The 144,179-nt window shown below is 35.9% G+C and overlaps 5 protein-coding genes across 7 annotated transcripts; 3 read left to right on the top strand and 2 right to left on the bottom strand.

The window, feature by feature from the left end:
- The first annotated feature begins 37,800 nt into the window (after positions 1-37,800).
- Positions 37,801-53,927, top strand: Thor (eukaryotic translation initiation factor 4E binding protein thor). The gene is made up of 3 exons (XM_069843989.1): positions 37,801-38,317; positions 39,580-39,744; positions 52,507-53,927. Exons 1-3 carry the CDS (start codon positions 38,176-38,178, stop codon positions 52,551-52,553), a joined length of 354 nt encoding a protein of 117 aa, XP_069700090.1. The 5' UTR covers positions 37,801-38,175; the 3' UTR covers positions 52,554-53,927.
- A 4,146-nt stretch (positions 53,928-58,073) lies between these two features.
- On the bottom strand, positions 58,074-70,246 carry LOC138712335 (uncharacterized). Of its 2 annotated transcripts, XR_011335694.1 has the most exons (3): positions 67,712-70,246; positions 60,798-61,280; positions 58,074-58,548 (listed from the first exon to the last, which is right to left on the bottom strand). XR_011335694.1 is itself a non-coding variant. In XM_069843988.1 (2 exons), the coding sequence occupies exon 1, from the start codon at positions 69,441-69,443 to the stop codon at positions 67,713-67,715; it is 1,731 nt and encodes a 576-aa protein (XP_069700089.1). In that variant the 5' UTR covers positions 69,444-70,246; the 3' UTR covers positions 58,074-61,280; position 67,712. The 2 variants fall into 2 exon arrangements, 1 of the variants encoding a protein (XP_069700089.1); XM_069843988.1 differs by having other exon boundaries at positions 58,074-61,280.
- A 14,210-nt stretch (positions 70,247-84,456) lies between these two features.
- LOC138712334 (putative nuclease HARBI1) lies at positions 84,457-90,007 on the top strand. Its single transcript, XM_069843987.1, has 2 exons — positions 84,457-84,685; positions 87,940-90,007. The coding sequence occupies exons 1-2, from the start codon at positions 84,510-84,512 to the stop codon at positions 89,006-89,008; spliced, it is 1,245 nt and encodes a 414-aa protein (XP_069700088.1). The 5' UTR covers positions 84,457-84,509; the 3' UTR covers positions 89,009-90,007.
- Positions 90,008-92,207: 2,200 nt separating this feature from the next.
- On the bottom strand, positions 92,208-97,916 carry LOC138712333 (uncharacterized). 2 transcript variants are annotated; one of them, XM_069843984.1, is made up of 3 exons: positions 97,576-97,916; positions 96,851-96,963; positions 92,208-95,943 (listed from the first exon to the last, which is right to left on the bottom strand). In XM_069843984.1, exons 2-3 carry the CDS (start codon positions 96,929-96,931, stop codon positions 95,431-95,433), a joined length of 594 nt encoding a protein of 197 aa, XP_069700085.1. In that variant the 5' UTR covers positions 96,932-96,963; positions 97,576-97,916; the 3' UTR covers positions 92,208-95,430. The 2 variants fall into 2 exon arrangements, with proteins under 2 accessions (XP_069700085.1, XP_069700086.1); XM_069843985.1 differs by lacking the exon at positions 96,851-96,963 and having other exon boundaries at positions 92,209-95,943; positions 97,576-97,913.
- Positions 97,917-106,617: 8,701 nt separating this feature from the next.
- Mettl14 (methyltransferase like 14) lies at positions 106,618-127,860 on the top strand. The gene is made up of 7 exons (XM_069843983.1): positions 106,618-106,825; positions 107,263-107,439; positions 107,884-108,027; positions 111,519-111,692; positions 112,880-113,089; positions 116,973-117,145; positions 124,091-127,860. Exons 1-7 carry the CDS (start codon positions 106,760-106,762, stop codon positions 124,347-124,349), a joined length of 1,203 nt encoding a protein of 400 aa, XP_069700084.1. The 5' UTR covers positions 106,618-106,759; the 3' UTR covers positions 124,350-127,860.
- Positions 127,861-144,179: the final 16,319 nt, after the last annotated feature.

Here is a 144,179-nt window from a genome sequence, read left to right as displayed (position 1 = left end):
GAAATAAACAGAAAAAAATACACTATATACAAAATAAAGCTACACAAGAAATAAAGAGAGAGAAAAAACACTATAAACAAAGTAAAGCCACACAAAAATATACACAGGTTGCAGGCACACAAACTTTAAATGAGTGATTAAGTATTATAATTAATTGTATCCTAACTAATTAACTAACATAAACAAAAAAACTTGGAATTTTAATCTAGATTAAAAAAGAAAAAAAAAAAACACAAATCAATACTTCTAGCAATACCTAAAAACATTAACTAAGACAAAATTTTCCAATTTAGTTTTGAATTGTGATAAAGTCCGGCAGTCCCTGACGTCATTAGGTAACGAATTCGAGAGGTGAGGTATTGCTACAATATAGGAAGATGAATATAAAGACGTTCTATGATGAGGGATAGAAAGAAGTGCTTGATGTCGGTTTCGAAGAGTTGTAAGAAATTGAAAGCGCGATAACAGATATTTCGGAGTAGAAGTATGCATGTTTCTAAACGGAAGAGACAGTGAATGTATTGTTTTTCGTTCCTTCAGATGCACCCATGAAAGTAACTGGAGGGAAGGTGTTACATGGTCAAATTTACGAGTATTGGAGATGAATCGGTATGCACACATTATGAACACGTTGCAGTCTCTCAGCTAAGAGTGAACTGACATTAGTTAGCAAGGAATCGCAATAATCAAAATGGGGCATTACAAGCGTCTGAATAAGATTCTTTTTTAGACTAAGTACGCCTGTACTCCTGTGTTAGAAGTCTGCAGCGGCCATCTACTGAATTAGGTGTTAGTGAATAAAAAAACACCATAGTTTCATGTTAAAGGAGTGAAAATTTTCAGTAGTTTTCATAAAACAACCATAGTCCAAAGATTTTTTTGTGAAAACAGCCATTTTCCAGGAAGATGGTACGATAGTAGCATTCACAAATAATATCCCATTCATAAACAAAAGCAAGAAAAGTCTTTTGAATTCGATATTTTGTAATGTTAATAGAAAAAAAGAGTTTAGATAAATTTGGGGCGGGGGACAGTGCTCCCACATACCCTCCCATAACTCTGTCTATGGTTATGCCCAGGGAACGGATTTATATGGACTAAAAATATATGAAATATGTAAATATATATGTAGTTATTTTTACCAAAATATGGAATTAAATATGGATTTTTACCAAAATATGGAATTAAATATGGACTTAAAATTATAAAAAAATGACTATGTACGTTAAATATTGGTACATTTTAATCAAACTAAACAAAAAATATAATGGACGTACCTTATCTTCCAATGTAGTTTCAACAAAACACAATTTTTATTGTCTGTTACCATAACAATAGGTTACAAACATTTCTTTCAAGTGCTGAAAAGTGAATCTTCTTCTATTGTCTCTGAGGATAGATTTATACTGACTAAAAGAGCGTTCGACGTCACAAGAAGTAACTGGTACATAATTCAATTTCACAATGTCTGCTGGGGATAAGTCCAAGTTAATCTTCACTGTTGATTCACCACTCATCACAGCAACAACCTTTTGTAGTTCTTCATATCCAGGGTTTTTTGAAAGTACAGTGTCCACCTTAGCTCTTACTGCATCTGCAACTTTACCTCTACCACGATTCAGTTGTTCCACAGTACTATTTATAATTTCAAAACTTTCAGATAGTGAAAGGTGCCTATTTTTGAGACTTTTGAGCGTTTTTATGATGCATGAAAATGTATGCTGAATGTGAGCTAAGTCATTCTTCACACAGGTAACTGTTTTCGCAGTATCAATTGAGACTGCATCTTCAGAGTCCAATGCAAGGAGAACATTGTTAATAGAGTCTATATGTTCGGCATAATATTCAACTGCTTCTAGCCATGTACCCCATCTAGTTAAAATTGGCTTTGGTGGCAATGGAATTTCAGGGTACATTTCTTTCAACACGTTAACTCTACTGGGAGCTTTGAGAAATACTTTTTTCACTGATGAAATCAACAAATCTACTTTAGGGAAATTGTCTCTGACCACTTCTGCCACACGATGAAATGCATGCGCCACACAAGTAAAATGAGTCAATTTAGGATATACAACAGATAATGCTTGTCCAGCTTTGACCATATAAGGGGCAGCATCGCTAATAAAGAATAACACATTATCGTACATAATACCCTTTGGCCACAGGATACCCATAGCTTCGTTGAACAGTTTAACTATAGTTTTGTTATTGCACTTTTCTAGAACATCACAATGTAAAAGAATTCGTTCAGAATATTGTTCACTTAACAAACCGATAACTACATTACCAACAAGTCTACCTTCTTTGTCGGGAGTCTCATCAATGGAAACCCAAATTGAACTATCTTTAATTTCATCTCTTATCTTCTGTATTGTCTCATCGTAGATGGATGGAGCATACGTCTTCCTAAGTGTTGACTCATCCGGGATTGTATGTTGAGTATATTTTTCAAGGAATTCCCTGAAGACCTTATTCTTTAGTTTGTAGAGAGGAATATCAGCAGAGATGAGAGAACGGCACAGGTCGATGTTAAACTCAGATCTTACATTCGATGTTGTTGGTTGTGTTAAAAACAATTGTCTCTGCTTGGAATTTAGTTGTTTGTTGGCCTGATGTTTACTAGTTGTAATGTGTTGTTGCACCAGGAACTTTTGTGTAGATGATACTGCACACTGACACAAATTACAAAATAATATTTTATTGTCAGTTGATAAACCATCTTCTTTAAATTCTGAAATGTAACTTGTTAGTTTTGATTTTAAATTGACTGAATGACGTACTTTTGGCATATTTACCGTCTTTATAGTATGATTTACAAAACTGAACCTATGTGTACTCTGACTGGCATTTAACTGTTGAGCTGCACAACTGAAGTCTGTTAAAAATTTTAAATTAAATTAATACAGTTTTGTAACTTACTTTCCCATTGTTGATAGGACTGCTAATTTTCAAATAACTCTGATGTTAAAGGGATTACTGAACATGTGTTTAAATCTCTATTGTTGAAATGTATTTTTAAAAGTTAATGGAATTTTGTTTTGTTTTATTGTTAAACCTAATATAATATGGACTGTTTTATATGAAATATGGAAAATATATGGAAATTAACGAAAATATGTACTAAACTCTAAAATATGGAAAAATATGGAAAATAAAAGTAGGATTTTTCAACCCTACACATTGTGAAACATAAAGATAATGCAAAATATAAATTATATTAGCTTTATAAGTAAATATGTATTTACATATAAATCCTTTCCCTGGTTATGCCCAATTATAATTTGTAGTAGACCTACAGTTCAAGTCCTATACAACTTGGTCCGAAACATCGTGGATATGGATGTAACACTATAAGAAACATGCACCCCAAAAATACTTTTATTAAATGATCATATTCCGATATACTGCACCACGGTCAAGCTATACAGTGTCCATCAGTCTTATTCGTACAGGTGAAAATATGTAACAACTTTGGTGATAAAGGACATGAAATGAAAGTATTATGTTACTCTTTGAAGATTCTGTTCAATAGCATTATGAATACAAATAAAACAAAAAATATACTCCATATTATATCAAAAACATGTAAGTAAACAATATTTAACAAAAATAGAATATCTTTACCTGTGATTTGTATTCGTACACTTAGTAGCAAATTTAAATAACTATACATAAATAGCATAAATAATTACGTGCTAATATCTGGTTGCATGTCCTCTGGCTTTGATCACTGCCTGGCACCATCTCTGCATGGGATTTACCAATGTTTTACATTACTGCGGAGTGAACTTTCGCCATTCTTCCAGCACAACAGTTTTGAGGTGTTCTTTGGAAGAAACTGTATTTTTATGTATATTTTCCTTAAGTCTGAACCACAAATGCTCGATAGGATTCAGATCGGGTGATTGAGGAGGAGTATGGAATTGCTTCGGGACGTTCCATATCAACCAGTGTTTGTTCATTTCGGTCGTATATTTGCTGTCATTGTCTTGTTGGAAAATGTAGACAGAGGCAAAGACATTTTTATTGCACTTTCCCTGACATTACTTTTCAACATGTTGTTACAGACCATTTTGTTCATAATTCCACCAATGAAGTCAATGTTACCCACGCCTTTCGAGGACATACAGCTCCAAATCATTATGGAGACACCACCATGTTTCACAGCAGGAAGAGTGTTATCCACTTTATCCGCCTCATTCTTCTTTCTCCACACTCTATGGGCATCATCGGATCCGAAAAGATTAATCTTGGTCTCATCCGACCAAATAACACTGTCCCAAAATTCTTGCTCCGTATTTACATGAATTTTAGAAAATTTAATTCTTAAAGCTCGATTTTTCCTACTTATAAAGGGCCTTTTTTATCCTTCCACCATGATATCCATTTTCATAATATAGACACGCCGCAGCGCTGATTCACTAACAGTCTTCCTTGTGGTTTTTGTCATGAGAGGACTAGTATCGGTACATTTAACCATGGATTTGATTATATCTGTCGTATGATAAAACGTTCTTCCCTCTCATTTAGTATTTTCTCTTCTGGTTTCCTCTTCTGATTTGCAGTAGATCCACGTTATTTGAATTTATTAACCGTGTATTGCACCGTGGAATGGCTTTTATTTACTATACTGCTTATTTTCTATACTAATAATAAATCTGTAGCCGAAATTTTTCTGGTAATTTTCGATTTTCCAAAGATTATTGGTCCTAACATATATAATTAACCACCCTGAAACCGAAAATCGCTTTTTTGAAATTTTTGTTTGTCTGTCTGTCTGTCTGTCTGTATGTTTGTTACCTTTTCACGCGATAATGGCTGAACGGATTTCGATGAAAATTGGAATATAAATTAAGTTCGTTGTAAGTTAGATTTTAGGCTATATGGCATTCAAAATACATTATTTAAAAGGGGGGTTATAAGGGGACCTGAATTAAATAAATCGAAATATCTCGCGTATTATTGATTTTTGTGAAAAATATTACATAACAAAAGTTTCTTTAAAAATCATTTTCGATAAGTTTTATTCTTTGAAAAATTTTGATAGGACTGATATTTAATGAGATAAATGAGTTTTAAAATTAAAATAACTGTCATCCAAGGCCGTGTAACGAAATAAACAAATGACTTGGTCTATAAGGGGCCTTGGACAACAACAATCGAAAGCTATGAAAGATAGCCTATAGAGAATGTTTCTGTGTTTGTATGAAGTAATATCGGAAGCTAAATTAACCGATTTGTATAATTAATTATTATTTCATCATTGGAAAGTGTAGTTTCTCTAGATGACATAATACTATAATGTTATTACAGTAACTTCTGATACAATAATATAATATAATATAATATAATATAATATAATATAATATAATATAATATAATATAATATAATATAATATAATATAATATAATATAATATAATACTATAGGCTATAATATAATATAATTTAAATTATTTGAAGGGTTCAGAACCATAGTGGGCCAAGCGCCATTTACTGAATACGTAGAAAACAACAAGGGTTAAAATTAAATTATTACCATAATTCAATGGGAACATATAGCAAGTAAAATAAAATATACACATTAAATCTAAATGATGTCAATGTTCATTAAACTATGGTTGCATGTAATAACAATTAAGAAACATGTCAAAGGAATTGTCATTGCACCAAATGAATGCTTTCTGGACCAAAATGACCGCAATTTAATTATTTAAATACAATTTAAATTAAGTAACATATTAAACGATTTATCCTTCTATCAAACACGAATGTTCCCTGGATCAAACGTCCTATTTTAATTATGTAATTACTTTATATTTATTTCTAACATGTGCAGCGGAGCGCACGGGTACGGCTAGTCTTTAAATAAAATCCTTTAAGAGCCAGTATAACTATCGCCTCCTTTAGTTCGGCACTTAGTACCTTCGACTTGCCCATTTTGAACAGAACTGACTGCTGAAGCAAAACAAACCCTAGAGCACCGGTAATGCATGTTTACGCTGCACTCGCTGTTACCATTAGGGCCGGATCCCACGAATATGTCAACATTACTCAAGTATACGAATATAAATGACATACAATTTTATTTTCGAAGTAATATATTTATTAATATTTGTGTTATTTATGGTTTAAAATAAGAACTAGTTGTAAATTAACGTTCTAAGGAATGGTTTTAAAAGATAATACACCAGTATTAGTGTATAAATATAATTATTTTGTACGAAATGTTGTGTTATTCGTTTAAATTAGATTATGTACGAATAAGAACGATAGACACTGTAACAGGGGAGAAAGTGAATTATATCCCCCGTAACCTTGTTATATCGGGATTCTATGGTTTTGCTTTGCCACTCAAAGGAAACGGTTCTCTCCGCCTATGATCATTGGCAACATGATAAAAGATCTGCATTTGGAGTATTCTGAGAAAGTAAGTGTCTCAATTATGTGTTATAGATGTTTTACAGTGTTTCTGACAGGCAAGCCAGAAATATCCTTCTCCCCAAAGCCTCCGAAGGCACGGAATAATGTGGTAACATTTTGAGTAAGTCTGATTGATGAAGGTTTTAACGATCTTGTACAGTCTCGCACCATCAGGGCGATAAAGTCTTGCAGTTGGAGCATTATGTGTATTTATAGCTTCCGGCTTGTATCCAGTTAAAAATAGTTCTCACAACTTATCGTTCGTCTCCCCTGAGGAGTGCTTAACGGCGGCTCAAAATCACGAGCTGCAGATAAGGACAATCTATCCGTGCACGGTTGTCATGGCAATCAGGTACGAGTAGAAAGTCGCCCGATTTCTCAAGCCGACCGGAAAGTCTTTATTGCGGTTTACAGCAGAATGTCAAAATTGGGAGCACAGCGAGAATATATTCTTACTCCAACTATGACCCTCCCTATTGCATAGAAACTTCTTGGTTGACAACTTTCAGGTCAAGCGTTTCCCTTCCATAGAGTTCCTTTCCTTTTTTGTTCCTGATTAATTAATTAAATTGACTTCTTCATTCAAGCGTTCTTCCAATTTTTTACGTCAAACGTCTTTGTACGACCTACAGCAGGCCTGCAGAACTATTCAGCGTATTCCGAATCTCACCGGTCCGGTGGCATCAATGACGTCACGTTGCAGCGAAATAAGGAACAAAACTGCTGGAAGGATCGATGGCTGTCATGGCGACTGTACAAGTTGTTGTCTGTGCTACGCTAGCAAAATTTTGCGAAATTTTCGTACTGCCATCTCGTTCAAAGAAAAGATAGCATAAACAATTTATCTCTTGAACCGGTAGTAATAACGGGTCCGTTGACATGTTCGCTCATAAGCCATTAACATATTGTTTTTACGTTGTGCTCATTACAAACAATACAGCAGAACTAATGCAGAACACACCGCCATGACACAACAGTGCACGATGTTATTCGTCTGCTAATTCCTGCCCTGTACAAGAACCAATCAGATTCACTGATGGCGGCTGATGGCGACTGCCACCACCTCTGCAAGTTGATGGCACCGGTGCGACACCGGTGGAGCATCAATGACGTCATCGGTGGAATTCGGAACACCGTGATGCCCTCGGATTGCTCACCGGTGAGATTCGGAATACGCTCGTAGCTCTTGAGAGCGACTGCTTCCTCCCCTCTTTTACCCCACACACCTTTTCTACCTGTGCGGTCATGGCGTTCTAGTTACGCTCGGCTGCATCAACATTCATTCTCGGGGCGGAAGTCGATCATCCCCAATGAGGAGTGAGGCTGACGTCATAGTTCCCCTACTTTGCGAGATCTGCAGGCCTGACCTACAGTAATAAAAAAAAACGAAATAATTTGGTGGACCTCCTTCTAATTTGATATCATTCGAATTTCATCACCTTGGAAATACGATGCGATAAACTCAACTTTGTGAGCGAGTCCATTTCTATACCTACGGGGATTCCGATGCATACATAACCTACTTGGAATTACGATGAAAGAGTAGTGGAACGGAGAAAAATTCTCTCCGGAACCGGGATTTGAACCCGGGTTTTCAGCTCTACGTGCTGATGCTTTATCCACTAAGCCACACCGGATTCCCATCCCGGTATCGGTTGAGTTTTTCCGGGGTTTTCCCTCAACCCAATATGAGCAAATGCTGGGTAACTTTCGGTGTTGGACCCCGGACTCATTTCACCGGCATTATCACCTTCATCTCATTCAGACGCTAAATAACTTAAGCTGTTGATAAAGCGTCGTAAAATAACCTACTAAAATAAAAAAAGTCCGAGCATGTATGGGCAATCATCCAATTCAGACATACTTCCCGGAGATAAGTCGGTAGAGACTTACCTCCAAGTAAGTCTGTGCGTGTATGGAGCCCTTTATACGCGTTCGATCAGTCTTGGGACTAGTTGAAGAAAAGATAAGGAAAAGGAATAAAAATATTCAGAGTCAGGTTAAGTTTAAACGTTGTAAAACAAAATATGTTGAAACTGGTAACGATATTCATTCAAATTTCAACTTTTTATGATTACGCAAAGGTGACCACCAACAACTTGAAAGTTCTCTGCATTTATAGGAATTCTACGAATCCCCTGCCGTGCTTTTTTCTAGATTTTTCTTTTTCTTATAACCTATAGTCATCAAATTTTCATTATTTACTGCTCCCTTCCTGCTTTCTCCTCTTCATGTTCCTTCCATTCCATTGCCATTTCTCTATGTTCATTATTTCGACTTTTCCTTCTTCAGTCCTGTCTCATTTCATATTTTTTCTTTTCTTTTTCATTCCTTTATATATATATATATATATATATATATATATATATATATATATATATACAGGGTGTTTAAAAAATATTGGGCATAATTTCAGGTATGTATTTCCCACATGTAGACAATCAAAATAGTTCATTACAACATGTGTCTGGAAATGCTTTATTTCCGAGTTATGGCCTTCACAACATTGAAATTCACCGGAACGTTTTTCTTTCCGCAGGTCGTTGGCGTCAAAGGAGACATTAAGAGGGCACTCTGACAGTTCATTCCGAGGCGAAGGTTACATTCAGTGTTGTGTAGGCGTTAGACTGTGCGACATGTATTCAAATCAAGAGCTGGCAGAGATACACTTCATGTACGGTAAGGCGGACGGCAATGCTGCGCTGGCTAGTCGTTTGTCCCAGGAGAGGTACCCACAGCGACAATGTCCAGATCGGAAGACATTTGTGCGTCTTCATTACCGTCTGTGTGAGTATGGAAAATTTAACTCTCCTGGTTTGGGAAGGGGACGACCAAGATCTACAACTCCAGAAGTACAGGAGGAGATTCTGGAGGCTGTGAACATGACTCCTTCTATCAGCACACGAAGGGTAGCGTTGCAAGTCAGTGTTCCTCATACGACTGTCTGGAGACTGTTGAAAGAGTATCAATTGTATCCTTATCATTTGCAACGTGTACAGGCAGATTACCCTGCACGAGTTAGGTCCTGTCAATGGTTCTTGCAGCAGTGTGGTGTAAATCCGAACTTTTCTGCCTTAGTATTATTTACAGATGAAGCACAGTTCACACGAGATGGCATAACAAATTTCCACAATCAGCATGTATGGGCGTATGAAAACCCACGAGCAACTGTTCCATCTCATCACCAGGTGCGGTTCTCCCTCAACATGTGGACCGGTATCATTGGTGATCGATTAGTTGGACCCCATGTACTTGTAAACAGACTTACGGGGCAGGCGTACACAAACTTCCTGGAAAACACCATACCTAACTCATGTTTTAGAAGACACTCCACTGATCAATCGTCAACACATTCACTTCTTGCATGATGGCGCTCCTGCACACTTCAGTCGTACGGCTCGCCGGTACTTGGATCGAAGATTTCCTGATCGATGGATAGGTAGAGGTGGCCCAATTGCTTGGCCTCCACGCTCACCTAATCTGAACCCTCTCGATTTCTACTTGTGGGGCCATTGAAAATCATTGGTTTAGCCTATTCGTCTCCGGTGCCTGATTTGGAATCCCTTCGGAATCGAATTGTGGCATGTTCTGAGGACATACGCAATACTCCTGGAGTTTGGGATCGTGTTCGCAGGTCAATGAGACATCGATGTGAGGTCTGTATTCAAGCAGGAGGTGGACATTTTGAACATCTTCTGTAATGACAACGACCTGCGGAAAGAAAAACGTTCCGGTGAATTTCAATGTTGTGAAGGCCATAACTCGGAAATGAAGCATTTCCGGACACATGTTGTAATGAACTACTTTGATTGTCTACATGTGGGAAATACATACCTGAAATTATGCCCCGTATTTTTAAACACCCTGTATATATATACATATACATACAGAGCGTTCGCCTACGGGTGGGGCCACGAAAACGGCATGTATTGATACGCCGCTTTGTGCGCGCAGTTGTTGAGACACGCTCGACAATCAAGGACATCAAGGTCGACAAGTTATCAGTTGTGAGCCAGACGTTGCAGTATTTAACACGTACAATGCAGTTTCTTGACACAGTTGCTTAAATATTCAGCATTGTGTAAAATTGGTTAACAATGCAAAACGCAAAATTCACGCTTGAACAGAGAGTTTTTATGTATAATGCATATGTGAAAACAGAGTCATGTAGAGAGGTGCGTAGGAAATTTGAAGTGAATTATTCGGGTGCTCGAATTCAGGGTAGAGAAACTATTAGATGTCTTGTTAACAAATTAAGGACAACAGGATCGATAAATGCTACAATTCCTAAGCGAAAACAAAGAGTATTGACGGGAGAAAAAATTGATGAAATCAGTGCATAATTTACACGCTCTCCTTATAAATCTCTAAGACGTGTTTCACAGGAAGTTACTGTTTCAAAAACATGTCTTTACTGCTGCTAAACTTTTAAAATTAAAACCCTACAGAGTATAGTATAGAAAGCGGAACTTACGGATAGACGATTCCCGCAAGCGACACTGCAGGCAGGCCGCTTTCCTGGCCCCACCCGTAGGCGAACGCTCTGTGTGTGTATATATATATATATTTTTTTTTTCATACCTTGTTTCTTAGGACTACCGTTATTTGTCTTTGCATAGGCAAACAATGGCCAGTTCTCCGACTACACATAGTGATAGCAAAATCAAATTCTTAGTTTACAGAAAGGAAAGTTGGATATCTTTGTACACTCCTGATTTGTAAAAGCAAACAGCTAAACAAACCATCCGCCCACACAGGCGACCGTGATCCTCACTCGGTAGGAATACATAACGCCCTTTGGCAGACGGCTGGCATTTCCGAGAAATGAAGGAGGGCTCTCCTTTATCAGAAGCCAATGAAGAAGACGATTGAACAGAAATACGAATACAAACGCATGTCAACTGACAACGCGTTTCTCATATCACAGATCTGGAGAAAGTAGGCCTAAGAATTGATGAAACTACAAAAATCTCAATATAGCCTATAATATATGTGTGTGTATTTTATATATATCGTTTTAGTTTTCTGCCCAAGGGCAAGTCTTTCACTGCAAACCTCCAGTCTTTCCTATTTTCTGCCTTCCTCTTTCTCTGCATATGATCCATATATAAATTAGTCCACACCTGTGGAGTAACGGTCAGCGCGTCTGGCTGCGAAAACCAGGTGGCCCGGGTTCGATTCCCGGTCGGAGGAAGTTACCTGGTTGAGGTTTTTTTCGGGGTTTTCCCTCAACCCAATATGAGCAAATGCTGGGTAACTTTCGGTGCTGGACCCCAGACTCATTTCACCGGCATTATCACCATCTCATTCAGACGCTAAATAACCTAAGATGTTGATACAGCGTCGTAAAATAACCTACTAATATTATATATAAATTATGGTTTATTTAACGACGCTCCCAACTGCAGAGTTTATATCAGCGTCGCCGATGTGCCGGAATTTTGTCCCACAGGAGTTCTTTTACATGCCAGTAAATCTACTGACATGAGCCTGTCGCATTTAAACACATTTAAATGCCATCGACCTGGGCCGGGATCGAACCCGCAACCTCCAGTATAAAGGTCGCGCTATACCAACTACGCTACCGAGGCCGACTTCCATATATACCACCATATGGTAGTACCTGAATGACATGGTTACGTTTCTCTATGCGACATCACAGAAACGTAACCACGTCAATCAGGTACTATCATCGTGTGGTAGATGAAAGAAACTCGCTGTCTGATATTACCGATGTCCGATACTACCCGACTCTTCCCTATATATATATATATATATATATATATATATATATATATATATATATATATATATATATATATGTATTATGCTTAATAAATCTGCCTTTATTTTAACCTATGACATGATTAGTAAATGTACACAACGTTTATAAAAAGAATATAATATTGTGAGAGGAGGAAGTATTCTTAAATATAAGGGGAAAAAGTCTAATAAATATGGCTTCTAATATATTTGAAAAAACAAGATCTGTAAAATTGGTATTCTAACAACAGCATATATTTTAATGTGAGCTGTTTGCTCAATTATTTTCGGGTGTGTTATATCTGCCTGTTTACTCTTTTATTTACAGTAGTTACAATTAACCTATTAGTAGAACAATCAGCTCCATCATCGTCTTTAACATAAGAAGCTGCAGCATCATCATCATGATTATGATAGTCGTGATTATAATCATAGGAATGTATTCAAAATTATCGTTAGCATAATCGTAATCATCAGCATCGCCACAGTAGTATAAATATGTGGTATAAGTGTTATCGTTTGTGCTTTGAGAGTTACCCAATGGAGATACGTGTACCCACGTGTGGGATCATAAGATATCTTATGACATCAACATTCATTCACAGCATCACCCCGCTGCGTCTCATTCCCCTGAGATTTTCTCCTGGTTGGAGTACAGTACTATCTCTAAACTTCGGTTTCCATGTTCGTATCCCCAGTAGTTTAAAGGCATCATGTTTGATTTCATCTTCCCATCTCTTCCTGGGGTTTTCAGCCTTGAAGTTTCGAGACAATGGCTTTTTACGGTGTGAGGTTCTCAACCTTCATGCCCAACCCCCAACCTAGAGGACCAGGTCTCCACACTTATGTCTTCGGTTATACCCCCTGGCACTGGGTACCCATTTTAGTCGCCGTTTACGACATGCATGGGCACTTTGGGACTTTCCTTCAATCCAGTCACCACACAGAGCGTCTCTTGGGATGGGAAGCCTTAATACTTCGTCAAACTAAAGGTCTTTCGGGATCTCTAATAGGATGAAATTATTATTATTATTATTATTATTATTATTATTATTATTATTATTATTATTATTATTAGACGAAACTTAATGCAATAAAGACCTGAAAATATGCATGCACTATGTAGTAAAAAACTGTTGAAATGTGTGCTAAAATTGAAATATATAGGTACAGTAAAAAATACACTTCACACGTTTAATAATATGATGTAAATGAAAATGATTTAAAGTGACCATCATTTTTATTAAACCTTTTTATCTATAAATGTATTAATTATTCATTTTATATAGATTACATATTTTAATTGTTAGGCCTACATTTTTAACTTTCTGACTTTCCAACTTTTTGTTTAACTTCATTTAATAGATTTAATAAACACATTGTGTACATTGAGCATTGTGAGTGTGTTGTACAGTTCTTTGTCACTCATCTTCAGCGTAATACGACAGCGGCAGTGTTCTTAGTGAGCACTCAAAGAGATGATATAGCGGGCAATGCAGTCCACAGATTATACACGCACAATCACTGGTCACCTGGTGAAAACCTTTTCTAGTACAGATGCGGTAGTGAAAATCATGGATTGCTCCCCTTGTGAAATGGTGACGTAGCTCGAAGTTGGCTGCTTTCCATTCCTCGTTGTTCATCGCTGGGGTGCGGAAAAATGCAGGGTCAATTTCTGGGGTTTTCTGTCGTCGTTCGTCAAAAAACTTCGTACTGGCTGGGGTTGGTGTCAGGTTGTAGGTGGCCATTAAATCTTCTATGAAGGACGTTGTTCCTGCCAGCTGGTACACAAGTCGGGTTGGAGCGAACTTGGAGATGCAGAGTGTTCTTTTTATATATCTGGACTTAGCCCTGTCCAAAGTTTTCAGGTTTTGGTAGCTCAGGTACGTCCATGCTACTGGTGCGACTTTGAGTTTGAATAATGCAATTGAGGTTCCGAGTGATAGGGACTTGAGGTTTCGTATCCCCATTGTGGCCTTGATTGCCGCGACTGTTCTATCCTCAATATGCCTGGTGAACGTGAATCCGGTTACTTGCAGGGTCACCCCTAGATGTTTGAAATATTTTACTACTTCGAGGGTTTGAGTTTCGCAGATAAACTTGTCCTTTGAGGATAATTTTCCTCCTTTTCGAAACTTCATTATTTTCGTCTTGTTTTGGTTTATCTGCATGTCGTTGTCCTGGGACCAACTTCATTTGCCTTTCACATAAATATTATGGTAGTAAACAACCAACGAATTCTCCAGGCTATCTACTGTGAGACTCCCCTTATGTCCTAGAATTAGTTCAAATGCAAAGAACGATCTCTCGACATGACATGATGTGACAAGCGACTTCATTGTCAAAGGTGTTTAAATACATTCAGTTTTGTTACTATGAAATCAGAGCGCACTGGCAGCATTGTCGTCGCAGAAATTTCATGACCTCAATAACACGTGACTTTAACGTCGCATGTGTCTAAATACATTCATTTTTGGTTCTGCGAAATCAAAGTAAAAGTCTTGAGTGACATCAAGGCGACGCGTATTTTTGCTCTGGCTCCTGAAACATTACACTTACAAGGCTAGTAAGTACAGTGGTGCAAAAAAAACCGGACCGACCCTTGTAGCTGATTTCAGAGCCTTGTTCACTCCAGAGCACGATAGATTGGTAACTAAGACTTTCTTGGTTCGAATCCTGCCTGGCAAGGAAACTTCTATTGATATAAATTTTAATGGTACCATATTTAATAGGACCAGACAGTGCATGGCCTATGCGGATGATATTGTGGTCATGAGTAGATCTCTTGGAGTGCTAAATGAAATAGCAAATCAAATTCAAATAGAAGCAGAGCACATGGGGTTAAAAATTAATAAAGAGAAAAATAAATATATGAGAAACATAAGACCAAGTGGCGTTTGTAATAAAGATATTATAATAAATGGACAGAAATATGAGGAAGTAGATTCTTTTAAATATCTAGGAGTTCTAATTACCCAAGAAAACACTGCAGATGCGGATATGAGGCAGAAAATTGCTGGGGGAAATAGATGCCTGAGAGCCCTTAACAAAACTTTGAGAGCAAGATGCATAAGTAAAAAAGCAAAACTTACATTATATAAAACAGTCGTAAGACCAATTGTGCTTTATGGCAGTGAAACTTGGACTCTGTCGAAGAAAATGGAACAACAACTGATGACATGGGAAAGGAAAATTCTAAGGAAAATCTATGGTCCTAATTATGAGAATGGGCACTGGAGAATTAGATATAATACAGAACTGAAAACTCAATATAAATCTCCAGATATTGTTGCTGAAATCAAAGCCCGTAGGTTGGAATGGTTAGGACATGTAATCAGGATTAATGATCAGAGAATACCAAAAAATATTCTAAACACAAAACCAGAAGGCAGACGCAATATTGGCAGACAGAAACTAAGATGGTTGGATGGAGTGGAGGACGATTTAAGGACTCTAGGCGTGAGAAGATGGAGGCCGAAGGCTCTGGTTGGACAGGAATGGACCAAGATCCTAAGGGAGGCCAAGGCTAGACTACAAGGGCCGAAGAAGAAGAAGAAGAAGAAGAAGAAGAAGAAGAAGAAGAAGAAGAAGGAAACTTCTTTTTGTTCCTTATTCAAATTTATTCCAAATACTTTTCGATTGCAGCAATATTTTACTTCTTAATTAACTTATTATTCCCAGAACATGAATTTTACCAGCAATCGAAAAGTATTGGGAATAAATTTGAATAAGGAACAAAAAAAGTTTCTATCCCAGAAAGGATTCCAAACAACGAAAGTCTTAGTTAACAGTCTATCGTGCTCTGGAGTGAACAAGACTCTGAAAGCAACTAGGCCTATAAGGATCGGTCCGGTTTTTTTGCCACTACTGTACACACAGCTAGCTCATGTTAAAGTGAAAAAACCACCCAACTGATACACTAGGAAGGAATATCCATTGTCGTCGCAACAATGTCATGTTCTCAACTAATAATTATTGGTTTTATTTCTCACATAATTTTTACATTTCTTGGAAATTATTCTTATTTTTATCAGAGACAAATTTGAAATTAAATAACAAATCGGGCAGAACAAGAAAAGACGTTCATATGTGCATTTAAGCATGCAAAATAAAAAATATATGCATTTAAAATGGTAAACCTTCAAAATATGCATTTATCTATACCAATAATAAATCTGTAGCCGAAATTTTTCTGGTAATTTTCCATTTTCCACAAATAATTGGTCCTAACATATATAATTAAGCACCCTGAAACCGAAAATCGCTTTTTTGAAATTTTTGTCTGTATGTCTGTCTGTCTGTCTGTATGTTTGTTTGTTACCTTTTCACGCGATAATGGCTGAACCGATTTCGATGAAAATTGGAATATAAATTAAGTTCGTTGCAACTTAGATTTTAGGCTATATGGCATTCAAAATACATTATTTAAAAGGGGGGTTATAAGGGGGTCTGAATTAAATAAATCGAAATATCTCGCTTATTATTGATTTTTATGAAAAATGTTACATAACAAACATTTCTTTAAAAATCATTTCCGATAAGTTTTATTCTTTGAAAAATTTTGATAGGACTGATATTTAATGAGATAAATGAGTTTTAAAATTAAAATAACTGTCATCTAAGGCGGTGTATTGAAATAAAAAACAAATGACTTCGTCTATAAGGGGCCTTGGACACAACAATCAAAAGTTATGAAACATAGCCTACAGACAATGTTTCTGTGTTTGTGTGAAGTAATATCAGAAGCTAAATTAACCGATTTGTATAATTAATTATTATTTCATCATTGGAAAGTGTAGTTTCTCTGGTTGGACATAATGCTATAATGTTATTACAGTAACTTGTGAGTGAATTGAGGACAGGTAAGATTAAAATAGCTTCTTATGCACAGAAAACTTGATAGGTTATTCTGTATATTCATTTTCTGTATTTCTGAAAATAATGTTTATGAACATATTCATTTTTATCTCAGAGAATTAACGAACAACGAGAGTGTATTGATTTAGTATGCAGTAATAGTACGTTAGCTTAGAAATCCATTATTGTATAATTCAAATTTTAACTATGCTCAATTGAATCGTGTTAAAATACATAAAATATATATGCAATAAATGCAATGCAAAAAAATTGGGTAATGAGCCAAGCAGATTATGTTGCGCTGTTGTAAAAGCTGTTCCTCCTGAGATTCAAGAGCTCCCACAACAAATTAAAAACTTTCTAATTCGAGTACATCCGTTATCAACGCACTTTTTACATAATATAATATAATATAATATAATATAATATAATATAATATAATATAATACAATATAAACATAATAATAAATCTGTAGCCAAAATTTTTCTGTTAATTTTCGCTTTTCCAAAAATAATTGGTAATAACAATTAAGAAACATGTTAAAGGAATTGTCATTGCACCAAATGAGTGGTCTCTGGATCAAAATGATCGCATTTTAATATTTTAAATACAATTTAAATTAAGTAACATATTAAACGATTTATCCTTCTTTCAAACACGAATGTTCCCTGGATCAAATGTCCTATTTTAATTATGTAATTACTTTATATTTATTTCTAACGGGTGCAGCGGAGCGCACGGGTACGGCTAGTATCAAATAAAGTTGGCTTTATTCGAACGTAAAATCTATGATCGGCGAAGATCCATTTTTACTTTTTCTATACGAAGTTCCACTATCTAATTGTTGTTGTTGTTGTTGTTGCTATTATTATTATTATTATTATTATTATTATTATTATTATTATTATTATTATTATTATTAACCTATATAAGATTGAATAAAACCGAAACTTTATTGAAGCAACATAGAAAATACACACGGATATCAAATAAAAGAATTTGAATAATCTGGCGATGACGGGGACATTGGTTTTCATGATATTGATGTTTGTATTATGATAATGATGATGATTATTGTTATCATTATTATTATACTCTCTATTATTATCTAAGATTTAGGACAACCAGAGACCACACAGAAGCGACAGAAAATAAATCCTATATAGAAAAGAATTTGAAATTATAGGCCGATCTGGATATTTGGAACCAAAAGATGTCATAAAGAATAAACTCCGTTAATATTCACACAGGTAAACAGACAGATTCAATTGGCATTGCACCAAACTCTGTTGGATGCACGCAGTCGCCGTTGGAATGTGCATTCCTTTCACCTCTAATCGCAATTGCATTTTCATTATTGTTTTTTGTGTGTATTTAATGGCCACTAAGTCCAAGGCGAGACTAGATCTCCTGATATTCGCATTCAAGACATTTGGTATGCGAGGATACCCTTCCCATACAGAACACAAGGAATGTTATTCTGATAATATTCGTAGAAACTCTGTCTAATCTGTAGCAAGGAGTTGTTTTCTTTCCTTGTGTACGCAGAATCAGATACTGAAAATTGTGCAATTATGTAGACCTACGCCTATAAAATTTATGAAATAATCACTATGAATATGTAGTTTCAGGGAATATTATAGTCTCCAAAATCAGAGTTTTGATAATCTAAAATGTATTACCGGTAAGAAATTACCTTTGGAATATCAAAATGTAAAAATGGAACTCAGAATTTAAGAAATTTGTGTTCTGAAGATGACACATATTGTGTCATATGTAGGCCTATATCTTTCCACGCTCAGCATCGCGTACTTCCGCAAGCGTAGAAAAATAAAATGTGTGCTATGTACTTATTATGCGTTTCGCAACAATTCAGTTCTGTATCACGCAGCCCGCGATATAAAAAATGGAACACTTAAAACTACATGACACAAAGAGTGGTACGCATCATAATTCTTAGGCCTACTAGTCAAAGAAAGTGAGCACTTAGCCTGAGTGAGCGAAGGTCAAAATTAGCTCATCCAGAAGTCCTCGGATGACAGGGTACAACTCTTAACTGTTGGAAAATAACTAAACATACAATGGTGGAACAAAATAGGTCTGTGGCTCATTCCGTTTGGACTCATCCAGACATTTGTCTTAGCGTTTTAGGAAAGCAAATGAAAACCACAAGCAGGATGAGTTGTTTCAATTTAGGAGACCAGTCAAATGACTACACGAACACTCTTAAGTAAAATACTGCCCGACAATTCGGAAGAGTAAGTCTAGCAACATCAGTTATGTTGATACCACAAACTCCTGCTTGTAACAAAACAAACGGTCCACTGTTGTGGAGTAACTATTAGTATGTCTGACCGTGAAACGAGAGGGCTCGGGTTCAAATCCTGGTTGGGACAAGGTTACCTGGTTGAGGTTTTTTCGGGTTTTTTTCCTCAACTCATTAAGGAGCAAATGCTGGGTAACTTTCGGCGCTACAATTTTTGTACTCGGATATGCGAAAAGAGGCAGTTGAAAGTTATATAAATTAGCATATATCTTAAAATATGTTTTTAGACAGCCATTCCTAAAAGTAGAACTTACTACGCTAGCCAACGTGTTAAAAATTTACTATTGTGTGGTAGCATGCTAAAAGGCCTTTTAACACTAGTGCGAAAAGTATTTTGTGCGAGATCGTGCGTATTTGCTTGCTTTCCGCACAAAACCAATACGCGGTAAGTGTGAAATACCACATTCAGTATTCCCAACGTAACACACATAACAATTTCCCTCTTCTTACCGCTTAAGAGACATATTCATTTTACTGCTTTAGGCTTTTCACATATGATTTTTAGAGACGTTTAACATAGTAATAATTATAAATTGGAAACTTACCACTGCAATTTCACTAAATTGCACTGTTAATTATTGTTTTTAAATATTTACAAAAATTAAGTAAACTATACTACTCCACTAAAGTTGTTGCATTCGTGATGCAAGTAACATTAAGGAAGCCGTGAAAAAATCAACAAGATTCCAGATGCCGATGTCATTACTGCAATATGTTATATAAATAATATTGTTAAAATATTAAAATGAAAAATAAATCATTTCATAACCTTACCGTTTGTTTTAAGTTCGCATTTATAGACTGGGGGGGGGGAAGACAGACATATCACGGCCTGCTGCAATATAGTAAACACAGAAAACATTTTATAGCAACAATGTTGAAGAGAGATATTTTTGTTTTCCAAAATTGCCGTCATTGAACAGAAACCAAGATGGAGATTTCATTGCAACTAATTAGAAATTCGTCTTTCAGGTATGTAATAAACGATCTTCGCACAAAATAATGTACGATACATGAGCGGTATGTTTGTTTTCATGTTCTCGGAAATTAAAAAAGCTCAACTACGTTTCGTTTTTTCAATCTTTTCCTCGAACATGAAAACATCAACATACCGCTCTTGTAACGCATATTACTATTAACACAGTTTCAACTGTTTGCTCCGATTCTCATTTTGTTTCCCACCAAATATCACACAGCATTATTTTATTGATAACTATATGAACTTGTTATTGCTATCCGTTTCATTCTGCACATTTAAAGAATAATTTTGATCAGCGGAGAAATATCTTCGCAGAATTAACAAACAATCTGCCTTAGCTTAACCACGTTAACCAATTGTGAGTTAGCTTTAGACATGCTAAATTCACACGAATAAATAAAGTACCTGCTTCACAAATGGAAAATGAAAAATCTGTAGGCTTATGCACCGACAAACTGTTCACAATTAAACTCTATGGGCCGTATTCATAGACATTCATAGCGCGGGCTTCCGGTGGATGATCAGCGAACTAACGTGTTCCGTATTCATAAATCAGTGTTAGATATATGATATGATATGATATGATATGATATGATATGATATGATATGATATGATATGATATGATATGATATGATATGATATGACGTGATATATGATATGATATGGTATGGTATGATATATGATATGATATGGCATGGTATGGTATGGTATGATATGATATATGATATGATATGATATGATATGATATATGATATGATATGGCATGGTATGGTATGGTATGATATGATATGATATGATATGATATGATATGATATGATATGATATGATATGATATGATATATGATATGATATGATATGATATATGATATATGATATATGATATATGATATGGCATGGTATGGTATGGTATGATATATATGATATGATATGATATGATATGATACGATATGAAATGATATGATATGATATATGATATGATATGATATGATATGATATGATATGATATGATATGAATCCTGTACAAGTAACCAGTCGATAGCAGGGGCTAGTTTATCACGCTTGTAGCACGGGCTAGCGAAATGTCTATGAATAGCACCCTTAAATTCTCTAAGCATGGATATCGATTTTCAACTAGACCCTATCTGCTTTAGAAACAATACCTACCCTATCCCAGCCCTCCTACAACTCAGCTGTCAGTGACACACCACAAATGTGGGTTTTCCAGCCGACCGGATAAAGAAGGTACAGAATATATTATTTGTAAGTCCGCATTATTTTCCGAAAGTAACAACACAGTCTACTATATACAGTCGCGAAGCTCAATATGTAGTAAAAATGCAAACAGGGGTAGTTGCCCACCACTAGGATCGCTACTATCTCCTCATCATCGCAGATCTCTCTCCTAGCAGCCGACAAAATATGTTACACTTTCGTTGTCGTGTTCTTTTGGAAAAATTAACACCTTCCTTCCATTATTGAAATATTAAATGCATAAAGTTAATTTATTATTTTAATGAAGTATATTAAATTCCACCATAAACTCGAAGATACCTGCAAGAAATAAGTTAATATAATTTTTGTTTGTGCAAAACGAACTGAAATTTATTATAATAGCTTCACTCATTCAAGATTATAGCGATAATTAACTATGAAACCAATAAATATTAATTTGCATTTCCCTTTACAACAATAATGGGAATAAATTAATGGAGTAACTTACGTGTACCGGTACTTGTAGTGTAGGCTTACGTAGTTAACAAAGTGGGATGAGGTTAAGCAATAATAATCCCACCAGAATTGAAAATAAAACGTGATCAATAAATTTCATTAAAACAAACTTAATTTTTCTACGTCTTTAGTAAAATAACATAAAAATAATAACAAAATTACTAGCTACAATTAAAAATATATCCTCTGTAAAAAAAAGTAGACCTAACCTTTATTTCTCTGGAAATTTAGCAGAACTTTAACCGGTATCTAATGTCCTTTCGGTTAGACTGAAACATTTCATTGTGAAATTTAAGGATATAATGTATTCTAACAGTCACAAAGAACTTCAAAATGAAGAGTTTTGTTTCTGCATGGCATTCTTGTGGAAACCCAGGAACATATTTGAATCTTTCGGAAATCGGAAAAGGATAACTCTGGCCTCTTTCTCTTACTGTTGCTACTATTTATAGCACTACAAACGTCTCCTCCTTGTCCCATATTATTATTCCAATTATTATATTTTAGCCATTAACATTTTCATTACAACCAATAACTAACATTTGACAAGCATCAATGTGAAATACGCAACGAGCTAGCACTCGACAGAAATACGACACAGTCCAAAGTCGACCATGGACAGTCTATTGTTTCTAGTTGCTAATCGCTTGGAGCGCTTTATCACGAGATTTGCGAAAAAACACCTCAAGCTTCGCGACTGTATATAGTAGACTATGGTAACAAGTATATAGTGTTTTATTGCTTTTGAATATGCATGATTTACTAAACATTGATAACACCAATATATGTGCATCTATAAGTAGCTTCAAATGACTAAAAGAAAGACAGAAAAAATGAAATAAAATAAGAATGCTTAACATTACTGAACAATGACTCAAAGCTGGAAACTCGTAAAAAAAAAAAAAAAAATTTCGCTTAGAGCCGCATTCACTGACAAACGTACTTCTACTTCCATATTCTCCGATTCATTCATTCATTCGTTCATTCATTCATTCGTTCGTTCATTCATTCATTCATTCATTCATTCATTCATTTTATTCCATAGATCTTACATGAGCAATGAAGCTTTAAGATGTGGAACAAGTCAAAATTTTACAATATTACAATTACAATTTTTACAAATTTTTATAGTTTTACAATTTAGTAATTTTCTACAATTTTTACAATTTTTTACAATATTTTGGCGAGATGTAGTGAGATGAGGTGAGGTCCGAGGATTCGCCAAAATATTACCCGGCATTTGCCTTTTGGTTGGGGAAAACCTCGGAAAAACCCAACCAGGTAATCAAATCAAAGGGGGGTAATAAAATCAAAGGGGTTAATGCCAAGAACTCCCATAGACCATCCGGCTTCAGTCCCATGGCTGTGGAAAACCTCGGAAGAAACCAAAGACCAAAGGGGGATCCAACCCAAACCCGAACACAGCTCCGGATCAGCAGCCCAGCGAGTCTGCCGACTGAGCTACATCGATGGCTCTACTAAAAGTATACAATACATAGCCAATCAGATTATTAAATTTACAAATGCAAACGATCATTCATAAGTTGAGCTATATTATAATACAAAACAATTTAATTAAATTTAAGGCATAAACAATTCAACCAGTTGTGATATACAGAAATTGATAATACATATCATGCAAACTACTTCAAATTACAAACACAAACAATTTATCAGTAGAGCTATATAGATTACTATTCAATTTAAAGCATATACAATTCATCGGCCAAAACTATACAAATATATACAATACAAAGTAGCATACTTTCATTAAGCTATACAAATTTGTGCAATTAATATCAAGTAGATTAATTCAATTTATAATCATAAACAATTCATCAGTATATACAAATATATACAATACAAAGTAGCATACTTTCATTAAGCTATACAAATTTGTGCAATTAGTATCAAGTAGATTAATTCAATTTATAACCATAAACAATTCATCAGTTGAGCTATACACGCTACTATACAGTTTACAGCATATACAATTCATCAATTGAGCTATACAGACTACCAGCTTCAGTTATAAACCTTTCTTGATTGTATGGAAATTCACCAACTCGTAAAGAAGTTCGAATAAAAAGTAAACAGGAGAATAGAGTGCCTGTGGAACGACTTCAGAGCTGTTCTTCACCAGAGCATTGGATGTATGCGTGACACACATGCTGAATGACTCACTGTACTTCCTCCTTGAAAAGCAAGAATTTAAGAGGTTGATAAAGTGGCAGAAAAAGAATTTACAGGCCCTGAGTGTCTGTTACACTTGTCCGGTTTACACGCAAGTCCAATGAGTCACAGACATTCGAGAAGTGAAATCGTTACAAAGGTCTACGGACAGTAATATAATCTAATCAGGGAAAAGGTGCATTTAATTATCACGTAGCGATATGAGTTTGCCCTCTCTGTCGACTGTCACAAAGCAATTGGTTTAAACATCTCCTTAAATAAATCTAAAGTAATAGCAGTCTGTGAGCTGCGATACCAATAAAATATGGGTAATAATATCGTTACTGGCATGGAAGAAAAGTATCGACATTAATATAGATACACATATCGAAAGAAAATTGTTGACTTTACTAGAGATATGAATGTCGGAAGAGAAGTATCGACTTCGATAGAGATACTCATATCAAAAGAAAAGTAGATCTATCGAAACTAGGAGAGGTATGGATATTAAAATAAAAATATTGACTCTAGTAAGAGATACTGAAATCAAAATAAGAATATCGACGTCAGTACAGATACTTATATCTAAAGGAGAAGCATAGACATTACCAGAGATGTACTGAAAGAATAGTATCGACACCAATAGAGATATTGATGTGAAAAAAGTATTAACACCGATAGCGATATTATTTTACACCAGAAGGAGAAGTATCGACATCGAAAGGATTGCATCGACAAGAGCAAATATTGATATTGAAATTAAATTATCGACAGGAGTAGAAATATTGATGATAAAGGAAAAGTATCGACACCACTAGAAATATTGACGTTAAAAAGGTATCAAGACCAGTACATATACTTATTGTATGTCAAAAGAAGTATCGGCATCAGTAGAGATACTAATATCGAAAAAAAAGTATCGACACCAGTAGAGATATTGATGTTACAGGAAAAGGATTGATACCGATAGAAATACTGATGTTAAAAGAAAACTAACGACGTCATTAGAAGTATCGTCAAAGAAAAGTATAGGCACCAATAGAGATACTGATACTGAAATATACCAGTAGAGATACTGATATTGAAAGAAAAGTGTCGACACTAGTAGAGATATTCATGTTACAAGAAAAGAATTGATACTAGTAGAAATATTGATGTTAAAAAAAAACTATCGACGACAGTAGAAGTATCGTCAAAGAAAAGTATCGACACCAATAGAGATACTGATATTGAAATATACCAGTAGAGATACTGATATTGAAAGAGAAGAATTAACACTCTTATAGATACTTATATTGTCGAAGTATCCACAGCAGTAGAAGTATCGTCAAAGAAAAGTATCGACACCAATACATATCGAAAGAAAAGTATTGACACCAGTAAGATACTGATATTGAAAGAAAAATATCGACATAGGTAGAAGTATCGTCAAAGAAAAGTATTGACACCAGTAGAGATACTGATATCGAAAGAAAAGTATTGACACCAGTAAGATACTGATATTGAAAGAAAAATATCGACATAGGTAGAAGTATCGTCAAAGAAAAGTATTGACACCAGTAGAGATACCGATATCAAAAGAAAAGTATCGACATAGGTATATATCGTCAAAGAAAAGTATTGACACCAGTAGAGATACTGATATTGAAAGAAAAGTATCGACATAGGTAGAAGTATCGTCAAAGAAAAGTATTGACACCAGTAGATACACTGATACTGAAAGACACTAGTAAAGATACTGATATTGAAAAAAAAGTATCGACACCAGTAGAGCTACTGGTATTGAAAGAAAAATATGGACATCAGTATAGATATTGATATACAAGAAAAGTATCCACACCAATAGAAATATTGATGCTAAACGAAAAGCGTCGACACCATCGATATTCGTGTGAAAAGAAAACACGTATCAGAACTACTAGAGATACTTAATGTACAATGAAAGGAGAAGTATGGACATTAGTAGAGATACTGATATGAAAATTTTGATACCATCGCCTATGCTTATATCATAGGAAAAGTATCGATTGGTGCATAAATACAGCTGTGGAGAGAATAGTGCGGACATCAGAATCGATTATCGTTAAAGACATCGAAAGAAGAGTGTTGATGTCTTTATCGGTATACAAAATATTTTTTAAAGGTTAGAAGTTTTAGTCACATTTAACTGTTGTATACAGTAGTGATACTTTCACAAAATATTAGTTCATAGTTTTTCATTATGTCGAAATAATTTATGGTAAGCTATCAGTCTTTCTGTTAATCCATCCGTCTGTCCATCCATCAGGTTTTCCTACCGTCAGTGTACAGTAAATTCTTTACTGTTTAGTATTTTGGATGTATGATACAAATGAATCGACAAAAATGCACTTAAAATATAATAAATTTTACTAAAATCATTTAATCAATTCTTATAATTAAAACATCACAAATTCTCCGTAGACCCGCCGGAATTCGAACGCTGTTGCCAGCTTGGAAAGCTGGCGTTCTAGCTGTTCGGCTAACGGCGCGTTCTATTTAAAGCATAGAATTTGTCATTAAAGTCGAATTAATTATCTCACTTTTTTGTGTCGTATAAAATGTACGAGGGTCATACTGAAAGTCATGAGTAACCCTTAGTTATGAATCTTAATTTTTATTTTTTTAGACAAACCAGGTACATCATCTTAATCTACAGACTTTTCTGTCACTTTTCCACATAGTCTCAATTTCTTTGAACTCCTTTTTCCCACCTTCTGTAAGTTCGAAAAATGTCCGTTCCAGCTTCCCGAAGACATTGACGTAGCGTTGGCCTCGCAGCTGTTCCTTTAGAGAATAAAAAAGATGGTAGTCGGAGGGTGCCAAGTCGGGACTGTAGGATGATTGCAGAAGAGTTTCCCACCCAACTGTTCTGATTTTCTCCATGGTGAAACAAGCAACACGGCCGAGTTTTATCGTGTTGCAGGATTATCTTCTTTTCAGATCGTTTCTCGCGCAATGCACGAGGGAGCTTCAAGAGTGTCTGGATAAAGCGGACGGCATTTATGGTCTCTCCAGGTTCAGGAAATTCAACCAGAATGAATCCCAGAACTCATCTACTCTTTCCTTGTTGCGTTCCGTGAAGGCAGTTCGAGGGCGACCGCTACGAGGTTCATCTTGGATGTTCTTGTTTCCGTCTTTGAAATGTTTCACCCATCTCCTAACACTGTTGGCGCCCATGCCTACATCTCCGTATGCACGCTGAAGCCTGAGGTGAATTTCAGCAGAAGATTTTTGCTCTTTAATAAGGAATTCAATGACAGCACGCTGTTGAAACGAATCATCGTAGATTACGATCATGCAGTCGTTTTTGTTACATTGTTGGAATTGGAATTGTAACAAATGGTTGCTCATGACTATCAGTATGACCCTCTGTATTTTGTGTAAAATTCAGAAAAAGAATACCTATTTATATTATTTGATTATATTAAATGAGCTAATTTGTGTATTTTGAGTAGTACGAAAAGTAAACTGTAACCGGAAATACAATTGGAAACATGGTGAATTGTTGAGAGATCCCTAAAACGCATGAAGAAATGTGTCATTAGAAATTGAAATGAAATAACGATTTCATCAAAATAATTGTCCTTAACGATCTTCTGTCTTATCAATATGTTAATATTTACACTCTAACTAGCCTCTTGAGTTGGAGGGAAATGTCTTTGTTTCTGCCGGGAATCGAACCCACAAAGTGAAAGTTCTTGAGTATGAAGTTACGTACAGTCTTTGCGGAGACCAAGGAATGCGTCATCCATAAAGTCACGTAGTATATTGGAACCTACCTTCATGATGTCACAACCACGCCCTTTCGTTTCCAACTGGACAAACAGAAACCCGGTGCTCCACTTTGTTATCAGGTTGGTGTGATGTCACCTGATTGCGTGTAGGTGTCATTTGTCACGTGACCTCTGTGTTAGGTGAGGATCATCGAATATTCCGGACCGGACCCCTGCTAAACTGGTTTCACGACCGAACGTTCCTGTAGTCTTGCGTAATAAAGAAATAGTGCAATATTCATTACACATACAGTACTTTATATTTTGTCGTAATCCAAGTTTAAATGCTACTAAATTTGTTTAGTGTTTTTTTTTTCAAAAAATGTTTAATAGTGAGGCTTTTACGGTAATTCTGGTATTCTTGTAGTTATTTGGTTGTTTACATACAACATCTGCTAATGCGGATGAAGTGGAGGAGATCCTCTGGGCTTATTCCATGAAAGTATGCAGTAATACATTACTGGTAAATTTTTTTAGTGCGGACCATTTGCATGTAATAAATTTAATCAAGTCATTGAAAATATTGTGTTCTTGTACAATTTTGTATTTTATTACTCATTTACTATTTACTCGTATAAGTGATGTTAGCATTGTTTCGTGCCACAAATTTGTTAGTATTCGTAACTTACTTGAATGTTATATAGATAGATTTTCGTAGCAGTGAAAGAAAGATGCTCAATGAGTCAATGAGCGAAAAAAAAAAGAAGAGAAAATCAAACTATAGGCATGTCTTTCATGGATGTATTATATTTTATATTGTTTGTAGTAGTTAGTTGTGGTCGAGTGGAAGAGAAGGCCTGAAGATGAAGGCCTTAACCCTACCAGATCGGTGAGCCTACCAGACGAATGAATAAAATAAAAAAAAATAATAGACTAATAAAATTCTTCAGTGTTACTTTCCTCAAGAGGGGGAGGGAAGCATGACTATTGTTGAGGACACTTCGCTACCAGTGTGTGTCATAATCCTCGGGGAGGCATTACAGTAATTTTTTCAGCAGTAATCTCACTAGAGGTTTTGATTTATCTAGAGAAAATCAAAACTCGAGTGGGATTTAATTAACTATTACACGATTAGAAGAATGCATATAAAGATTAGAAGTAACAAAGTACTCCAATACAATAAAATATTAATTGGCTTACGAAAATAAAACTGTCTTCAAATGTATTATTGTACCATCTCAATATTATGCTAGATGGCAGTAGTGTTTTATGATCATGTTTTCTTGTTATCAGTTGTGCCAACTATGGAATCTTCATTGAACTCTGTGGACGGTTACTAGTCAAGAAGATTTTGTTGATTCAGTTTCATTTTTATTAAAACAGTTGCATTCCACTTCAATTATCCGGATCCCAGTAATCAACGCCACTTGACAGATGATTTTCAATAAATGTTAGTATTAAACAATGTCCGATACGTGACTATTCATATCATATAGCAGAAGCTATAACATAACCTAAATAATATAAACAAGTGTTAGAAAAGTTTTAATTAGGGATGATAAAATAAACAAGAAAAGTTTTAATTAACGATGATGAAATAAAAAATAAACATGAATAATTTTAAAAGAAACAATTATTGAAAATACAATTTTCAAATTTGAATGTTTTAGTGCTTGGTGGTTCAGTTGATGTTATATTGGACGTGTGCGTAAAAGAAGTGGAACTCGTTGATGTACATAGTGTATTCCTCAACTTATTGAGGATTTCCGAGTGGTGCTCTTCATTTATTTGTAAATAGGATTTCAGGGAAGATGCATAGCTATGACCAGTGATCTTTATTAATTCTTGTTCTTGAATGCCAATGCGAATCATATTTGAAACTGCTGTGCATCGACTGGAGTGGTTTGTAATTTTCTATTTTTTTTTTTTTTACGTCCAGACCAGTGCAGTTTGAAATGTTGGCAAACAAAGAAACAAATGCTAGGGCAGTGATAAAAATAAACAAATGCTAGGGAAGCGATAAAATTAAACAAATGCTAGGGACGCGATAAAATTGTGCGATAAGCAGACACGATCGGTTGAAAGACGTCCTTTCGTATCGTTTTATTGGTCAAAAGTAGTATGACGTAGTAAAATTGTAATAGTCAACGTAACCATTGTGTATCCAGACTTACGTTTTTCATGGATATGCATGTAATAAAGGATTTTTAGAATTTTAAAACTATTCTTAGTAATATTTTATATCTAAATATTTTACTGTTGCTGTTTGAAGAGCTGTTTGAAAAGATCTTACTCATGTTTCTTACTATTATAGCTTCGTGTGGAACTGTGCTATGTGTGTTTTATCGCCAAGTAATCTATGCTAAAAGAAGACCATATTCCACGTACAACCTCCCTTGAAAGTGCTTGCACTGCAACATTTGTGTTGGTTCAGCTGATCTGCTATTACACATACAAGCTTCAGGAAGCGAAGGTCTGGACTTCGACAGCAGACATAATATGTCATGTCAGCAGTTGAATTATGTTACACTTCTATCGTTATCGAAACAGAGTTGCGCTCGGGTCCGGGTTCGATTCCCGCTTGGGCTGATTACTGGTTGGGTTTTTTCGAGGTTTTCCCCAACCGTAAGGCAATCCTCGGCCTCATCTCGCCAAATACCATTTCGCTATCACCAATCCCATCGACGCTAAATAATCTCGCAGTTGATACAGCGTCGTTAAATAACCAATTAAAAAGTTGTCAAAAAGACAAAATAAGCTATAAAGCTATGAGTACAGACAATGTGAATATCATTACCTTCCTGCTCATCACAGCCTTCTTGTTACAAAGAAACTGCTAACTAGCTCATGTCGAAAACTTCCCTCAACCGCGCGCATTGATCTCTACATTGAAAAGACAAATATAAAAAATAGCTGCAGATACTAACTTATGGGTGTTAAAACTTAAATGGAATGTTGCATAAGAAAAAACGGGCTGTTTTTAGTGAGGATAGCTGAATCTGCCGTGACTGTTTACGCTATCACGTGACGTGAGAGTTTACTTCGTGTACTCGACACGTATCGCCAGCTAAGTGAGCACTATCTGCCCAAGACTGAGTACTACTCAAGTTTTCGACGATCTCTTATGCAAACTTTAATTTACAATCTTACAGTTAATATAGAGTATAGACAGTTAATTTTTTTATTCGTCTTTCTATTATGAAAGAAAAGTTCGTGGCCTGATACATAAATGACATTGATAACGTGTCAAAAATGCCGTCATTGTTAGCGGCAATTTTAAATTATTTCAAGCACTTACTTACTTACTTACTTACTTACTTACTGGCTTTTAAGGAACCCGGAGGTTCATTGCCGCCCTCACATAAGCCCACCATTGGTCCCTATCCTGAGCAAGATTAATCCATTCTCTATCATCATATCCCACCTCCCTCAAATCCATTTTAATATTATCTTCCCACCTTCCTCCCTAAAGGTCTTTTTCCCTCCGGTCTCCCAACTAACACTCTATATGCATTTCTAGATTCGCCCATACGTGCTACATGCCCTGCCCATCTCAAACGTCTGGATTTAATGTTCCTAATTATGTCAGGTGAAGAATACAATGCGTGCAGTTCTGTGTTGTGTAACTTTCTCCATTCTCCTGTAACTTCACCCCTCTTAGCCCCAAATATTTTCCTAAGAACCTTATTCTCAAACACCCTTAATCTCTGTTCCTCTCTCAAAGTGAGAGTCCAAGTTTCACAACCATAAAGAACACCGGTAATATAACTGTTTTATAAATTCTAACTTTCAGATTTTTCGACAGCAGACTGGATGATAAAAGTTTCTCAACCGAATAATAACACGCATTTCCCATATTTATTCTGTGTTTAATTTCCTCCCGAGTATCATTTATATTTGTTACTGTTGCTCCCAGATATTTGAAGTTCTCCATCTCTTCAAAAGATAAATTTCCAATTTTTATATTTCCATTTCGTACAATATTCTTGTCACGAGACATAATCATATACTTTGTCTTTTCGGGATTTACTTCCAAACCTATGTCTTTACTTGCTTCCAGTAAAATTCCCGTGTTTTCCCTAATCGTTTGTGGATTTTCTCCTAACATATTCACGTCATCCGCATTATTTCAAGCACGTAAAGACAAATTTTTCTGTTGACGATAAATGTAAACAAAACGAAGACCGTGGTCATAGGAAAAAAAGTAAAGAAGGTAAACTTGCGAATTCTAAATGAGGCAGCAGAACAAGAGTTGACAGCTTCAAATACTTGGGGTTACTGTATAAGCAGTAACATGAGCTGCTGCCAGGAAGTCAAAAGGAGAATAGCAATGGCAAAGGAAGCTTTTAATAGAAAAAGAAGCATCTTCTGCGGACCTCTGGAAAAAGAACTAAGGAAGAGACTAGTGAAGTGCTTTGTGTGGAGTGTAGCACTATATGGAGTAGAAACATGGACATTACGACGAAATGAAGAGAAACGACTAGAAGCATTTGAAATGTGGATATGGAGAAGAATGGAGCGTGTGAAATGGAACAGAATAACAAACGAAGCTGTGTTGGAAAAAGTGGGTGAAGAAAGAATAATACTGAAACTGATCAGAAAGAGGAAAAGGAATTGGTTGGGTTACTGCCTGAAAAGAAACTGCCTACTGAAGGATGCACTGGAAGGGATGGTGAATGGAGAAGAGTTCGGGGCAGAAGAAGATATCAAATAATAGAAGACATTATGATATATGGATCATATGCGAAGACTAGAAGGCAGAAAATAGTAAAGTACTGGAGAATGGTAAGTTTGCAATGAAATACCTGCCCTTGGGTAGAACACTGAATGAATGAATGAATGAATGAATGAATGAATGAATGAATGAATGAATGAATGAAAAGTAAACAGAAATGTTATATTAGGAGAGAATTTCTTATTTCTTTTCTCCATATTTATTTATTATTTATATTAGGCTATTATTTGTATATCATTTGTATCTGTCCTTATGCATTGCTTTCCTAGACACGACGCATAAAAGCGAAGGACAGCAACTGACGCCCTAGAAAAATGCATTGCATGATTAATGTGCATTTTACTACTGTTCTGTAATGTCTAACGCCTGTGCACTAGTGTGAAGTGACGTTACATTTATGGGCAGAACTTCATTTCCGCGAAAGCAGGAAATGGCCTCCGATTAGACAGGAGAAAAAACAACTCTGAAGAAAACAATTTCAATGCACATAGTAAAAAGAAGTTTAAATACTCAATAATGCAAACCGTTCATTCGTTTAATTTCCATTTATTTCCCTCCTTGAAAAAGGTTCTATACAATGTAGGCTACACTGTTTTGTTAAACACACCAGCGCTCGCAAGATGAAATAGAGAGCTCTGTGTGGTACATAAGTAGTAATGATTAGAACGCGAAACTTCATACAAGTGCATATTTTTATTGATTTAGCATATTGAAAAATTAAAAGTGGATCTTTGTCGACGATCATGGTTTTTACGTTCGCATGAAGCCAACTTTATTTTTTATAAATGCATATTTCGAAGGTTTTCCCTTTTAAATGCATTATATATTTTTATTTCGCATATTTATAGTCGCAACGTTGTTATTCCTCCTCTTTGTTTACGTCTTAGGAAGTGAAGGCTCTATAAAATCTAGGTAGGTAGTATCGTTCGCCATTTTTGTTCTTTCGTTGCCGAGCTACCATACGAGGAATCTATTTGCCACACCGTTAAACATTATTATGTCGTAGCTCCTATGATAATAAATCAAACGCACTGCAATTCAGCAAATAATTGAGCGGCAAATAACGTCTTCGTGTGCTTTCTGCGAACGCCAACGAAAGAGCCAAAATGGCGGGCGATTATATTAAGTATTTATCGAGCCTTAAGAAATGAATAACGTCTTCACCAGCGAATCACAAGACGCACACGTTTAAATGTAACCGACCTGCAACGCGATTGGCTGCCGGAAATTAGAGCGACGGGACTATAAATGCGGATATTAACGTCTTTTCTTGTTTTGCCCGATTCATTACCTAATTTCAAATTTTCTCTCTGGTAAAAATAAGAATAATTTCCAAGAAATATAAAAATGATGTGAAAAATAAAACCAATAATTAATTAATTACTGTTGAGGACATAAAGTTGCTGCGACTACAACGGATACTTCTCCGTAGGTAGGCTTTAAGTTGGGTCGTTTTCCACTTTAACATGAGGTTAGCTCTAAGTATGTTTCAGGATCCAGGGCGAAAAACACGTAGCCTAGATGTCACTCAGGCTTTTACTCCGATTTCGTAGAACTGTTGCGACGATAACAAGAGTGATAGCCCTCTTGGACGATAATGCTGTAAATTTTCATTTCAACAAGTTTTGCTGCAAAACCTAACAAAGAACCAGTTCATGATCGATCTGCTTGCGAGTATAACGGCCTGCATGCCGAAAGGAAAAAGTAGCAGAAAAGATTTAGGGCCTATTAGAAATCGGTTTCTGAAGACAAATTAGATTTAATAAAAATGATGATGGCTTGATGACATTTATTACTTTAAATTATTCATGTTGAATCTTTCGTACACTACTTTTAACACTTGAATATAAATAATTGATTAAATGGCGATCTTACTCGTGTTAATTATGTAAGCATGTGCGGCTTACAGCTGTTTCGGTGCTATTCGACACCATCCTCAGAGCCTACTAGATCTCGGCGCTATCTCAACTTCGCTGCCTGTTGGACGATAATGCTGTAAATCAATTTCAGAACACACACTATTTGACAAAACACTTCATCACACGAACGCACCCACACAACACCCTCGTGATTTTCCGACCGGTCGGTCTATCTCCATTGTTTGTTGTTTAGTCAACTATCCAAAAACCACAGTCTAATATGCTTTTTGTTTTTCGTGAAAAATGAGTTCTTTCATTCTTTCATGAGTACGTAGAATTTGGCAAAGGGGCAGGAGGCATTATTAAAATTGTTCACAATTTACATTATCGATATTTTAAATATTTATTATTATTATTATTATTATTATTATTATTATTATTATTATTATTAAATATGAACTGTGAAATGCATAAAACTTAACGTTTCACAAAAAAGTCAGAACTCGAACTAACGAACGGGAGAATCGGTGAATACTGCTTTTAAAATGGGTTTAAAATCGACAAGGCACAATATTTAACACCTACAATGTAGAACTGTCAAAACAACATTTTCAATAAATGTTTCACAAGTTAAATTTCATATTGTATTGGCTTTATTTTATTGCAAGGTCGGTACTAGGCGGTAGGTCTCTCTATAATAAAGATAATAATCCGTGGCTACAGCCCACGAAGGGCCAAGACCGACCAGCCGGCTGCTGACCTCACGGCCACATGCCGAAGCAGAGGTGGACGATCATCCAACCAGAATGGAGGTATCGTGTGGTTAGCACGATGAGCCCCCCAGCCCTTATAGCTGGTTTGCGTAACCGAATTTCGCTACCTATCGCAGCTCCCCAAGTGCATCGCAATGCTGGGTGGGCACCGGTCCCATACACTGGCCGAAATTTCCTGAGAAAATTTCTTCTCTCATGAGGACTCGAACCAGCGCGCATTCCGTAACGCGAGTCCCAGGCAGGATGCCTTAGACCACGACCCCACGGCGCGGGACCTATAATAAAGATATACTTGTTTCTTTGAAAGATGGGACATGACAGGAGCGTTGCGATCGGAAAAACAACTGAATGTCACATAGCGTGGTAGGCTTGTTGCTATGGTAACAACGGTTGAGTTGCCAAACTTACCTTTTCCACGTGGCGAGTGCTTAATAACTCTCTTGGCGACATTTATTGTGCACACAATGTTAGCATTGGTACGTTTCGTGTTTGATTCTCTGTCGATTTTTGTATTGTTTTCTTACCTTTGCGTCAATTGTCAATGAATATTTTAACGTCAATCATCTTAACGTTAATTGCTAGCTTCCATCAGCTGGCAGCATGGTAGTCCATATTGGCAACATAGCACTGTAGTTCCAAGCTCGGCCGCTTAACTGTCATGTCCCATCTTTAAAAAAACAAGTATAGCATTGTTATAATTCGAATGTGCCGCAGCACCAAGCACAGGAATTATATTGAAAGAGAGTAGGAGGACTATGCCTTATGTCGATGTAGATTTTGTTACTCTGACAGTGAAAAATTATAGAAGAGAAAATGATTGTTGTTTAGTCAACTGTCCGAGGACAGGTCTGAACCCCACAAGCGATACCAACATGACACCACTTATAAGGCAACTAGGCCAGGAGATAATGGGGTAGGGTGGCCAGTTCCTTTCCCCCTCCATTGCATACATCGCCGATTAGCTACATATTTCACTAATCGGACTTTAAATGTGTACAAACAATTGTTCTTCCTCTGACATATATCGTCAAGTGAGATGTACTGCCTGATAATAGACGTACATATCAGCCAGAATGTCAATTAGAGGTAAGGAAAATGATTATGGATAAAAAATTTAAATCTAAATATGTAATTTTTTTAACAAGTTCAAAAAGGGGGGGGGGTTCAAACCCGGTAACCTCCCATTGCGTACTCCCCTACTTTCATTGGGAAAAACTATTTAATCTCTTAATATTGTCCTAGGAGTGATCGAGTGGGCTAGACTGGCTTCGAGTCTTAGCGCGGCTTGGGAAAAATCCCTAGTGACACTTTCGACGGACAACATTGCAGTTGAGGTTTTTCTTGGGGTTCTCCTGTTTTTCCATATCAGGCATCATCTTTCCGCCAGAGCTCTATTATATTCAATTACATACAATTTATAGCATTGCCTGAAGACGCGTGGGATTGCGTGCTTCGAAACCTAGACACACAGCGAATATTAGGAAGATGGTGTGAATGGGGAAAGCGCTTAGCTGGAGGAGTAGAAGCACAAACGATCCACTGTATAAAGTCGCAGTGTTTGGTTATAGTGGCCATCCCCCCTCCCTATATCAGTATCAGTTGCACATTAGATTAATATACTACAGCTAAGGGGAAAATACTTTTTCTTTCTTTGATGTATTTTCTGTTTACTTTTGTCATTAAATATTTTGACTAGTGGCATAAAGATAGCCTATTTGTTTGTATTCCCGATTTAATTTTTTGTACGTGCAAATTTTCTGTATAGTTTCCTTGTTGTAGTTTATCGTTGTATGTTGGATTTTTCATTTGCTATTTTACATTTTTGTTTTTCCGTTTTCTACAATAACATACCGGTAGCCTACTCGTTCTTTAGGTGCTGTAGGTATACAGAAGATTTTTTTTCATAAAACGAAAGAACGTTAATTTGCCGTTCAATGCGAGTGGAGTTTCTTTCACGAAAGTGGGATTAGTTTTTTTTTTTTTTGTATTTTATACATTTGTTTTATTTTCGATTGTTTTCTGTGGCGTATTCCGGATTTTTTAAATATTTTGTTGTGAAATTGCAACGTTAGTTTTGTACACGTTTGTTCGGGAGTAATGTAGTTTTTCATATTGCATTTTTTCTATATTTATTCCATAAATAATGAATATGCTAGAAGACTTGTTTTAGATAAGAAATCTAGGTTTTCATATTTATTTTTGTATTTTACTGGTTTTGTATGACGTCTAGTTTTTCTGTAAACTCTTTCAATAAAGCAAAAGAATGTTCACTGTCGAATGGTATGAGCAAAAGAATTGTTTGTGTATGTATTCTCAAGTTTTTATATTGCCAAGAAGTCAAAGGTGTGATAAAATCATGTTATCGCTTTCCTACGCGCCAGCTGTCAGCCTTGAATCGCCTTGAATGACTCAATAGCGCCATACTGCGCAGTTCAAGATACATGTTGGAGCTACTACTTAAATGTGTTCAGCCACTAATTTTCTCACATTGTGTGCAGAATCAGCCGGCGTATGTGTCTCGCTCTTGGTGTAACTAAGCAAAGAGAATTATTAATATAAACTGTTACGTGATTATTTCAAATTATAGTGACTACTTTCGGTTTGTTGCTGAACTAGAAATGTTTGTTATGTTTTAAAAGTCGTCTGTTTGACTTCGGAGTTACACCTGCTCGAAGTAGTTTGTTTATTTCTAGTCGAAGGAGGCTATTGTGGTGAATGCGGTGAAGAAGAACGGTTGTAAAGAAAGAAAAGAAGGAAAACACCCTTCTTCGAACGGGTTCATACCCATCTTCCTTTATCTCATAATTAATAATATACTTAGAAGAATGTCGGCTTCTCCGATTGCTCGACAAGCTACTCAGTGCCAAACAATTCCTTCAAGAAGAGTTGTAATAAACGACGCTTCACAACTTCCAGTAGATTATTCTACGACGCCTGGAGGAACTGTGTATTCAACCACGCCGGGAGGTATGCTTCACGGAGCTTTGATAATATGTATTTACATATTTCTTTTGACCTTCATCCTCACTTATTAATCTTTGTTGTGTAAATAAGCTCTGGATAACAATGGTTTTATGAAAGACTGAATTACATTAAATTATTCAACCTTGTGTGCAAAGAAATTCTAAACAATAGTGATTACAGTTATATTATAGAATTAATATAAGGTATATGAAAAGTGTAAAGATGACTTTATTTCCACTTCAACAGTGCGCTATAAGCATTCACTTCACTGAGTGAACGGATTAATAGGAGTAAACTATTTAAATGCGGCGTAATAGCTAAATTTGAAATCTAAATTTGAAATAGACTTTCCAAATATATCAAGTGTGTGATGGTTACGCAATGTAAACTCGTGTGTAGTTTATTTGTTTTTGAGATTCATCTAACGCCACTATTGAAGCATGTTACGTTTTGTAAACATAGTGCAGTGACTGATGAAAAACAAACCTACAGTTGCTTAAAATACGGAATAGTTTATAGCCCAGTTTTGCCTGAGAGCGAAAAGGAAAGAAAATGTTTCCGAGTTCTTGTAAGAAAATAAAATATTTAGCTATCTCACAACATTTGTCGTAGTTGGTTATATTTTTAATTTTTTCTATAATAATAATAATAATAATAATAATAATAATATTAATATTAGCACGAATGCGACAGTATTAAATAAAAAGAAAGGTTAAGGTAGAATTCTAGTCAACTAATTTTCAGAATAATATTTTTGCCAAACCAATAAAGAACTGGGGAGATGATGGCCGAGATCAGTTTTAACCCATCCAGGTCAGTCGATTTAAGCAGAAAATTGTGAAGTAGTGATGATGTAGCGACGTTAGTAACACACTACGGAGACATTGATATATCCTACTGTATTTTTTTGAGTGGTGTAATTAATTTCAGAAAGTAGTGAAGCATGACAATTAATTTATGGAACGTAGCAAAGTTATTAAATAACATTATGGAGGCTACTGTGAAAGACCTGATACCGAAGCGTATGCGTATAGAAGGTTGGGTTATGATTTTTTTTTTTTTTTTTTTTGAAAATTTGGTTAAATTTGTGGAATTAGAAAAGTAAAGTAAAAAAGAAAATTTATTAGACTTATTTAGCGGTGCACATTGAATTATAATATATTATTCGATAACATTGTATGCAAATAAAGTCATATGTTTACATAATACGTTACAAGGTTTTGTTTGTTTATTTATTTATTCATAGACCACATGTGTGTTTGCAGGCACCCGGATCGTTTATGAAAGAGCATTTCTCATGCAACTAAGGAATTCGCCTATTGCTCGAACACCGCCTAAGAACTACCCCAATTTCCCTGCATCCTTGTTGAAAGGAGTTGACATACCCAAAGAAAACACCAATAATATCATACCCAGTCCAACAAAGAAAGGTGAGCCTATAAAAATTTGATCCACAATTCTTGTACTAGAATGACTTTTATTATTTATAACGATTTGTGTAAAGTTTGTGGGGCAGGTTTTCTCCAAATACTTGGTTTTTTCCTTCGCATCGTCACACTACGAAGTTCTATGGGTCCGTCATAAAGACCAATTTCAGATTCCTGGCGGAGAATTTGGAAAACGGTATATTTTCGGTTTTATATATATTTCTGTCCTTTACTCCACTATTGCGTTATCATGCCACTGGCACAGTACAGTACCTATTTATTTTAATAGATTACTTAACGACGCTGTATCAACTACTAGGTTATCTAGCGGTGATGAAATTGGTGATAGATGATATTTGTCAAGATGTCTGAGGATTCGCCATGGGATTACGGGAAATTCGTCTTGCAGTTGGGGAAAACGTAAAAACCATGTAATTAGCTCAAGCGGGAATTGAACTCATGCCAGAGCGCAGTCTCGGATAAGTAGGCAAATGCGCTATCCCCTGAGCTACGCCAGTGGCGGCTCTGAACGGTTTCTGTAGTTGAAAGTGTCCAGAAATGCAGTATATCCACCTCTCAATTCCCCAGGTATTTGGTTTGCAAGCTTTCTTCGAACCCTGGGCATAATACAGCATGTAATGCATAAAGTGTGTCCGAAACAAATACAAAATACTGGACGCGCTTTTGCGTATGTGCTTGCGTATAAATTATACATGCGTGAGATTGTCATAAATCCAGCCACTACTTACTGTTGCAAATAAACTAATTGATTACGCTCAACTTCAAATCAATATAACGATGTTAATTTAAGAAATTAAGCTGCGTGTTTTAATTAGTCTTTGTTATACCTCTGTGCATAAGGATAGCGATAGCATACTGTTGTTGAAGACAAAATATTTGTTGCTTGAAGTAGAATCAAATACTCTCTATGTAGAGTATTTGGTAGAATACAGAATACTAATTTGTATAACAAAATTGCCCAGTTTCGTGTTTCATTTCCTTTCGTAGGAATGTATCTGTGTTCTTCATTAAGTTTTCTCAGACAAAATATAGACTCTTCTTCTCCAGAAATCGCAATCTAGACACTCATGATCTTTATTATTTTTTTTCGCATGCTATCTCTTATTCCGTCTTTCGAAGCAGGCCATGTTTCTTCCACGTTTCCTCTTCCCAGGTTGAGGACTTCTTTGTTTATTTGGATATCTTCTTCGCATTATGTGCCCACACCATTTTAATTGTAGTTCATATTTCTTGGATTACATGTTTGTCTTTCCGTTCATCTTTTTCCTTGTTTTGTTATTTTTAACTCTATCCACTCTTGATTTTCGTGCTAATCACGTTAGATAGTAGTCCATTTCCAAGGCAAATAAATTATTCTATTTTGTTTTTATTAATGTTTGAATACCCATATTTAGCATCATAAAGTAGATGGGCCTACTTTTTAGTTACTTCAACATTTTAGTGCTTTCATATAGTATTTCTACTTTCTTGCGTGTGGTTTTCTAAAACATACTCTAATAAAATAGAATAGCTTCCCAGGTTAACCGAAGTGATGCTCTGTATGCAAATCAAGCATGAGTAGGACGATCACATTGATTCTGGAAGGGTGCTAACTAGGCCTGTGTGTAAAATATCATGGTCATTTATGTCTTATTAGTATGTAGACATTAAAAATAAAAATGACGATTTGAACTGCAACATGCAACTCTGAGAAATATGTGTCTGTGAAAGAAAAATTGTACAGCATTGTATTAAGAGCTTCGTTAAAATGTGACAGTGAGATATATGAATTCTCCAAAAAAGAACCATAAGTTAGGTTTTGAAGATATCTGTTGTGTTTAACATGTGGTACGAAAAGTAATATTGGAATTATTGTAAAAAGATTCAAATACTAAATATTGTAGTTGAGATAATGAAATATTTAAAATGAAACCAGCCTGTGGGAAAAATGAACGCACTGTCTTCTATTATTGGTTTATCATTATCTCTCAAGAGTTGAACCAAATATCGGACGACGATCTTTAGATTACTGGGGGATATTTTAAGTTAAAAATATATTAGAACTTGTGCTGATCGTAGAATGGGTTATTGCAGAAAAGATTGTAACAAGAAAACCTCCAAAATAATTATGACGAAACCCCCTTATAAAGCTGTAAATGGTAGATATTGTAAAGGAAAGCTAAAATACAGAAAGTGAATTATTTTGAGGCACATAAAACAGCTTCCAGAAATAGCTTAAACACTGCATTTGAGTAGCCTTGAAGTACTTATATGTTCTTGTTGACATTGCAATCAGTGATCTTTCACTTATCATCAGCAAGACCTGTAGACCAAATAATATGAACATTCTGTTTTTGAAATTCTTTATCATACTGTATTGCTGTTGGCAGATACTACAGTATACAGTTCTTAGTCAATACTGAAATAGCTAAATTGTGATTAGTACAGTATACAGTTCATAGCCAATACTGAAATAGCTAAATTGTGATTAGTACAGTATACAGTTCATAGTCAACACTGATATAGCTAAATTGTGATTAGTACAGTATACAGTTCATAGCCAACACTGAAATAGCTAAATTGTGATTAGTACAGTATACAGTTCATAGCCAATACTGAAATAGCTAAATTGTGATTAGTACAGTATACAGTTCATAGCCAATACTGAAATAGCTAAATTGTGATTAGTACAGTATACAGTTCATAGTCAACACTGATATAGCTAAATTGTGATTAGTACAGTATACAGTTCATAGCCAATACTGAAATAGCTAAATTGTGATTAGTACAGTATACAGTTCATAGCCAATACTGAAATAGCTAAATTGTGATTAGTACAGTATACAGTTCATAGTCAACACTGATATAGCTAAATTGTGATTAGTACAGTGTACAGTACTGTATACAGTTCACAGTCAATACTGAAATAGCTAATTTGTGATTATTACTGTATATGTACAGTTCATAGTCAACACTGAAACAGCTAAATTGTGATTAGTACAGTATTCAGTTCATAGTCAATACTGAAATAACTAAATTGTGGTTAGTACAGTAATACAGTTCATAGTCAATACTGAAATAGCTAAATTGTGATTAGTACCGTGTACAGTACTGTATACAGTTCATAGTCAATACTGAAATAGCTAAATTGTGATTAGTACAGTGTACAGTACTGTATACAGTTCATAGCCAATACTCAAATAGCTAATTTGTGATTAGTACAGTATATGTACAGTTCATAGTCAACACTGAAACAGCTAAACTGTTATTAGTATAGTATACAGTTCATAGTCAACACTGAAATAGCTAAATTGTGATTAGTACAATATATGTACAGTTCATAGTCAACACTGAAATAGCTAAATTGTGATTAGTACAGTATACAGTTCATAGTCAACACTGAAATAGCTAAATTGTGATTAGTACAGTATATGTACAGTTCATAGTCAACACTGAAATAGCTAAATTGTGATTAGTACAGTATATGTACAGTTCATAGTCAACACTGAAATAGCTAAATTGTGATTAGTACAGTATATGTACAGTTCATAGTCAACACTGAAATAGCTAAATTGTGATTAGTACAGTATATGTACAGTTCATAGTCAACACTGAAATAGCTAAATTGTGATTAGTACAGTATACAGTTCATAGTCAACACTGAAATAGCTAAATTGTGATTAGTACAGTATACAGTTCATAGTCAACACTGAAATAGCTAAATTGTGATTAGTACAGTATATGTACAGTTCATAGTCAATACTGAAATAGCTAAATTGTGATTAGTACAGTGTACAGTACTGTATACAGTTCATAGCCAATACTCAAATAGCTAATTTGTGATTAGTACAGTATATGTACAGTTCATAGTCAACACTGAAATAGCTAAATTGTGATTATTACAGTATATGTACAGTTCATAGTCAATACTGAAATAGCTAAATTGTGATTATTACAGTATATGTACAGTTCATAGTCAACACTGAAATAGCTAAATTGTGATTAGTACAGTATATGTACAGTTCATAGTCAACACTGAAATAGCTAAATTGTGATTATTACAGTATATGTACAGTTCATAGTCAATACTGAAATAGCTAAATTGTGATTATTACAGTATATGTACAGTTCATAGTCAACACTGAAATAGCTAAATTGTGATTAGTACAGTATATGTACAGTTCATAGTCAACACTGAAATAGCTAAATTGTGATTATTACAGTATATGTACAGTTCATAGTCAACACTGAAATAGCTAAATTGTGATTATTACAGTATATGTACAGTTCATAGTCAACACTGAAATAGCTAAATTGTGATTATTACAGTATATGTACAGTTCATAGTCAACACTGAAATAGCTAAATTGTGATTAGTACAGTATATGTACAGTTCATAGTCAACACTGAAATAGCTAAATTGTGATTATTACAGTATATGTACAGTTCATAGTCAATACTGAAATAGCTAAATTGTGATTATTACAGTATATGTACAGTTCATAGTCAACACTGAAATAGCTAAATTGTGATTATTACAGTATATGTACAGTTCATAGTCAACACTGAAATAGCTAAATTGTGATTAGTACAGTATATGTACAGTTCATAGTCAACACTGAAATAGCTAAATTGTGATTTGTACAGTATATGTACAGTTCATAGTCAACACTGAAATAGCTAAATTGTGATTATTACAGTATATGTACAGTTCATAGTCAATACTGAAATAGCTAAATTGTGATTATTACAGTATATGTACAGTTCATAGTCAATACTGAAATAGCTAAATTGTGATTATTACAGTATATGTACAGTTCATAGTCAATACTGAAATAGCTAAATTGTGATTATTACAGTATATGTACAGTTCATAGTCAACACTGAAATAGCTAAATTGTGATTATTACAGTATATGTACAGTTCATAGTCAACACTGAAATAGCTAAATTGTGATTATTACAGTATATGTACAGTTCATAGTCAACACTGAAATAGCTAAATTGTGATTATTACAGTATATGTACAGTTCATAGTCAATACTGAAATAGCTAAATTGTGATTATTACAGTATATGTACAGTTCATAGTCAACACTGAAATAGCTAAATTGTGATTATTACAGTATATGTACAGTTCATAGTCAACACTGAAATAGCTAAATTGTGATTAGTACAGTATATGTACAGTTCATAGTCAACACTGAAATAGCTAAATTGTGATTTGTACAGTATATGTACAGTTCATAGTCAACACTGAAATAGCTAAATTGTGATTATTACAGTATATGTACAGTTCATAGTCAATACTGAAATAGCTAAATTGTGATTATTACAGTATATGTACAGTTCATAGTCAACACTGAAATAGCTAAATTGTGATTAGTACAGTATATGTACAGTTCATAGTCAATACTGAAATAGCTAAATTGTGATTAGTACAGTATATGTACAGTTCATAGTCAACACTGAAATAGCTAAATTGTGATTATTACAGTATATGTACAGTTCATAGTCAACACTGAAATAGCTAAATTGTGATTAGTACAGTATATGTACAGTTCATAGTCAATACTGAAATAGCTAAATTGTGATTAGTACAGTATATGTACAGTTCATAGTCAACACTGAAATAGCTAAATTGTGATTAGTACAGTATATGTACAGTTCATAGTCAACACTGAAATAGCTAATTTGTGATTATTACAGTAAATGTACAGTTAATAGTCAACACTGAAATTAGCTAAATTGTGATTAGTACAGTATACAGCTCATAGTCAATACTGAAATAGCTAAATTGTGATTATTACAGTATATGTACAGTTCATAGTCAACACTGAAATAGCTAAATTGTGATTAGTACAGTATATGTACAGTTAATAGTCAACACTGAAATAGCTAAATTGTGATTATTACAGTATATGTACAGTTCATAGTCAACACTGAAATAGCTAAATTGTGATTAGTACAGTATATGTACAGTTCATAGTCAACACTGAAATAGCTAAATTGTGATTAGTACAGTACACAGTCCATAGTCAACACTGAAATAGCAGTCAGGAGACTAGTAACCACCCCCTCTGTATTTGTCCGCGCCCTGGAAGCACTAGTTTGACAGGTGTGGGCTAGAGTGTATAGATATGGTATTACACAATTTGTAAAGCAGAGAGATTATTTGTGGAAGAGAGCCAATAATAGTTTATGCTGATCTGTATATACCAGTACCAGTAACTTAAAAACAAGGAATTAATTCAATTTTAATTAAGTTTAAGTTAAATTTGTCATAAATTGCTTAAAATTGAACTAAAATAGTTTAGATGCACCTGAAACCTCTGGATAGGTAATTTCTTCGCCCCCTCTCCTCCAGGCCAGTCTTAGAATTCGTTGCAGATCTGAATATACGAAATGAGACAGGGGGATCATACTAACAAAATTAAATTGTAAGTATGACTGCTGATTGTACCGCAATATTAGATTTAGAAAATAAGTGTGTGTATTCTACAAGAGTTAAAATTGAACCAGTATTCCCAGTAACATTTTACATTCATAAATTACAAACTCAGTTGACAATAACATGTCCTCATTACGCTATGTACAGAGCACATTTATCATGGTAGCTTCTGAATTGTCAACTAAGGCATACGAGATATTTGGGGAGAACTCCAAAAATAGGTCAGATGAACTTTCTATTCTATAAAGAAATAGCAGTGCTGCACAAGTTTTTTCACGACTTGAAAGACTGTGGCTATCATGTATCTGAATGTGGGTGCTCTGAAAGTAGGAACATTCATGTGGTGCAAATGCTTGTACATGTACATCACTACGAAAGTCCTCGAAAAAGTTGATGTCTGCACATGTCGAAGTTCTTTGGCCTTGGAAGGGCATCTGTTCGTATGTTGATATACAACACTGATAAAACATTCTAAGTGTAGACTTCTATGAAAGAATGGAAGAAACTTCACTGTACTGATATTACCTGAAAGTACATGTCCATAGGAAAAGATAGTTCTTGCAGAAAAATGTATGATTTGGCAGTTCATGTACACCTGGTAAAAATAAATCAATAATGCAAATATTGACATTGGAGTAATTTGATCTAACAAGGACTTCAAAACTTATTGTACAATTTGTGGATTAGTATGCTGGTTCGCACATAATGGTTTGGCCACCGTCATGCACTTGTGAGCAGTTACTGACAAGGAAAGTTTTAGGCTATTTATTTTCGAGATGGCAACTTTTTATTGCACAAAGCAAGTTTTTCTTGTTACAATTATATTGCTCTGAAGTTTTCACTTATACCCTTTGTTCGATTCAAGGCTGCAAAAACACACTAAGAAAGAATAAATCTGTGGCCGAGAGGAAAAAGGTCTTCAGTAAAAATTTTATACTTTTCAGGAGAGCGGTAGAAAGATTGAAATTGGTGTCAATTATAGAGTTTTTTTAATTAAGAGATTTTTCCTGAATATTATTTCTTTATATTACTTCTGAAATAGGTAATGTTGCTAATTTAACTATTTTCTTGATTATTTAAAAAAAATAGCCGCACTTAAGCCCTTTTAAGACTAGAAGCCAAACTGAGTAGAAGGGACTATTAAACATAAGACCTTTTTCATGTCAAAATAAATGAGAATTAATGTAAATTATTAGGAATGCAAAATGGTTCTTAAACAATTATAGGACTGTTTACCGTAGTGCTTAATGTTTTACAGGGAAAGGGCATCAGTATGTGATAAAATGGCTAAAATACAAGTTAGACCTTTTTAATAGGGAAGCCTGGACAGTAAACATGTGATGGTTTGTAAGGAATAAGGTATTAAATATTCTTAAGCCCTTTATTCTATGTGTGCTTTTCAAAAAGTACTTAGGACATTTGGTAACGCTCTATAAATCCATTCAGGAGTCTTAATTGACTTTAACCGTTTTACCAGATTGTAGAGAATTGTTTCTGCTTTCAGAATATCTAAAAATTTCATTTTCACAAAAAATAGACTCCTGGCCACAGAAATAAATTTGAATAGGCAACAGAATGATAACATGTTAGCTAGTGACAACTTGTCTTAAATTGATGTTGAAAGCTTTTATGAGTTTAAGTGTTGTTAAAGTTGACTTAGTGGGTGTTGTGTGCCTGTTATTATTCGGTTGAGAAACTTTTATCATCCAGTCTGCTGTCAAAAAATCTGAAAGTTAGAATTTATAAAACAGTTATATTACCAGTTATTCTATATGGTTGTGAAACTTGGACTCTCACTTTGAGAGAGGAACATAGGTTGAGGGTGTTTGAGAATAAAATATTTGGGGCTAAGAGGGATGAAGTTACAGGAGAATGGAGAAAGTTACACAACACAGAACTGCACGCATTGTATTCTTCACCTGACATGATTAGGGACATTAAATCCAGACGTTTGAGATGGGCAGGGCATGTAGCACGTATGGGCGAATCCAGAAATGCATATAGTGTGTTAGTTGGGAGGCCGGAGGGAAAAAGACCTTTAGGGAGGCCGAGACGTAGATGGGAAGATAATATTAAAATGGATTTGAGGGAGGTGAGATATGATGATGGAGACTGGATTGATCTTGCTCAGGATGGGGACCAATGGCGGGCTTATATGAGGGCGGCAATGAACCTCCTGGTTCCTTAAAAGCCAGTAAGTAAGTAAGTTGGTGTTGTGTAACTCTACTTCATTCATCGTAAAATTTATCTTAGATGGTGCATTATTTGTGTCAAATAGCACGTCCATTAAGAAAATGAATTTGATTTCTAATTTTTTATAATTCAAAGAAGAATCTATTTTTGGGTAAGATATTAATAAAGACTGCCCTCGAAACCAAATGATAGTTCTAGAATATGTGGTTTACGTTTTGTGACATCAAAGTCCACACATAAGGGAACTGCTAATGATCTCAAGTCGAAACCTATTTTACTCTCGAACTGGTGGCATAATTAGATCTCTATAGCAGACAGAGAAGTATATAAAAATTAGCTGCCCATACTAATTTAAGGATGTGAAATATTAGTTGGAATATTTCATTAAAAAATTCCTTCTTCTATAAATCTCTACACTGTCACAAGATTTACTCAAGGAGGAGCTCTACTAAATTTTTCGATCATCTTTTGTTCAAGCTACAATTTTGCAACCGTACAGTTAGCATGAGCAGCTAATTTTTTATATTTGTCTGTCTGGTTTAGAGATCTGTGCGCAGTTCAAGGGTCCTTTCAATATGGGCTCACTAACTGTTTCCATATAAGTCGCAAATTGCTGCTGTAATTAGGATTTTTTTTTGTAAGTACAGTATGATTTTTTTTTAAAGTAATACTGCTGGAGTGTTCAGTTGTGTTTAGGTGTTACAAACACCTTCGAGGGTCGAAGAAATTGATTTTTCATTTTTCTAATATTAAATTGAGCTTTCAGCTTTATATCTGTGAAAGTAATTTTATGATTTATATAAAATTGACCAATTAAATATTTATTTTGATACATTCTCTGTCTTTTAACTTATCAATACATTTATCCTCTTTTTATAACTTTGTCATGTTTTCACTGACGATATGAGCATCATTAAGTGTTCAAGTTTGTTAACATTTACATTAGAATAGGTTAAAATATATATAGACATATACAACATTGTATTTTAACATGAGTGAGTTCAGACATATGCAGTTGTATAACACCATGTTAGTGATTTTTTATACTTTTAATCTTCTTATGTATTTTACATTTTTTTCCATACAATGTTGTATATTTTTAACCCATTTTTGTGTGTTCATGCAATTTAGGGCCTAAATGCTACAAAATTGAAGATCTGATATGCTCATCATTAGTGAAAACTTTTGTCAAAAAGTTGTAGAAGAGTATAAATGAATTGATACTAAGAAATATTAAAAATCTTAAAAGTAATTTTTTTTAAAGAGCAATTCCGTGCAAATTGCAAAATTAACATTGGAAATTCACAATTTAAAAAACTTCTTATATCTGGGCATATACTTTTTTAAAGATTGAAGAGCAATTTTCAGACATTAAGCATACAAAATTTAATTCAAAATAGGGCTTAAGGATATGTTGTTGTTTAGTCAGCTGTCCAAAGACAGGTCTGAACCTCATAAGTGATACCAAGAAGTTACCACTTACGAGGCAACTAGGCCAGGAGATAATGGGGTAAGGTGGCCAGTTCCTTTCCCCCTCCATTGCATACATCACAGACTAGCTACATATTACACTAGTCAGACTTAAGATGCATACAAACAATTGTTCTTCCTCTGACACACATCGTCAAGTGAGATGTACTGCCTGATAATAGATTTACATATCAGCCAGAACCTCAGTCAGTAAGGATATGAAGGAATAAAATTAATCAATCAATCTTCTTAATGTATCCAGCTGTTTGCTGACAACATAAAGTCCACTATAGTCCACTGTAGTCTATTCAGTTGTTGTTTTTCACGAGAAATGAGGGGTATTTTGATCGATGTTCATTATAGATGCCTGTTGCTAGTAGCCAGAGTTGGAGTGTAGTCAATATATACTGCAGGGCTGTGTCTTCTGCAACTGGTACTGATGATTTTAATTTACTTCTTTTGTGGTTTATGGACGGACAGTATACTCGTATAAGAATGTGTTCCAGATCTTCTTCACGATTATTACACCACAGACAAGTAGGATGATCAGAAATATGAAATCGGGGAGTGACAATGTGGGAATTTTATAGAAATTACACAGGATATCATCTGACAGTTTGAAGAACATCTGAGATCTGGATGAGGCTTCTAATTTTAAATGTATTTTTAGATCCTTTTGTAATATAAGTGTCTGATTGGTTGAATATTACATTCAATTTCTAGAGCAACAGGTGATGTGGTTTGTGGTACTCCTAGGCATAATCTTAAGGCTGAGTTTTGAAGAACAGAAATTTTTTAATCCCTTAATCCACTTCATTTTGAAAGAAAATGTTGGTAAATAGAACCTTAAATTCGTATGTTGCCTTTTATTGAATATAAATCTTAAGTGCTATTATATGTGAATGTTATCAAAATATAAAATGAAACTGACGAACATCAGCAGAAACACTCATTATCTCTCTCTTTACATCATTGTTTAGCCTTGAATATCTAGTGAGCAGTGGTATTACATAGGCTGAGATTAAGTAGGCCCATGTTGCTGCAAATACTGTATGTTTAGTTTTACTGAACAGCCAATTACTGGTGTCCAAGGTTAGGCACAGCGTGATATTGTGGCTTGTAGCATGTGGCTGGGAGTCAGCCTTTATGACAGAATAGCAGCATCCTGCCAGCTCATATTTATTTTCTCTGCTAGTAGTGTAAATAAAAAATTGGGAGAATTTTATATTACTGTAGTAATGCAATCCTTGCACGGCATTACACGCAACTTGAGTATGAAGCAGTGGCGGTTCCTCGGGAGAGGGAAGGGAGGAACGTCCTCCTCACAGTTTTCTTCTTTTGAAAGTAAATACCAAATAAAATATGTGCCTTGAAATTCGAGGAAGATTCGATAATTTTTAAGTTCACAGCTATAAGAAAACCTCGGTTGGTCGAGTTTTAAACGATGCGCGCTCATGTGCTGCTAGAAAACTGTGAGAAAGATGCGAGATTGTTTGTGTGGAGGAAAGTCAATCCATTCCTTCTTTACTGCAGTAAGCACACACAGACAACAGCGCACTAGCGGCCAGAGAAAGAAGCAGAGTTTTAAAGCCAGTAAATGAACGGAGAGGGAGGAGATCCTCTGAATCAGCGCATGGGCGGGAAATAGAAACCGCCTGGTCTTGCAGCAAGCTCTCTACTGCTGCCATCTAACGATGCTGCATTCAACCAGACTATAACACATCTAGGAGGAGGCACAATAAAAATAGTTTTAATGCAATGCTATGAAAGACACCATATAAACTTTTTCTTTAAATTATAAATCAAAAATATTATTCATTGCACTTTATATAAGCTACTATTCATGGTTTGAAACTTTCAAGGATATTTGAAAGTTAAAGCCGGGTTTATATAAAACAAAGTGGAAGTAGTTCTGCGTTAGTATCGCAGATCTTTTTGGCCCCTGAAATTCACTTCCATTCATTGTGTACTAGACAGGGCAACAGCCAAGTTGTCAGTTTTGTACAAATATATTTGAAATTGAAAGTAGTACTCCAAACTACAAATTATTTTTTAACATAAAAATTTAATTGGCCACCGGCAACTTTGAACAATAATGGTAGTATGACTTTACAAGAACTGATATTCTTCAAAAGCATGTGATACTGAACTTTTAAAATGTACATGTGGCAACACAGACCATGTGGGTGGGTGCAGTATTCTCGCTTTCCTCAGATTATTTCCCATTCCCATTTCCGCTGTTCGATTACGTGTTGGTAGTTATAGTCTCTTCCAACACATGTGATGCTGTAGTGTGCTCGAAAAATGCAGCGAGGTTGTGAATTTCCTTGTAATTGTTAATTTGTGCAATTATTTAACAATGAATGGAAGTGAAAACGTTATATATTTTGAAAAATTTAGGAAATTCAGTTTACAAGAACAGATTATTGCTATACAGAAGGGAAGGCCAACCCCAACACTACCTGGTCTTACATGTATGCATGTTGACTAATTTGTAGCATGTTTCATTCAAGAAGTTGTCATTTCGTCCTGTTACCTTCTTTCCTCCTCTTAAGAAATATGCAGGAGCCGCCACTGGTATGAAGCAGTGGAAGTTGTGACTTTTGAGTTAACAAATGATTATTTATCCATGTTATTTGATGGTTTGTTGCAGAAGTTATCACAGATGACCAACAAGATCAGTTCCAGATGGAGATCTAAGATCATGAGGACCGCTGTGTTAGAGTGGGAACCTGGCTGATCATTGTTGGGGTCAGCATGTTTGCTTTTTCATTTTTACATTAACTCTGTCAGGCAAGCAGCAGCCTTGAAGGTAGTGTATACTCCTGCAAGTGGAGTGACACATGAAAGTGACAGAGCCATTAAAAATAATTATAAAAAATAGTTCACTATTGAAGAAAGATATATATGTAGAATTTACATTGTAAATGGTATCTGGAACAGGCACTGCTAGATCTGGGTGTTTTCTGATGGATTTAAGGGTGTTCTCTTTTACTTGGAAGAATGTGTTGTTTTGCTCAATTTGGGTGCCATTTCTTTGGAATTGTCTTTCTTTAATCTGTAGAGACAATTGGACCAAAATATACTTAAAGAAACGCTGAAGGTTTCATGACTGTAATAGAAAAAACCAAATAAGTGTGACGTGACTTGAACAGTCGTATCTTTTCTATATTTTTAGGTGTGTACATTGATATTCTCAGCTTATTTCCCTGCTCATTTCCCATTTTGAAGAATCCTCATTGTTAAAATCTAGTTGTCTACATTAAGAATTGCCAGATTACACTTTAGTCATTTGGGTTTGTGAATGTATACTATCCCTTTTAAAATAATGGTAGACTGCTGATGTTTGTTACATAATCTAAAACTGAGTCTGTTATTTTCAATACTGTTTTGTTATTACAGTTTTTATGCTTTGCAATTTTGCGATGCAGTTGCCATCATTGTTCAGTTTCTCACAGTATTTCAATGAACTGTTCTTAAATTCGTGAAAAAAGGTTTGAAATGAGGTATAAGTTTGACTTTGAATGTGAGAATCTAATTTGAGTGGTTAAGTAATTACAGCGAATGTTATTGAGTGAAATGTCTTGAAACACCTTCTTTAAGTCATGCATAAGAGGATTGATTTGGCAGGGTTTTACTTGTGAGTTGCATGTTTAACGTGCATATATCCTGCCTTTAAAATGTAATGCATTTACATGCATGTATTGTGAGTTCACAACTTTCTATTCGAAAATACAATTAAAAAAAATAGCTCTCTCTTCGGTTTCCTCTGTGTAAGATGACAGTACATCTTGCTTTTGACAAATGTGCAGTTACTTCTCTATTCTAAGAACGGAAGTTGTTCTTGGATACTTCTGTACCAGTCGGGTGAAACAACATATTGGTACCACTGCATGTCTTTGCATATTTCAGTTGGGTTATTAAAAAAAATTGAAAACAATATTTTGTATCAACTTTTGTTGTATGAAATGTTCTTATTATTAAAAGAATTTTGAAGACTGGATTAAAACACCAGAGTGATAAGAGTACTGTGAAAATTATTTTTATCGTGATTAAAGAAAATCTTATTGTTCACGTGTCTTGTTTCTTTGAAAGTACGACCAAAAATACTGTACATGTACCAGCTATACAACCATTGCAGAAATGCACGTCACATGTTTAGCCAGTAGCAACAAATAAGCAAAAAGTGATCTGATCATTATTCTCTTTAAAAACATACACACAGCAGTTTTACAGCAGCAGCTGCAGTAAACTGTGCAATGAGTAACAGACTGCTCATAACTCTCTTTTCTCTGTACCTGTAGAGACAGAACTGGAACATGGACAGTGTGCCTCCTGTTATATCCTCTCGTTCAGTAATACGTTGTCTGCAGTACCTATACACAGGGCTCGGCAGTATTTGAAATACATTTGTATTTTGTAATTTGCAAGGATTTTAGAAAGTATTTTGTATATCAAATACTCAAAATACTTTCTTCTTGTCCTTCAAGTTTTGGATTTGAAGAATGAACTTCTGCCTTATTTGCCTACCCATTTCAGATGTGCTAGCCATACACTTAGTTTCCTTGCCATAACTGATTTCCTTAAATCCATAAAGAAATCTCCAACAGCATCAAGGATCTATCACCCAACACTTCTTAAGTGTGCAGCATTATGGAATGCATCTAGGAGACCCAAATCCTTAGAAATTATATCAGATGTCTTGAAATATTCATTAAAGTTTCCTTGCCCAACTCGATGGAATTCTCTTTATGGCTCAATCTCTCAAATATTGCAATTCAAACATGATATATAAACAGTATATGTGAAAAACTGGGATTGTCAACCTTCAAAGATGTTGAGTTTCAGTACCTTGAAGAATAGTGTGTAGTTCTGAAACCCATTGCCGTAGCCCTTGATTTAATGCAAAATGAGAAGACGTGCTATTATGGCCAACTTCTATCCACATTAATTTCCCTCAAAAACAGATTACATATTATGTTATCTAGTAATCTACGCCATCTATTCCAAGTAACTCCAGTCCGAATGAGTTCGCTTTCATCAAGATTTAAAGTGATGTTTGATCTGACCCCAGAAGCAAATTGAGCTATTTTGGCAGCTTGTTTCCACCCATCATTTAAGATGAGATGGCTGCCTGACACTGCCTCACCAAATGATAAGAAGAGGATACAGAATATGTGTGTGAAATCAGCTGAGCAGTTCTCGCTACACCTTTGGTCAGTTCAGATGATGAAGACGATGAAAACAATTTTCATGTTTTCAACTCAAGTACAACAGACTTTGAAAAGCAAAAAGAAAAGAACTTGTCTACTGCGGAGTATGAGCTCATACAATTCTTCAATGGCAAAGGGACAATCCTGTGCTCTCTAGAGAATTACCTAACAGTAAAACAAGCTTTTATAAATATAATACAAGTTTGTGTTCCTCTGCGCCTGTAGAAAGACTGTTTTGTTTTGCAGGATTTATTCATTCACCAGCAAGGGGATCCTTACCTGATGAACTTTTTGAGAAACTGGCTTTTTTGAAAGGGAGCAGTAATTATTCATATGTAGCACAATTTCATTGTTGACTGGGAAAAGGAAGAATGTTCAGTTACAGTGTTTATATAAAACTTCGAGATAAAAATAATTTTAATGTTAATATATTTTAGATTTTCGGTAATATTCTTATTTCTTTATATATTGTATCGGGTATTTGAAATACAAATGTATTTTGAGTATTTGAAATACAAATGTTGTTGTTTTCTAATGCCAGGCGTTTGACAATAAAGTCATTTGACCTCTTGCACTCCAATATTTTTCAAAGATATTATCATGACCAGCCACAGCCACTATCGTTTTGGTTAATTTTTTAAAAGTATTTTGTATTTGTATTTCAAATACTATTCTTTGAAGTATTTTGTATTTGTATTTGAAATACTTGGATATCAGTATTTTGCCCAGCCCTGCCTATACATATGTCTACATATTTTGTCCATTAATACCCATTATTTTTTTACTTGGTTATTTCACGATGCTGTATCAACTATGAGGTTATTTAGCGTCGATGGAATTGGTGATAGCGATATGATATTTGGCGAGATGAGGTCGAGGATTCGCCATAGATTACTTGACATTTGTCTTACAGTTGGGAAAAACCTCGGGGGAAAAAAACCCAACCAGATAATCAGTCCAAGCGAGAATTGAACTCACGACCGAGTGCAACTCCAGATCGGCAGGCAAGTGCCTTAACCTACCAAGCTATGCTGGTGGCTAATACCCATTATTTTGTATAATGTTTTAATCGTTTTTCTACACAAATATTGCCATTTTAACGTAGTACACTCCAACCACCCCTTCAATATAGACTCCCCTATACCTGCTAATTCCGGATAAGAGTGGCTTTGTGGTGGGCTACATGGAAACTATATCAGGTAAAATAACACTAGTCTACTAGTGTGCCGACAAACAGAATGCTGATTATTACCAAGTCTGATACGCTGATTATGAATATGTAATTAGATTTTTCATCACGTCGGGTTTCTGAGCACTGCAACAATATTACATTTTATGAATAGCCATAAATACAGTGCGGGTGGGAAGTAACTAGGTATTATTAATTGGCTGCAGCATTTTTAATATCGATGGAACCATAATGAAAATAGTGTGTACATATAGGTCATTAAATAGAGTTTGAACTTTTATGCGTCTGTAGTACAAATAATGGCTGTGAGAGGCGGTTCGCGCAACAATAGCAAAGATGGTCAATCACCTGTTTGTTCGCAAGCGAGTGCAGATTGGTACACGCTATTAAGTGTGGAATTCCGTTGTTCTCGTTCAGAGACAGTGGCATACAGTTAAAGGAAGGACTGTCACAATCCGTCCAGAGACAATAAAGAATATTGGAAGCACGGATTCAGGGCGCTATCACCAATGCCCCACGCGACTTCCTCCAGAAGACTGTGGATTCCATTACCGGCCGCTTGAATAAACTAGTGGAAGCCACAGGTGCCTAAGTTTAATTTTGAGGTATTCATACGTATTCCCACTTAACAAGGTACATATGAAATAAATTTAAATAATTTAGCATTATAAATATAGAATTTATACGCAGTTCTCAATACCTAGTATATATGTAGTACTTCTTTGGTTTCCATCCATTAAATAAAGACCCTCTTAACTTGACACATCTGAATTATGGTTTGCTGATATTTGAAAGATAAGATAGACTTAGAGGGTGCCTGGTAATGAAAACAAAGACAGTCAGTCTGTACTTTGTTCAGTTCGGGTGTAGAAGTTTTGTTAGCAGTTCTGTGTGAAATGAAATGAAAAAGCAAAGGCGTAGTTGTAAAAACCCTCTGAATATATTTTGTTACATATGTGGTGAGTTTACTCTGAAATCTCAGAGGCGCGAAATTACTAATCTTGTTAAGACGGCATATACATTTTATTTCAGTTGCGGCTTTGGGGATCAGGATCGTGTCTGGGCACCCCATGTGAGTTGTAAAACATGTAATGCAAGACTGACTCAGTGGTTAAAGGGAAGAAAAGAGCACTTACCTTTCAGTGTACCAATGGTGTGGCATGAACAAAACTACTACGAAGATGACTGTTATTTCTGCTTAACCAATGTTACTGGATTTTCTTAAAAAAATAAGAGACTTATTCAGTATCCTAATCTTCCATCAGCTATAAGACCAATACCTCATGGAGAAAATTTACCTGTTCCCATTCCACCTTCTCCATGGCAAGAAGAATCGGAATCTGACATATTGTCATCTGATGATGTGCAGCCCTTTACATCAAGGGATGACGTCTACATTCCAGATGAAGAAGAAAAGCCACATTTAATAAAGCAAGTAGAACTCAACGATCTGGTACGTGATTTGTACTTACCTAAACAGCTGGCTGAGCTTCTAGGATCTCGTCTTCAGGAATGGAAGGTGCTGGATATACTACTGTTTCAGTATTTAGAAACAGAAATAAGGACCTATTGCCATTTTTCATAGTTACAGATTCTGGAGTTTGTGCATGCAGCGATGTAAATGGGCTAATGTTAAAACTAGGAATTGGATATAATGCTGAAGAGTGGCGCTTATTTATAGATGCTTCTAAAATTGGTCTGAAAGCTGTTTTATTACACAATAGCAATAAACGTCCCTCTATACCTGTAGCATACAGTGCAGCAATGAAAGAAACATATGAAAACATGTGTCATATTCTTCAAGCCATTAAATATGAAAACCATTCATTCATTCATTTATTTTATTCCATAGATCTTACATGAGCAATGAAGCTTTAAGATGTGGAACATGTCAACATTTTACAATATTACAATTAGAATTTTTACAAATTTTTATAGTTTTACAATTTAGTAATTTTCTACAATTTTTACAATGTAGTACAATTTTTTTACATTTTGGCGAGATGTAGTGAGATGAAATGAGGTCCGAGGATTCGCCAAAATATTACCCGGCATTTGCCTTTTCGGTGGGGGAAACCTCGGAAAAACCCAACCAGGTAATCAAATCGAAGGGGGTAATCAAATCAAAGGTGTTGATGCCAAGGACTCGCCATAGACCATCCGGCTTCAGTCCCACGGCTGTGGAAAACCTCGGAAGAAACCAAAGTCCAAAGGAGGATCCAACCCAAGCCCGAACGCAGCTCCGGAACAGCAGCCCAGCGAGTCTGCCAACTGAGCTACATCGATGGCTCTACTAAAAGTATACAATACATAGCCAATCAGATTATTAAATTTACAAACGCAAACGATCATTCATAAGTTGAGCTATATTATAATACAAAACAATTTAATTAAATTTAAGGCATAAACAATTCAACCAGTTGTGATATACAGAAATTGATAATACATATCATGCAAACTACTTCAAATTACAAACACAAACAATTTATCAGTAGAGCTATATAGATTACTATTCAATTTAAAGCATATACAATTCATCGGCCAAAACTATACAAATATATACAATGCAAAGTAGCATACTTTCATTAAGCTATACAAATTTGTGCAATTAATATCAAGTAGATTAATTCAATTTATAATCATAAACAATTCATCAGTTGAGCTATACATATTACCATTCAATTTACAGTAGGTCTATATACAATTCATCAGTAGAGCTACACAGACTAGTAATCATTTTAAGAACATATACAATTCATCAGCCAAACTATACAAACATATACAATCAAATTAGTTCAATTTGCAAACTTATTTTCGTTAAGCTATACAATTCATATGAAGTAGATTAATTCAATTTATAAGCTTAAAATTCAATTTATGGAATGTTTGCGGGGATCTTAAAGTTATTGGTCTTCTACTTGGAATGCAGAGTGGATTCACTAAATATCCTTGTTTTCTATGTCTCTGGGACAGCCGGAATACTCAACATCACTATGTAGTCAAGGAATAGCCAAGAAGAGAAGATTTCACTCCCGGAGAACATAATGTAAAATTTAAAACTTTAGTTGACCCACAAAAAATATATCTCCCTCATTTACACATTAAATTAGGACTCATGAAGAACTTTGTGAAAGGTGTGGACACAACAGGCGAAGGTTTCAAATATCTACGAAGAATGTTCCCTGGCTTGAGTGATGCAAAATTAAAAGAAGGAATATTCATTGGACTTCAGAGTAAAAAAGTGATGGGTGACCAATCTTTTTTAGAAAAATTAACTCCAAACGAACTTGCAGCATGGGAGTCATTTAAAAGTGTTGTGAATGGGTTCCTGGGCAACAAGAAGGAAGAAAATAGTGACGAACTAGTTCGGAGTCTCCTTCAAAATTATAAGAATTTGGGATGCAGGATGTCTCTCAAAATTCACTTCCTGCATTCTCATTTAAATTTTTTTCCTAAAAACTTGGGTGCAGTGAGTGACGAACAAGGGGAACGCTTTCACCACGACATTTTATAGATTGAACAGCGCTATAAGGGGAGATGGGATCCATCTATGATGAGTGATTACTGCTGGTTCCTACAAAGAGAGGATACTACAACACACAAAAAGAAAAGTGTTTTAAAGCGACGCCTGCCTTCTACTATGTAAATGTAAGTAGCCATTTACATCATTATAACATGAAGGATACTTCATTTCTACTACTAACACTATTATAACAATGGAATATTATGTTTATGCATTCTACATTAGATATTAAAAGTGTGAATTGCTTATATAGTATCGAACTTTTCAGAAGTGTAATAAGGGTAATAACTGAAAATCGGAGGGTGCTGTTGAAAAATGGGTTCCATTTTTGGATTCAGCATAGCAAATATGTGGATAATAACAATATTTCATTTCGGCACAATTTTCAAAGTTAAAACTTGTAGACTAGTGTAATTAATGAAATTGTACCACTTAGAAAAAATTATGTAAAATTCAATAAACTTAAATGTTAGTACTAGAATTTAATTTAATTACTATTCTAAATATGAAGTAATACAAAATCTCTTTTCCTACTAAGCCAATTATGTAAGAACAATTTTTAGGGAATTTTTATGGGCATTTTTTTTTTAAGATTTTTAGGTTATAAATGCATTGATTGTTTTTAGGACATTTTTTCATGATTTATAGGTCATCAAAATCCTAGCCCTAGACATAAACCTGGATTGACATCCCAATAGATCTTAATTTTTTCACCCACTGAGGCAAGGCTAGGTGAAAAGAAGACAAGAGAATTTTTTCCACCAGGGAAACTTTTGTGTAATCAAATAGGAGCTCGCCTACTGGAAGGGGACATGTATAGGCAAAGAGAAGAGGTCACTGGAGAAGTCTTGGGAGCTTCCCATCGCCTTTCGTCACCTCACACCAATGTGCAGTGTGTAGGAGAAACAAAGAACCAAAATTTTTATCTTTGTCACCCTTCGGACACTTTTGGGTCTTCATCAGGTGAACTTCCTCCACATTATCACTTGGCAAAGAATGTACACGTGGCACATGCTTACATTTTAGATACTGTGGTGTGTGGTTGTCGTGTGTATGTACCTGCTGCTGCACAGTTTGTTAAATTTTCTTCTGATATGCGGAAAGAAAAATTTAATACTGTTCTTTCACAGATCTGGATATACGTGGTGGAATTTACCAAAAATATCCCTCGTTTGATTTATTTCATGAACCCAAACTTTTCGTTCAGGCTTTTCCTCTTCCTCCATACTGGCAATAAAACTATAAGACGAAGCACATTGATTCCTCATCTGATGAAGTAGAACTGTCACTGTTTTGGTAGTAATTCCACTCGCATTTCAGTCACTATTCATGAAAACAACCTACTTCTCCAATAATAACTCTGTACTGACATGCAGTAGAGAAAATTGGTTGTTATTGTGTGGCACTCCAGTGCACTGCAGTGGTGGACAGCCCTGAAACCAATCCTTCTTGTCTCATTGCCTTGTCTCAGTGGGTGAGAAGCTTCGGGTGGTATTTCGTGTCTGAAACATAAAAGAAGTGCTGATTGAAAAACCCTGTACGAATATTATCACTATACTACTGTAGCTTTCAGAAAGATTTGGGCTACGGTTACCAGATTTTCAAACTGAAAATACTGAAGATTTTGGAAATAATTGCCAATATCATTCCTTCAAGATATTATCGACATGCTTTATCTTTAGAAGAATGTTATGTACAGTATAACTGTACGCAAAAGTAATTTAAAATGAATCTCATAGCACCATTAGTACTTAGCACTTGGTTTGTATTCACTGAGAAACTTCTACAATAAATTTAAATTTCCCCTCAACAAGACAGTTGAAAATTAATTAACGAGAATTTGTCATTGTAGATTGCACTTAAAAATATGTAATTACTTGCTATCTTAATAAACTTCAACATGACCTGTCAGGAGCAAAATTGGGATCTGGAGAAGATCTGCTTAAAAATATTCACAGTTCTAAAAAGTGTTGTTTTCTAATGCCAGGCGTTTGACAATAAAGTCATTTGACCTCTTGCACTCCAATATTTTTCAAAGATATTGTCATGGTCAGCCACTGAAGCACAGATTTTGAGGTGTTCCGAATCCATTCCTTGATTTGATTTGAGTCTGTAGTTGCATTTAGATTGGCAACAGGCCATGACTATTTGATCAAACACCTGCATAGAATTGGAATATAAAAAATACAGTAGTTTTAGTAGTAGTAGTTAAGCAGAGTGAATATAATGCATTTTTAATGTGTAAATGGAACGAATATTTTAATTCTTTAGGATGTGTAAAAACAATATAAGTGAACAGCAAACTCAGAGAAAAAAAATAGTATTTTCATATATCGATACCTGTAAAAAAAATCTGGTAACCATAGGATATATTGTTGTCAGCATGTACAAAAAGTTGAAGAAAGAAGCTGACATATGCATGTGTTAGTGAAAGAAGAAATAGGATTATAATCTCTACAGCAAATAATTCTAAATCAAGCAAGAGTGCAAATACAGGCACTGAGACAGTCGCCACCTCCAACAACCACATGGTCATGTGAGTATTGGGATATTTTAGTAAAGCCAGGACTGTCCCAGAAAAAACAATGAATGGGAATCCTAGATTCCAAATAACTGGTTAACACATATGCATTTCTGGATTCGACCATACTTGTCATGTTACATGCCCTGCCCATCTCAAATGTCTGGATTTTTTATATTTCTAATTGTCAGGTGAAGAATACAATGCGTGTAGTTCTGTGTTGTGTAACTTTCTCCATTCTCCTGTAGTTTCATTCCACTTAGCCCCAAATATTTTCCTAAGTACCTTATTCTCTAACACCCTTAACCTCTGTTCCTCTCTCAAAGTGAGAGTCCAGAAAAACCAATAATATAACTGTTTTATAAATTCTAACTTTCAGCTTTTTTGAGAGCAGACTGGATAGCAAAAGCTTCCCAACTGAATAATAACAGGCATTTCCCATATTTATTCTGTGTTTAATTTGCATTTCCCATATTTATTCTGTGTTTAATTTCCTCATGGGTGTAATTTATATTTGTTATTTTCGCTCCAAGATATTTGAATTTTTCCACCTCTTCAATAAATTATTATTATTATTATTATTATTATTATTATTATTATTATTATTATTATTATGGTAGAGCAGCTGACTACGGACTGGAAGGTCCGGGGTTCAATCCTAGGCAGTGACAGGATTTTTTCTCATTGCCAATCTTTCAGAATGGCCCCGAGGTTCACTCTGCCTCCTATCAAATTGAGTACTGGGTCTTTCCCGGGGGTAAAAGGCTGTCAGAGTGTGGTGCCGACCACACCACCTTATTCTAGTGCCCAGGTCATGGAAAGCATGGGGCTCTACCTCCATGCCCCTCGAGTGCCTTCATGGCATGTTACGGAGATAGCTTTTTATTATTATTATTATTATTATTATTATTATTATTATTATTATTATTATTATTATTATTTCACCTAACATAACTAGGAACATTAAATCCAAACTTTTGAGATGGACAGGGCATGTAGCATGTATGGGTAAATCTAAAAATGCATATAGAGTGTTAGTTGGAAGACTTGAGGGGTAAAGACCTTTGGGAAGGCTGAGATGTGGATGGAAGAATAATATTAAAATAGGTTTGAGGAAGGTGGGATATGATGGTAAAGACTGGATTAATCTTACTCAGGAACGTATGGCGGGCTTATGTGATGGTGGTAATGAACCTCTGGGTTTCTTAAAAGCCATTTGTGAGTAAGTATTATTATCATCTACCTAAGTTGTACACTGTATCGATGGATAGAATTCGAAAGGAAATTCTTGATTGTTATACAGGGATCACAATAATTGGTACATGACTTAATATAGCCATTTGTGCATTAAAGCAGGGGTGTCCAAGTTTAAAGTGGCTGAGGATCAACGAGCAGTAATAAAATTACCAGAGGGCCAAAATGACTGCATAATATATTTTTTGCTCAAATAACCTAAAGAAAGGGAATAAAAGTTAATACTGAGATAGACTACTAACTGCAATATGGCTGAACTTCGATGTGTCACCCATGAGTAAAGTGAAAGTGATAATCTGAATTTTTTACTTTATATTGTGTACTTTTTAAGTTTCTGACATGATTTTAACAAAATCTTTCTGAATTTCTAGTTATAGATACCAGTATGTGGAATTTTCAGATATTCTTTTAGATATTTCGTGCAGTTTTTTTTCTGTGTAGGCCTACCTACTGTATGTCAAGCAAGATGATCATCTAACCCGTAGTATAGCCTTTGAAAGTATTTGACAATCTCCAGACAGCTGATTTTCACCTTCAAATATTGGAAAAGAATGTAATCTTTAAATGTCACACAATGAAAGGGAAACAACTTTTATTTCTGTGGAGAATTATATCAGTTATACAAAAAAATTTCAATAAATGATGTGTAATACCAGATGAGCAGGTAACAGGTTTTAAATTCTTTGTGTTAACATTAATTGATATTGATTGATATTGTTGTTGTTTAGTCAACGTCTGAACGTCACAAGTGATACTTGTGCACTTACAGTGGCCGAAAAAAAAATTGCGCCCCCCCCCCCCCACCAACTTACTTATGCAGATTGCATAGACATTTAGCAATCAAACTAAAAAAAAAGTGACATGTAGCTACAATTTAACATAGACTTACGATAGTTAACCGCTCATTTAAGAATGAGTTTCTCTTAGATCTTAAAATATAGGATGATGGAAAGAAATGGGCTAGTCTTGTTGATCTGTCAGAGATACTTCCTGATCACCCCCATAAAGAGATTATAGCTGCCATAAGGATTGCCGCAGGACACAACTGCCTGGTGGAATATTTATATAAACTGGGTTTTTTACCATTACCTTAGTGCGTCGTTTGTAATGAGGAAAATTCTATTATGAATTGGGAACATTCAAATGTTTGTAAAAATCTTGTAAATTTTAAATCTTCTATGGGGACTTTGTATTGGTCTGCCAGAAACCAAATGATGATGTATCAATTTGGTTGAGCATTACATACATACATAGATAATAGGCATTTGCGAAATAGGAAAATATCGACAATATATTTTCAGCCTTATTATTTTTTTCTTTTCTCAAAATTTTGCCATCATGAGCTCGGGCCAATGTGGTTAATAAATACGAGGTTGGATATGTCCCCTGATATATATACGTGATCAGGGATATGACCTTTATTTTTAATTTTATCCAGGACCTCCTATAGGATGTTTCTTCCGAGGTTTTCCACAGCCGTGGGACTGAAGCCGGATGGTCTATGGCGAGTCCTTGGCATCAACCCCTTTGATTTGATTACCCCCCTTTGATTTGATTACCTGGTTGGGGTTTTCCGAGGTTTTCCCCAACCAAAAGGCAAATGCCGGGCAATATTTTGGCGAATCCCGGACCTCACCTCATCTCACTACATCTCGCCAAAATATTGTAAAAAATTGCACAAAACTGTAAAAATTGTAGAAAATTACAAAATTGTAAAACTATAAAAATTCGTAAAAATTGTAACTGTAATATTGTAAAATTTTGACTTGTTCCACATCTTAAAGCTTCATTGCTCATGTAAGATCTATGGAATAAAATGAATGAATGATGAATGAATGAATGAATGAATGAATGAACCGGAGAATATGGAAGTAGAAGTACGTTTGTCAGTGAATGCGGCTCTAAGCGAAATTTCTTTTTTCTTTTTTTTTTTTTACGAGTTTCCAGCTTTGAGTCATTGTTCAGTAATGTTAAGCATTCTTATTTTATTTCATTTTTTCTGTCTTTCTTTTAGTCATTTGAAGCTACTTATAGATGCACATATATTGGTGTTATCAATGTTTAGTAAATCATGCATATTCAAAAGGAATAAAACACTATATACTTGTTACTTTCGGAAAATAATGCGGACTTACAAATAATATATTCTGTACCTTCTTTATCCGGTCGGCTGGAAAACCCGCATTTGTGGTGTGTCACTGACAGCTGAGTTGTAGGAGGGCTGGGATAGGGTAGGTATTGTTTCTAAAGCAGATAGGGTCTAGTTGAAAATCGATATCCATGCTTAGAGAATTTAAGGGTGCTATTCATAGACATTTTGCTAGCCCGCGCTACAAGCGTGATAAACTAGCCCCTGCTATCGACTGGTTACTTGTACAGGATTCGCATCGCATCGCATATATCATATATCATATATCTAACACTGGTTTATGAATACGGAACACGTTAGTTCGCTGATCATCCACCGGAAGCCCGCGCTATGAATGTCTATGAATACGGCCCATAGAGTTTAATTGTTAACAGTTTGTCGGTGCATAAGCCTACAGATTTTTCCATTTTCCAGTTGTGAAGTGAGTACTTTTTTTATTTTATTCGTGTGCATTTAGCATGTCTAAAGCTAACTCACAATCGGTTAACGGGGTTAACCTAAGGCAGATTGTTTGTTAATTCTGCGAAGATATTTCTCCGCTGATCAAAATTATTCTTTAAATGTGCAGAATGAAACGGATAGCAATAACAAGTTCATATAGTTATCAATAAAATAATGCTGTGTGATACTTGGTGGGAAACAAATGAGAATCGGAGCAAACAGTTGAAACTGTGTTAAAATACTTTTCGCACTAGTGTTAAAAGGCCTTTTAGCATGCTACCACACAATAGTAAATTTTTAACACGCTTGGCTAGCGTAGTAAGTTCTACTTTTAGGAATGGCTGTCTAAAAACATATTTTAAGATATATGCTAATTTATATAACTTTCAACTTCCTCTTTTCGCATATCCGAGTGCAAAAATTGTAGCGCCGAAGGTTATCCAACATTTTCCCTTTAATAAGTTAAGGGGGGGGAAAAAAAAAAAAAAAAAAAAAAACATTAACCAGGTAACCTTGTCGCAACCAGGATTTGAACCCGAGCCCTCTCGTTTCACAGTCAGACATACTAATGTTTACTCCACAGCAGTGGACCGTTTGTTTTTTGTTTTTTTTTTTACTAGGTTATTTTACGATGCTGTATCAACATCTAAGGTTATTTAGCGTCTAAATGAGATGAAGGTGATAATGCCAGTGAAATGAGTCCGGGGTCCAGCATCGATAGTTACCCAGCATTTGCTCCTATTGGGTTGAGGGAAAACCCCGGAAAAAACCTCAACCAGGTAACTTGCCCCGACTGGGAATCGAACCCGGGCCACCTGGTTTCGCGGCCAGACGTGCTAGCCGCTACTCCACAGGTGTGGACGTTTGTTTTGTTACAAGCAGGAGTTTGTGGTATCAACATAACTGTTGTTGCTAGGCTTGCCGCACTGGCGAGCAGTATTTTACTTAAGGGGAGATTAAAGACTGAAGGGGTGTAATTTTCACATTTACATTGAAACTTCAATAACTTGGGACACACTTGAGCCACTGTAACGAAATTTTGCAGAGATATTGTAGACATATGTGTGCATATACTGTGTAAATATGAAGCAGATTGGAGGTGTAGTTTCGATGATATTGAAATTTTCATTTTGTAATTAAAAATAATTGATCTTAAAAATATAGTAATTTTTATGCACCATTTTCTCAGAAAATATCATAGAACATTGATTCAAACTTTGCACACTCCAAAAATGACTTATAAGAAGGCAATTAACGAACAGGCAAGTATTATAGAACAGTCATACCAATAAAAAAAATTTTTGCAACTTATAAGAATTTAATATTCTTAAATTTCATACTTTTTTCAATGCATAATTAGTCACTGTTATGCAATCAATAGTCCCACATATGTAATTCTTCATCAATTTCTGTAATATATTAAGGTAAATGTGTGTGCAAAGTTTCATTCATTTTGGTTAAGTAGTTTCTGAGAAATTCGTTCATAATTGTGAAAAAATATAGTTTTTAGAAAAACTAATTTAAAAATAATTATTACAAGAAAACCTATTTTGCACCATTTTGTGTACCTTAAAACATTCCTGGAGCATAGTGGTTCTGTCCCTCCTCTGTTTCTTCTTCTCTCTTCCTCTTTTCGTTCCTCTTCTTCACTCTGGCTTCTTTTGTGATATTACTTGCTTCGACCTCCACTTTCTGGACACGTTGCTTGTCGATCTTCAACAATGCTGTCCTCATGTTCCTCCCACATCCAACGTCGATATTTTCCAATACATTAACTCTGCTTATTGCCCCTTCATTGAATGAGAGCACAGCATCCCTTACTCCAATCTTCAAGGTATCTAACCCCACAAAAACTGTTTTAGGCACACGGGTCCAAATTAAATTATTAAAACTCTCATTTGCATTCTGTGTGCGCCCATGCAAGCACTTCCTCAGTAAATTTTCATCACTCAAGTCTCTAAAAATCGGTTTCATCAGGTTCATTACAGTTTCTGGTAGAGAGTGCTTATGTTCATAAACCTCACCAGACACTTCGGCTCTTCGATATCTGCACCATGAATCAGCACCCGCTGGACACAGACCATGTTGTGGTGTTTCATCGGTGGAGAGCTTGTGAAAGTAGGTGGCCCACACTGCTTTCCTCATGGAACTAAGGTCATGACAATTATTACGGATTGCCTGTCCATAATATCGCTGGATGTTATCAATTTCAGTGCCTGTCAGTCGACCTTTCCCTGACAGTGCCTTGCCATCAGAGAGCTTCTTTCCTTTCCATTCATTCACAAGCCTCCATAGTCTTGCTCCCATTCTCTTTTGTATATGCCCTATGCATTCTGCCTTCTCTATTTTTATGTCACCATAGGGCTTGGCTTCATTCACAGCAAGGTGAGCCTTGGAGTCACCATCCCCTAGGAATTCAACATATCGTGCACTACGTGCATGCTCAGATCTGCAAAATATCTCTACTGCTCCCTTAGCTTCCATCCCTCCACTAGGCCCAGCATAGTTAGCATGGCATATGTGGGCACCTACTTTCAATTTACATTTAGAGCAATATTTGGTGAGGCATTCGACATCTATCACTTTGCCTGTGGCTACTGATGTGGCTGTCACTACACCGCTAAGTGATGTATGTCCTCTTCGTTGCCAAGTACCATCAACAGCAACAGCAATGTCTGTGGAACCATTAATTTCCACAGTTTCTTTAGCAGCATTCATCATCGATGCTGTACTAATTTCTTTTATAGCCCTGTTGAGCATGCTGCTGTAATTTTGAAAAATTGCAGTTGGAGGTGGTAGGTCTAAGACTGCACAGAGTGTTTTAGCTGCATCTAGTCCCTTTTCTATGCACCTCATACCATACACTAATTTGACATTTATATCATAAAATGAATGCCTCGTAAATTTTGAGGTTCTCTTAGAGACATTCAAGTTACAATGTTTACATTTCAAAATAAGTTTCGATGCGAGTCCACGCCTATTTTGAAGATTTTCAGTTATATACACACTATCTACACTGCCACAATATTTACATTTTACATTGTCTTGAACGAGATTCGAAATAATATCTAAATTTACAATGATATTATTAAATTTCTGACTGTTATTATATGCTGCTTCACTTTCTATATTATTTAAATAACTAAGCTTCTTCTTAGAAGAACTTGGTTCATGGTTAACATTTAGGTTAGGCCTAGGAGAACTGTTCCGTACAGTTTCATTGTTATGTACAGACTGCTTTCTTGTATGTATGTTGCCAGTGAACTTTCTCTTCTTAAAAACACTCGTACTTCGTCCCATATTCTCAAATCACACCCACAATAAAAAAAACAGACCAAGAAAAACTCAGTAACAACAAGGTCACTTTATGTATACACGAGGAACACATAAATAAAACAAAGTTTACTAGATTCAACGAGTTAGATACTATAGAGAGGACAAAGGCCTCAGAAAGTTGAAGACAATTGAACATTGGTCCGCCATGTTTCGGTTAGTCAAAACAAAGGGGCGTGGCTCGGATGTTGTAGGAAATGACTGTGACGAAGTTAGTATTATTGTGAATTGAGTTACATATTAAGACTATGTTAATAAGTAAAAAGTGAAATACACACAAAACTTTACGTTTTATAACAGCTGTAGGCATATGTTTTATTAGTTTCACGAAATATAGCCCAGATATTAAATGACAAGCTATACTCGATGCAACCAAAGCAAAGCACCTAAAGACGGATGAATTTAATCGGCAGAAGAAAAATAAATAATTTTTTGACTTCGTCACAAATTTAATTACCTTACAGCTAATCTAACCTAATATGAAATTATGTAATTCAGTGCTCACCAGGTGATATCAAGAGAGACGACGTATGTAACTAATAGTAGTAAAATATAGGAAAGGTAGTGGCGAAAATTAAAAAAAAAATATCCAGTAATTAAGTTATTGAGAAAAATTCATTTGAAATTGGAATTAACATAGACAACTTTTGAAAACTGAAATTATTAAAACTACAAATAATCTCTTAGCATGCAACATAATAATTAAAGAATGACACTAATAGAAAGTTACTCATGATCATAACTCACCACATTTATTGAAACGATAAGATACTTACGATTAACATTGCTATCAGAAACAACAGGAGCCAGAGCTAGATACATTTCTTTTCGCGTGATGGAGACATCGTGTAGTCTAATATAGTTTGAAACAAATATTGTCGCGTGATGGAGACATCGTGTAGTCTAATATAGTTTGAAACAAAAATTGTCGCGTGATGGAGACATCGTGTAGGCTAATATATAATTTGAAACAAGCATTCATCTCACACGTGTCTCGCAACTAAGCAGAGGCTTTTGCAGAATAAAACTGTTCTTACATTATTTTGAACAATAATGACAAATTGTGTGTGATGCAAATGCTAACTTTCCTCTTTATTAACAAAAAGAGCCCTACGCATTAATAAAAAGAAAATTGGAGTAGGCCCTATAAACACAATAAATACTAAACTCTTGATGGTACAAACTTATTAATACAGATACTTCGCTTATGCTCAGTCCGTCTTATCTTATAATTCTCTGCGGCAATGGTACCTGTATTGACAGAGTTTAATTATCCAGCAACGAATATTATGATTTACGGTACATTTCATTTAAATCCGAGGGAATTAGACATTTTTGGAAATTTTGAAGTCTTAATTATTACTTTTCATTTATAAATCAGCTTTTTACAAAACCTATAGCGCAATGTTTAAATTAAATATTGATGTATCTGAAAAATATAATACATGTACCAACTCGTTGCAGTGTACTTTTGATAAGCACTCCTTGCGGAGGCTGGCGGTATTATAGACCGCCATGTTTTTTAGGGAACGATCCATAGCACTGTTGGCCTCAGCAGGGAGCGCTTATCAGAGGTCTTTAGCCTCTCTATAGTATCTATGACTAGATTCTTTTCCATTTCCTTTCGATAAATCGAAGACAGGGTCGGCAACAAAGAAACTGAAATATTCTCTAACCAGTAAAATTTCTCTCACGTTGATAGATCACTTTTATATCACGATATTCAACGAATTATCTAATGATACAAACGAAAACGAATCCAGTGGGCGTGGCAGACCATTTTTAAATGTCAAACTAAGGACGTAACTAACGTCAGAATCATATATAACTATATATTTTTTTATTCGCAATGAAATGTAGAATTTTTTAAACCAATAATAAAAAATAGTCATTTTTGGCGATTTCAGTAATTTGACTGGTCTCCTAAATTGAAACAACTCATCCTGCTTGTGGTTTTCATTTGCTTTCCTAAAACTCTATATCGGGATGAGTCCGAAACGAAATGAGCCACGGACCTACTTTGTTCCACCATTGTATGTTTAGTTATTTTCCAACATTTAAAAGTTGTACCCTGCCATCCGCATGCCTTCGAGGACTTCTGGATGAGCTAATTTTGACCTTCGCTCAGGCCAAGGGCCCACTTTCTTTGATTAGTAGGCCTAAGGATTATGATGCGTACCACTCTTTATATCATATAGTTTTAAGTGTTCCATTATTTTATATCACTGGTTGCATGATACAGAACTGAATTGTTGCGAAACGCATAATAAGTACAGAGCACACATTTTATTTTTCCATGCTCGCGGAAGTACGCGATGCTGAGCGTGGAAAGATAAAATGTATGCGCTGTACAAATGACACGTTATGTGTCATCTTCAGGACACAAGTTTATTAAATTCTGAGTTCCATTTTTACATTTTGATATTCCAAAGGTAATTTCTTACCGGTAATACATTTTAGATTATTAAAACTCTGATTTTGGAGACTATATTATTCCCTGAAACTACACATTCATAGTGATTATTTCATAAATTTTGTAGGCGTAGGCCTACATAATTGCACAATTTTCAGTATCTGATTCTGCGTACACAAGGAAAGAAAACAACTCCTTGCTATAGATTAGACAGAGTTTCTACGAATATTACGAATGTAGTTCTGTTTTAAATGTAGTTCTGTTTATAAGTATGCATAAGGATGTAATTATTTGACTTATTTGAACTGTTGTATCAGTGAAGCAAGGTGAGTCAGTGAAGTTATGGTTTTACAGTGCAGTGAACAGTTCCGATCAGTGATAATTTATAGCGTCAAAGAAATGTGTTCTATAGTGTCAGTGAAATGTGTTACAGAGTGTCAGTGAAATGTGTGCTGAAGTGTCAGTGAAATGCGTCATAGTGCCACTACAGGGAATGAGATGAGAGTAACGTGAAAGACTATTGAAACTTATGTAGGGCCTATACATAATTATGTAGGTTGTATTGTAAAATTAGGTATTTTATTTATATTTTATTATTATTGTGTTAAATTGTATTGTGTATTCTTATTGTATTGTGTATAAAATTGTATATGTGTTGTAAAATTGTATTGTGTATTGTACATTTTATTGTGTATTGCTTATCATTTTATTGTGTATTGTTTATATTGTATATACCACTGCCACTGGGTGCTTGCCCACTTGCAGTGTAAATAAATACATACATTATCACAATAACATTCTTTATGTTCTGTATGGGAAGGGTATCCTCTCATACCAAATGTCTTGAACGCGAATATCAGGAGATCTAGCCTCGCCTTGGAATTAGTGGCCATTAAATACACACAAAAAACAATAATGGAAATGCAACTGCGATTAGAGTTGAAAGGAATGCACATTCCAACGGCGACTGCGTGCATCCAACAGAATTTGGTGCAATGCCAATAGGATCTGTCTATTTACCTGTCTGAATATCAACGACTTTTATTCTTTATGACATCTTTTGATTCCAAATATTCAGACCGGTATATAATTTCAAATTCTTTTCTATATAGGATTCATTTTCTGTTGCTTCTGTGTGGTCTCCTGGTTGTACAGGGACATCATTTTATTTTTATTTCAATTTTTATTGTACCTGAATTTTTTAATGTACTTCACTCCCACCTCTTCTACTAACGAAGTTCAACCGTCCTCCACACAGATCCAAGACCGCATATACAATCATAGTAGCCTTACCGTCATAGCAAAACAGTACGTTCCAAAAATATATTCGCGTTTTCCACTGACGAAAGAGCTTTCAATATTGAATCATTTTCGCACAGGTACTGTCGTCCATTTGCCGACGTCGTATCCCGGTTTCCCCCACCAGCTTTTATTCGCCAGCTAGTGGCTGGGCTGTCGTCTTAGCTCTTTTCTGAGAACATTAATTTCTGTTAGGAATTGGACGTCTACGTAATATTATACAACTGTTTAAAATAACTTAACTGTCACGTGATTTTCTCCCTTTCTACGACCCTACGACATAACCACTTGGACGGACAGTAGATAGTATGTCTGAGTAATTTTATCTTTATGGATCGAACTGAAGTGAAGATTGAATTTACAGTACGTAAGGTACTCTTTTATAGAGTAGGTACAGAATTATATCAATATGAGTTACTAGTACGAAGGACGAAACTGGTAATTGGGATTAGGTACAGTAGTCTATAGTGTGATAATATGCACATTAGAACTGAAGCCTGTATCGAAATGAACGGCCACCATTTTCAAACATGTGTTTAAATATCCATATTATGATTATTTTTCAATTTAACTTCATTCTGTATATTGTACGTTAATGTGCTGTAGACAGTATAATATACACTGCATAATGAATACGTCCACATGGACAGCTCAATTCGTGAGTAAAAACACTCACTGTGAATACTGTACTGCATTTTGATTAAACAAAAACTTAATGAAAATGATCAAACTCAAAAGCGCGGTATTTCCTAGTTTACGTAAATGGATGAACTACTTTTCTTCCCTCCTATACCTAGTAAAGTGATTTGTTGTATATTACGCCAGTATCATCGAACTCCAGTCGTGGGTAGCAAACGGCGTTGATCCAACGGTATAGCCAGGTTAATATTAAAAATGTTAGTAAAAATTAAAGTATGTCCCTGTACTAAATCTTAGTTAATAATAGAGGGTATAATAATAATAATAATAATAATAATAATAATAATAATAATAATAATAATAATAATTTCATTCTATTAGAGATCCCAAAAGGCCTTTAGTTTGACGAAGTATTAAGGCTTCCCACTCAAAGAGATACTCTGTGTGGTGACTGGGTTGAAGAACAGTCCCAATATAGCCCATTCATTTCGTAAAAGGCGACTAAAATTGGTACCCTGTGACAGGGGTGTATAACCGAATCACACTGTCTCCGGCGGACATAAGTGTGGAGACCTGGTCCTCCAGGTTGGGGGGTTGGGCATGAATGTTGAGATCCTCACACCGTAAAAGGCCATTTTCTCGAAACTTCAAGGTTGAAAACTCCAGGAAGAGATGGGAAGATGAAGTCAGGCACGATGCCTTCAAACTACTGGGGATACGAACATGAAAAACAAAGGTTAGAGATAGTACTGTATTGAAGGCGAGGTAGAGGAAGCCAAAACTAAGCTTGAGAAAATAAGGGGGAATATAAAATGAATAAATTAAGGAAGAAGAGTAATAATGACCGGAAAATAAAGAATAGGAGAATGGGAATAAGAGAGAAAAGTAGAGAAAAGGCGGCCGTCGTGAATTAATTACGAGACGAGAGAAGAAAAATTGTAATGGGACTCAAAAAGAGAGCTCCGGAGTGGAGTACTGGTCTTTTCAGGCCTGAAGATACGATCAGGCCCACATATTTGTTTCGTCTATTTCATTGTTACTGAACACGTCTCCTTTAAGTTGAAATCCCTCTTTAATCTAGTTCCATTCCAATGTTTAAGGGCGTAAATTTAATCGAGATTTTTAAATTCCTCCATTTCATTAAGATAAATGTAGTCTTGACTTTAGCAGGAGGATATCCAAGCCACGGCTGAAATCCCGACTCACGGAAGAGCCCGGAAAATGTTATCACCTAGTTACAAGTTCACGCTCGCTATTACATCTGATACAAAATATAAAAAATTTAGAAAACAATAATCGGTTTAAAAGAATGACAAAAGTAATTTGAAAGATTTTCCGTCTCTTAGGACTTCAACAATTGAAATTTAACTTAAGACTTTATGTCATACTTTAATAAAAAGAATAGAATATACATTAAGTTTATATTTAGATTTAAAGAAATGATGCATAAAACCATAATTTTATTATTACAGCAATGTTGCTCTTAATTGAAGACCTAACTTCCTAAAGGTGTTAAGTGCCAAATTTTCAAATTTTATTTTATTGAATCTAAGGGAAGTACATTCATATGAGCATATCATACTAAATTGTCTTTGTCGTGGATCAACTGTAACTCATTCATGTCCCAAAAGATGGTGCATTTCCAGTGTATTTTAATCAATATCTCAAAGTTGTTTTTGGCACTTAGCACCTTTAGAATGTTAAGTCTTCAATTATTCTCAAAGGAATGAGAATGTAGGCCTAAATGCGCTCAAAGGGACCGATATTTCAAAGTACAAGTTGCACCTACAGACAGTATTAATTGATCATAATGATTATACTTTTATTACAGCTCACAACGGAGAATAAATACTACTGTGGCGATGCTGATGATTACCATTATGCTAACGATAATTTTGAATACATTCCTATGATTATAATCACGACTATTATAATCATGACAATGATGCTGCAGCTTCTTATGTTAAAGATGATGATGGAGCTGATTGTTCTACTAATAGGTTAATTGTAACTGCAACGGCAATGTTGACCGTGACTATGGCAATGACAATGTGGAATATTACTATGGTAATGGCGATGTTCTTGATGGAGAGTCAGTTTGTGCTATGCCTATCTATTGTGCGATTATAATACGTTGATTGAGAGTGTGAATTCGATACCGCTAGTTATGGATATGATACTGATGGTAGTGCCGCTCATTGTTAACATGCTGATGATTATAAGTATAATGCTGCTGATTACCAATCTGATGACGTCGATCACGATTGTGGTGATTCTGATAAAAAACTTGAAGACTGCGATTACGAAGGTGATGAAGCCGTTTATGACTATGATACTGATGGCACTGCCGCTCATTGTAAAGGTGCTGATGAATATCAGTAGAATGCTGCTGATTACCAATGCGATGACGTCGATCACGAATGTGGTGATTCTGATAAAAAACTTGAAGGCTGCGATTACGAAGGTGATGAAGCCGATTATTATTCTGATCACGCCGTTTATGACTATGATACTGATGGCACTGCCGCTCATTGTAAAGGTGCTGATGAATATCAGTAGAATGCTGCTGATGACCAATGTGATGACGTCGATCACGAATGTGGTGATTCTGATAAAAAACTTGAAGACTGCGATTACGAAGGTGATGAAGCCGTTTATGACTATGATACTGATGGCACTGCCGCTCATTGTAAAGGTGCTGATGAATATCAGTAGAATGCTGCAGATTACCAATGTGATGACGTCGATCACGAATGTGGTGATTCTGATAAAAAACTTGAAGGCTGCGATTACGAAGGTGATGAAGCCGATTATTATTCTGATCACGCCGTTTATGACTATGATACTGATGGCACTGCCGCTCATTGTAAAGGTGCTGATGAATATAAGTAGAATGCTGCTGATGACCAATGTGATGACGTCGATCACGAATGTGGTGATTCTGATAAAAAACTTGAAGACTGCGATTACGAAGGTGATGAAGCCGTTTATGACTATGATACTGATGGCACTGCCGCTCATTGTAAAGGTGCTGATGAATATCAGTAGAATGCTGCAGATTACCAATGTGATGACGTCGATCACGAATGTGGTGATTCTGATAAAAAACTTGAAGGCTGCGATTACGAAGGTGATGAAGCCGATTATTATTCTGATCACGCCGTTTATGACTATGATACTGATGGCACTGCCGCTCATTGTAAAGGTGCTGATGAATATCAGTAGAATGCTGCTGATGACCAATGTGATGACGTCGATCACGAATGTGGTGATTCTGATAAAAAACCTGAAGACTGCGATTACGAAGGTGATGAAGCCGTTTATGACTATGATACTGATGGCACTGCCGCTCATTGTAAAGGTGCTGATGAATATCAGTAGAATGCTGCAGATTACCAATGTGATGACGTCGATCACGAATGTGGTGATTCTGATAAAAAACTTGAAGGCTGCGATTACGAAGGTGATGAAGCCGATTATTATTCTGATCACGCCGTTTATGACTATGATACTGATGGCACTGCCGCTCATTGTAAAGGTGCTGATGAATATCAGTAGAATGCTGCTGATGACCAATATGATGACGTCGATCACGAATGTGGTGATTCTGATAAAAAACTTGAAGACTGCGATTACGAAGGTGATGAAGCCGTTTATGACTATGATACTGATGGCACTGCCGCTCATTGTAAAGGTGCTGATGAATATCAGTAGAATGCTGCAGATTACCAATGTGATGACGTCGATCACGAATGTGGTGATTCTGATAAAAAACTTGAAGGCTGCGATTACGAAGGTGATGAAGCCGATTATTATTCTGATCACGCCGTTTATGACTATGATACTGATGGCACTGCCGCTCATTGTAAAGGTGCTGATGAATATAAGTAGAATGCTGCTGATGACCAATGTGATGACGTCGATCACGAATGTGGTGATTCTGATAAAAAACTTGAAGACTGCGATTACGAAGGTGATGAAGCCGTTTATGACTATGATACTGATGGCACTGCCGCTCATTGTAAAGGTGCTGATGAATATCAGTAGAATGCTGCAGATTACCAATGTGATGACGTCGATCACGAATGTGGTGATTCTGATAAAAAACTTGAAGGCTGCGATTACGAAGGTGATGAAGCCGATTATTATTCTGATCACGCCGTTTATGACTATGATACTGATGGCACTGCCGCTCATTGTAAAGGTGCTGATGAATATAAGTAGAATGCTGCTGATGACCAATGTGATGACGTCGATCACGAATGTGGTGATTCTGATAAAAAACTTGAAGACTGCGATTACGAAGGTGATGAAGCCGTTTATGACTATGATACTGATGGCACTGCCGCTCATTGTAAAGGTGCTGATGAATATCAGTAGAATGCTGCAGATTACCAATGTGATGACGTCGATCACGAATGTGGTGATTCTGATAAAAAACTTGAAGGCTGCGATTACGAAGGTGATGAAGCCGATTATTATTCTGATCACGCCGTTTATGACTATGATACTGATGGCACTGCCGCTCATTGTAAAGGTGCTGATGAATATCAGTAGAATGCTGCTGATGACCAATGTGATGACGTCGATCACGAATGTGGTGATTCTGATAAAAAACCTGAAGACTGCGATTACGAAGGTGATGAAGCCGTTTATGACTATGATACTGATGGCACTGCCGCTCATTGTAAAGGTGCTGATGAATATCAGTAGAATGCTGCAGATTACCAATGTGATGACGTCGATCACGAATGTGGTGATTCTGATAAAAAACTTGAAGGCTGCGATTACGAAGGTGATGAAGCCGATTATTATTCTGATCACGCCGTTTATGACTATGATACTGATGGCACTGCCGCTCATTGTAAAGGTGCTGATGAATATCAGTAGAATGCTGCTGATGACCAATGTGATGACGTCGATCACGAATGTGGTGATTCTGATAAAAAACTTGAAGACTGCGATTACGAAGGTGATGAAGCCGTTTATGACTATGATACTGATGGCACTGCCGCTCATTGTAAAGGTGCTGATGAATATCAGTAGAATGCTGCAGATTACCAATGTGATGACGTCGATCACGAATGTGGTGATTCTGATAAAAAACTTGAAGGCTGCGATTACGAAGGTGATGAAGCCGATTATTATTCTGATCACGCCGTTTATGACTATGATACTGATGGCACTGCCGCTCATTGTAAAGGTGCTGATGAATATAAGTAGAATGCTGCTGATGACCAATGTGATGACGTCGATCACGAATGTGGTGATTCTGATAAAAAACTTGAAGACTGCGATTACGAAGGTGATGAAGCCGTTTATGACTATGATACTGATGGCACTGCCGCTCATTGTAAAGGTGCTGATGAATATCAGTAGAATGCTGCAGATTACCAATGTGATGACGTCGATCACGAATGTGGTGATTCTGATAAAAAACTTGAAGGCTGCGATTACGAAGGTGATGAAGCCGATTATTATTCTGATCACGCCGTTTATGACTATGATACTGATGGCACTGCCGCTCATTGTAAAGGTGCTGATGAATATCAGTAGAATGCTGCTGATGACCAATGTGATGACGTCGATCACGAATGTGGTGATTCTGATAAAAAACTTGAAGACTGCGATTACGAAGGTGATGAAGCCGTTTATGACTATGATACTGATGGCACTGCCGCTCATTGTAAAGGTGCTGATGAATATCAGTAGAATGCTGCAGATTACCAATGTGATGACGTCGATCACGAATGTGGTGATTCTGATAAAAAACTTGAAGGCTACGATTACGAAGGTGATGAAGCCGATTATTATTCTGATCACGCCGTTTATGACTATGATACTGATGGCACTGCCGCTCATTGTAAAGGTGCTGATGAATATCAGTAGAATGCTGCTGATGACCAATGTGATGACGTCGATCACGAATGTGGTGATTCTGATAAAAAACTTGAAGACTGCGATTACGAAGGTGATGAAGCCGTTTATGACTATGATACTGATGGCACTGCCGCTCATTGTAAAGGTGCTGATGAATATCAGTAGAATGCTGCTGATTACCAATGTGATGACATCGATCACGAATGTGGTGATTATGATAAAAAAATTGAAGACTGCGATTACGAAGGTGACGAAGCCGATTATTATTGTGATCACGCCGTTTATGACTATGATACTGATGGCACTGCCGCTCATTGTAAAGGTGCTGATGAATATCAGTAGAATGCTGCTGATGACCAATGTGATGACGTCGATCACGAATGTGGTGATTCTGATAAAAAAATTGAAGACTGCGATTACGAAGGTGATGAAGCCGATTATCATTGTGATGACGCCGTTTATGAGTATGATACTGGTGGTACTTCCGCTCATTGTTAAGGTGCTGATGATTATCAGTACAATGGTGCTGATTACCAATGTAATGACGTCGATCACGAATGTGGTGATTCTGATAACAAATGTGACGACTGCGATTATGAATGTGATTAAGCCGATTGTCATTGTGATGACGCCGTTTATGAATCTGATGACGCCGATTATGAACGTGATGACTCCGATGATGAACGTGAAGACTCCGATTTTGAACATGATGACTCCTATTATGAACGTGATGACGCCGATTATGAACATGATGTCGCCTATATCTAATGTGACTACTCCTGTATGGAATGTGACGATGCCGATTACGACTGTGACGACGCCGATTATGAATATGATGTCACCGATTACGAATGTGATGACGCCGATTATGAATATGATGACGTCGATTATGAATCTGATGATGCCGATTATGAACGTGATGACTCCTATTATGAACATGATGACTCCAATTATGAACGTGATGACTCCTATTTTGAACGTGATTACCCCGATTATGAACGTGATGACTTCGATTATGAAAATGATGACTCCGATTATGACCGTGATGACTCCGATTATGAACATGATGACTCCGATCATGAACGTGATTACTCAGATTATGAACGTGATGACCCCGATAATGAAAATGATGACTCCGATTTTGAACGTGATGACTCCGATCATGAACATGATGACGCCGATTATGAATGTGGCGACTCCGTTTATGAATGTGATGACTCCGATTATGAATGTGATGACGCCGAATACGAATGTGATGACTCCGATTACGAGTGTGATGACGTCGATTATAAATGTGATGAAGCCAATTATAAATGTGATGAAGCCAATTATAAATGTTATGAAGCCAATTATAAATGTGATGAAGGCAATTATGAAAATAACGACGCCGATGATGACTGCGATAACGCTGATTATGAAGCTGAAGACTCCGATTATGAGTGTGATGACGCCGATTGTCAATGTAATTTCACCCGATTAGCAATGTAAAGGCTTCGATTACTAGTATGATGCCGCCGATTACGAATCTGACGACAGATTATAAATGTGATGACGCCAATTAAGAATTCAATGCCACAGATTACGAATGTGATGCCGCTAGTTACGAATGTGATGACGCCGATTACGATTATGATACTGCCGATGTTACTGATTATTACGAATGTGCATGTTGTTTATGGTTATGCTTGTTATGATTGAAATGTTAATTACGATTAAATTGCTGTTAATTGCGAAGGGTATTTTCATTTCATTTCATTTTATTTCATTTCATTTATTATATTGCATAAATCTTACATTAGCAATGAAGCTTTACGATATGGAACAAGTCAAAATTTTACAAGATTACAATTACAATTTTACAAATTTTTTTACAATTTTAAATTTTTTTTACACTTTTTACAATTTTGCAATTTTCTACAATTTTTTTGGCGAGATGTATTGAGTTGAGGACAGTGTTAATTAGTATAATACTCCTTTTCAACCTTCCAATTTTCAGACCACCAACTCTTAATTCATCGTACGTTTCTCTTCATTAATTTTCCAAAATATATTCCACAGAGTGGCGTAAGAATGCCGGTGATGACGATTATGTGTACCGGTATTTAGTCAGATTACTACTCGACTCAAAACCAGGTGTCGATGATTTAAACATAGCCGGATTATAAAGCCAGATGATCTTTGTTTTTCCGCTACTTGGGAAAAATGTCTGGTACTTCCAGCTCTGCAAATTCGCCCTGCTGAGAGTTCAATCATTTCACACATCCTTTCAGAGACTCGTAAGCATTTAGCCTATGATGAACTGTGATTTTAGTGCAGTAGGTCTTTCCTCCTCCTCCTTCTTAAAATGGATCGAGATTTTATGTGCACTCTGTATTGTGAAAGGTGGAAGTATTCATAAAGACAAGAAAAGTCTAATAAACATGGGTAAAAAATTAATATATTTGAAGAAACAAGCACTGTGAAATTGGTATTCTAACAACAGCATAGTTCACCGCTGTGAAGTAACGGTTAGCATGTCTAACCGTGAAACGAGCGGGCCCTGGTTCGAAATCTTGTTTAGGACAAGTTATCTGGTTGATCCATTTTGAATCTTGCGTACACTACTTTTAACACTTGAATATAAGTAATTGATTAACTAGCGGACTTCAAAATATACAGAAAACCAACCATCACCACCACACACATACACAACACATCTAACCACCCCATACAACACAAACATGCTGCATTCAGGACAATGGTACACAGATTATTCAACATACCCGTGAACCAAGAACACTGCAATGAAGAAGTGAACACAATCAAATACATAGCACAAGAAAACGGTTACAATCCAAACATAATAGACATCATCATAAGAAAGACAAAACAAAAACTTAACAAACACAAAAACACAACACAAACACAAGAACACAAGAAATACATCACACTAAAGCCTGGTTCAGACGGTGCTTGTTTCTGTGATGGATTCCAAGTTGGCTAGCAGGCTGGGTGCGCAGAAGATACGACTGGACCCAAATTGAAGCGTTCGCTAGCCGCCATCTTGGGGCCGTGACGATAGCGGACGGAAAGCAATGCTGATAGAACCCTAGATCATGGATAGAACGCAATCGTAAAACAAACTAAGATTTATTGCTATACAACATAAAAACAACCAAACATGAGCCTAAGAGTAACAAGGATAAAGACAAATATAAATAGTAAAACGTAATTACCTGCATTCTTGTGTTATAACATCAAATATTCAAAGATATTAATCCTGCAACTGTCAGTCAATAATCGTCGTCGTCTTTGTGACTTGGGAGTATTTATATTCACATAATTCATCATATCCGTAGGATGGGCTTCCTGAAATGTATTTCAATAACCGAGTGAGAGCATTATCTTAATCTTGCACATTGTGTGCATCTTGCAGTCGTGAAAAATAGCGGACGAAAAGTAATGCTGATAGAACGCAAACGCAAAAGACACTAAGATTTATTACTATACCATAAAAAACAACCAAATATAAGCTAAAAGAGTAACAAGGATAAAAACAAATATAAACAGTGAAACGTAATCACCTGCATACCTATAGTAGTCTACAACAGCAAATAATTGGAGAAACTGGAACTGGCAGTCAGTAATCGTCATCTTTGTGAACAACAAATATTAAGCTGCTATGCTAAAACTGTCAATTAAAATTCTTGTCTTCGTGATTGAGCCTATTCATATTTACACAATTCATCAAATCTGTACCGATGGAGTTCCTGAAATATTTAATTCATAGAGTTAGGACATTAACTTAATCTTGCACACTGTGTGCATTTTGCTTAGGCCTAATAATAAATATTTCAATAAACAAGAAAATGCATCAACTGTTATTATTAAATCGAATATGTGCAAGAATGTCAAAATATTGTAACTAGGCCATATCTAGATAGTATGAAAATACTTAACCAGATTTATTTTGCACTCACTTATTGATTCATAAATAAAATTGATTTAGAGAGATGCAAAGCAATACTGGTGGTGAATTGATGGTATAAATATATCGCGTTTAACAGCAGATAACCATTTACAGAGAAGCTCAGGCTTTTGCAATGGAAACCTGTTACTTTCTTCATTTGTTTCATGTTTGTCTGATTCTAATGATATCTTTAATACTCTACGGGGTGTTTGTTCAATCTGAAATAAATTTTAGAAGTGGTAAGAATTCTGAATGTGGACATACGGGTTCCAACACATAAAAAACATTAACTTATGAGCATTTTAATTATGATTTGCAAAATATAGACATGGATCTATGTTATAAGTAACTTTCAGCACCGTACTTCAATATAAGTTACAAATAAATGAACATAAAAAAAAAAAACATTATTTTAAAGGTCAAAAATCTAACTAGGCTATGGCCTTTTAAACTTATTTTGTGATTACCTTTGTGAGATGGGCTGGAAAATTAAAAACTGATGGAACTGCGTCAGGTTTCAGTAATTTATTACCATTAGTCTTCCAGAAACAAGATTCTATGAAATGAACTGAACAAAGCCTGTGGTGAATTGATGGTATAAATTTATCGCCGTTAATTTTTGGTCGAGGAACAGCGCTCGTAGTGAGTCTAGGTTAAACTATAAAACGTCTTTGGGGTGCCGTGGTGGCTACGGTGCTGGGTTCCGTGGTGGCTGCGGTGATGGTTTTCGTTCACACGGAGCGTGCTGCCTTGCATGCTGGATCCAAAGAGTTTCAAGTATTATAAACTCTTTGGCTGGATCCCAGTTTGGAAGTTGGAGATGCTGGCGCGGTACGATTTGTAAACATCAAATATGGAAGCTGTATGTGAAGTTGTACGAAGAAGACGTTTAGCAGCCTTTGCTGTTTTGCTAGCTTTGAACGCTGAGGAGACGGATCAAATTAAAAGGAGTAGAATGTGGAGCCGAAAATGGTTACTGCGTAGAAATACGGGCCAAGATGTCTTAACAATGCTGTTTGAAGAACTGAGGTATGTATAACCTATATTAGGACTGAACTGTATGTAGCTTATTTCGGCGTTTTATATCAAATGTTTTACACTATTATTTTGTTTAAATTATTGGGAAATCTTCAATGTATGGTTTCCTCACTGCCAACATTTGTCCTAAAATTCTAAAAGAGCAGATTTGCCTGTGTCCGTCGACCACGCATCGTCACGCTTACGAAAATTTGTGTGCACGTGGTCTATAGGAATTTTGTAGTAGAAAGGAAGGAAGGAAACCGCAAACAGAAGTTTTTCGAAATTATTGTGGAGAAGTTAACGCATGGGAAGGTGATTTTATTGTATTTTTGGTCCAAGAGAAATAGGCTACAAGTCTTTCACGAACATACAACCGCGACTCGGAAAATATTAAATTTATCTTCACAAAAAATCCCCTTATAAATTAGACTTTTCACTTCCAAAATTACCTGAATTTCCCATGTGTGCTAATGTAGCCATTATTAAAACAAAATGGAGATTTTAGTAGTGTAGCCTGTGTTATTCAAAAGTATACCAACTTTCAATGAAATATCCCAAATATCTTCAGAGTTTATATGGAAACAGCGTGTAAAAACCAAAATTTTAACATACGGGTAATTTACTTGGAGACGTCGTTGCGTATGGACCACTTTTACACTAAGTTAATCCTAAAATTTGGCTTTTAGCAAAACTTTACATTAGCACAATATATTATTTTCATAAAACATTATTCATAAACACCTGTAATTTCTAACTTGCAATCCAACATCAACTAACAACTGTCCTTGACTTCACTGATGGAAGATCATCAATTATATCATCAAAATTTAAAAACCTAGTAAGATGGCTCTCCAGACTAAGGAGCTCTCAGGTATTTAGGAGATTCATTGGTTTCAGTGGGGTTGGCCCTAAATTAGAGCCATGAATTGAATTTAAATTTTTCGGCTCATCACTGACTTCTTTGTTAATGTCTTCATAATATTTTTCACGCAGTCTAGCACCCGTATTAATATCTTCCAATTTTTTCTGGCTCTCCTTGTGCTATTCAGCTCCCGACATGCCTAATTTTGTCAATTGTGCAGTTTGACTATAACCGGTAATACTAATAAACAGAATATACTAGACAAACGACAACGAAAAGACGAAAGTTTTGACATGAAACATACAATGTACTGAAAAGGAAACGTATTCTGCGACTTCGGTTTGGGAGATTCCACTATAGTAGGGAGCAGGAATATTGGCGGATGGAGGTATACCCCTTCATATTAACCCAACCCACGTTCCACCCCTACTTTAGCTGTATACGTTCTTCGAAGGGTCGCTTCCGAAACATCTTTCACTCCTCGCTACGTAACCTAAAGTCTGTAACATCGAAATAGTGTTTACATATAAACACTGTCTGTGTGTCAGTATTTAGTGTAATTTCTGTGCGCAGCTTCATAATTATATCATTAAACAACAGCACATGTGAACACTTCATTTGTTATAATACAAACTACTGGCATACAATAGGCCTATGCGACATGATTTTATAACTACTATACTGATATCGAATAGCATTTGTATTTTTAGGTGAATGAACTAAGAAAATCAGTTGAATTTATATCTTCCAAGTTCGACAGTCTTGAGAGGAATTGGCGCACACAAGACATGAACTCAACTCCACGCAGGAGGAGATGAAGAGGCTAGTGTAAGAAAATGACCATCTCAAACAGGAAGTGAGTGATCTGCAGCAGTACACACGCAGAGACAATACAATGCTATTTGGAGTTCCGGAGATTGATGATCGATTGACCAAATATCGGAAGTCATAGGCGGTAGAGAATTGGTGCAACATGATGTGAGCGTAGCACATCGCATACCATCCAGGCCAGGGAAGACGCGTCCTATTGTCATCCGCTTCACGAAGAGTAGAAGTCGTGATGAATGGCTCCAGCTGTTCAGAAATGAGGCCAAAAATGATGGCAGCGGTCCTGGGATTGCGACAAAGAAAGTCAACAGGGACCTTCCGGCAGGAAGAATCACAGCAGGTGACCAACTGACAGCAGTGACCAGAGACCTTTTGAACAAAACAAGGGTTGCAAGAAAAGATGAAGCCAGTCCCGTGAGTAAAATCACTGGTGTTGACGATGTAAATAATTTGTAAATAGTATTGTGTCGGTACCGAGGTTTTATTTTGTATAATATAATTGACTTAACAATGGCTAGTAATACTATATTAAATGAAATCCATCAGTGCAAATTTAATAATAATAATAATAATAATAATAATAATAATAAAATAATAACAATGGTTTTTAACGATTTACTTCACTGCAATGAGTATATTGCCAATATACTATCAGATCTTAAAATATTTCACTTAAACTTATAGTGACCTAATTCCTGTTTTCTTCATTCTCTTAATAACCAGAATTTCAATCATATTACGAAAATTTTAATTTGTTGTATTAATTAAAGTTTTTTTAAGTATTCGTAAACACTATAAATAATTCCTTTCACTTAGCTCCGCGTATCCGCTCCCTTTCTAGACATGTCGCTCAACTAGGCACAGAAGGAATTCCACTGTTAGTATTGAAAATTACTGTTTGAATATGTGCACAGTGAACAGACAACGATTGGCTTGCAAGCAACTACACCCGAATGCATCGACATACTGCCAGTCAGTCATCCCAATGGACAGGTCAGAAGAGAGGGGGTGGTACGTGCAAAAATGTGCTAAGTACGACCCGCCAATATCTTTGCTCCCTACTATAGCATATTGCAGTGGCTCAGCGGGTGATTGGTAGTTAAAAAGGACAAGCCAATAAATAATTGAACGTGTTCGGTACAAGTGACAGGAACATAGTTCAGGCAAATGCCAGGGCCCTCAGTTGTTGTGTCGATGAACATTAATGTGGGAAACCGATATTCTAATATATATATAAATATTTACATATGAAGTGGTAATTTGTATTAATTCTAATATTGTTGAGTTAATATGTCAAATTTATGTCACAGATATTCCCACAAAATTTTATAGTACCCATATGTATCGACGAATAATTAATTCATCGTATTAAAAAGTAATTAGACTCAATCTGACGGGCCCATATGCACTCGTTCCCTTTGCTGCCCCCTTCTCGGTGGCCCTGATTATAAGTGGTCAATATTAGAGATGTAAAATGGTATTACTGTATAGAATGTATTGACAATGGTAAATACTTGTACTTTACAAGTCTGTGAGTAAAAATAAATTATTATTATTATTATTATCATTACAGTCCTGAAGACCCAGGATCCTTCAAAAATTATACTAGAATGCAGAGACGAGAACTGGAGGAACTTCTGCATCTGATTACTCCTTTAATAGAGAAGAAAGATACAAATATGAGACAGGCTATCTCTCCCTGTACAAGATTGGCTGCCACTTTACGATACCTGGCTACAGGGAATACATTCCAGGATCTCTCATATTCTACAAGAATTGCAAAAAATACTCTGTCGATACTTGTGCCTGACACTTTGAAGGCCATCGTCACAGTTCTTGAGCAGAAGATCCACTGCCCATCGAAGTCGAGTGAATGGGAAGCTGTAGCAGGACAATTTCATGTCCTGTGGCAATACCCCCATTGCATAGGTGCCATAGATGGCAAGCATGTGCACTTCAGGCCATCCCGGAAAGAGGGCTCAAAGTATAGGAATTATAAGGGTAGAGACAGCATTATCTTGCTGGGGGTTGTTGATGCCAACTATAAATTCTTGTTTGTGGACATTGGCAGAAATGGACGTATGCATGATGCATCGGTGTTTCGAGAGAGCCCTCTAACTCAACTACTCTTTTCCGGAGAATTAAATTTACCTCAATCTTGTCCTTTGCCAGGGTCCAATACTAGTGTGCCATATGTTTTTGTGGCAGATGATGCTTTCCCGTTAAAGGTAAACATTATGAAGCCTTATCCTGGACGTGATCTTCTCCATCAAAAAAGGATATTTAATTATAGACTTAGCAGGGTCCGTAGGACTGTGGAAAATGCCTTTGGCATTTTGGCAAATAGATTCCGTGTCCTATTGAATGTCATACCGCTGGCAGTGGACAAAGTGGAGCTTATTACATATGCATGCTGTGTTCTGCACAACTTTCTTCTTGAAAAAAATGCTTCCTGGTACATTCCATCAGACATGAATACAAGTACCGATAATGTAACTTTCACACTGCAGGGTGTGTCTCAGCAGGGTGGAAATCGTTCCACTTCCAGAGCATCCGAAATCCGAGATCAATTTTCAGAGTATTTCAATACTGTTGGTGTTGTCCCATGGCAAGACAGTTCTGTAGAGCAGGGACGTTATTGAGGAAAAATGACTGAAATGTGTTTGAGCATTTCCTTACGTAAGTTGGTCGACGGGACAGCACAAGACTGGCACAAAGGCCATGCAACAATATGAATATATCTTTCAATAAATCGTTTCATACTAATGTCAATATAGTGTGGATTGTGTATGAAGATGATATGAAAGCATTTAACTAAAATTCTAAGTGGGACCCAACCTAATTTATATACAAATTTTCATAGAAATTGGTTCAGCCATTATCGTGTGTAAAGCTGACAGATACAAAAAATCGTTTTTTGGTCTCAAGATAGTTAATTGTACATGCCAACACCATTTATTTTTTAAAAGCGAAAATAGCCAGAAAAAACTTTGGTTACAGTTTCATTATTAAGGAGTATACGTCCTGGTTTGTTTTATATTTGAACTTCATAAAATTGCTTTTTTTTTTTTTTTTTTAATGATATTTGTGGCATCTGCAAGTAGTGCAGGATAACCCATTTCTGTTATTAAGGGAACATGCTACAGAGTTTCGTAATGTTCATTGTTATCTTCTTGAAAATTTACAATCAGTTACATATTGTTGAAATATATGTGGACGATTCTTTTATGTTTAAAAATGTGCCCAGCAAGAAATGTTTATCAAAAATTTTTTTCCTTTTTTTTGTAAACATTTATGTGGGCCTCGCATATTAAGGTAATCAATGTCATAAATGTTTAAAATGAAGCTAAGATACCCTACAATGAAATCGTGCCTTAGTTTTCCCTGGCCAATGCACCTCATTTGTGTATATATCTGTGTTTGTGTGTAAGTGAATGCAGGCCTGCTGTGAATGTGTGTGCGAAGCTTCATTAGTCTAGTTGTAGCCATTAAGGAGATATCTTATTTCTAGTAAAAAAAGAAATCAATATGTATAAGTGAATGTAGACCTGTTGTGAATATGTGTGTGTGTGGAAAGTTTCATTAGTCTAGGTGTACCCATTAGGGAGATATCTTATTTCTAATAAAAAGAAAAACATTGATTTGCTGTACAGTTACTTGAGAAATATAATATTCATTCTGATATGATAACCATTTGTATGGGCTATATTGAATTTGTATCTTCATTAGAACCTCTCTGCCTGATAACTGCACCTTCCTCATTCCTTTTGGCAGTTCCCTCCCACCACGTAACAATTTTGCTGTATTACAAATAGATTCGTATACAGAAGTTTTTGCAAGCACTGAACTAAGTTTTTCAGAAACGTTTTTTTGCTATTCTGTGTTCGACAGGTCAAAGCATCAATAACATTTTTAGCTAAGGAGAAGAACTCTTGCAGTCGAGAACACTGTGCTGGGTCATTCCATGTAAAAAAGTATGTTTTTGAACCATGTCTCAAAAGTTAAAAATATTGTAGTAGGTTATTTTGTATGTTCTAAATATGAATTTCATGCAATATTATATTTATATCCTTTATAGTTTGGCAGCAATCAGCATTTAAAATATTGGTTTAACAAAGAACACTGTTTCATTCTTACTATGTAAAAGAAGATGGAAAAATAATTTCAATGCATTTCGAAAAAGAAGAGCCTTGTTTATAAATGCCATTAAAATGAAAAAAATATATATAATTTTTTAAATAGTTATCCACCTTAAAATAATTAAAAAAAATATAGAACACAAAATGCGCATGATTTTTACAGACGAAAAAAGATGTGTTTAATTCTTTAGGGTATATTGATTCCACTGTGAAAATTTCAGAATGTAGACTTAAATATCATGTCAGTTTTTAATAAAAATAACTCACCAGAGCAAAGGAGCTCAGCAGATAGGCTCTCCCGTCATACAGAATGTTGTGCGATCAAGTTCAGGGAGACATATGTTTGAGATTACTCATTGTTATGAAGTCTCGCGAACGCTGTGATTGCCACACATAGCAAGCGATTTTCGACAGTCAGAACAAAGAATAATTTCATTAATTTAATTATTCATAGGTTTTTTGAGATTATGTCATAAAACTTGGGAGATGGGTTAGGAATAAGATTTTCTTAAATACGAATGAAATTCATATTAGGGTGTCTAGTGAGTCTAGGTGAGGTGAGTACTAGACAGGAATAATTTCATTGATAACCTTTACAGAGAGTTTTCACTTTGTGTGAGCCAGGTTTTCATTATTACTGTAAAAAAAAAAAACCCATGAGTCAGAACCAACATGGCACTTTATATATAAAGTTTCTCACCTGTTGAACTAGTGATATAAAGTAGCAAGGATTGCTGATTTCATTGTCACCACATCCTAAGAGTTATTCTTCGCTGTACTGTGATAATGAGCCTTTTTATTGCTCCAACAGTGAGAGACCCAAATGCTTTGCCTCCTTACTACTATCTTTCACAACCTGCCTCAGTCCAGTACCCAAATGCTTTGCCATGTATTACACTCTACCTTTTTCAGCTCAGATCTTTGCTGTACACCTTAATTGTTGCAGATGATTAAAAGTTTTAGTATGACCATCTGAAAGTATTGTTACATAGCTGAAACTATGTTTTATTGAACTCCATAGTCTTTCTGTTGCTATCATTTCCATCGCAAGAGATGAACCAGTGTAATTCCAATTTGTACCCTTCCCAGTGAGTGTGCCAATAATTCCTCTTGGTGCATACAATATTCAATGATGCATATTGTATACGGCTTTAATTGTTCTATTTATTATATGGGTGAATATTCTGAAATGGGCAAATATGAATGGACCACTGTGCTCCTCGAGGTCTGCCCTTGTAGTCCTTCAAACAAGATTGAATAAAAATAAATAAATAAAAAAAATTCAAACGAATTGCATATCACACTATAGCTTAAAATCTCAGAGTTTAGAAATGACACATGGCAATCAAATTTCACATTTTCTCCCAGTACTGATATTCTATGAAATTTATTACCCTACCTGTCTATCGACGTCCTGCTCTACTCTCAGCAACAAAAGAGGAATTTAAAGCACTATACAAGTGGTGTTTCTTGCAATCTTTTCCCTGGACATCTGGCGCCACGCCTGTAACCCAGTCAGGGACCACCTAAATTCATAACAGAGGACCAAAGTACCGAACCTTAATTCAATGTTAAAATAGAAATATACTGGTATCAAAATATGCTACGAAAATGATAAATTTGCTTTCGAAGGGAACAAGAGTAAGGTTCTGACTTTATAAAGTAGTCCCCACTTCAAATAAGTTTGATGAACGCTGATCTAAGTACATTGATTGATAAGATAAAACACATTTAAATTATGAAAAACAAAATCTATTGCAATGTAATTCTTTTTTTTACAATAACAAAAGTTGATGTGATAATTGCATTAGATTTATGACATACAAACATCCATGAATCATTTCTTCTTAATATTGAAAACAATAGAATGTACTCGTATGTGAGTATACAAAGTGGAAGTGATATAACTGTGGATTGAAGGGAAGAATAGAATGCATTAAAATAAATGAAAAACTATTATGTGCCCTGTGATTAAGAGCATTAACCATGCTGAAAGTCTGCATAGTTCGCCAACACTGCATCGCTTGCTGAGTACACGGACTCAGGGTCTGAATAGCAGTATTCAGTCCCTTAGTGATGTAGGTTTCCTAGACTTCCTAATACTGTACACCAGTATAAATGAATAAATTATAGCAGGAAATAGGAATCCATTTTAATCTTATTTAATTTGCGAGAAAATCACCCATTTTAAAATGACTGCAAAGAAATAAATCCATCGCAACTATTTTACCAGAAAATTAAAAGAACAAGGTAGGCCTACTTTTTCTTACTAGGTGTACATACCAAACAATGCTTTGCTATCATCATACATGGTTGCATATAGGGTCACAAACTTTCGGAAACTGAATGAAGATGGTGGCAATGACTGCCCTCGTTGCAGCAGTTTGTGATCTCAAATTAAATTGACTTCTCTGGCAACATAAAATATAATTTTTGAAGAGCAGTAACTCAGCTTATCAACTGGTTAGAAAAAAATACTTCGAAAAAGATAAGATCGACAGGATTCAAGACCATTCAGAACCAAAAGTCTGTCTGAATTGACTTCTGTAAAAGACGAACATCTTATTGAGCTGTTTTGCTACAATACATTGAAGACAAAAGAGGTATCATACGAAATTCAATGTGGAACAGGAAATGAGAGTAGCTGTGTCCAGTTTGATTCCAAGATCTGAACAACATCCTCACTCATCCTATTAATTACTACATATTTATTTATTTATTCAATGATATGATTCTCTCTATAATATATACTTATTTCATACTTTTCACATAAATTGTTTGTGAATTTGGAACACGTGCTTAATTCATTTCTTAACTTGGCTAACCTAGCTACACACTGCAACTGTTGGTAGGCCCACATTCTGACTTGGGCACCATGAAAAAATCCTGACATATTAAGGATGCAGGGAATTGGAGAAGTTCGGGAACCACCAATTTAGAGGAAAATAATTTTTGCTGAAAAAAGTATTCATTTGGGACTAATATGTATTGGAATTTTTTGCTGTAGTCTATCTATCCATGAGATAAGCAGTTAAAATCTCCACTGTTATATTACTCCCACTTTGAGTGTATTAAATATATGGAACGTTTATACTCTTGGCTGGGTGTTATAATATTTAATTTTTGAGGAATGTGATTATGACTTTGCTTTAGCGTGGATGCCTTATGTTCTGGATGGCCAAAAAGCTGCAGTCACATGAAAAGAGGCATAAATGTTATTACTACTATTTCTTTACGATTTTAGTGTTGTGCTGGAATGTAAACATTTCATGTCATCTACAAAAGTTTTATGCTCTGGAAGTTTGAAACCTCAAATGACAGTAGTCACTACTTCCTGTTTAACACTTCCATAATATTTTTCCATTTGTACCTCGGGCATAAACGTTTCACATAAAAATAGCTTAATATGAAACATACAAAAGAAAAATATCAACTAACAATAGATGCACAGCAAATTGAAGACCATCTGATATTTAGAAATGCAGTTGGACAACAAACTTGTCACGGGAGGAACACATTAAAGAAACACATAAAAACACAAAACAAATGCAATATACTCAAATGCCTGGCAGGAAAAAAAAATGGGCTAGCAACATGATAACCTATGGTGATGAAATATTAATAACAGCAAGATACAATTGATAAATTATAGAAAATACAAAACAATAATTTCAAGAACAATGCAATCATTTCACTGGCTAGACCATTATAAAACTTCTTTATAATGTTATATGTTATAATACAAGTCAATGTTCAGGAAATGAATTACGGAAATTTTCACTACAGTCTACACAAAACTAGAAAGGTATTGACAGTCCTCTATCACACACGTGGGAAGAGAGCGACGATGTAAAGTTATGAGATGCGACTAATAGAGCCGCTTGTTTGACGTGTCGGAATTGAACAGCAGGTGCGAACTCATAAATTTGTATCACATGGACTGTATGACTACACAAATATTATAAATTGTATTAATAAAAGTAATAAAAGAGTAAGTGAATGCGAATATGTATGGTACATAGTGTACAAGCGATATGTAAGCTTAGTATAAACCGTAATCAAGATTTCATGCTATAAATTTGAAGTTATAAAGGAAAGAGATTTTAGCAGCATGGACTACCTTACATCACCTAATAATGTCTCATGGAGAAGTGTCAGGCCTACATAAATCTGAGTGTCATAATGTGGCAGACAGTACAGAAAATAGTGAGGCATGTAGTATATAATATATTAGTATCAGCAATAAAGACGCGGAATCAAGTAGGCCTATTTCATTCATCACTGAAATAGGGCGAAAGGTGATAGTGATTCTATTTCTGATGATCCTACAACATGTATAAGAAAGTAATAGCTTTACAATCGTATCATTAAATTAAGTTACATTACTCAAAATATGGACATTAATTTCAAAAATTCATGTATGCAATATTATTGACTTTCTGAGGTATATGCAAACTTAATTTAAAAATTTTTTATACAGAACCTTGAAGAAAGATTAAAACAACAAATATATTCTCCATTAACATCTTGCAGCCATTGTTTTTTTTTTACATTTAAAACCTAAATTCTTCACGATAGTGTGCAGAGAAGAAACATTGTTGTGCAAGATTCGGCATCTCGTAGCCTTTTTTTAACGTAGTTGGTATCATAAATATACATGCCGCCAGTATAACTATGAAAACAATAGCCACGACAAACACCAATATCAGCTGCGACACAGAAATAAAACTTCAACTATTCCAAACAAAAAAGCTCGGTATGAAACAACCGCCAGCACCAACCTGTCACCATAGACTCCGATTGGCTAGTTTGAGCGGTTGCCATGGTGATACCTCGAAGCCCCTGAACTGTCAATACCTTTCTAGTTTTGTATAGACTGTAGTTCCCTAACTTTGACGAGTACAATAACTGAATAACATTATAAATTATTTCTCTAAATCTATGCTTTTTGCATTAATGACAGCTTGAACTAGGGAATTCATGACATCCAATTTAAGCTGTTCGGATCTGAATTCCTTGAGCATTGATCCTAGAAGTGCCATACAGGCATCTACTGGACAAGCTGGAGCTGATTGAGCTGTTACAGTTACTGGTTGGCTCAGTGAGTCAGCTATTGATTCCAGAGCCACAGCATATGCTCCCTGTCCAGGATGTATTTTCCTTCTCTTTGTGGATGGTCCTGCACGTGATCCACTCCCTGAAGAAACTCCAGATCCTGATGATGATGACGATGGTGATGACAGTGATCTCGTTGGCACAGCAGCAGTGTTCACATTCGAAGTTGTTGCCTGTACATTTGCATATTCCTCTGCTGCTGGTGACAGCAGACTCTGCGAATATTGATGGCCAACTTCAGCTGTTTCATCTAGATTATCATCACCATGATACACCGTCGATACATCACTTTCATTATGGATCTGGGTTTCTTCAGTCTCGTCCTAAAAATAAATTACAAATATTTAAGTTTGCCATACATGTTTATATTCGAAACAAAGTAGTCATAGTACATATATAACTAGAGATCAGAAGTTTATGGCCTGTGTGTGTGTCTAATGCCTACTCACTTCACTTGCATGATTTGAATTCCGCATACTATGGATAGATGGCAGAACTGTGACCCATTTTCAAGTTGCACACCACTAAGAATTTCCAAAAAAATTACCTAAAGCAGTACAAAAATGACCTAGGCCCTAATGAAAATTATCAATTTTGGACTATAGAATTAATAATGCTTTAATGATTACTTTATAAGTACCTGTATTGTAAGACAAACTTTCCTAGTGGCATTATTGTATTACTTACTGAAATGTGATAAATCTAAACTGCCACGTATCACAGTTCTTCCCTGAGCATGAGCAAATGTTACATAATAATAAAATGGGTATTCATCTGCACCATAGCTGTTGATATAATAATTTTTCTCTCTCTTTCATGCGTTGGGACCAAGAAAGGTTAAAACTGCTGCAGGGGATATCACCTAGCCTAATAACGATCCATAAGAAAAATGCTAACTTAAAAAACGGATAAGAAAAATGCTAACTTAAACGGATAAATACTTCAACTATTTTAAAAATACGTAAAAATGAACATTCAATCATAGAGAACGTGAAACTGATTATAAAAATCTGTAAAGTGAAGAAAATAACCTACAACTGCATCTAAATTAAAAAAAAATGATTTTAATCTGGTAAACATGGAAAAATTAATTTTGACTACTGGTACCTGTAAAAACCCCATAAATATAACATGTTTCTTGGAGAATGTACCTATTTGCTATTATGCCATTTCCGCTTTTTCATCAAAGTCCGGATTATATAAGCTAAAGAAAATATGTACAAGGATTACCATTTGTACTTCTGCGTACAGTGTAAGTCCAATTAAAGATGTTCTACTTTTTCTTGGGACGTGTTCCTCCAAAAACATCATTAAATGGAAGTACCATAAGCTTGGTGCATAGACTTAAAAGAAATGAACATAATTTTACTTAGAAAATGAAGAGTAAATTATATTTAAAATGATCTAAAAGTAAAAATTTCAGTATACGGATACCTCACTGACAATTATCTTAAAATATTAGGAAGAGCAAATTTGTCTGTGTTTGTCGAATACACATCATCATCATGCTTACGAAGACACTTTTCTGTGCCAATAATTTATTTTGTGTGCACTAGACTGAAATTTTGGAGTAAGAGGAAAAGAAAGATATCAGTGTTCTGAAATGTATCCTTATTAGTATTCCTCCATATTTATTAATTTAAGAAAACGATAGACTATTCAAATTTTTGTTTCTGGTGACTTGCATAAAGTTACGTATTCGTAAATATAATGATGCGCATTCGACAAACGCAGACAAATCTGCTCTGTTTAGTGTTTTAAGACATAATTTGGTAGGTGCAGTCCGTGTTCTAAAATTTTCCCACTAATAATTTTGAACTGCTAACATTTCAAGATGATTACATTATTTTTTTTAATTTGAGCAACCGCTTGCACTGGTGGACTATTCAGCATTGAATGGCCACGTGCTATTTTGAGGTTAGCTTATTATGTTGAAGATATTGATTAGTACTTACATTTCCAGCACCCACACCACTCTTCATAGAAGCAGACACTCTACTATTTTCAACATTATACTGATTTCTCAGATTGTGAAATTTGCTTGCACAATCTTTTTCAGTGGTTCCCGGTCTCTGTGTGCACACTGCAGCACAAACACGTTTCAATGCTTCTATTCGAATTCTTTTATTATGGTAATTCGGGCTTTGTATAGCATATAAACATCTTTCTTCTCTGGGGAAAAACGTAATACGGCGAACGCAAAGCTCCGCCCACGTCCCCTTTCCACTTTTCCCCTACAAGCTCACCACACACCCTAGCGGGAAAGAGTGGAAATAGGAGTTTAGGGTGGGGTGACATCTAGTGTAGGAAAGTGGAACAAAAAGAATAACGACATCTACAAAGCAAAATAGGAACTTCGTCCTGTCACACTCCCTCCTCTCACTCGCCAGCCTCTCCTTCTCTGTTCCTTGCTTAATGTCTCTCTCTTTTTTTTTTCTTATGACTTCGCAGGAGGGGAGATCCGAGAAAGTTCGTAACTAAACCTAAACGCACGCTTTTTGTTCACGCTTTAGACCTCTCGGCTATCGAGGCGAGTTGGGGGTAGAAGGGAAAATGAATCTATTTTTGTTTAAGGGAACTGCCATAACGTATTGTACAAGGGGACAATGACCGAATAGCGTGGGTAGAAACTGGTGGGCTTGTGAATGTCGCTTGGTAGGGGTTGACTACGGGGTGGCTTCATTGTGTCCGTGTCCAACTTCGTGTACAGACGTAACCACGTGTAATAATGATCCGTACCGAAGACGTGTACTCATTACGAGTGTCCAACCTGTGGGAAAAAAGACTACTGTGTTACCACAGTCTAATATATACAGTCGCGCAACTTCAACACTTTTTTTTGCCAACATTCGCGACACTAGCGCCCAAGCGGCAGGCAAGGCACTGGTCATAGTCTCGTTCAGCCAGCACGTGCTGTAATGGGATGCGAGATGTTATAATAACGTTTTAATCATGTGTCGGAATAAAGGCAATGTGTGCAATGACGAAAATCGCAGTAACAACAAGTTTAAATCTCCGAATTTGTCGTTCTTCAGATTCCCTAAAGACCAAGAGAAAACCATAACTCAGTCATAACCAATAATCCACGTTGTAGGTAGCCTACGTATTGTGTTCTATAAAACATTATTTTATTGCTTATCAGTTACCTATTTGTATGTCAGGAAGGACAGTTTAAATAAAAACAAAGTAAATACCTGTTACAGTATATTATTTTTTTTTTTGCAGAGATCATGTGTGTAAATGTGTAACCATTCCGATTTTGGATAATGTATCTACAGTTTTTAATGCAAGTAATTCCATAATTTTTGTACTCGTGTTTTTTTCTTTATATTTTTCAAAAGTTGAATGTTATATAGCATTCAAGTAGGTATCATGGTGTTAATTTTGCAAGAATTCATGGAGTATAATCCTTTTGCAAAATAGTCACTTCTTGAATAAATCCAGACTGTGTCGAAAAATTTCTGATGTGTTGGTGTAGATTCATGTGGCAGACGTATTAAGTTCTCAAGAAATAAAAGAGCCTTTTTAAATTTAATATATAAAGCAATCTTTTCTGTAATAATTTGCATGACTGTTATTGGTGCTGATTTTACATTCCCAGTGATTATTTGAGCCATTCAGTGCAGAAGTGGTGTAAGTCAAAATCAGGTAATGAGGTTTAAAGTAAAAATTATGTAAAATACAGCGCAAAGTAGCAATTAATATATCCTTCGTGCTATTCACTGACTATTAATAGTTTAAATACATTCTATATTAACTGCCGCTTTACGCTGTATTTTACAGAATGTTTACTTTAACCCCTCATTACCCATTTTTGACTTACACCACTTCTGCTCTGAAAATAAAATTAGGCCTACATTTTCTGAGTTAATTGAAGTTACAATTTTTTCAACAAAATTGTGTGTTCATTTATTTGTTCTCACCTATGTCATATTAACAGTAAGTGCATGTAAATTACGTATTATATAGGTAGGATATGTTAAAATCATGCAGCATGTGTGAAAACTGGAAATGTAGCCTAATGTAAAATGCGGTAAACTTCCCATAAAAATTTAAACCATAACATCAGCACTATTTGTAACTCAAAATAATAAAGGAAATACCGGTTCTTAAGAAATGGAAAAATAATGAACTTCATATTAATGTTTAAATCCTCTCCTTTTCTTTATTTTCAAGTTTATCACAGCGGCCGAGTTTACCCAAATTTGCGGTATGCAAAATAGTTAATTTCTCAGGAAATAGGGAGAGGAGTTCACCATGCGATGTACCCTACGAGATATTCCCTACAATTTTGAAGCTAGTAATTTTTACTCTTCTCACAGGAAATACAAAGTTCCAATGATTCATAAATATATTTAGGAATGAATTGAATTAACCGACCACGCAACGAACAATTATATTATTTCAAACCATGATACGTGATCAGGGCCATGATTTAGTTGTAAGGAGCAGAAAGAATTACGTTTATTCCCAGCTTCTGAAACTTGTAGATTAACTGCGTGTGAAATTCTTCCAGGATTCTAAAGTAGAATTAATAGGAACCATGTACACTTATTTTATAGATAAAAATATAAAATAAATTACGCAAAACCCGTTTTCTGATATGTTATCATATGTCGTGTGCACACTTTTAACTTGCCTGCCGCTAGAGGGCTACTGTCGCGCCAGCTGTCAAATGTTGGCATATTTTATACGTATGAGTTGCGTGACTGTATCTCTTAGACTGTGGTGTTACTTCGAGGACGTGCAAAGTTAACAGGTGATTGTTGTTTAATGAAAACCACATTACATTGTGTTGTGTTGTGTTGTGTCAGTACATGTTGTGGACAGATGTCTAATGCGTATAGCATTGTGGTTGTGGACAGTTGTCTAATGCATATTACCCTAGATCATATATGTAACAGATATGTCGGGCTTATAGGCTTTGAGGTTAACAACTTTTGTCAGATTTACTAAACTGCCATCTAGTTGTTACATAAGGAGTCACGTCATAATTCCCATTTGAATTGCATTAGCGACTGTGCTGCCATCTCTTGTTCGTTTACGGCGGACGGGTGGCGATCCTGGCGGTTGTTCTCTTCAAAGTGCTGCCGATTTTAACGCAGCGAGGAGTTATCTGTTACATATATGATCTAGGATATTACATAGTGGTAGGCAGTGATCCATCGAAGCGGGACAGATAGTGTTATTTGTCTATGGTAGAGAGAGACAGTAGAGAGAGAGAGCATGCGAGCTAGATGCCGAGCGGCGCGGGTGGGGATAACTTCCCCTACTGGCGTTCGCCGTAATACGTTTTTGCCCTTCTCTGTACGCCTCAATTAAAATTCTTACTTGATCTTTCGTTCAACCGTAATTCATAATCAAAATTTTCGACTTGCTATAATTGTACCTTCTGCACCCTTACACACTGTTGTTGTTTTCTCTCTCCCAAGGTCCCAGAACAGTCTAGATAACACTCATGATAAATAAGAAACTAACCATAACTGGAAAACAACTAAAATTCTACATTAACAATAGTAGATGTTGCAACAAAGCAATTAAACAAGAAGTTTAAAACAACTAAAGTTCTATATTTGATTATTCTATCCTTATAAACTAAGAAATACATAAAAAAAATTTATTTGGAGAACAATTATTTTGGTAACACTGAACCAGCACAGAAGCACGCAGGAAAAATAGCAAGGAACCTACCCTCGAAATCCAGCAAGCTAGCCATCCACGAAGCCACCACAGCGTATTATTAACGGTGAGTGACCACGCAGGCGACCCATCCGCGTAGCCACCTTGGAATCCATCACAGAAACACGCACCGTCTGAACCGGGCTTAACATATGAAAACAAAAGCACACATAAGATCGCATCTTCATTCAGAAAGCAGAAATACAACATAGCATACAGAACAGAAAACACACTACAAAGACATCTCAACACACAAAAAACACAAACAAATAAATACGACCACACAGGTGTATACAAACTCACATGTAATAGTTACGACAAGTTCTACATTGGACAGATAGGCAGATCATTCCAAACACGCTACAAAGAACACATTAAAGCAATAACCAGAGGACACAATACATCTACATACGCCGATCACATAACCAATGCTAACCATACATACAATAACATAAATGCGGACATGGAAATCCTACACATACAACCCAAGAACCAAAAACTCAACACACTAGAACAATATGAAATATACAAACACACTAAAACACACCCTGATCAAATTCTCAACACACAGATCAATTTCAGTACATACACACACACACACACACACACACACACACACTATTTGACTCCACTTTCCAACACTTTTCAACAATCAAACGCATCCACACAACAGGCAGAGTATTTCGAGATGACGCCGAGATCTAGTAGGCTCTGAGGATGGTGTGATGAAGCACCGAACCGAAAGAGCTATAAGCAGCAGACTTGCATAATTAACATGAGTAAGTCCACTAGATGTCCAAATTAATGGAACTATTTTTAATAAGACACAACAGATTTTAGGCTATGCGGATGATGTCATCATCACCGGAAGAAGGATACAAGACGTTGAAGAAGCCTTGATAGCATTGGATAAGGAAACTCAGAAGCTGGGATTTAAAATAAATACAAAGAAATCTAAATTTATGTCAGTCACCAAAAGACAAAATGATCAAGTGAAGGAAGTTAAAATGGGAACATACAAGTTTGAAAAAGTAAAAGATCAATATTGACAGCAAATAATGACCTAAGGAATGAGGTACAAAGAAGAATAGATCTGGCTAACAGGGCATATTATTCACTTTTACCAATTGTTAAAAATAAAATAATATCTAGAGAAATCAAAATCAAGATTTACAAAACCCTAATAAGACCCATTATAACATATGGTACAGAAACATGGGTTCTGAATAAAAATACATGCAAACAACTAGCAGTATTTGAGAGGAAAATCTTAAGAAGGATATTCGGAGCAATTGAAACAGTGGATGGATGGAGAGCCAGATATAATAATGAGATATATGAACTGTACAAGGAATCGGATTTGGAGGCGCACATAAGATGTCAAAGACTGAGATGGTTGGGACACGTCACAAGGATGGAAACAACAAGGAAAGTGAAGATTGTCTTCAATAACAACCCAGATGGAACCAGATTAAGAGGAAGACCGAGAACAAGATGGTGGAACTGTGTACGAGTGGATGTGAATAGATTAGGAATAAGGAATTGGAGGGAGTTGGCGATGGATAGAGAAGGATGGAAGAGAGCCATAGAGGAGATTAAGGCCCACCTGGGCTGTAATACCAAATAATAAGAAGAAGAAGTCCACTAGTTAATCAATTACTTATCTGGTTGAGACATTTTCTGGGGTGTTCCCACAACTCATTAAGAGCAAATGCTAGGTCATTTTCGGGTCTGGTCCCTGGTCTCATTTCGCTGGTATTATTACCTTTATTTCACTCTACCATCGTAGTTAATAAACCAAATAAAAAAACAACAGCATATCGTCCAATGTGAATTAAGAAAAAGCGGTTTAATATTTTGAAATCTAAAAAACATTGGTCCTAAAATTAATGTGGTTGAAGAAACAAGGCCTGTGAAATTGATATTATAACAGCAGCCTATTTTCTAATGTGAACTCTTGCTCGTTTCTTCTTGTTGTACTGTAAACAAAAGAGTAAACAGGCAGATATAACACACCCGAAAATAAATGAGCAAACAGCTCACATTAAAATATATGCTGTTGTTAGAATACCAATTTTACAGATCTTGTTTTTTCAAATATATTAGAAACCATATTTATTAGACTTTTTTCCCTTATATTTAAGAATACTTCCTCCTCTCACAATATTATATTCTTTTTATAAACGTTGTGTACATTTACTAATCATGTCATAGGTTAAAATAAAGGCAGATTTATTAAGCATAAATTTTCAGGGCATATATATATATATATATATATATATATATATATATATATATATATATATATATATATATAGGGGAGAGTCGGGTAGTATCGGACATCGGGTAATATCAGACAGTGAGTTTCTTTCATCTACCACACGATGATAGTACCTGATTGACGTGGTTACGTTTCTGTGATGTCGCATAGAGAAACGTAACCATGTCATTCAGGTACTACCATATGGTGGTATATATGGAAGTCGGCCTCGGTAGCGTAGTTGGTATAGCGCGACCTTTATACTGGAGGTTGCGGGTTCGATCCCGGCCCAGGTCGATGGCATTTAAATGTGTTTAAATGCGACAGGCTCATGTCAGTAGGTTTACTGGCATGTAAAAGAACTCCTGTGGGACAAAATTCCGGCACATCGGCGACGCTGATATAAACTCTGCAGTTGGGAGCGTCGTTAAATAAACCATAATTTATATATATATATATATATATATATATATATATATATATATATTAGTAGGTTATTTTACGACGCTGTATCAACATCTTAGGTTATTTAGCGTCTGAATGAGATGGTGATAATGCCGGTGAAATGAGTCTGGGGTCCAGCACCGAAAGTTACCCAGCATTTGCTCATATTGGGTTGAGGGAAAACCCCGAAAAAAACCTCAACCAGGTAACTTCCTCCGACCGGGAATCGAACCCGGGCCACCTGGTTTTCGCAGCCAGACGCGCTGACCGTTACTCCACAGGTGTGGACTAATTTATATATGGATCATTTGCAGAGAAAGAGGAAGGCAGAAAACAGGAAAGACTGAAGGTTTGCAGTGAAAGACTTGCCCTTGGGCGGAAAACTAAAACGATATATAATACACACACATATATTATAGGCTATATTGAGATTTTTGTAGTTTCATCAATTCTTAGGCCTACTTTCTCCAGATCTGTGATATGAGAAACGCGTTGTCAGTTGACATGCGTTTGTATTCGTATTTCTGTTCAATCGTCTTCTTCATTGGCTTCTGATAAAGGAGAGCCCTCCTTCATTTCTCGGAAATGCCAGCCGTCTGCCAAAGGGCGTTATGTATTCCTACCGAGTGAGGATCACGGTCGCCTGTCTGGGCGGATGGTTTGTTTAGCTGTTTGCTTTTACAAATCAGAAGTGTACAAAGATATCCAACTTTCCTTTCTGTAAACTAAGAGTTTGATTTTGCTATCACTATGTGTAGTCGGAGAACTGGCCATTGTTTGCCTATGCAAAGACAAATAACGGTAGTCCTAAGAAACAAGGTATGAAATGTGTGTGTGTGTATATATATATATATATATATATATATATATATATATATATATATATATATATACAGAGCGTTCGCCTACGGGTGGGGCCAGGAAAGCGGCCTGGCTGCAGTGTCGCTTGTGGGAATCGTCTATCCGTAAGCTTCCGCTTTCTATACTATACTCTGTAGGGTTTTAATTTTAAAAGTTTAGCAGCAGTAAAGACATGTTTTTGAAACAATAACTTCCTGTGAAACACGTCTTAGAGATTTATAAGGAGAGCGTGTAAATTATGCACTGATTTCATCAATTTTTTCTCCCGTCAATACTCTTTGTTTTCGCTTAGGAATTGTAGCATTTATCGACCCCGTTGTCCTTAATTTGTTACCAAGACGTCTAACAGTTTCTCTACCCTGAATTGGAGCACCCGGATATTTCACTTCAAATTGCCTACGCACTTCTCTACATGACTCTGTTTTCACATATGCATCATACATAAAAACTCTCTGTCCAAGCGTGAATTTTACGTTTTGCATTGTTAACAAATTTTACACAACGCTGAATATTTAAGCAACTGTGTCAAGAAACTGCATTGTACGTGTTAAATACTGCAACGTCTGGCTCACAACTGATAACTTGTCGACCTTGATGTCCTTGATTGTCGAGCGTGTCTCAACAACTGCGCGCACAAAGCGGCGTATCAAGACATGGCGCTTTCCTGGCCCCACCCGTAGGCGAACGCTCTGTATATATATATATATATATATATATATATGAAGGAATGAAAAAGAAAAGAAAAAATATGAAATGAGACAGGACTGAAGAAGGAAAAGTCGAAATAATGAACATAGAGAAATGGCAATGGAATAGAAGGAGCATGAAGAGGAGGAAGCAGGAAGGAAGCAGTAAATAAAGAAAATTTGTTGACTACAGGTTATAAGAAAAAGAAAAATCTAGAAAAAAGCATGGCAGGGGATTCGTAGAATTTCTATAAATGCAGGGAACTTTCAAGTTGTTGGTGGTCACCTTTGCGTAATCATAAAAACTTGAAATTTGAATGAATATCGTTACCAGTTTCAACATATTTTGTTTTACAACGTTTAAACTTAACCTGACTCTGAATATTTTTATTCCTTTTCCTTATCTTTTCTTCAACTAGTCCCAAGACTGATCGAACGCGTATAAAGGGCCCCATACACGCACAGACTTACTTGGAGGTAAGTCTCTACCGACTTATCTCCGGGAAGTATGTCTGAATTGGATGATTGCCCATACATGCTCGGACTTTTTTTATTTTAGTAGGTTATTTTACGACGCTTTATCAACAGCTTAGGTTATTTAGCGTCTGAATGAGATGAAGGTGATAATGCCGGTGAAATGAGTCCGGGGTCCAACACCGGAAGTTACCCAGCATTTGCTCATATTGGGTTGAGGGAAAACCCCGGAAAAACTCAACCGATACCGGGATGGGAATCCGGTGTGGCTTAGTGGATAAAGCATCAGCACGTAGAGCTGAAAACCCGGGTTCAAATCCCGGAGAGAATTTTTCTCCGTTCCACTACTCTTTCATCGTACTTCCAAGTAGGTTATGTATGCATCGGAATCCCCGTAGGTATAGAAATGGACTCGCTCACAAAGTTGAGTTTATCGCGTCGTGTTTCCAAGGTGATCAAATTCGAATGATATCAACTTAGAAGAAGGTACACCAAGTAGGAGGTCCTGATTTTATCAGTAATAGTTCACCATGTACTCTAGAGATGGCAGAAGAACGTATATAACTCAGAGCCCTCTAATCATGTGATCTATATTGTGGTTGAAAGAAACCGCCAAAAATCGTCACCTTGGAATCGAAGTTAGGGAGATTGTAAACATAATTGGAATTCTGACGTTCTTAAGCGTTATTATATATAAAATATTTAATAATACTTACTTAAACGAAATATATTACAATGTGTGATATGCTAAAAGAGTTGAAACAACGCTCACAAAAGAGAAAAAAACTTCTTGCTCAAACTGTAAGTTCAACCCTAACCTATTGAGAATATGTAAAAAAAAAAAATATGTTTTAACATCATAACTTCGTAAATAACGTGCATAAAATTAGAAAGAAAATATTAAAAAATGAAAAACTGTATATATTGCGCTCCATTGGGTGGATTCTACAGTACAGAATTTGTGATATACACGTTACACAATTTTCATCAATAGGGCATATTGCATTAAATTATGAATTATAATTGAATTAATTTTGTATTTGAACACAATTAGTCCATACCATTTCAAGGTAGCAGAACCTATTCAGTCCTAATAAACGAAGACACAGTTCGTGGCAATACAATATATTTGTTATTGGACTGCCTAAAATATAGACTATGGAGTTTCAGATCTAGGGTGACATGGTTTTATTTTGGATATATTGTACTTTATTCACAATTAACCCTTTATGTTTCAGTTCGGAGTTTCTAATGTAGACGAACTAAGGCAAGCCCTTGGAACGTCAGTAGAGGCTCCTGCAAAGAAAGTATACCGGGAAAGTACACTTCAAGAAGAAAGTGTTCAGGAGAAAATTGTGCAAGAGGATGCCAGTACAGATGAACTGGTGTATACTGATTCTTCAACTTTCCTAAAAGTACGTACATTTATACCAGTATTAGCGTATATAGAATTGCATGAGCATGGTCATATGAGTAGCCCGAAAATGTGAAAGTAGCCTAATTGAAGAATTAGTTGCAAGTGAGGACAGAGGTAGCCCAGTCTGGTTAATTTGTGCAAATAATTTGAAGATCTTCCTGAAATAATCAACAGATGTGAGTGTAAGGCCTTACAACTTGTTTCTGACGTCATAATCGAGAGGAAGTCGCTGTATAATGAGGTTTGATATGAGTAAAAAGGAGCATATTTTCTTTATTTCTATTCCAGAGTAAATTCTCACATTGGTATAATCTCTTTGTTTCACCCTTTCCTTTCCTCTCTGTTAGTATATATATGACCCATATAACATAAGATGAAGAAAAGTACATTATTTTATTGATTTTAAATTTGTGATATTTAAAATGTAATTACTTTTCTGCAGGGGACACAATCATCGAATCCTCACAACGATTACTGCCAGCATTTTGTGGACACAGGGCAACGTCCTCAGAATTTTATCCGTGATGTTGGCCTGGCAGACAGATTTGAAGAATATCCAAAGTTACGAGAACTGATTAAACTGAAGGTAGGTGCAGGTGTTAATTGAGGGCCTTAGAACAAAAAGCAGGTAAGTGACGGAAACCTAGTTTTGAGGAAATTACAGTTAAAGTTCTACATGCAATGGAATATTATACACTAGTCTGATGAAATGATGCCCATATAGCAGCACTGCACAGTGTGATCACTTACCTGATTTTATCCCAAAGAAACATCCTTTTGGGCTATCACAACACGCACTTACCTCATTTTTTTTAATAATGTCACCTGCTTTTGTTCTAAGCCCCTCAATTATTAGCGAAATAATATTCATACTAGTACATGTCTTCTTTAGTTCAACATATCGTCGTTGATTTTATGAAACCTCCTATGTGACAGTACAGACCATAATTTTTCAGAAGGAAGAAAAAATGAATTAAATATCAATAGACCTACACTGATGCTCGATGATGTCATTTATATCCATCATATTCACCAATGTTTTCTGCCGAATTCTCTATTATTCTTCTGTAGGCGTATTGATATTTAATTACTTTTTTCGTCTTCCTGAAAAAAAAAAATATGCTTGTACTGTCACATAGGACATAGGAGGTTTCATAAAATTAACGACGATATTTTAATTTGTATTTATTCATTTATTTGTATTTTATTATTATTATTATTATTATTATTATTATTATTATTATTATTATTATTATTTCTTTTTGTCCGATGGCATGTTCCTTAACTTGCCATTATTCACCCTGACTCTACAGGCGTGCTCATAGATGTCTTTAGTTCTTAGAAGCATAGACCACTTAGTTCGTCAGAAACTATCCAGAGTGCACCACAAGTGTTAGATCCACATTACACTTGTAATGAATGATGATGATAGAGAATGGTTGGCATGTCACAGGGAAATCAGAATACCTGGAAAAAATCCCCTGTGTTTCCTGGACCATGGACTTGCCCAACACAAGTTGTAAATTCAGGGTGGGGTAGGTTTTGAATCGGGCCCCCTGACTTATAAGTCCAGCATTCTAGCACTGAGCTACTGTGGCTGCTTTTAGTTTAACATGTTACCATAATTTTCTCTTAATTTTTTTTTTTCCAATTTTTGAATGTTGATTGTTTATTTAATTGTAAATTTCGAAAAAAAAAGCGTTATTTTAAATTTCCATAGTCATAATTTCATTACAAAAAATGAAGCTGTAAGTTAATGAAGCAACAGTAGTATAATTCTTTCATCACTTTTAATAATAATAATAATAATAATAATAATAATAATAATAATAATATTCATAATAATATTTATTTGTCAGAAACCAGTGTACAAGGCCAGGATATGACATCGTCAGGTTCGATAATACACATACACTTACACATGCACAAACAAACTTAGCACAAATAAATATAGACAAGTAAACAAATAATTATAAGCAAATAAACATACATAGTCAAATAAACGAACACTAAGAAATAAACAAAACAAACACTGTGAGAGATACAGAGTATGCTGTAGGTTAACACATTTATATAAGGATAAAAGGTATAATTAAAGTACAAAGAGACAAATTAAAATATAAAGAAAGGGTTACATTTCTAAAATACAATATTTACATCACACTCCATGAATTTATTCACTGAATAAAAAGGTCTGTTCATCAACCATCTATGTATGCAGGACTTAAACCTATTTATTGGTAACTTTCTCGCCTCCAATGGTAACTTATTAAATATATTTATGCCATTAAAAAAGCAGGTATTTGAGCTCACACTCAATCTGCACCTTGTGTAATCTAATTTATCTTTATTTCTAATGTTGAAGGAATGTATATCTGATCTAGTCTGATAAAGATCTATGTTGGATCTAAGGAATATCAAGTAGAGGAAATGTCACGTGTGTCAACCCAGAAACATTTAGGAGACAGTCCCTCTATCTGGACATAATAGTGAGAACTTTTAAGCTTTTTGTGACATTTACTTCTATTGAAGTCTCACAATAAAACTGGATAGATAATTTTGGCAATGACACCAGAATGGCAAGGGCTATGAGAAAAGACAACTAGCAGGGAAAAAAAAAAAAAAAAAAAAAATTATATATATATATATATATATATATATATATATATATATATATATATATACATACATATTGAGGACAGCAAAATGAAACAAAGTTCCGTAACATGGGGTAACTTTGGACCATCTATGAAAAACTTTTTATATAGATATAGGGGTGTTTATGTGAACCAAATTTATCTGTTCATCACTTCCACCAATAGATGGTATATGTGTACAGTATTTTTCCACTGTTGGTGGTCACAGAATTTGTTTATGGTACGTGTGCATAATTTGATTGAAATATAGATCAAATTAATTATCTTTCATCACCTATGCTGTGCGCAATTTCAAGATAAGTTATACGTGTATCTGTTCCTTATTCATGCATTTAGACTTTCTAGTTTCGTTTGTGCAGCTGTTTTGTCGGCAAAAATGGTGTTACAGAATAATTTTCTAATCAAGGTGAATTTGAGGCTAAATTAGGGTTACTTTGCACAATAACACAAACGAGATTTTTAAAAATTTTAATTGCATTATTCTGATTTGAGGACCTTCCATGAAGTGTAAAAATGCTTACTGTAATTCACACTTTGTATTACAGCTAAATTACTTGAATTTGTTTTTCTTTTTTATTACATATTAAAGTCATACATGGTCTCTCACTGCCAAACTTCATAACAATCTGCAAATTTGCCAAAGGAAAATGCTGAGAAGGATACAAATGCAAATGATCTGAAAGGGAGGATATTATGGAATATGAACGGGAGGATGTAATTGGGAGACTAAACCCACCCAAGAAAGTATCAAGAAAGGACTTGCTTATATTCCATTCCAGAACTTGACACAAAATAATACGTATCATTTTTTACAGTTATTCACATTCTGTTGCCTCGACTTGTCATTCGAAAGAACTGAAAATATTTTTGAAACAACATTTTAGACGAATGTGACCTCTCGAAAGTTTGTGTAGTTTTTCAAAAAAGTTTTGTCCGTGTTACTATTTATAGCAGTGTTTGAATCTGTTTCCATTTTTTCTGTTTCTGATGCAGTATATTTCATTTTTTAACACATGTGTGGTACAATGTAACACCAGCAGTGGCAAACTTTGCACCACCCCTCTTAAAACTGGCAGTGCAAAATAACCCCCAACTATGGGTAACTTTGCACCAATTTTTGGCAGATTATAAATTTCAAAAGACATTTATTTTCGAAGATATGACTGGCTAAATACATTCACGCATGCCCCTAAAACATATAAAATAAATGCCCATCTCAAAATTAGATATTTAAAGACTATATACAGACTGAAAACAAATTTTTAACTAGAAAATGGTGCAAAATTACCCCATTTTACGGTATTCAAAGAAAATCAGTCCACTTTGTCAGTCATGAACCTCACAGGATCCGTACAGAGAAGCTCTGTTTTCATTACTGCTGTAGTTGCAGCTGAGCCTAATACAGTTATTTTTGTTGCAGGATGACCTGATAGCACATACAGCCACTCCTCCCATGTATCTGAAAACGGACCTTCAGACTTTTGACATGAAGGAGCTGAACAGCAAATTCGACGTGATTCTAGTGGAGCCACCATTGGAGGAGTACCAACGAACAATGGGAGTGACGAACATGCAGTTCTGGGGCTGGGACCAGGTAAATTGCTGGGTCATTTCATAAAAATGCGACATTTTCATGAAAAAGAAAAATCTCACGAATCTTTGCTTGTTATGTCATTTTTTTCATTATGATTCGAATTTTTTTAATCTGACAACACTGATGTGTAACAACGCTTAGGTGGGCGAAAAATCATAGAAAAGTTTGTGGTTTAAGGGGAAACTCCACTGAAAATCATGAAAATTTTCCAAAACATTTTTATTGGCAATTTCACGTCTTTAGAATGTATATTTTCATATGCCAAATGGATTTATTTCAATTCTGATTATAAATACATTTAAAAATGTTTTTAAATTAAGGCTGTAAGGAGGCGTGGCATTTAAAGAGCTGTCAAAATTTCTTTTTCTTCAAAGAATTCTTTTTTACAAATTTCTGATTAGAAATCTAGCAACCTTTTGTTCTGAAGTTAGTTCCCTGAAGTTACTAGATGAATGTAGCGGAGAAGAATTTTAATAGGCAAGTGTTCCATAAATATTCATTTTATTTCCAAATCCATTTTTTCGTAAGTTTATTTTTGTTCATTCAACACCAACTTTCTAACGCCAAATATTAATCATTCTGGATGAAATTTTTACTGCAAATATTTATGAGGTAGCTGCATGTTTCTATGCATTTATTTTGTAAGAAATGCTGCTAGTTTGTTTTACTAATATTTTTCATGACTTATAGAAAAAATAACATAGTTAAAAAAAACTTTTGAAACTGAATAAATGAGATATTCCATAAAATTAATGCATAGAAATGTTTCTCTATGTCTTGTGAATGTAACCAAAAAAAAAAAAAAATGCAGCTTAAAAATTGAGATCTTCTACTAAAAACTTGGGTTTGAAAATATTTCTAATAGAAAAATAGAAAAGAAAGGAAGAAAAATCAAAAGCCGAAAACATTTGGGAGTTCAAAATTCGGATTTTGTTAGCCCTTTATATAGTAAACATGTTCTCAAAGTTTGATTGAAAAAAATGATTAGGAAAAAAATTGTTATTTTTAATGGAGTGTCCCCTTAAGAGCGCGAAATTTTCCATTGGAATCATTTGAACATGAGACCATTGAGAAGCGTGTGCAGCAACAGTATTCTTTTTCTAAGCCTTAAATGCATGATATAGAACTCCCAGCTTTTCCTCTCTTTTGAAGGGATTTTCTTAGTTAATTTACGTCTCAAATTGCAGATAATGCAGCTGGACATAGGAGAGGTGGCAGCAGCTCGCAGCTTTGTATTCCTTTGGTGTGGCTCTTCTGAAGGTCTGGACATGGGGCGCTTCTGTCTTAGGAAGTGGGGCTTCCGACGCTGCGAGGACATCTGCTGGATACGGACCAACATCAACAACCCTGGACATTCCAAGAACCTGGAACCCAAGGCTGTCTTCCAGAGAACAAAGGTACAGTAGAACTTGGTTATAGCGACCTCGTTTTGCACGACACCTCGCCTATAACGTCAAATATTCTGTTGTTCCAACTAATTCCCCATAAGACATATGCTTTTCTACCTTGCTTAATACGACAAACGTATATGCATATAACGTCATTTTCAACCTCAGTTTGGAATAAGATTGTCTAAGAACCAAAGTATTTTAAGAAATATTTTGTTGATATCTGGCGAATTATTTATTGTCCCCTTCTGTCATAGACTTCTGAAATGGAGGCAGATTTCCTTTAACCTGCCCGAATTCATGCCATATTAACGGCAGTTGCGTACGATCAGTTTCGGCTAGGTAGTTTTCACTAAGTGCACGCATTTTAGCGCAGTATGGCCACTAAAAGAAAAGTTTTAACGTTGGAAGAAAAAGTTAGTGATTCATCAAATTGAGAATGGAATTAAAAAAAGCTGACGTGTGTGGTGAGTTTGGCCTAGTTAATTGCACAGTCCAAATGATTTGGAAGAGCAAGGATAAAATTGTTGCTGCAATTGAACAGAATAGATCGAAGCTAGGGGAAGGAGCAGTGAAATTGTAACTGAAATAATGAATATAGAACGTAATTTAGAAAGTGCGTATTGGGAAAATAGGAGACAATAGAGTAAAATGACTGATTACTTGATTCCTAAGTAAAGAAGTTTGGTGAGTAATTGATCAAATTACTTTAATACAGAATATTGCATTTATAATTGTATGTGCATTTTATTACGTTCATGATATGCTTGGAATTGATATGCTTGGAAGTGAATACATAAATCTGCAAATTAAGTTTGTTATTTTTCATTTTCCATCTCACTAGACTGATTATATGAAACTCGGTTACTACGACACTCGTTTATAACAACATAATTTTTAAGGTCCCTTGGATGTCGTTATAACAGAGTTCTACTGTACATTGATTTTACACATCCATGTTTGAGGTTCCTTAAAGGAAAGAATGAAGAAAAATTAACCGAAAATTAATTCAATTTCATTAATTCTATTCATTACAAAATGAAGTGTAAATCATATTTATTTAGTGAACATAAAAAGTACCATAGAGACACTTGCCTTCTGATCTGGAGTTGCGCTCGGGTTTGGATTCGATTCCCTCTTGGGCTGCTTACCTGGTTGGGTTTTTTCCGACGTTTTCCCCAACTGTAAGGCGAATGTCGTATAATCTTCAGCGAATCCTTGGCCTAATCTCACTATCACCTATTCCATCAACGCTAAATAACCCAGTAGTTGATACAGCGTCATTAAATAATTTTTTTTTAAATTAAAGAATATTCCTTACTACAGAGTTCTTCTGCCAGAACAAGATGATACTACAGCCACGCTTCACTCTCTCCTTCCATTGTCTGTCCTACCCGAGGCTTATTATTAGCTTTTTAGCATTTACGCTTTTTATGACTATACTAAAAGCCAGGTTATGAACCGACTAAACCAGAAGCAATGTTCTGTTGCTCTCTTTCTGAGCTCTTTTGCCACATAGTGGCGCGAGATTCAAAGTGTGTTCAGCGTTTGTTACCGATATGTTTAAAATAACTACTGTATATAGTTCTCGATAACATTATCAACAATATTAGTAATTAAAATTACTGTTTTTAAGAAAGCACGAGCTAATGACGCTGGTACGAAATGTGACTTGTAATGCACGTGGTACTGCAAATGAACTGGGAAGTTTGGCTACACTGTCTCCGTGATTCCGTTGCCAGATTTTCGTTAGCAGACGACATTTTCACGTGAGGTCCAATGAAAAGCTCCATTCTCCTTCCCACCTCTGCCCCGCCTTACTCAACATGTCATTGCTGCACAGGCTACCCCTCTAACCCGCACTTTCCTCTCACCCTGCCAAGTACTTCCTGTTTAATTGGTTCATAACCTGGCTTTTAGTATAGTGAGAAGCTGGTCCACTGTGCCAACACCCAACCTGGAGGACCAGGTGATTTTTGTTCAAGGTTGTCTTCCTCCAGCCTTTAGCAAACCAATGCTTTACTATAAGGCTTCAGTGCCTGTTGGTCTGCGAGAGATATTTAATTTCCCTCCTACCACCCCTATCTGGGAGGTATTCCCTGAGCCACCCCCTGGGGACGCCCTCTAGGCTCCCCTGAGAGCATTATATAATGAGCTTAAAAAATCAACTGAAATAACATAAAAGTAGGTACACAACATTTGGTTCATATTGAAGGAGTATTGAATATTCAGTCTGTCTTGAATAAGAAGCAAGTATTGATGTATGTATTGAACATTATAAGTAATTATTTATTAATTTCATTTTAGAGAAGTGTGCATCCTTTCATGTACATCAATCATCCCTTGAAACCAATATTTATATTTATGTTTATCATAGAACCAACTACAGTAGTATCCCTCTTAATCGGCACCAAAGGAGCCAGACTAGTTCCGAATACGAGATTTTGCCGGATGATTGAATAAATACTGATATATACAAAAAAAAAGTTCGTATTTCATGGTGCCAAATGTTGAAACTGCAGCCATGTGAAGCTTATTTCTCTATCACTTGCTCATAACTGAATAAACATAAAAACTGTGTGGATTTTCCTTATTAAAACACATCATGCAACACAAGTAATACACTAATTCCAGGTTTCAATATTCACTGAAAATTAAAATTTGTGCGAACTTCCTAATGTAGCAACATTGACGATCAGAACATCTTAGTAAAGTGTGTGAATTTTCTTTATTAAAACACATAATTATATGTAATCATGTTAAAAAAATGTAAAATGAAGTTATAGTTCCTTGGGGAAAGAATTCATACCTACAGTATTCGACGAAATGAGTCAAGACTTAGTATATTGATGCTGAAAGTCAATTAGTAGGACGAGTGCGTCGTTAAATGAAAGAAGAAGAAGAAAACACAACACAACGCACACAATACACTAATTTTAGTTTTGAATATTCACGAAAATGAAAGTTCGTGTGAACTTCTTAATGTGGCAACATTGATGGCCTGAACATAACTAAATAAACATAAAAACTGTGTGGATTTCCTTTATTAAAACACATCACACAACACAAATAATACACTAATTTTAGGTTTGAATATTCACTGAAAATGAAAGTTCGTGTGAACTTCTTAATGTGGCAACATTGATGGCCTGAACATAACTGAATAAACATAAAAACTGTGTGGATTTCCTTTATTAAAACACATCACACAACACAAATAATACACTAAATTTAGATTTGAATATTCACTGAAAATGAAAGTTCGTGTGAACTTCTTAATGTGGCAACATTGATGGCCTGAACATAACTGAATAAACATAAGAACTGTGTGGATTTCCTTTATTAAAACACATCACACAACACAAATAATACACTAATTTTAGGTTTGAATATTCACTGAAAATGAAAGTTCCTGCAAACTTCCAAGTGTGGCAAAACTGATGACTCAGATTGTGGCAATGTGGTAGTTTCAAATTTTTTTTTTGTCCCAGCAAAAAGTGCCATTGTTTTGGTATTACCACTTATTTGGGTATCGGTTACGAGAGATTTTACTGTACCTCATTTGGTATCTGTCGCTAGCAAGAAAATCACTGTCCGCTTTAGTCACCTGTCTCCAAGATGCTCAGCCTACTCATTCTTTGATGTAATGCAGAATATTTTGATACTGAAAGTCTAGTTTGAGAAGGATTTTCAATTATTACTTCACCTCTCTTTTCTGCAAGAGGCTTCTGCAGTAATCATTGGTGACACCTGTTAACAAGACTTGTGAACAGAGTAGTGACGAAGTTGGACAAAATTTTTTTTTCTTTTATTCGTTTTCCTTCATGAAATGTGCTATTTGCTTTAAATCTGAATATAGTGTGAACTAATGTTTTGTTGTGAACTGTTTCAGGAGCATTGCCTCATGGGTATTAAGGGCACAGTCCGCAGATCCACTGATGGGGACTTCATCCATGCTAATGTGGATATTGATCTCATTATATCAGAGGAGCCTGAATACGGATCTTTGGAGAAGCCAGTCGAGATCTTCCACATCATCGAGCATTTCTGCTTGGGCCGAAGGAGGTATGCACCAGCTGCTAAATAGCATTATGATAGGCATTAAATAGGATGCAGTCCAACAAAGTAAGTACTGTCTGCACGGGAGATCTGCACAAGTAGTGATAAAAGAGATGCATAAGAATAGTTACTGTATTTCCTTTGTCTTACTCTATAACTGTGTTTTCAGCCATTTCCGACTATGTTTAGGTTTGCTGGGAGTCAGAACTATTGTTTATTGCATTTGATCACTTTAACTTACCAGTTGTGAAGTCATCGGTGTGGACTGGAGATAGTGAGTAGAACTAATGCTCTGGACCTGTACTTGGACATGGGTTCGAATCCCTCTTGGATTAATTACCTGGTATGATTGTTTCCGAAGTTCTCCCCAACTGTAAGGCAAAAATCAAATAATCCCATGGTGAATGCTTGGTCATTTCACTCTCATGAATTTCATCAACACTGAATAATCTTTCATTAATATTGCAATATTAAATAACGAATTGAATGATAAATAATCGTATCACTTGTAAAATATGGCCAGTAATCTCGTTTTTGAAGTCGAAAATTGCTTTTATTCTTTCAGTTGGTTACTTATCTATGTTATTTCAAGTGCAAGGTTTCCTAGTGTTGGTGGAGTATGTTATATCAAAATATTTTGTGATGGCAATATCTACAGAAAAATCCAAAAGCATAATTTTTAGGACAGGACATAATAGGAGGCAAAAACATAATTAATAACAAATGTTTATAGCAAGTATCAGATTGTCAATACCTCAATTTTGATATATAATATGAAAATGAAAAAAAGTGTACATAAAAAAATCATGAAGTTCGCACAAATTTTCTCACTCACTCTTAGCACTACAGTTCTTGTAGAACCTTGGCTGCCTTACAGATGCCATTTCAGATCTTCTCTAGCTTCAGCTTGGTGTGTATCTCTAATTTTATGACCTCTGCAGTATTACCTAAATTTCATGTCATTTTCTATTTTCAAGCTAAAAGTTCAACCACGACAAAGCATTGCACTACCAGCCTTCTCCCTGTTATCTTCTTCTCCCCTCGTACTAAAGGCTGGATGCGCCCCCACAATCCTGTCTTAGCAACTTTTCGAGGAGTGCCTCTTGGCTTACTATATGTCTAGAGTTAAGAAGTTGAACCACGTGTACCAGTAAGGGGGTGTTTTTCCATAACACCTGCTAGATAGCAGCAGGACCCTGCTGGGCAAGAAAGAACCATGAAAATAGGGATGGTGCTTTCTCTCCATTGGCCCATGCCAACGTGACATCACTGGTGACGTGAGGAGTGGAGCCGTGACTGACCAGATAAAACTCAAGGCATTGTCAGTGAGAAATCAGAAGCTCTTCCACCTTCAAGTCATCTGCTTCTCACCTCCCCTAGAACAATCCTGACTTGGATTTCTCCATGTTCATCCCGGCTTGCTCGACCCATTCCTTCCTTCGAACCTCTCTGCTGTCAAAAAGTCGCGAAGCCAGTGTCATTGATCCCTCGATAGAAGAGTTACCTGTTTCCCTGCTCCTGGTGTCGAAAAGTCGCGAAGCTAGGCTCGTTGGATCCATCGACATTCATGGAGCTTGTTCTCGCTGTTGAAAAGTCTCCAAGCTAGACTGGCTGATCCCTCGATTTCGAGAACTAACCTCGAACCCAGTTTCATCTCTCTCTTATTTTCCTACCCCCACATCATACCCTTCGAACAAGCCTAACACTCCTACTCAGGCACTCTCCCATTACCTCTGTCTCCCTTACACCCAATTTCTGCCTCATTATCGTAACTCTGTATGCATCCGCGTCTCAAGTCGAATTTCTAAATTATCAATTTCTATCACGACTCTCCCATTTCCCCTAACCCAGAACCAGGGAAAAACATCCGATATTTTCTTGTTATTTTCAATAAACGAATATCGTTAAGACAGTCTTCTTTTTCTTCACTGGAATAACACATCAGCCTGCCACAAGCTTCGGCCCATCTTGTCCAGTTATTCTTGTTTCCCCTCTCTACACTTTTACATCACTTTTCTTCATGCTTTTCAGTAAAAACTTACTACATTTTACTGGGAAATTTGTCTGTTTTTGAAGATGATTTTGCATTACCCAGGAAACACCATGGGGAGACAACCTTCCCTGCAGTAAGAATGTTGAAAGTGAGCTATATTAAACATTTACACGAAACTAAACAACGAACTAAGAAGAGAAACTGGATGAAAGAGAAGTGTAAATAAAAGGATGATATGATTTAATGTACTGCAAAGTAAAATGTTTGGACTTTGCAAATAAGAACAGGAAATAAGCATGTAGTTGATAGAAAACGAAATCGGAAATAAAATAACAGACAAGGAATACTGAGCAGAACGAAATATGTAGGAGAGTTATATGAAACAGGGATTCGTCCAGATGAGTTTGCTATAGAAGACAAAGCAGCTATATCAAACGTGGTGATAGTGATGGTGGTGGTGATGGCGACGACGACAACCAAGGAGGGAAGCAATGTAAAATGAAGTTTGAGAAGTTTGTTTTTTTTATAACAAATATTTGTTCCATGAGGGGTGGGGCAGTTGAAAGCATCTGTGGGATGAGGAAGGCACTCAGGAGGTATACCTGAAAGAAATAGTGATTGGTTCTGTTGATTAACTCGCGACATTTTCCTCTGGCATCTGAAAGTCGAAGTGCTATGATAATTCCCTATTGAAGATGTTGCGAGATAAGATTTACAAGCTCCATAAATGTTTTGTGGATATCTCGTGCTATGATACAAACCAGAGTGCTGCATTGGAGTTAAATCGCTCACTTGAACTTGGTCGAATGTCGCACCCTCGAGTGAGATAAGATCGGTCGTGGTACACTCGTAATAAATAGAAGCACAGTACAAGGTCATCTCACTGACATGTCTTATCTTGTATGGAAGGCGACAGATAAGATACACATATGTTTTGCTCACACTGTAAAAATAAGGCTTTATTTTCTGCTTTTATGACAAACGTTTAATGGAACAGTCAATGGAACCTACCAAAACTGGAACATGAAGTTATAAATAAAATAGTATGAAAAACTTCGATATACAGTTATTATTGCTAATTAATAATTATTCAATACTAGTGGCTTGTGCAGCAAATACTGCTACAAACTAAGTTTGTTAGATGTTCAAATAAAAATTTTTCAGATTTATTTTCAGTGAAGAATACTTGTCATTTTGATAGTTATTTGCTTCCATAATAATGAAACATACTCCCTCTGAATGGATTTTTTTAGGCCAAATACTTTTTTTTTTAACCTATCCAACTTCAGTTTTTGAGTTTCAACGCGAAAACGCAAGCATCAATGTCAGGACGATAGCAGTAGCTATTTCAGGTCATTGTGGATTGTAGGCAAAAGTTAAAAAAATGTCAGGTTTGCTAAGCTCTCGAACAATAGCATTTTCGTATAGCTGCTGCATGTAGAACTTGAAATGTAGAGCGTAAAATCATTTTATCCTACTAAGAGATCTTGCTGAAATGATCTGGAGACTACAAAATTTTCTAGGCCTCTTATTTTTATCAGTAAGTAATACCTTTTTATCTTTCCTTAGGAACTGTAATTTCTGCGCTCTCTCGAGCCAATACTGAAGACAATGACACATATCAATATCTACACTACACCGCCATTAAGTATATGAAAAAGACCCAACCCCACTGGGTTAATAAGTATAAAAATATTTGATTTTTAATGACAGTATTATTATCTTAAGTTTTGTAGTTATATATAGCAGCCACTCAGTAAATTATAGAAATGAAGATCTAAATTAAGATACTCTCTACATTTACTTACATTAAGGATGGATTTAATAAAAAGAAAGATACATTAGCTGTATTCGTCGATTTGAAATCAGCATATGATAATGTGTGGAGATACAATCTGATTACAAAGCTCCAGAAATTAGGCATAAAATCCAATATGTTAAGATGGATATCTGAGTTCATCACCCAAAGATTTTGTTCTACAACTTATGGATCAGCAAGTTCTAAATATAAACAAACTCACTTGGGCTTACCCCAAGGTGCAGTATTAAGCACAACACTATTCAACATATATATTAACGACCTACCACAAGAGCTGGAAAAACATGACACTAAAACAGCACTCTTTGCTGATGATTTGGTTATTTGGATGTCACATAAAACCAACGCAGTAGAGAAACTTCAAAATTCCATCCAGTCATCGTTAGTGGCACTTGAAACCTGGTGTTCGAATAATATGATGTCAGTGAACACAGGAAAAACAAACTTTCAACTCTTCTCATTAAGAAAGAAACCAGTGAAAATAAATCTAAACTATAGAGATGATAATTTACAAAGAACTGAAAATGTAAAATACTTGGGTATACATTTCGACAATAAGCTCACATGGAGAAATCACATTGAACAGATCAGCACAAAGGCAACAAATCGTTTTAAATTACTAAAAAGACTGGCAGGAACGAAATGGAGTAGCTCAAGGAGTACACTCAACACAACCTACAACACATACATAAAGCCTATCTTAACGTACTGTGGTGAAGCACTAATAACCTCATCAACCACAAATAAACAGATATTAGAACGCACTCAAAACCAAGCTTTACGTCTCATCACTGTGCAATCAAAACTACTCCAATTGAAGCCATGCAAATAATCACATCTAATAAACCAGTTGTAACAGATCTTGAAACAAAAGCCCTTTTAACCTATGAAAAATTAAAAAGGCTTCCAAATTGGGATAAATGGAGTAAATACAAAGATTCTAAATTTAAATTGAGGACTCAAAATGGATACATACAAGAGGTAGAAAAGCTTAAGCAAATTCTAGAAATACCAAGTGAAAAGGAGAACTTGATGTCTCGATATAATCCACTTAATAACTTCAAAGTAGATTGCTGCCTTGATCTTGATGAAGTCTTCAACAAAAAAGATATAAATCCAGAAATAGCAAAAGCCATTGCCCTACAAACAATTAATAGAAAATGTCCACAAAAGGACTGGTTGTACATTTACACTGATGGATCTCTCATGGATCAAAATGAAGGAGCTGAAGCAGGAGCTACTTGCCAATACTTTTCTCTTTATAAAAATGTTGGCAAGTACACAACAAATTTTGATGGCGAAGTTGAAGCCATTTATACATCACTTCAAAATGTATTTGTTTGGCTAAACCAGTGCAAAAACATAGTCATCCTGTCTGACTCCAAAGCTGCAATCCAGTCCATCAGCTCAACTACATCCCCTAAAATGGAAAAAGTAAAAGAAATTCATTGCATGGTAAAACAAATTCAAATGCTAAATAAAAAAGTGGTCTTCCAATGGATCCCGGCCCACTGCGTACTGAACGGTAACGAGAAAGCAGATATGTTAGCAAAGAAAGGAACTTATATCAACTTAAAAACAAATTTCAAGTTCCCATATGAATCAATAAAGCGAGTCATAAAAAGAATAAGTTACAGTGAACAGGCAAAACATCAAAATTCAAAATGGAAAGAATAATTCAAAGATCCAAAACTAATTCCTGAATCTGCCGTGGCCATGTTTAGATTGATTACTGGTCATGATTGCCTCAGTAAACACCTCCATCGTATTGGAGTACTGAATTCACCTAAATGCTTACTGTGCACCAGAGAAGAGGACATGGAGATGGAGCACCTGGCTAATTGTGAAACTCTTAGGACATTTGTGGACCTTCCATCAAAATATTGGGAAGCAAGAAGGATGATGACTTCATTGTTAAATCCAGAGCATTAGATACACACACACACATTTACTTACATAACCACAAAACGTTTCACTTTCATGTCATCAATATAGCATCAATATTATTTACAATTAATGAAAAATAGAAGCATCATGATATTAACTATAATAATATTTAATTTCTAATGGTAATAATGTCATCAAACCACCTCAAGTTTCGTAGATTTGAATATCCAATACACAGCTGTACTCAGAAAATTATACACTGCAGAATCAGTTTTTAATAACTAATTGAATTGAGTCTAAATATGTCGGCAATCCTGCAGGTCCATGTCCTTCGTGTAATAGCCTATTATGTATTGTAGTGTGTGTTTTGTTCTGAAATTCAATCAAGTCGGCCGTGATTGAATAAAATTAGTACTCAAAACTGACAACAGATGGATTTTGGAAAATAGGAAAATTATGTAGGAAAATTGACATTTCACTGAAAACTACTACTTTTCCGAAAAACTTTGGGTTTCAAGCTTCAAAATGAGGGGCCATTTATTAAAATCTGTTCAGCCGTTATTCCCATAATTTCCATTACCAGTTCAAATTATATATATATATATATAGATTTGATTTACCACATATATAATATGATAGGTCCATACATAGTGTTCCGCCTATATACATTTTACAAAATATTATTGATACAGCAGTAGATTAATAACAAACGTCACAGAAAATATAATAAAACGAATAATCATGTTGCACAACTGTTACAGACGCAAAGATTGATATACTAATTATTAAAGATTATTATTACTAGAAAACTTGATACGGTTCTTCCATTATCATGATTGTGTTCTCCGTTTATAATAATTACATTTACATCCAATAACATCTAACAGATGTGGCAAAAACAAAATCACTCCTGTGTGGGGAAAAAAAAACATTTACCTACAACATTTATATTACATTTTAAAGCAAGTTTAGTAGTTGTACTATGGAGAGGTTAGTTAAACACTGCAAAGTTTTGAAATGATAAACATCTATGATGTTACTACACAGTTCATCACTGTAACAAGAACGAATGTCTAATGCTTGGCTTATACCGTTCGAGGATTTATCAATCGTGACAATTTTACCCATCATGCATGTGTGCTACCTACCGGATTATGCGATGAACTACTTGGCGCTCGAATGAAAACGTCTGATGCAGACCTCTGATACAAACAGATACTATTCATATGTTTCTGTTTCATTTTGTTGCTAGGTTACACGTGTTTGGTCGGGATAGCACCATTCGGCCTGGTTGGTTGACAGTTGGTCCAGAACTCACTAACAGCAACTTCAATGCAGAGCTGTATGCCAGTTACTTCTCAAATGGACAAGCAACCACAGGATGCACAGAGCGGATAGAAGCCCTCAGACCTAAATCGCCGCCTCCAAAAGGAAAAGGAGCACCAGGAGGACGAGGGAGAGGTGGGCCATCGCGTGGGGGCTTCTCTCGCGGTCGTGGAAGGGGAAGATAAGGACAGCTGCAAGTCTAGATGGATGAATGTTTCATGTGAAAGGTGCAAGCATACAATGTTGCTTCATCTAGTCATGGAAATCACAGAGCATAGGGTGCATTTTAAGACATTGTTTGTAAATACAGCATTTCACTTCAGACAGTGTTTGTCACAGTGTTAAGATTCCTGGACCAGCATTACATCTCTAATCATAAAGAGTACCGAGCTTTAGAAATACAGGATGGGATAAACTTTGAGTATTTGAGTTATGAAATCCTAATTATCAATCCTCTCAATTTAGGCCCGTAACACACTTGAAGAGTTTTCGCTAGCGGGAAATGTGTTGCGAGAAAGAGGCAAAGAGCCTTCCTCCACACACTTGGCGAGTTCTCGCTATCACAGATCACACCTTGCTATGATCACCTATGCACTGCCTTCATGCAGAAAGCATTTATCTGATTATAGTAATGACTCGTTGGGGGAAATATTATAGGTTATGTATTTACGTATATTGTCGTACTTAAATATATAACCTGTAAGTATATTGTTGTACTTTACAAATTACGTACGAACGCTATGTTGAATCGGAGTATTCAGATGATGAGGAAATGGAGTTACATGAACATATTTTGTTAATGAAAAGAAAAATTAGGCCTAAAATTAAAGCCAGAAATATCTGAAAATCACATTGTATCTTACGAAAATAAGGGCGAGTTTTGGACACTGGTTTCGATTTGAATGATGATACGTTTAGGCGTTATTTCAAGTTCAATGGGCGACAGTTTTTTTTGCCATTCATGATATGATTGAGAATTCTTTGCTATATTTTGATTAAAATTACGTAAACTGTTAAGACATATAGATACATTATTTCAAATGTTTAATCAATACTATTAAATCTCATCAAAATAAAATATAGCCATATTTATTTTCAGATAATCTGATATTTGTCTCCAGATTTCTTCTTTAATTTTCGTGTTTTTATAGTTTTCATCCCGTGTATCATATAAATAGGTCTGCGGGTGACATCGTACAAGTTCGATAAGTTTCTGACTGCAATTATCAGCCATCTTTCCTCATTTTCAATAAAAACAATACAATTCATCGCCACCTGTGATATCTTTTTCTACATTCAATCGTCATAAAGAGTATAAATGTCAAACATCTTTGATAAATGTGTCAAGAAAATTCACTGACCTACCGATTCCAGCGAGAAACTCGCCTCGAGCGAGAATCTCTTCCAGTTTGTGGACGTCCATTTGAATCCATATTATCAATTTTTTTATTTTCTCGCAACACATTTCTCGCTGGCGAAAACTCTGCAAGTGTGTTACGGGCCTCACGTAGAATATTCAAAATCTTTGAGAAAATTTTATAGCAATAATTTGACGATCCTTTTAAACTATGGAGACTCTTCAGAATCAGAGAGATGATGGCATGGCAGTGGTGGAATGAGAGGCAGTGGAGGAAATGTTCCTTAACCATGTATCTCGCCAAAATCTGCCTGGTACTGAATACGGACTGTTTTTAAGGAGCCATCAGCAGATTGAGCTCCAGGTGGGAAAATAATTTTGTCTGATAAGTACATAGATGAAAGTGGTTCACTGTGTCAGAGATGTAGCAACATCCAACATATTGGAAGAATGGGTTGGAACCAACCATTGTCAGGTAAGGCAAGGGAAAAGGAACCTCTATGAGCTGTTACTAAGAGCTAGGTATCTCGTTTCCTTGCCTTTCTTGATTGTGGATCCAACACATAGCTCCGAAATATTGGGTGTTTCTAAATTTATGATACAACGCAAGATACGAGGGGGATCCAGGAAATAACGACCGCTTTGTTGTAATAATTAAAAAAAATATATTTATTTGAAAAAACAAAGTCTGTTACATAACTGAAGCTTCCTTTACTTCTCTACATAATCACCACCTACATTTAAACATTTGTTGTATCTGTTCACTAGCTTTAGAATTCCCGTGTTATACTCCTCTGCCGCCAGTTCATTAAGCCAGGTGTTCACTGTCTTCTTCAACTCTTCATCAGTTCCAAAACGATCCCAAAAGACATTAGCCATGACTTTATGTGTTGAGAGAGTCTGTTTGAATTTTCTCGGTTTCTTGGGTGATGAGGGATGATGCCACTGACGTGATTGACGCTTGGTCTCTGGGGTGTTGTGAGACACCCAGGTCTCATCACCAGTCACAATTTGATCAAGAAAGGCGTCTCCATCTGTGTGATATCGCATCAAGAATGTCAATGCTGAGGCCATTCTCTGAGTTTTGTGTTGGTCCCTCAGTTGCCGTGGAACCCATCGTGCACAGATTTTGTGGTAGCCAAGATGTTGCGACACAATTTCACCAAGCAAGGAACGAGAAATGTCAGGAAAGGCAATGTGCAATTCGTCGAGTGATGTGCGCCTGTCATGCAAGATTCTGTCGTTCACTTTAGTCTTCAGGTCTGCTGTGATGAGTGATGGGCGTCCGGGTCGAGTTTCATCTTGGACATTTGTTCGCCCATTGTTGAACATTTCGCACCATTTTTTCTCATTTCTTTCATTCATTACAGTATCACCATACACTTCTTTCAATTGCCGGTAAATTTCTGCAGGTTTCAAATGTCTGGCATACAAAAATCGAATCACACTCCTCACCTCACAGTCGGCGGGATTATCAATCACGTCGTTCATTTTGAAGTAACACAAAATGCACAATGGCGACTTGTTGCAACCAGTACTCACAACATTATGAGAACACATGTTAAGGAAGCCAGTTGACCTTCAAACAAGGAAGGGGAGTCAGCTGCGCGGCAGGTATGCGCGAACGGTCGTTATTTCCTGGATCCCCCTCGTACCAAGGACCTTGAACAATGTTCATACCTTGAAATTCTTAAGCCTTATTTTAGATGCATTTGCCTCATCTCTGAAATATAAATAGCATGTACCTAAGATGAATTTTTTTCTCTTTTTGTATAGTCTGTAGTATTGTAATTAACTAACTAGATATCAATGATATCAAATTCAGTGGAAAAGAATGTCATTGATAAACGTTGATCTTAGATTATGTGAATTTGACTTAGTGTTGACCTAAGACCACAGAAATACATGTGACATCAGCGCGAAATATGAAGGCAAATCGTCTTCATTGCGAGTTGGTTTTCAACACGTTCGATATTCATATGTGAGTCATTCCATATCAAATCGAACACCTACGAAACATGACAACTTAATATTTGCTCCAATTTTTTTTTATATATTCTATTGATGAAAATAAATAACCCATGTGTAATTTTTTCAGACTGACACAATTATTTAGTCATTTATTAAATGTTACATTTTCCGTAAATTGGGATGCAATGTATTATGAAAATGGTTATACTGAAGATTCTATAAATCGTAGAAATTTCGTATTTATATCATTTTAAAGTGCAATAATTGCAGTATTATATACTAATTTTTAGTGTTCAATCAAAATATAAAATGGGCCCCTTTTAGGGGGTTATATTTTTTAAATACGTTTTCATATATCAGGGACTTCTTCTAAAAAGGGGAAAAAATATCATTATATTCTTTGAAATGTTTTACGTAGAACTGCGTTGATTTTAGAAGGCTATTTGAATAAGAAGTCGCTGTGCAAATAATTTACTGATGGTGTGTTCGGGTCGGAAGGCTCGGATTGAGTGAGACCGCGATCAGGAACATGCAGCTGTGATAGCCGCAGCGAGAGTGAGTAATACATTATCAGTGGTGCGGTGTTACTTTACGTAAATAAACAGATAACCTCTAGTTCTAAAAGCACGTAATGTCCCTTCAACACTTAGCAGTTTCCCTTTAATTTATCTAACAATAATTTCCAAGTCTTTCGAAGTAGGTATCGTGTTGTGTTGTGTGCATGTCAAATCAAACACCTGTATGCGAAACGTGACCATTTAATATTTGCTTAAATCTTCTAAAATATGTTGTGCAGATCAAAATAAGAGGTCTGTAATTTTTTCTGGGATCATACTTTAATATTTTACTATTTATACTCTTTTAATTATATGACAAATTCATGCACGACGCAGTATGAAAATGCTCATTGTTAAGATTCTATGCATCATAGATGATGAGTGTTGGTGCCATCTGAAATGGGAAGAAATGAACTATTATATATATATATATATATATATATATATATATATATATATTTTTTTTTTTTTTTAAGTATAAGTTGAAATACAAATGGGGTTGTTTTAGAGGGTCACTTTTTAAACATAATTTAATATTTTTTTATACTGACAGCTTACTTTAAAAACGCAAAAAAATATGCATACAATCTATTATATTTTACATAGAACTACGTTGGTTTCAGATTAATTTCGAGTAAGAAATAACTTTAAAAATAATTTTTTGAAGATATGTTCACGGTGCGCCAGTGGTGCTACGCATACTGTATCGAGTGACAAGAATCTGACCTTGGACCTAGGTGAGGCGAGCATGTTGAAGGGATGTGAAAGAGTATTAATAGCTTGCAAGGCGCCCTCCAGCAACCCCAACAGTTTCTGTATCAACAAACGACCCAGTTGAGACTCTATAAGATCAGAAGTGTGTTGTGTTGCTGCAATCATGAGTGACGTGGTAAAACGAAATTACAGTTACTGTTTTAATCCATTCAAACTGCCTAATCACAGAAAAAGAAGTAAAATATTAAGGCGTGTGACCTCTGCAATGCTTGTGAAACTGAAAATGCAAGACGTAAACTTGTCATCTGATCTGAAAGTGTGTAAAAGTTGCAGTGTTAAAATTTCAAAACTTGCTAAGGAACAAAGTGTAAGTGAATTGTGTGCGCCTGGTACTAGTGATGTGAACGTGGTAATAGAAAGCGTGAAGAGTGATACCCCTATCTCATCTTCTGGTAGTTCAGTCAGTATCGTAGACGTAGAGAAACTAAATGAGAGCTTAGTGACGATTGGAGAATCGCCAATAAAGAAGAGAAAATTATCTCAAAAAAAATATCCAAAACAAAAAATGCAGAAAGTTACTGATACACTTAAACATAAAATATTTCATATCACAGTAGACTCAACTTTAGCTGAAAATTCAAATAATTCCGATATAATACAGAAACTGATAGATTCCTTCCATGAAACAGACGACAGAAATCTCAAAACACAAATATTTTACAAAAACAATATTTAAATACAGTACTTTGTTATGTAAATTACGTAAAAGAGTGATATTCTGACCGTAGAACAGTGTAAAGTGGTCACACGACTCTCATCCGGAGCTGCACCTGCACATCATCTTGCAACAGTACTTATGCAGCTCGCAAACTCAAGATGCGCAGCTTGGTGAGTCATTTAATTATTCTTCAACGGCTCGGAGTAGCGTTCTGATTTTTTTAAGGGCGGTTAAAATAATTTCAAGGTATTTAAGGATTTTTTTCTGTATTTTAAAGTAATTCTCTGCCTTTAAAACATATTTTTATACATTTAAATGTTTTTTAAAACAAAGTTAACAAAGTTATATTTTTATATTATTATGCGACCTACTACAATAATCGATATAGACAACAATAATAAAACACGTATTTATTTTTTCAATCTATAGAATGTGAAAAAATTTGTTTTATCTAAATCAGAGACATGAGAGTCAATTCGAGGCTAAATTTGTGCGATTTGACGGGGAATGACTCAAATGTCCTTGGTAACATGTGTAACCAAAAAGATAACCACGGAGGAACACAAGAAGAAGAGAATGCCTATAACAAATTTTAAAAATAAAAACAGAGATATGTTGATTGGGCTTGTTAAATATAAACCAGTTATTGAGAATAAAATAACAAATATTGTTACTTCCAGACAAAAGGAGGACGTTTGGAAACAAATTACTACAGATTATACTTTCACAATTATAATTCCAAGAGATTGGAAAAGTCTGAATTTGTTTTATGAAATATACAAAAGAAATGTGACATCTTGAAATAACATTACCTACAACCCAACATATAACAATGCACTGTAGCATTACGCGCATAATAAAATGTGATATTTTTTTCTGATGGTAGATACTTAACTGTTCGTCATTCACCCATATGAAGCCAGTTGTGTAGACCAATTTACTGACAGAGCCATTGCCCAGAGTCTGCCATAAGAGGCGGTCTAAGAAATAAAATGACGTTTTTCCTTAATGGGATAAGATAGGGAAAAACTGTTTTCACTGCTTATTCTGTGTTCTTTTAGGAGTAAGACAGTGAAAGAAATTTTGTTCTAACATAAAAACTGTGGGCCAAGAACTAAAGTAAATTTCAGTTTTCGCTTTAAAAAATTGCCTCCCCACCCTGACCTCCCAAAAATATTTGAGACCTATTTTGTGTGAAAGTCCTTAATTATTTGTCAAGTAATCAAGGAAAAAAGAGTTTTTAAAATGTGGATAAAAACTGCAAATTTTTCTCTTTAGGGTAGATAAGTACCTTAACTGAGAAAAATCGTCAGTTAAATTTTGGTACTAGATCAAGATGAAATAATCTTGGATTAGTGTTTATGCAGTACAACCGAAAATCTAAGTTCAACTTGACTGAAGGTTAATTCCATTGCCTGAGTTCAGATTAACTATTTATACACCAGGTGCTAAGAATATTAACTCCAAAATTAAGTTTCTGATTCATCAGAATGTGTATATATTGTGCATTAAACAATGAGAACAATTCATATGTACGGTATTTCTACATATATTTTCACCTAAATATGGGTTAAATATTGCAAAATGTTTATTATGAATACAAAATATTGCTTAATTTGTAGAAACTTAATCATTTCACAATGCAAAGAGCGAAAAAGATGAGGGAGTTTCATTACAGTATTGCAAGAGGGTGTAACGGTAAGTCAGAGATGTGTGTATTTGCAAGATATTCTGTGTTGGCTATCTTTGAACACTTGCACATTGGGGTAAAGCTGCAGTAAGATCAAATTTAAGTTTTCGTATTATTTTCCATACTACAGAATATCTGAATCTCTACTGTATTCAGATTTCAAGGTAATACATTTTATAAATGAATTTAAATACAAATTCACTGACGTCGTACATAACTAGAGTCGACGGCAATTCGGAAGGCGGTAGTCTGCTAGCGTTTGTGTCAAGAGAGACAGATAGAGAGAGCAAGGCAGTGTACAACATTGCCACATCGTACTTCACGAGCACGTGCAATACAAATAGCGCAGGAGAGAATTTAAATTATCAAAAGACAATAATGACCTTAGCCATTGATTACTGTAAGCATGACACCAAACAAACCCTCTTTCCTTCACTAACAATATTCTTTGCACGTTTCTCAATCCCACACCACATGCTTCTGCAGTCATTTCTTGCATGTTGGCAACGTTGCTGCCAGCATCAAGATGGCCGGCAGTGTTCTGCTCGTTAACGTTTTTAAAATAATTATACACCTTAAACACTGTTTTCCGCGCCTGCTTGTGTAATACTTGTATTTTTACAGAATCTTCTTCCATTTATTTACCTTACATACACACAGTAAATGTTAGTTTTACTTATTCAGTGTATTGAAACACTCGCACGTGAACAAACGAACTCGGGAAGTGCTTGTTATAGACTGATTCTGATTGGTTCTACTGTACAAGCTTGTGACGTCACATACCAGAAATGCTACGGCGCATATAGAAGCTAACCGCCTTCCAAAATGCCGTCTAGTCTAGCATGTGACAAATGAATGTAAGGGCTTTGGATCCCTGTATATCGATATTTCCATTTGTAAAAAGATCATTGCTTCATATATATTAAGAATCTTAACACTGTGAAACATTGACGAAATCAAGTATTTTTATTATTAGCGTAATAAATTTGACTTTTGAAATGTATTAATAATTTTGGGCTGTTGCCCGTTTAAGTCAAAAGAAGAAAAAATATTTTATGTACAATGATGAAAGAAGTGATTCAACTGATTACATTGGTATTTGTTGTAAGTTCATTGACTAGTAAGCGCGGCTGTCGTGAAGTTCTAGCCTTATTTCATTGACAGTTCAGCTTGTATGATGTCACACGAGGCGTGCTTTTGGTAAACATACAGAAGCATGGGAGTTTGTATTATGATGATGTGATTGTGATTTAAAAGCAAGCATTAAGCAGTTTCTCAATGTTTTAAAATAAAATCATTAATGTGAACCGTTAATAAAACATTATATATTTGTGTTGCAAATTTGTACTGGTGTCACATTGCTGTTATGAAGACAGCAAGCATTTTTAGGTTATGTGAATGATTTGAATGTTTATAACATTATATATTCAGTTACCGGTATTTATTTTTGTTAGTATTACAGGCAGTAATTTAGAAAATGGGAGAATGTGTAGTGTGTCTAATTACCGTTCAAGTAAGGGAGGACACATTTTAACATTTACTTTTCCTTGTGACAAAGAAAGATGAGAAAAGTGGATTTGTGCTGTACACTGTGCAAATTTTGAATCCGGTAAATATACTTATGTTTGCATTTTATAAAACTTTTCGAAATGAAAGTCGAAGAAATAGGCATTGATTTATAATGATAAATGTACTAGGCTATAGTGGTACAGAGTTAACTGTTGTTAAAAGGATCTGCTATTTTATGGGAAACATTGTGGGGACTACCAGAGCCTTCTTCAGTTACAAGCCAGAGCCATACGTCGGCAACACTGTAATTAACTGTCAGTCGGAGGCCGACCATACAGGACACGTGTTTGTGCTAATGCCGATTTTCAATGTAAATTAATGTTACAATATAAGTGTGTGTCGATGGAATTATGTTCGCGGTCGTACCAAACATTCATTATTGATGTATTATAAACTATGTGTGTGTTGGCAATAAAATGAAGACAATAAATGAAAAAAAAATGGTTGCAATCTTTGGAAATTTTTACGGTTAGTAATGACAAAGTAAATATTAAATATTGTATTAACTACATTTTTATAGTCTTACTTGTGGTTTGTGATGTATCAGAATTCTAGCCAAATTGTTGGGTCTCGCCTGCTATATCAATAAAGTTACGCTGTTGATTTTCAAGTTCATTGTAAACCGCTGTTTTGTGATCCCATAAAATAAGTTGCAGTTTTGAAGATTCGGAATGCCTGTTATACGTCAGAACTATCTATAATTTGTAGATGCATACACTCACTTTGTTGGTTTTCAAGGTTTATTTATTAATATTATTCCTTTTGTAATAAATTAGTTATAAACATGTTTCTTTTCACTTCGTATTTACAGGATTTAAAGTTCACTAAGTTTACGCTAATTGCACATACTTAATAGATAATGATGTGTTTTGTTACGTATGTTGAAGGTATTTTTCTTAATTTTTTCATAGATCTTTATACTTGGCCTTGGCCTATTTAAAATTATATTTTTAAAAATTTATAACAAATAATTTAGGATAACAGTATTGTTATGATGACTGGCGAGGTTCAAACTAAAACTGGCTTCCTGGGTATCGGAAATATTTATTGAAAAGCACAACAGATCACATGGAATTAAAATGTAGGCCTATATGATATTCTAGACCTTTCATGTCAGAGGTGAAACAACATAAAGCGACAAAACATTGTCAATTTAATAGCCACATAATGGTTAATTTATTTGAATAGGGTATTGCAAAAGTACGTCGTTATTTTATTTATTTTTGGTAGAAGTAACATTTCTTTAAGTATTTATTTATTTTCCCTAGTACCATCAATTGAAAACACGTATGATTTTAAATTTTTTGAAGTTATAAGTGGCTGTATGCATGTACTTAGGCGGTATTCTGAAATTCAAATAAAATACCATCTCGGATTCTGTAATAAATTACGTACATTAATGCGCTGAATCTTGATCATATGCACTTAGTTTTGTATCAATTAATGTTGAAAATGTACATGTGACAACGAAATCAAAGCACTATAACGTCAAACGTCATGCCTTTATTTCGCCTCTGCCCGCCTGCAATCTGCGTTGCCAAATCTACCCATGCTCCGGCTTGTAACTAAAGAAGGCTCTGGGACTACCCATTTTAGGAAATAATTGTTAAAAAATAATAACACTGTGTACTCGATTGCAAAATAACGACATATATGGCACAGTGATTCTCCCATGGCTGCCAAAAAACCAGGTGTGTAGGCCTAAAAATTTACTAAGCATGCGCAGTGATGTGAACTTGAAAAATTCAGGTGGCCCAAATTTTGTTTCTGGGTCTGTACATATTATCGTCGGCTTACAAGCAAAACACATCAAGTAAAAAAATATTATCTCTGAGAAAAAGGCATTTTGAAATATCTTAACAAAACTGAATCCTCAAAATATTATTTTTTATAAGTTGTTTTACTTTATGTGTATTTAATTTTCCAATTGTAAGTTTATACACCTACATTATGTACATTATATACACCTTTTTCTCAGAAGTAATAGCCTATTTTTTACTTAATGTGTTTTGCTTGTAAACAGACCTTATGTTGTATTAAACTTAGTTTTGAAAGTGTTTATTTAAAGTTTCGGTACCAAGAGCTCTGTTGCTTCATTTTTGTAATATTATTAAAAAAAAAATCGTATTATAGTATAGGGATTAACCTACCTGAGTGCAAGGCATAGCGCGTCTGTTGTGATGTCATGTAAGGCTTGTATAACTTAATGATGGCTGCGCTAGTAAGGGATTTTTCTGTGGGTCTTGTAGAAGTGTAATACGCCTGGTTCAGTGTAGTAATGTTAGTCTATCATTCCAGCAGTTTTAATTGATGTTTTCTCTATTTCTGTGAAACAGTTTCATATGACAGAACTTCAACCATGTTTCATTGTCCAAAAACAAAAATAAAATAGTGATTTATTTTTATTATCATTGATGTGGCTGATGTAATTGAGTGAAGTATAATGTTCAAAATTATTAAAATTAAGACTGAACACTGATTCTTTGCTTTCATTTCTTCCTCGCCTAAGAACTTATGTCATATACGAAGTCTATCCAGAAAGTTTCCAGCCATTTAATATTTAAAAAGAAAGTATCCTAACTTGGACAATGATACCATTGTTCCCTTCAAAATACTCTGGGTCCTCATGTACATATCTCATTGTCTCATTTTTCAGAAAACACTGCAAAATCCTCTTTCTTACTTATGGCTTTTAGAGAACCCGGAGGTTCACTGCCCACCATCGGTCCCTATCCTGAGCAAGATTAATCCAGTCTTACCGTCATATCCCATCTTTCCAAGGCTTATTTTGGGGTTTCGTAACAAGCTGTTTTTTTACGGTGATAGGTTGTTAGCCCTTCGCCCAACCCCCAAGCTGAAGGACCTCCCTTATCGACTGTCCGAGACTGCTTATTCAATATATTCGCAGCTACCCTCCATATCTGGAGGCCGTCTCCTCTATCCGCAATCTGAGGACGCACCATGCCATGGTGATAGGGACCCACAATACATGAAAGTCCTCTTTCAAGATTGTCTTTAGCTGTCTCATTGCATTCTCCGTAACCTCGTGATACAATCTAGTCTCAACAGTTGTTTTAGCTTTGAGAAAAGCCGCAAGACGCCAAATCTGGGCTGTATGGAGTTGGCAATTGTATGATGCAATGTTTTGCCAAAAAATTCATTCATTCATTCATTCATTCATTCATTCATTCATTCATGCATTTAGTGTTCTATCCAAGGGCAGGTCTTTCATTGCAAACTCAGTTTTCGCCAGTCTTTACTATTTTCTGCCTTCCTCTTTGTTTCCTCATATGATCCATATATCTTAATGTCGTCTATCATCTGATATCTTCTTCTGCCCCGAACTCTTCTCCAGTTCACAATTTCTTCCAGTGCATCCTTCAGTAGGAAGTTTCTTCTCAATCAGTGACCCAACCAATTCCTTTTCCTCTTTCTGATCAGTTTCAGCATCATTCTTTCTTCACCCACTCTTTCCAACACAGCTTCATTTCGTATTCTGTCTGTCCTCTTCACACTTCTCCATATCTACATTTCAAATGCTTCTCTTCACTTTGTCCATGTTTCTGCCCCATACAATGCCACACTCCATACAAAGCACTTCACTAGTCTCTTCCTTAGTTTTTTTTCGAGAGGTCTGCAGAAGATGCTCCTTTTGTGCCAGACATACACTGGCTTATAGCTTACAATATCCAGTTTTGGAAATGAAACTACAGTTATGTTGGTTGAAATGTTTTATTATTGTTTCGATTTACAAATTGAGAGTATGGGTATGTGATAAAGAAGTAATTAATGAAGGGCATACAATATATTTTCTCTTTATATGAAGTGACATTCCGAAATTAGTCTAGCTCACAACAAATTTTTCGCTGTTGTTCACTTAGAGTATCGTACATATCTATTATCAATTTAATATTGCAGAACTCGTTTTACAAATCAAATGAGTGGTCGCACAGATCAGTAACTGCTCTCGATACCGAGAGTTTACTGAGAGAGGCTGAGCATCATGGCTAATTTTTGTGCAATTTCGGTACCCTCATATCTGTATCAAGGGGAGGTGATGTCTTTGGGCATGGTCGCACAAGTTAGATTGATTCATGGCCTGTTACTAACAGTATCAGAATTCGCCTGTGGCTTATAATCTTTCACAGTAAGCATTTGAAATTCTGTTATTTTTGTTTCACCTCAGATCCTGGAACAGGTGCCCACACTCACGGGACAAGAGATATCCTACATCAAAAGACCCTGTAAAAGTCGTGAATTCTTGTTGCTCTTGTGACAGAAGCCACAGAAATAATTTTGTCACCATGCATTTAAAGCTAAGATTCTCCGACAAAACCTTTAAAATACTGTAATAATCTGTGGAATCCCCAAATCTTCTAATCATCACATTGTGAATTGTCAGTTTTCGTTGATTGCAGCCCACACATGTTCAATATTTTTTTTAATGTTATGCTTGTTAAAGGATTTTCAGAACACGAATTGCTTTCAGTAGATAGCTGACCATTTTTTAAGTATCATTACCACAATTTTGTCTGGGTTTTACTCATTGAATCAACCCCAATAATCATTAGAATAGTTTCCATGGACGAATTTTCAATTTGAAATAAAAACTTGACACAGACTGGCTGGTCTGTTCACTTCGTTATTGTGAATGCTGTGTTGACACAGTAGATCAGTGGTCGTCAGTACTCACTGAAATGTGCAAAGGGTACGCAGAGCCGTCCCGTGTGCCCTGTCGTGTAGCAGGAAGAGGTGCTCTGTGCTGACGACCGCTGCAGTAGATAGTGTTTACTCAATAACATCTCATTTCCAAATGAGTAATTTCACAGAAGAGTAATTTCATTGTTCACATATGTGTAATAAGGTTCCCTCTGATGGTTGCTAATTGACATCATGGCCATGTGACTGGTTCTCGAAATATTCAAAATGGCTGGATAATTTCCGGACAGACTTTGTATTCCAAGGTCAGTGAACTAATACGACTCTCATTCTAATGGAATGAGGGATGTGACAAAAGAATGTCGAAGATGATGTGAGTAAAGCATGAATGCATATTGCCTACCCCAATTGTACTTGTGATAACATATCAAAAGATATGTGATTCGAGGATTTTAGATATTTGCATTGTGTCACAGATGTAGAGACATCCAAAGTTTTACGGCTACATGTTTCTTTAAGCAAGAGCTATTCTCTAGGACAGAGGTTCATTGGTAACAAATCCAACAGATAGCATTCGCCATTTGCCTTCCCTGGTGATGGAACTGACATTTTTCTCCAAAATGTTGGATATTTATACATTTAGGACGCAGTGCAAGTACCAGAAACTCGCATTACTTTGATTGTGAAAGCCTCAAACATGTTTCAACATTGTTCATAACTACTGTTTGTAAAAAGTGCAACACCCTGGCCCGAACGACTCCAAACTTGGGAGATGTGTAGAACAGTGTACAACCAATAATTGATTACGTTTCCAGAAAGGCCCAACAATGACGTCTCTTGTGTCACCAGCAAGGTCAGTGTCATGTCTTGCTCAGTCAGTGCAGAGCTTCCAAACGACGTGGAAACATGAAAGCTAGTGCAGGTATGCGTTGTCAACATGAAAGGGCGCAATATCAACACGTGAGTGAATTCGAACGGGGCAGAATGGTTTGTCTCCGGGAAACAAGTTTGTCATACCGTGACATTTCGGCTCGTACAGGGCATGCTGCTGTGACAGTGAAGTGTGTGTGGAACCAGTGAATAGAAGAGGGTCGTACGCAGAGATGAGCGGGTATTGGACCACGTAATGTGACCAAGCACGGGATGGCCGCCATCTTGTCTGCTTGGCCGTGATGGACAGTACAGTTTCATCCACAGTGTTGAGTCGACGTTGGAGTACTGCAACAGGTGTGGACCTGTCTGCATCAATGGTTCGTCGCCGTCTTTTGAGGGATGGACTAGTGGCAAGCATTCTGTTGTGTCGGGTTCCATTGTCCAGAAACCACTAATGCAATGGACACGTGAATGCTGTCGCTGGTGTGCTGAGTCCCGCTTCAACTTGTCCTACAATGATGGCCGCATACATGTTAGACGCTATTGTAGTGAACGCATTCCGAGAGCCTGTATTGTTGAGCGGCATAGCAGACAAACGCCTAGTGTGATGGTTTGGGGTGCCATTGGATATAATATGCGATCGAGCAAATGGGTTCAGTCTTCTAAATTGAAACCACTCATCCTGCGTATGGCTTTACCGTTTTAATTAGTTTTTATTAATGAGCAAATGGGTTCAGTCTCCTAAATTGAGACCACTCATCCTGCCTGTGGTTTTACCGTTTTATTAGTGTTTATTAATGAACAAATGGGTTCAATCTCCTAAATTGAGACCACTCGTCCTGCCTGTGGTTTTCCCGTTTTATTAGTGTTTATTAATGAACAAATGGGTTCAATCTCCTAAATTGAGACCACTCATCCTGCCTGTGGTTTTCCTGTTTTATTAGTGTTTATTAATGAACAAATGGGTTCAATCTCCTAAATTGAGACCACTCATCCTGCCTGTGGTTTTCCCGTTTTATTAGTGTTTATTAATGAACAAATGGGTTCAATCTCCTAAATTGAGACCACTCATCCTGGCTGTGGTTTTCCCGTTTTATTAGTGTTTATTAATGAACAAATGGGTTCAATCTCCTAAATTGAGACCACTCATCCTGGCTGTGGTTTTCCTGTTTTATTAGTGTTTAATAATGAACAAATGGGTTCAATCTCCTAAATTGAGACCACTCATCCTGCCTGTGGTTTTCCCGTTTTATTAGTGTTTATTAATGAACAAATGGGTTCAATCTCCTAAATTGAGACCACTCATCCTGCCTGTGGTTTTCCCATTTTTATTAGTGTTTATTAATGAACAAATGGGTTCAATCTCCTAAATTGAGACCACTCATCCTGCCTGTGGTTTTCCCGTTTTTATTAGTGTTTATTAATGAACAAATGGGTTCAGTCTTCTAAATTGAGACCACTCATCCTGCCTGTGGCTTTCCCGTTTTTATTAGTTTTTATTAATAAGCAAATGGGTTCAGTCTCCTAAATTGAGACCACTCATCCTGCCTGTGGTTTTCCCGTTTTTATTAGTGTTTATTAATGAACAAATGGGTTCAATCTCCTAAATTGAGACCACTCATTCTGCCTGTGGTTTTCCCGTTTTTATTAGTGTTTATTAATGAACAAATGGGTTCAATCTCCTAAATTGAGACCACTCATCCTGGCTGTGGTTTTCCCGTTTTATTAGTGTTTATTAATGAACAAATGGGTTCAATCTCCTAAATTGAGACCACTCATCCTGCCTGTGGTTTTCCCGTTTTTATTAGTGTTTATTAATGAAAAAATGGGTTCAATCTTCTAAATTGAGACCACTCATCCTGCCTGTGGCTTTCCCGTTTTTATTAGTTTTTATTAATAAGCAAATGGGTTCAGTCTCCTAAATTGAGACTACTCATCCTGCCTGTGGCTTTCCCGTTTTTATTAGTTTTTATTAATAAGCAAATGGGTTCAGTCTCTTAAATTGAGATCACTCATCCTGCCTGTGGTTTTCCCGTTTTTATTAGTGTTTATTAATGAACAAATGGGTTCAATCTCCTAAATTGAGACCACTCATCCTGCGTATGGCTTTCCCGTTTTTATTAATGAGGAAAGGGGTTCAGTCTCCTAAATTGAGACTACTCATGCTGCCTATGGCTTTCCCGTTTTTATTAGTTTTTATTAATGGGCTCAGTCTCCTAAATTGAGACCACTCATCCTGCCTATGGCTTTCCCGTTTTTATTAATGAGGAAAGGGTTTCAGTCTCCTAAATTGAGACTACTCATGCTGCCTATGGCTTTCCCGTTTTTATTAGTTTTTATTAATGGGCTCAGTCTCCTAAATTGAGACCACTCATCCTGCCTATGGCTTCCCCGTTTTTATTAATGAGGAAAGGGGTTCAGTCTCCTAAATTGAGACTACTCATCCTGCCTATGGCTTTCCCGTTTTTATTAATGAGGAAATGGGTTCAGTCTCCTAAATTGAGACCACTCATCCTGCCTATGGCTTTCCCGTTTTTATTAATGAGGAAAGGGGTTCAGTCTCCTAAATTGAGACTACTCATACTGCCTATGGCTTTCCCGTTTTTATTAGTTTTTATTAATGAGCAAATGGGCTCAGTCTCCTAAATTGAGATCACTCATTCTGCCTGTTGTTTTCCCGTGGTTTCCCCAACGAATAGGGATTATAAAGAATGGACACTTCGCGTCGGTACCTTTGATGTAGCCAGACCGATTTCAATGACCTTCAAGCCAGCTAGAGCGTCAGATTCAGCTTTCTCCCTAGAGTTGGCGCTGACTCAAACCAGCTAGCAGTCGATACAGCGGAAATATAACACATTATAATTAATACATCTAGGTACATTATGTACTCAAAATAAATTGGATCCATAAAATAAAAAATCCTTCATTAACTGTAATATCTAGACTCTAGAGTTCCTTTATAATGAGAGTTGAGACGTTGACCCCAATAACAATTAAAATATGTAATGATTTGATAGCGCTGAAAATGGAAAAACAAAATTCTTACGAGAAGTAAAACCATATACCTATATAATATTATATACAAATATTAAACGAATTCGATACTTAATTTTATAATGTATTATATTATTTTATAATATAATTTATGATATCTGAAATATAAAATATTATTATTACAACTAGTTTGTCACTGAGAAATAAGGAAAAGCTGTTAACTTGAATTTATTTGAAGCAAAGCGTTACTGGATTATGCAATGAGGTAGGTGATGTTTGGATCCTGTGTCTCAACTCTATTATCTTAGCGTATGCTCGATTACACTACCTCTAGCGCTTGAAAGTGGAACTAGCCGCTGGCGCACAGAGAAACAAAACACAGGAAAATTCGCTCAGTGTCCATTCATCGAACAACAGATGACGGCGTCTTGCCATTCTAATGGCAAACACCAGCCAACTCCTCCTCGCTCCGTTCCGTGATCAATTGATCAATGTCAGCCCCCTCGCGTATGTGGTACCTAAGAGGTTACGTCCAATTTCGGCTTCCCCTTCAAAATTTTATAGAGCTCCTTCAGGGGAGCAGCGTAACCCGGAGTGAGACTAGTGGCCAACAGGCTTGGAGCTCACATATTTAGTTTTGTACAGCCCCCAACCCACTTGCAAGGACGCGTTTTGCGTACCTTTTAAATTTTCCTCCCAATTCTCCTTCGATTTTTCGATTTTTTCGATTTCACCGTCGAGATCACTCAGTGTCCATTCTTTATAATCCCTATTCGCTGGTTTCCCTAAGACATTAATACAAGTATCGGGATGAGTCCTAAACGAAATAGGCGACGTACCTATCACTCATCAGTATGCATGTCACATTTCCAAATAAAATTCTGACATTCACTTATCTTCGACTGGCAATTGAGCCTTGACATTCGTTACTGGCAATAGAAAAAATCCTATCTACAGCTCTTCTAAACATCTGACCATTACTTTCTCCCTGACTTAGATATTATCCTGTATTTTTATTTATTTGGCCAGTACTTTGTCCTCTTCCACTGGTCCTAAGTGCAATTTCAGTCTCTTTTCAATTGGACTTTTAGCCCAATTATTGCAACAGTAAAGTGAAGGTTAAATGGCTGCCAAATCAAATCCATGGTGCAACCGCCCAATGAAGGACCAAGGTCGACTGCTGACCTCACCTTCACGTGCTTTAGCAGAGGTGAACGATCACTCAGCCAGTACAGGGGTAATGTGTAATCAGCTGGTTCACGAAAGCGAATTTCGTTACTCCCTGCAGCTTCCCAAATAAATCACGATGCTGGGTGGGCACCCGTCCCCTACACCACATGACATTTCACGAGAAAATTTCTTCCTCCGTGAGGACTCGAACCAGCACTTATTCCATAGTGCTAGTCTGTATGTGTATCCAATGCCTACTCACTTCACTTGCTTGACTCGGGTTTCGCATATTGCGGATAGATGGCAGAACTGTGACCCATTTTTAAGCTCCACACCACTTTCGCGGGCCATGCTGTGTATCTATGGAGAGTTATGTCGTGTACTGGGGTGAGTGAATGTGTAGTGTAGGGAATGGGTGAGGATGAAGATTAAGAATCACTATCAACAGTGACATATGCCTTCTCTTCATATGCACTGCGGAGAGATTTGAGATATAACCCCGGCGTATTAGTGCAAAATCTAATGATTAGAAGTTGTATACCGCCACCTCTTCTAGAACTCAATTGGCTTAGGCCATATGCCTTCTTATTCTGAAACCGCTATAGTCCCAAGGTATAAATTTTACACGAAAATCTCTGACCGCGCCAGGAATAGAACCCGGACCAACTAGTCTGGAGGCTACCACAGACAGATTGTTAGTCTAACATAAGATCTGATGCCTTAGACCACACATCTACGTTGTGGGACAAATCGTAGTTATTAGGCTATACGATTTAAGAGGTTTCTCTGAATATTTATTGATGTATTGGTGTACATTTTAGTGTCCCACATATTTGCCTGAACATCTTCATTTTAAGATGGACATCTTTGTTGTCTATGTAAGAAACCTCACATTCTCCAAAACGAAAATAATTCTCTTCAGTTTCGGTATTGTCTTTTCAGTAGCAGTAGTTGGAAACGGATTTGTGACTACGTAAATTCCTATAAATTGTTCGTTAAATTTATTGACAACCACATCACGTAGGATTTCATCTCGGACGAAGTCCAATAATAGTTTAAAACTTACTCAAATGGTGTCAAATCGTAGATCGACTGTAGATTTGTATATTGAGTAATTGAGACCCTACTTTACTGTAGGTTGAGCAACCTTTTCTTCCTTATTCCTAAGACAAATTTTACGCACTGTTACTAGTGAACTTTGCCCTTCATATATTCGTAAATATCCTCTTAAGTGATGTGTACGCTACCGGCAGGGCTGGTTGGATTTTTCCCGGGGTGTTCCCTAAATTGTCAGGTATGTCACGCAATCTCTTGGACTCATCTCGCCAAGTGTGCTAAGAACCCTTCCGGTAGCAGGATCCTGAAAACGTGTAACCCTGTGCAAAACTCGAAATCAATTTTATGCTGCATCCCCTTTACACTTCAGACAATGGGAAAGTAAAAATAGGCGCGAATAGGTTAAAAGTTCGAGGACGATACAAGCCTAGGTTAAGAGTTCATATCTTAACTGTTTGCTTGTGTATCTGGAAAAATAAACACCAGGAAGAAGAAGGACAATATTTTTTATTTCATTGGGTTATTTTACGATGCTGTATCAACATCTAGGTTATTTAGCGTCTGAATGAAATGAAGGTGATAATGCCGGTGAAATGAGTCCGGAGTCCAGCACCGAAAGTTACCCAGCATTTGCTCTATTGGCTTGAGGGAAAACCCCGGAAAAAACCTCAACCAGGTAACTTGTCC

The sequence above is a fragment of the Periplaneta americana genome, chromosome 13 (genome assembly GCF_040183065.1).
Source record: "Periplaneta americana isolate PAMFEO1 chromosome 13, P.americana_PAMFEO1_priV1, whole genome shotgun sequence".
NCBI lineage: Eukaryota > Metazoa > Arthropoda > Insecta > Blattodea > Blattidae > Periplaneta > Periplaneta americana.
Note: the sequence above shows the minus strand (reverse complement) of the source record. Positions and strands in the feature narration are given on the sequence as shown.

What these genes read in the sequence shown, in the direction of transcription:
- Thor (XM_069843989.1), top strand. Translation starts at nt 38,176, where the DNA reads ATGTCGGCTTCTCCGATTGCTCGACAAGCTACTCAGTGCCAAACAATT. An exon ending in GTATTCAACCACGCCGGGAG is followed by an intron (nt 38,318 to 39,579) that starts GTATGCTTCACG and finishes GTGTGTTTGCAG; the next exon opens with GCACCCGGATCGTTTATGAA. An exon ending in ACCCAGTCCAACAAAGAAAG is followed by an intron (nt 39,745 to 52,506) that starts GTGAGCCTATAA and finishes GGTTTGTTGCAG; the next exon opens with AAGTTATCACAGATGACCAA.
- LOC138712335 (XM_069843988.1), bottom strand. Translation starts at nt 69,443, where the DNA reads ATGGGACGAAGTACGAGTGTTTTTAAGAAGAGAAAGTTCACTGGCAAC.
- LOC138712334 (XM_069843987.1), top strand. Translation starts at nt 84,510, where the DNA reads ATGGAAGCTGTATGTGAAGTTGTACGAAGAAGACGTTTAGCAGCCTTT. An exon ending in ATGCTGTTTGAAGAACTGAG is followed by an intron (nt 84,686 to 87,939) that starts GTATGTATAACC and finishes TTATCATTACAG; the next exon opens with TCCTGAAGACCCAGGATCCT.
- LOC138712333 (XM_069843984.1), bottom strand. Translation starts at nt 96,931, where the DNA reads ATGATGTTTTTGGAGGAACACGTCCCAAGAAAAAGTAGAACATCTTTA. An exon ending in TGTACGCAGAAGTACAAATG is followed by an intron (nt 95,944 to 96,850) that starts GTAATCCTTGTA and finishes ATTTATTTTTAG; the next exon opens with GACGAGACTGAAGAAACCCA.
- Mettl14 (XM_069843983.1), top strand. Translation starts at nt 106,760, where the DNA reads ATGTGTGATATGCTAAAAGAGTTGAAACAACGCTCACAAAAGAGAAAA. An exon ending in AAAAACTTCTTGCTCAAACT is followed by an intron (nt 106,826 to 107,262) that starts GTAAGTTCAACC and finishes TTTATGTTTCAG; the next exon opens with TTCGGAGTTTCTAATGTAGA. An exon ending in GAGAACTGATTAAACTGAAG is followed by an intron (nt 108,028 to 111,518) that starts GTAGGTGCAGGT and finishes TTTTTGTTGCAG; the next exon opens with GATGACCTGATAGCACATAC.